The sequence below is a fragment of the Hypanus sabinus genome, chromosome 8, assembly GCF_030144855.1.
Source record: "Hypanus sabinus isolate sHypSab1 chromosome 8, sHypSab1.hap1, whole genome shotgun sequence".
Lineage (NCBI taxonomy): Eukaryota > Metazoa > Chordata > Chondrichthyes > Myliobatiformes > Dasyatidae > Hypanus > Hypanus sabinus.
This window is the reverse complement of record NC_082713.1, coordinates 55,627,697-55,771,875: the sequence shown is the minus strand read 5'-3', so window position 1 is coordinate 55,771,875 and position 144,179 is coordinate 55,627,697. Positions and strand designations below refer to the sequence as shown.

General features: G+C 44.2%; 1 protein-coding gene across 6 annotated transcripts; it reads left to right on the top strand.

The window, feature by feature from the left end:
* Positions 1 to 33,665: 33,665 nt before the first annotated feature.
* Positions 33,666 to 143,423, top strand: LOC132398160 (protein sprouty homolog 2-like). 6 transcript variants are annotated; one of them, XM_059977216.1, is made up of 3 exons: positions 33,666 to 33,861; positions 135,988 to 136,367; positions 138,255 to 143,423. In XM_059977216.1, exon 3 carries the CDS (start codon positions 138,304 to 138,306, stop codon positions 139,204 to 139,206), a length of 903 nt encoding a protein of 300 aa, XP_059833199.1. In that variant the 5' UTR covers positions 33,666 to 33,861; positions 135,988 to 136,367; positions 138,255 to 138,303; the 3' UTR covers positions 139,207 to 143,423. The 6 variants fall into 6 exon arrangements, with proteins under 6 accessions (XP_059833199.1, XP_059833201.1, XP_059833200.1 ...); XM_059977218.1 differs by lacking the exon at positions 33,666 to 33,861 and adding an exon at positions 96,613 to 96,629; XM_059977217.1 differs by lacking the exon at positions 33,666 to 33,861 and having other exon boundaries at positions 134,019 to 136,367.
* Positions 143,424 to 144,179: the final 756 nt, after the last annotated feature.

The window sequence follows — 144,179 nt, the reverse complement described above, 5'->3', positions numbered from 1 at the left end:
AAGTATCTGGGATACAAGCACACAAAATAGATCATAGTGTGATGAAGGAAAAACTTTCTATATAATTTACTTCAAGGTTTAAGAAAATCTGTCAAACAGAGCTTAACAGTAAAAAAATGTACCAAAGACAATAAACACTTTTGCAATACCCAAATAATGTATTCTTTTAGCACAATATCTTGGTTTGAAACTGATCTGAAAAATTGAGAAAGAAAAATAAGAAATGAAATGACAAATTATTGAAAAATTTACGTTCACTCGAATGCACTTTGGCTAGCACTGTCTAGGACAGATGAGGGGAGAAAAAATAACTTAAGAAATTTATTCAACAGTCAGATAAAACTTTGAATAATATATTTTCATCACTGAAATACAGGATTCAGCAATCCACATGAGCATATGCACTTCTGATAAGAAGTACACACCACTAAACTTAGATGAAAACACAACCCAGAAAAATGAAGAAATTATCACTATAGAAGAAAAAGTTAACCAATGGAAGATATCATCAAATGCCTGGCTCAGAGTTGGATTCCCTTTCCCAGAAATGGGTGGGGAGGGGTGTGGTGTTTCTTGTGGCAATACAGGACTAGGTGATTATCACAAAAAATAGCAAAAGTATGCAATAAAATACCAACAAATTCAAGATGATAAATGCAGAAAATGCCAAGAAAAACAAAAACCAATCTAACACTTTACAGGATTCTGCAGCAATTTAACTCAATCTGATTACTTACACAGGCACAATCAGGTGGCAAACATCACTCACCAAAATCTTGCTTTAAAATACAAACTCATAAAATAAACCATACCTTATTACATATACAAACCTGATCTAGTTTCAGAGTCCCACAAATTAAATTATGACTGATCCATTCTTACAGATAGGATAATCCATAATAACAGTCTGTATATAATACTACAGGATAAACAAGCAAGGACAACTTACTTAATAGATATATCCATTCCAAACACCCATATCATACAGACATCAATAGATGAAAAATACCTGAAATATGCTGAATTAAGGAAGGAGATTGAAAGACTTTGGATCATGACCTGGATATACATTGTCTACAACTGATATCATCCCAAAGTCACCACACAATAGCATTAAACAATTACAGCTACACAGCAATATTTATGTAAATCTTCAGAGAGCCACAATACTAAACATCACTAGAATAGTCTGAAAGTTCCTGGTAATTGAGAAATGATTGTGCTTGGCTATGCCCATAGTTCAGGTTTTACCAAAATGAGCTGAGAAAAAATAATAATAATAGTAATAATAGTATAAATAATACTGAGGACGTGAATGGAAGAGTCCCTGAAAGTGAGATCATAGGATCTGGAATCAGTTCAGTGTTGATGTGAGTGAAGTTATCCACGCTGGTTCAGGAGCCTGATGGTTGAAGGGTAATAACTGTTCCTGAACCTAGTGTTACTAGGTTAACCTAAGGCTGTTGTATCTTCTTCCCGATGGCAGCAGCAATAAGCACGGGCTTGATGGTGGGTTGTTGGATCCTGCTTTGTTGGATGTGGCAGTGCTCCTTGTAGATGTGCTGAATGGGGGGGAGGACTATTCCTGTGAAGGACCTGGCTGCATCCAGCACTTTTTGTAGTCTGTTCCATTCTTGGGCATTGGTGTTTCCATACCAGGCCATGATGTAACGAGTCAGGATACTCTCCACTGTGCATCTATAGAAGTTTGTCAAAGGTGTAGATGACATGCTGATCTATACAAATGTCTAAGACGATAGAAATGCTGTTGTGCTTTATTTATGATGATACATATATGCTGATAAAAGAACATATACTCTGATATAACACTAAGGAATTTAAATGTTCCTAACCCTCTCCATCTCTGATCCCTTAACGAAGGTTGGCTCATGGTCCCCCGGTTTCGTCCTCCTGTAGTCAATAACCAGCCCTTTTAGTTTTGCTGACATTAAGTGACAGGTTGTTGTTGTGACACCATTCAACTAGATTTTCAATCTCTCTCCTACAAATCTTTCCCCCAATATGTCAGCAAAGCTTTAAGAAAAAAGAAACATGTACTTATATTGTGCCCTATCCTATCCTAACTACTCCTAAGTTCTATTCAGAAAATAAATTTTCAAGTGCTGTTAGTTTTACACCAATAAAATAAGTGAATTAAAACCCACATTAGATTAGCAGCTGCAAGAATATTACATAGTAGTTCTCAGCATTTGTTTGTTAAGATCACTGGGGAATACGGTTAAAAAATCCTGACCTCAGCAATTTTAAGGTAGGTCTGGAGAATAGACAAAATGCTTGGTGGCTGCTGTGTTCAATAAAATGTATCTTATGAAATATTACTTTCCATTGAACTCTGACTGATGGTTGGAAGTATGACCAGTAGAACATCCTTCTGGAGTAATCAGATGGGCTAAGAGAAGGCATGAGGTTGCCCTGGCAGATAAGGTGAAGGAGAATCTGAAGGGATTTTACAGACATGTTAAGAGCAAAAGAATTGCAAGGGACAAAATTGGTCTTCTGGAAGATCCATGTGTGGAGCCAAAAGAGTTGGGGGAGATCTGAAATAATTTTTTTGTACCTGTATTTACTCAGGAGGTGGACTCACAGTTTAGAGAAGTGAGGCAAAGCCGATACAGAGTACAGAGGAGGAGGAGTTTGCTGTTCTGAGAAAAATTAGGGTGGATAAATCCTCAGGGCCTGACTAGGTGTTCTCTTGGACCTGACAAGAGTAGAAATTGCCGGGGTCCTAGGAGATATATTTATGTTTAGCGACAGTTGAGGTACCAGAGAATTGAAGGATACTGTAGCCAATGTAGTCCCACTGTTCAAGAAAGCATCTAAAAATAAACCAGGAAACTATAGGCAGGTGAGCCTGACATCAGTAGTGGGAAAACTGTTGAGCGACTGGATATATAATCATTTGGATTGGTGTGGACTGATTATGGATAGTCAGCATGGCCTCATGTGTGGTAGGTCATGTCTAACCAATTCTATAGAGCTTTTTGAGGAAGTTACCAGGAAAGTTGATGAAGGCAAAGCAGTGGATGTTGTCTACATGGAGCTTAGCAAGGTATTTGACAAGGTCCCGCTTGGGAGGTTGGTCAAGAAGGTTCAGTTACTCGGTATGATGAGGTAGTAAATTGGATTAGATATTGGATTGGTGGGAGAAGCCAGACAGTGGTAGTAGATGGTTGCCTCTCAGACTAGAGGCCTGTGACTAGTGGAGTACCGCAGGGATCAGTGCTGGGTCCATTGTTGTTTATCATCTATATCAATGATCTTGATGATAATGTGGTTAACTGGATTAGTAAATTTGCGCATGACACCAAGATTGTGGGTGTAGTGTTCTCGCTCGGCATGTAAGATAACGTGTAACTAAACACCGAGATAGACCTTTGTCAATAACGACAGGATCACAGTAAGATTAACCGTTTACTGTTCACTCTTCCACATTGACGTATGGTTTATCTCGGTGTTTAGTTCCGCATTATCTTACACGCCGAGCGAGAACACTACAGTGAAAAAGCGTTGCTTTCACAATGTTCCTGGTGCGTAGAGAGAAAACGTTGCTGCTTGCTGCACTCGCACATGTCTCCACCCCCACCTTCCCCTTTCTCCAAACTGGTATTTTCCCACAGGACGCGGCGAAACCGGATGTGACGTCATCACATGCCGCAATATCTCACAGACAACTTTAAACAATCCTAACTTTAACTAGAATGCTAACAAACGAATTACTGCGAAAATATTATAAACTAAATAACTGCCATTAAGGCAACACACTCCCCACTTGACCTTCGTAAGGTCACAATGAACATAATACAAAACTTTAGTCTCTAATCAGTCTTTAGGTAGAAGTAGAATGACTTCTGTAACAGGCCTTTGGTATATTTTCACATCACCTTGGTCGGTAGTTTTCAACTCAACCTTCCTGACATGTCCGTCCCTGCTAGGGAATGTAGTGAGACCAGAACCAATTTGCCAGAGCCTGGACCTGTCTCCACTGCTTTAAGTACAAATCCTTATCAGAGAAGTCCCCTGGTAGAGGGGGAGCTCCTGCCTTCTGCGTAAGGAGCATTGATGGCGAGAATATGAAGGGGTTTTCCGGGTCAGAAGACACGGGTAGGAATGGTCGTGCATTTATAATGGCTGTGACCTCTGCCATTAGTGTGCACTGTACCTCGTAGGTCAATCGGGTGCGTTGCTGCATCTCAGGTTTCCTTTTCAGGGTTTTTTGCAAAGACATGAACCGCTTGACTGCCTGCTCTTTGTTGTTTGGCAAGCACTGGCGTGGTTCTCTGAAAGGTAGTGGGGCGACCCCATTATTTGCTTCATCTCTGAAGACCTTGGTGTCCTTTGTTTTTAAGAAAATGGCATCTTGAGCTGATTGAGCAAGTTTATTATCATGCTCAGTTTGAACGAAGACTGACTGACCCAGCGTCTTGTCAGTACTTTACATTTGTCGTGCTTCCTTAATACACGTGACACTTGTGTGGGGTTGAAAAATTGAATGGCGGCCACTCTCTAGCACATTGGTCTTGAGTGTGCTAACCGTCGGTTTGTGTACATTGCCAGGGCACACCTCTGTTATCACCACCCAACCTAGATCCAGGCATTGCGCAAAGGGGGTGTCGTGTGGTCCATTGACCTGCTGCCTAACCTTGTGCACCCGGATAGCATCTCTTCCTAATAGCAGGAGTATTTCTGCTTTTGGATCCAGTTCTGGGATGTGTTTGGCGATGTGGTGGAGATGTGACTGGTGTAGCACCGCACTTGGTGTCGGGATCTCAGTGCGGTTATTCAAAATTTCATTGCACTCTAAGAGTGGAGGGAGACAGATTACGACTTTACCATCCAGGGACTCGAGCTGGAAGCCTTCTGCCTTCCTTCCATATGTTTCCACTCTGCCTGAGCAAGTTCTAAGGTAGTATAGGAACTGATTACTCTCTACGTTGAACAAGTCGAGGAACTCTGGACTGACTAGTGAGCGATTGCTCTGATCGTCCAGAATTACATAGGCTTTGATGGCCTTGTCTTTGGCTCCTTTAGGGTACACCTTAGTGAGGCAGATCTTTGAACAAGAACGGCTTGACTGAGCTTGACCGCAAACTCCTGTACAGCTCGAGCTGACAACGGTTGTCCTGGAGTGAGCCTCTCCCTCCCCGCCGTCCTGTTGTGGGGGTGAAGGAGTGTTGTCGGTTTGTGGTAACGGGCTGGGATGCATGGCCCCATCATGATTAGTGCTATCACATTCCGGACACTTCACGGCGATCGTACACTCTCTAGCAAAGTGAGAGGTCAAGAAGCAGATTTGAAAATGGAAAAGGCTGCCAGAGAAGCTGAAAACCAGTTGGAAAGGGCAAGGTTAGCGGCAGAGTTAGAAATGCTGACACTGGAACGAGAAGCAGAAGCTGCCAGGGTGGAAGCAGAGTTCATAGAAGATGCTGAAGAAATGCAAGATCTGGTTGACGTAAAATCTACTTCAGAAAGGACCAGATTGGAATGCACAAGCGACTATGTCCAATCTCAAACAGACTGGAAGATTCGTTCTTCCACTCCATACTTATTTGATAACGCCCCGCGTCATGAGGAGTCTCAGAGAGACCCAATTGCACCACATCCGAGGAAGACAATTTACCCTTGCAACTCCGCGATGAAGTGATGAATGAAAGGGCTAATGACAAATAGTTCTCAACATCAAAATTACAAGATTTGGCGAGAAGAGAGGCAAAGGCTGAATTCAGAACAGCAAAGTCCATAACAGAGGTACGCCCTCAGTCATATACCCACCAACATACTTCCCCAGGCCGTAGGCCACTTGCAATTGAACCCCTGGCACAGTAAATGCCGCGATATCTCACAGACAACTTTAAACAATCCTAACTTTAACTAGAATGCTAACAAACAAATTACTAAGCGAAAATAGTATAAACTAAATAACTGCCATAAAGGCAAAACAGTGGGTGTGGTAGACAGTGAAGAAGGCTATCATGGATTGTAGCGGGATCTGGACATGCTGGAAAAATGGGCTGATAAATGGCAGATGGAATTTAATGCAGACAAATGCACAGCGTTGCACTTCAATAGGACCAACCAGCGTAGGTCTTACACAGTGATTGGTGGGGCACTGAGGAGTGGTGTAGAACCAAGGGATCTGGCAATACAGATCCATAATTCGTTGTTAGTGGGGTTACAGGTAGTTAGGGTCGTATGGAAAGCTTTTGGCACATTGGCCTTCATAAATAGAAGTATGAAGTACAGGAGATGGAATGATATGTTGAAGTTGCATAGGAAATTGGTGAGCCCTAATTTGGAGTATTGGAGGCAGTTTTTGTCACCTACCTACAGGAAAGATGTAAATTAGTCTGATAGGGCCAGTTTAAGTGGTACAGGGAAATTGATTTCAAAGTTTAAGGGAAGCTTGGATAGGTATATGATGGGAGGAGTATGGAGTGCAATACCTCAGTACAGGTTGATGGGAGTAGGCAGTTTAAATGGTTTGTGCAGGAACTAGATGGGCCAAAGGAACTATATCTGTGCTTTACTTTCCTATGAATCTATCTCTCTATAGTGCCCAATTACTAAGTGTATTTATATATTGGTGCCTTATGTATTAAATAGACCTAGATATTAGAGTACTGAATTGAAAAGAATTCAAATGCAGTGGGAGATATGAAAAGGATATGTTGCTGGAGAAATATGGAGTTTTAAATATAATTAATGTCAGTGAACCATTTGTGAACCATTAAATACATACCAGTTGACCTAACTATTTCATTCCTTTTGAGTAATTGTATTTATTTGCAGTGTCTGGGAAAATATAGGTAGCCAGATATTTGAGAGCAGTATCAGAAAAATACATAGGCTTTAACTTTAAATGTTGTATTTTTCATAAACACTTATATCATAATATTTTTTCAACTGTTCAGTATTTTGAAGGTCAAATGTAGTGCGGGTAACTTTAGAAAAATGTTCACCCTACACAGCTTAAGATCCAGTAAAAACTTTGAATATGTTATACTCACTATCATTTAAAATATAAACATAAATCTCTGATTCCCTATGCAGATATTTATGGCCTTTGAGAAAAATTGCCAATTTAATGGTAAATTACAGGAAGCTTAATACTGCAGATTGTACTTAAGCAGCCTACCCAATTCCCACTCCAGTTAAAATTGGGGCTGCGGTTTACATTTAGGATTTGTTGTTTGATAGATGCCTGTGGGTTTCGATGCAATAATGAGAGGAACTGAAGTTTGTCAAGCTTTACCAAGAATAATTTAACACAAGGTCTTTGTTTACCCAAAGCTAAGCTATGTCACAATATCATATGCCAATTCAACACCCGATAGCACTATCAATCTCCTTCAGATGATACACGAGTTTTAGAACTTAAAGTACTAGAGTTCTACCCCATCAGTGAGTTGTTCACTGGCAGAGAAACTGAAGGAGCTGGGCTTGGTGTGAATCATGATACTGTACTGCCTGTGTTAGAAAGGCATCAGAGGAGCCGGTGCACAAAGTCGGTGTGCAGTCTAGCAGTGAGAGATCACAAGACTCTTTTGGACATTGTAAATGTGGAATGCTGCAAGTCTGATTCACTGGTTTACTGGCAGATGAGGCTGCGTGGCCTCAGTTGTAATGAGGTCTAGGCCCAAGCCACGGAGTCGTCTGTTTACAGCCGCTCAGGAGAGGGGCGTTGGAGTTGGTGCTCTCCACCAGAGTGCCAGAGGCTGTGTGGTACAACATCCAAGCTGGAGTCAGTGCTGCCCCAGTGTTCGCTTGGCAGAAGACAAGCCATATTGTGTTTGACTGCAGATTGCTGCAACATTCATGGACACAGGGACTTGGACTATATATTTTTTGTGTGACTGTATTTTACTGCTATTACGTATGTACTTGCTATCTTATATGTGCTTTTTGTGTCTTGTGCTGTGTCTGACTTGGCACTGACTTGTGTATGACACCTGTCTGTGTTGGTACTGTGTTTTGCATCTTGGCCCTGGAGTAATGCTGTTTCATTTGGATGTAATCATGCAAGTTTATGTCTGGTTGAATGACAATTAAACTTCAACTTGAACTTGAACTTGAATTTAAGGTAGTAGTTTTATTCAAGAGGATGGATACTGAACTACTTAATCGCTATTGTAGGGAGAATAACAACTTTGTGTGCTTGACTAAGAATATTCAATCTAAATGCTACGTAAAAACTTCCTTACCACTGGTTTTGATTTAACTCCATCTCTGAAGAGTTCCCCGTTTAATTAAACTAGGTACTGAGTTATTCAGTGAATGTCATTGCTTCTGCAACATAGACCTCAAATGTTATGCTTTGGAAAGTTCTGTAAATTTTATTGGGACATTGTCAGTAGGTAGAAACCTTGATAGACCTGCCCTCTTGTTTGCAGATTTTTTAATAAGGTAAAGGAAAATCAGGCATAATTTATTTCCAGAAAAATAATACTTAAATTTCCATCATTAATAATATTTGATCAGAACATCTTTTAAATATATAAATGTTTGCTACTCCAAGATCAATGTTCAAGGGAACTCAGAAAAGTTAACAAGTGACAGGTTAAACATTACTGTACACCTGTAATTGTATTAGTTACACTTCTGGAATAGTTATAATTACAGTGCTGTGTCTTGCAGATGCTGTTATGGTCCCAGTGAACTCTGCCATTTACAATGTAGTTCCAAAGTACAATCAATGTAACAGTTTCTTCGACAGTAGTTGTTACGGTGAAAGTTTGCAATTGTTATTTGCAGAATAGCAATGCTCAGCCACAGCCCCAGCACTCCAGCCCAGTTCAGCTACTAGTCTTTCAAAGGACTCTTGAATTCTAAGAGGCTTTCTCCTACTGAATATACTTAGATATGAACAGAATTATTTAACTACTGCATTAAAAAACAGCAGCAACTACTCAGACTTGGTCACCACACTGATTTCACTTAAGTTCAAGTTCAAGCTTAGCTGTCATTTAACCATACATGAATAGTCAAATGGAATCGTGTTCCTCCAGGGCCAAGGTGCTGAACATAGAGCACGAGGCACACACAGTGCATACGTGATTTCAAAAAATAAATATATAGCCCAAGTCCCAGAGTGGCATGTCCTGTAAACTGATGACACTAATGGTAAAAAAGATGCCATTTTTGTCAGTCTGCTGATGTACGTTTGCAGGCACGCAATCCAGCACGTCAATACTGTTGAAAATTGAACCAGCTCCGAATAATGAGGCTAGCTCCCAACTGAGTATGGGCACCACGCTACGCTGCCTCTGGCGTCTCCTCTCTCGAACTGCAGTGACAGGCAAGCCCAGGTCGGCCTCAGTATAGCCGGGGTCATGCCGTTTGGCGTGCTAATACACAAGGGAAACAGAATTGCAGCATTTAACATTATCAGTGTGCAACAGGGTCTGGTGATAGCAAGAGAAATGTCCAGGACAATCACATGCTGTTAAACTGCACGTCATCTTTGCACACCAACTCTGATGCCTTAGCTACTTCCTAGAGCATGCAGTAACAGATTCTACACCAAGTCCAGCTCCTTCCACTCTTCAGCCAATGAGCAGCTCACTGATACAGTAAACATGCAGTACTTGAAATTCTTACGCCCAGCATTGTCTTGCGATCGTAAAAAAGACATTTAAATAAGTCAAAAACACCTTTATTTGGACTCTGAGAGGCAACTGCGTCCAAACGCACCACCATCTTACCAGAAGTCGGGTAACTGCCCTGAATTCCCCTTGAAACATTAACACACAGATTTAGATTATATATTCATTAACTAGTTACTTTTAGGTGCAGATCATACCTAAGAGCAAGCTTAGCATGTTAGGTTGTGCGAGAGACCAGCTTCGGATGAAATTGTGCTCATTATAAAATCGTCCTGGAATCATCTGATTTCAATTCACCTTAAACGCTCTGATCTTTCCTATTTTAAGATGCACACCTAATGTTATTATTTGTTATAGAAATCACATTTTCGTTTTTTGCTGGTGTAAATGGAGGTTTTGTTTTGTTTATGTCAAAAGGGATAAAAGACCTGACTAGACAGCCTCAGAACTGATTGCAATTTTCTGAGTATGATTAAACACTAAAGAAAGTTGTCCTTAGCAGTCAGCTGGTGAGAGACTCATTGAAAGGGTATCTCAGTGATAACACTGCTGGCAACGCTCCGTTACTGGAGGCATCCATTTGCCATTGAATGACTTTCCCTACCTTGTGTTGGGGACCTCAAGGTAGGGAAAGTCATTTCCTTCTGTAAAGACATTACTCCCATAGATTCTAACTGGATGTCTCCCAGACCTCAGGTTTGTCAAGGTTGTCATCACAGAGATGGGTGACATTCTGTGAGAGCAGCACTCTCATACCCAACCACTTCTCACCGATGAGGCCAAAGTCAATTTAACTCAGTTTCCTGCCCACTCAGCCATTCCAAGCAGCCACATTGTCGGCATGTTCCTAAATCTGCTGCTGCCTGCTTCATCAGGAACAGTTTACCTGCAGTACTGTCTTCATATAATTTAACTTTAATTGAAAGGCTGAGTGGAGATAGGAGCCTGCTGGAGCCGCCTCTCGCCCAATTGCATTAATATAACCCCCAGCAGATTTCCTCCCCCATCCCACTTGCCTTCACCATCCCCGACACACCCGATATTCTTCCTGGTATTTATCTCCTCATTAAGAATGTATGGATTTCAGAAGATGTGCAAATTTGGGTGAGATCTCACAGGGAATCGCACAAGTTTGAATTTGGTGTGTTTCTGTTCCATTATTGTTTGTGACAAAACCTGTGGGACATTTCTGCGATGTACAGGACCCCAAAACACATAAAAATGAATTCCTAGGCAACAGGGCTTGGTTTTGCTGGTATAAAACAGTTCAGTTGTATAAATACTGGCCAACACTTTGTGCATTATAGGCATCTATTTTGGAGAGAAGAATAGAAGAACAGGTGATTATTTAAAAAGTAAAAGATTGCAGCATGCTGTTGGGCAGAAGGACTTGGGAGTTCTTGTGCATGAATCAGAACTGTTTAGTTTACAGGTGCAACAGGTTTTCAAAGAGGCGAATGGAATGTTGCCCTTCTTTTCTAGGGGAATTGAATTTAAGAGCAGAGAGGTCATGCTCCAACTTTACAGGGTATTTGTGTGGCCACACCTGGAGTGCTGTGTGCAATTCTAGTCTCCTTAATTCAGAAAAGTAGATTGGCTTTAGAGGCGGTGTAAAGGAGGTTCACCAGGTTGATTCCAGAGATGAGGGGGTTAGCCTACGAGGAGAGATTGTTGCTTGAGATTATATGCTCTGGAATTCCGAAGAATAAGAGGGGATCTAATAGAAACACCTACGATTATCCGAGGGTTGCATATGATAAAGCAGGTGAGTGAGACTAAAACTTGGGGACATGCTCTCAAGACTCAGGGGAGCAGGATTAGATTGGACATGAGGAGAAACTGAGGGTAGTGAGCCTGTCCCCTGGGAAGGAATGGAGGCTACCTCATTAAATACATTTAAAACACAGTTAAATAGAATTCTGTATTGCAGAAGAGGGAAGTAAGGGTTATGGAGAAAAGTGAGCTAGGTGAAGCTGAGTTCACAGTCAGCTTAGCCACGATCTTATTGAATGGTGGAGCAGGCTTGATGGGCCAGATGGTCGACTCCTGTTCCAATTTCTTATATTCTTATGTTCTAACATCTAACTCACTGGGAAGCTATATAGAGCCACCCTGCTCTTTTAAAACCCTGGAGCAGCGTTGAAGACAAAGGAAAGTTTATTTTGGTTCTCTTGTTTGTTAAGTTGCTTCCTGAGTTTTAAATAAAGCTTGGTTGTGTAACCCACACCCTTGTGGAATAAAAGCCAGCTGGGGCTGAGTGCTTTCCAGCCGATTGTGTTGCCTTTATTCAGTGGCCTGGAAATGCTGAATTACGTCTGAGTACTTGGGAAGCTGAACAGGATGTGGGAAAGACAGATGAGGATGAACCAGGACAAGCAATTTTGCATTCCAGAGAATCTATGTTGGCTTTTGAGGCAGCTGCATTTGAAAAAAAAATCTGAATGGATTTTTTTAATAAACTACAGCTTTCAGTAGAGAAGAATAACAAATGTCTGTTCTCAATAAGTGTAAATAAAATTTCTTTGCAGAGAAGGTGGTCTGACAGGAAGTATGCAGCATTTACATACAGAAAGTCAAAGGTGATAATATGTTGTACAGAATTGTACCATTCACTGTCATTCTTATACGTTATCTATGATGATTTATGCCTCCTGATTGGGTATCAGTGTCTCAGTGCTAGTTTCTAATTGCAGACAGAGAGATGATCCCAGGACTCACATGTGCAGCTTAAATTTATGTAAGGACTGCAGTTTACAACTTTGGAAGTGGCATATGAAGGGTAGAGGTGGATCTATCCTCAGCTACAACCCCAGAGTGTTTTATTTTCTCTTTATTACAATGTGAACAAATCAGATGAGGCATCAAGAATGTCCAACATACTGCTTCCACTTCACATCGTAGCCAAAGCTGAAAGTTCTTTCCAAAGCTGTAGAGGGGAGTATAAAAGGCAAATGTTCAAATTAGAGGAAAAAAAACGGAAAGCGACAGGCTTTCTTTTTCACTATGCCTTTTGTTTTTAGAAAATATGCAACAGAGATATTTCTGTGCCGTTAACCCTAACGTTTGCAATGTGAAACATGAACATTTGTGATTATAGTCTAAGCAGAAAATTTACAATTAGAGAAGATTTTTTTTGTGAACAAATCCTATCCATTTTAAAGACAGGCATTAAAGCATTTTGCAACTATGATAGCCTTTGACCTAAGAAATGATCAGATGAGTGTTGCTTGTCAATGAATAACAACAGGTTATTAATTGATCTAATTACAGTCAAGTCCCCATGTACAGATTTGATGACAGCACATTATTTTCCAGTCATTATTCGTGGGAATTTCACTTTTCCGTTTTCTTAATTCCCACTGCAGAGCATCACTTAATATTTTCCCATTGCTCTTTCTTCTCACAGTGTTGAGGTCAGATGTCAAATTTCATGTTACTGTGATTTCAGCACTTTATGGTTATATTATTCTCTTTAGTTTCTCAAGGAACCATTAAAATGAACCTGATAATAGATTGTACCTCTTTATACCTGTCAACAATAATCTTTCAATGCACCTAGTTCTCAACAAGCCAATAGGAAATAATATTTAGTATTTTTACTTTAATTTTTCTTCTCTGAACCAAACAGGATAACTTGTCTCTGAACTCTAATGAAGTCAAAGTTATTTATGCATCCTTAAGATAAAGGATATCACTGTGTCTACGCCTGTAGAGCAAGATCAGGTACGTCACAGCCAAGCACAGACACAAGCTCTGTAGCATCTCTGAGTGATCAATGTAAATGTTCAGCTTTTGGGAATTGTGTTGATTTTCATTCAAATTCAAATTTCACAACCTGAAAGTTGATACGAAGCAGAGTCTTATTGATATTTATCTCCTAGCATAAAGATACTCATTGTGATTTTATTTCTGGTAAAACATCTCAGGGTGAATTCACTTTCTACTGGCAAGTGGGGGCTTTTCTTCTGTATGTGCAATAAAGGACTGAATCCAGTGTATAGAACAGGAGTTTGGCTCAACAGGATACATGGCAAAAATTCACCAATTTTAATTTGTGCTCTATCACTCTGTGTGTCAATTACCCTGCTATATTTGTGATTTATTCATCAAGGAATTGAGTTCAAGAGTGTTGCAGACTCTGGTTAGGCTGAACCTGAAGTATACCATTCAAATCTGATCACCCCTTACAGGAAGGATGTGGATGCTTTGCAGAAGAGATTGATGAGGATGCTTTCTGGATTAGAGGGCATATGCTATAAGGAAAGGTTAGACAAACTTGTTAGACAAAACAGGATCTCCCGGTGGACACCCATTTTGATTCCATTTCCCATTCCCATTTCTAGATGTCAGTTCATGGTCTCCTCTATTGTCGTGATGAGGCCACACTCAGATTGGAGGAACAACACCTTATGTGTAGCCTCCAAACTGACGGCATGAACATTGATTTCTTGAACTTCCGTAATGCCTCCCCCACTTCATCATTTTCCATTTCCATTTTCTCTCTCTCACATTATCTCCGTAACTGCCCATCACCTCTCTCTGGTGCTCCTCACCTTTTTCTTTCTTCCAAAGCCTCTCTTATCAGCTTCCCCCTCTCCAGGCCTGTAGCTCTTTCAGCAATCAGCTTCCCAGCTCTTTACTTCAACCCTCCCTGTTTCACCTATCACCTTGTGCTTCTTCCTCCCTTTCCCCAACCATCTTACTCTGACTCCTCATCTTTTTGCCTGCAGTTCTGATGAAGGGTCTCGGTCTGAAACATGAACTGTTTACTCTTTTCCATAGATGCTATCTGACCTGTTGAGTTCCTCCGGTATTTTATATGTGTTGCTAATTTATTTATCTATTTACTTATCTATCTATTTATTTACCAATCATATCTATCTATCTGATAGATTGATTGAGAAACAGCACAGAATTGGCCCTTCTGGCCCTCTCAGTTGCTCTGCCTATCAATATTGCAATTTATTCCTAGCCTAACCACAGGATAATTTACAATGTCCAATTAACCCACCATCCATTATATCTTTGGACTGTGGGAAGAGACCAGCAGGTGGTCACTGGGAGGATGTACAGGCAGCAGGGGAAATTGATCCTGGGTTGCTGGTACTGTAAAGTGTTGTGTTAACCACTTTTCTCTGGAGTGGTACTTTTCTCTGAAGGGAGATCTGATAGAGATTTATAAAATTATGAGGGGTAAGGACAGATGATCTTTTTCCAGTGGTTGAAATGTCTAATGCTAGAGGGGATGCTTTTAAGGTGAGCGAGCAAAAGTTCAGAGCAAATGTGGGGGGAAGAGCTTTTTGCATAGACTGTGGAGAGAGCCAAGAATGCGTTGCCTGGTTTGTGGGGTTGGAGGTAAATACCAGCGAGGCATTCAAGAGGTTCTTAGATAGGAAAATGAACATGCAGGAAATGGAACGATAGACATTGGGTAGACACAAGGGATTAATTTGATTATCTGGCACAACACTGTGGGCTGAAGGATCTGATTTGTGCTGTATTGTTCTAAATTTTATGTTCTAACCCATTCAGGTCCTTGGCTGATCAACCAAGCAGCAGTCTGTGGAATCCGGCTCCTGGAAACTTCACTCATTCATTGATAGGTAAATGGTTAGAAACAGAATTCATGTTTAAGGTTACATATTTACTGTGTTCACAATTAAATGAATTGATTTGTAGATCATAGTCCCACAAGTTACAATAAAACATAAAAATTCATTACAATAAAAATAAAAGTAGGTGTCTTCCATATACGATAACCCATGGATTTAGCCAGTCATCTCTTTATTCAGTGGGGTTGCTGACAAGGCCATTGTTTATTGTCCATTAATATTTTTCCTGGGAAAGTTGGTGTTGAGCTGCCTTTTTGTATTTCTACCGTAGTTCGTCAGACCAGTTTTGAAACTATGGATTTCTTGGCCTTTTCAGAGGTTGCTTAAACGTAAACAACACTCCCTATTCAAAGTAGTCCAAAATGGGGAAAAAGATAATAGCTTACTTTCCATTTTGGACATCAGTGAGCAGATGGGTGATTAACAACAATCTGCTGGCTTCATAGGAACCATTACTAATATTAACTTTATATTCCAAATCTTATTTAATTAACAGAATTTAAATTCCCTAGCTGCTGTGGTGGGATTTGAACTCATAATTCTGGATCACTTGCCCAGGCTTGTATAATCTCAGGTGAAACATTTCCAAAAAATATCAGTTTCGTATTAAATATCAGTGACTAAACCATTAACCCAGTTCTTGATGAAGGACATCTTCTTAGTCAGTCACTTGAGATTGAGGTACGGCAAAGGACTCCATATCCCACGGACTCTTTCCGTTACATTCCTCAAGCTTTGATTACAGAAAGGAGGCCACCTGCGACATTCCCCAAGGCTGCACTTCCCTCCAGCAAATCTGAGTACTGCTCAGCTCCTCTCACTTGCTCAATATATTGCTGCTCTTGCTCACACCAGCTCTTTCCCTCTTTTACTTTTTGTACAAGTGTGTTGTATTAACTAGTTATAAAAGAGTCTGTTTGACACCTGAACCAGTAAATTTCCAGGAACTCCAGAAACAGCTGCTAGATGAATGAATGTCATGAGTAATAATACTTAGATTTGAAATGCCATTAATTGACATGGGAATAAGAACCTCATTCTCGACTCCAAAATTGGCGCTTGCTTTTCAGATCAAAATTTCATTTCACTTCTTCCTTTTCTCACTGATTTTAACAGCTGACATGTGCAGAATTTCCTACTTTACTATTTTTGGTAAAGTATGCTGTAAGTGCACGTTTAACAGAAACACAGTAAATGTACAATTTTTTTCGTCATTAACCTTAAGCATCTTAAGAACAGATGTCAAATGCAGAATGCAATTTTCACAACTGTCTCCCGATAATAAATCTTAATTGCCCCTTCAGGTGAATATCCCTTGTTTCTCAGTCTGGTGTTTTATTTGCAGACCATTGATTTCTCTGACTGAGTTTAACAGTACAGCGCCAGTTACTGCGAACTTACAGGCTAATCCATGTTATGCCTGTTGTCCTTGATGAACTGGCCTGATGCCACCCAGAACTCGTTTTGGTCAGGAACTTTGGAGCCACCTGAAAACAAAAATACCACTTTATCAGATGGCTATTTTGAAGAGGAAGTGTATTTCTGTTCGCCAATTTGCTCTAAGATTCAAACTTGTTCAGGAGGTACTTTAAAATCTTGAGTATAAACGTGATCACAATTCCCGCAAGCATCACTGTATAATTATGGATTCACTCCATCGAGACAGAGCTTCAGCTGGATAACATTTCAGTCTGCTTACCTATCCGTTCCCACTCCTTCCACATTCCTACTTTCTTTATAAGGTCCTGATAGAAAACCATGGTGTCTCTACTGATTAATCTTGATTTGAGTATGCCGCTTGACTTATGGAGGATGCTTCACCTGGGCACGGGCACGTCAATCATTTGGAGTATTCTTTTCACTGGAGGAGCTGAAGGGTTAATTCACTGACAGGAGACATTAAAGTCTGCAAAGATATAAAGCTAAAAAATCCAATCCTTAACATCTCCGTTGTTTGTCTAATAGAAAGAAAATGAATAGCGCAGTCGCAAGGGGCTTGAGGTTACTTTGGGTCCTAATGCATGCCAATATTACTGTGCTGAACTTGCTGTGCCCTGTGTGCTGCAGGCTGCTGCTTTTAGCTGTGTCATAGGCTGCCTATGTGAATAACAATGTGCTGCTCTGAGCTGTCTCCTGACATCAATCACTCTTTAATCTACCCTGTCAGGCTCAAAGAGATGCAGGAAGGAAGTGTTGGGTGAATTAGAACGAAAGCCAAGCTGACTTGCCTTGAACTCTTTAACATTGTCTCACATGCTTCTTCCCGTATGGGCAAAAATCAATACAGAGTTAATTCAATCTCCAGTGATCGGCTGCAGTGGAGAGAGGCTGGTTTGGTTAATTGAGAATATTTCATGCTTATTTCTAGCTTTCTCAATGATGTTCCAATATTGAATTAATCTGTAAGTCAGGTTGTTTGAAACTATAAAACTCTAACCTAAAATCATCCATAAAATAAAATGCCAAATTAATATTATCCATGCCTATACCCTTCAGACTCTATCATGCAAACTAACTAATGTAATATACAAATTGACTGGTTCATTATACAGATTGACCTAAGTATTAAACTGCCTGGTTGATATTTTATACTGATTGATTGGTGTATTATACAGACTAGTGAGTGTTTTATTCAGATCAGCTTATATTTCAGGCTAAGTGACTGGCATTCTATACATTGCCCAGTAAGTCTCATTTTGCTTTTTTCCTATTCTGTATCTATTTTACATTTTCATTATGGTAGTTATTTTCATCTCCAGTAAAAAAACAAAAATTGATATCATATTACAAAACTTCTAATGGCTAATTCCCTACTGCACCAGGTAGGAATGACTGACATATTGGTAGTTGCCAGCAATACCAAATGCTCCAAATTTCTCCACAAACTTCCACAAATTTCTAGTTTACACATTCTGCAGGAAAAAAAATGAAGAGAAAAAGAAAAAATAATTAAAATAAAACAGGTGAGGCTAAACACCTAGTAAGAATCCAAAATTGACTTTTTTCCTCAGTTGAGGGAGTGGGTTGTGTTTTTATTACAAGGCACTGGAGAGCTTCAGTGGGGTGAAGGAATGGCAAGGGTGCGCTGTAGCTTTCTGCACATTTACTGGAGTCAGGAACCTCTTTCATACCCCCCCCCCTTCCCTAAAATCTTAGCAGCAGTAGTTTATGTGAAGCTATGACATAATGTCACTGGAACATGATAAACTGATCTAAGTGTGACTGGTCTCAGAATACCAACCCTTCGATAGATGCACAAAGAATTCATTCATAGCGCCGACGTCTCAGACAAACACTTGCGTACTCAAGTGGCAAAAAGCTGTTAGTTTTTCAGTCAGATCCAAAATGATCCAATGATGATTCAGATTCCATTTGTTATGACTCTGATTAAAATTGAGAACTGGGGGCATTTATTTATAACACATGAAAACGGTGGTGCTATTTCAAAATTCCAATCTGGATTGACCTGGCAGCACTCTGCACCTCAGTCGTTCCTGTTACACCAAAAATTGGCTTGTGATGGTTCCTATCCCTCAAGATGACTTTTGTTTGACAGATTGTGATGGAAAAAAGTACGTCTGCAGTTCATCCACCATTTCGAATGGTACATGATGTATGAAGAAGTCCTAATTTATTTCCACCAGCTTTTATGACAAGGATACCCAATATTCTGAGCAGACCTAGATCACAAGGCACTACATTTGTTCAGTAATTGGGAGATTAAGATGCATATTGCAATAAAAAACCAGGCCTACAAATAAGCAATTAGATCTTGTGATCTAGTTTGATGCCACTGTTGACGGATAGGTACATAGTGATTAGCTTGGCGGTTTACAGAGCAGTTGTTCCGGCGAATGCTTCAATTTGTCATTACTACTGGCTTGCTGGGAGCACTGGGGTTTCTCTGCATTTCCTGGAATGCTGTCAGAGACTACAGAGTTAATCTGTCCACTTCTCTGAGCGAGGCTGTGTCCACATGCTCTCTACCAGCTGTAATCCTAGCTGCCCACCTTTCCTGCCACTGCTGCTGAGTTAGCCAGTGCTAATTGAAGCTGGGTATTCTTTGGATTGGCAGGTGGCGGCAGTCAGTCTGACGTGGGGCAAACAGATCAGGATGATAAGATGTTGAAGTACCTCTCACTCCCTCGTCCCCACTCAGAAATCCAAGTAACATATTAACCTAATGACCTAATTTGAAATCACAGAATAATCATCATTTCTCCGGAGGTGAAGTTCATGTTTTAACTTACACACTATAAATAGAATAGGTGGGGATATTAAGGGGATGGGAAAGAGGTGGCGAAGGATTGAACTATAAACGGCAGGAGAGGCGATGACATAATTTTCCAAAATACATAAACAGTTTCCTGCTTCCAGGGGAACACAAACTGAAGCATCCTTGAACATGCATTAGTCTGACAACACTGACGTACATGCCGTGAGTAAGGTGCCACAGAAATAGGTGCCCACTGACACACGCATGACAAGAATTAAATATAGTTAGACAGGCATTCGGCCAAGAAGAAACACTTTGCTGGGCTGCACGGTGCTGTATCCAGCCCGCGGCCTGTACTCACTCCAGGGCCCCACCTGCCCGTAATTAATCTTTCCAAAAGTGGAGAGCCAAATGAGCTGACCCTCTCTTTCTGAGATCTGTGCCTTGTCCCTGTCAAGGGATTTTGAACAGCTCTGGAAGTCTCTAATAGAGAAACTTAATACTTATTCAAATAGAGAGAACAATTTAAAATTCAGAAGAATAAATTTCATCAAAGCACTGACAAATATACTGACAATTAATAACTCAGACACTTTGCTTCTTGTGCATGATTTGTGACTTCATTTAAATGACTCATGTCAGTAATTATCTGTCAGAGTATATTCTGTCAATCATGTCTGTGCTTATTGAAGCTCGCATCTGTCTCAGTGTGGGTACAATGTCAGTGTGTCTCTGAAGTAATTTGTATTTGTCTCAGTGAGTACTTTGTTCAGTGCCTATTATGTGAGTACTTCATGTCAGTGTATCCTGCCTCATTGTGTATGTGTCTTAATGACTGCGGTCACCATTCGGTAGAAAGCTGAGGGATAGAAGTAAAGTACATGTGGACCCTATCTTCAGCACTTCAGTGTCCTTCCACTAGTCTGAGATAACAGATAACTCTGAGACATCCTGGGCACGGTACCCTTATGGCTGGTGGTTTGCTACTGAACCATTGGCTACCCATAAGTAAAATCTGGCTCACTGTAACATTAACATAGTCATCCAGGAACACACTGATAAAGCTAAATATGAATACAAGCATCTAACGAAACAAGTATACATTGCCACATTTGTACAATCAGAATATACACCATATACACACTGAAGCAGGTAACAAGAACCAAGGCTCAACTAGAACAAGGGGGAACTGAGTACCACATATGAATATGGTGGTTGACAGTGCTGTTAAAAAGGCGTATGGTGCGTTGGCATGCATCAACCATGGGATTGAGTTCAAGAGCTGTGAGGTAATGTAACAGCTATAGGTAGACTCCACTTGGAGTACTGTGTTCAGTACCGGTCACCTCACCACAGGAAGGATGTGGAGTGAGAGTGCAGTGGAAATTTACAAGGATGTTGCCTGGATTGGAGGACGTACCTTATGAGAATTAGTTAATTGAACTTGGCCTTTTCTGCTTGGAGAAATGGAGGACGAGAGGTGACCTGATAGAGGTGTACAAGATGATGAGAGGCATTGGTCGTGTGGATAGCCAGAGGCTTTTTCCCAGGGCTGAAATGGCTGACATGGGAGGGGGGCATAGTTTTAAGGTGCTTGTAAGTAGATACAGAGGGGATATCAAGGGTAAGTTTTTCACACAGAGAGAGGTGGGTGCATGGAATGCACTGCCCGTGATGGTGGTGGAGGCAGATACAATAGGGTCTTTAAAGAGATACATGGAGCTTAGAAAAATAGAGTGCTATGCGCTAGGGGAATTCTAGGTGGGTTCTAGAGTAGGTTACATCGTCAGCACAACATTGTGGGCCGAAGGGCCTGTAATGCGCTATAGATTTCCATGTTCTATGTTTTAATACAGATACAGACTGAAAGTGAAACACATTAATAGCTCACTGATATATACAGTAGTATACAGTAAAACAGGTTCACTTCAGCACATGCTAATACAACTTACTCTGATAGAACAGCGTGTTGATATCATTTGGTACCAATATTAAATAGATAAAGAAAGAAACAAATACAGGCTGTAGAGGCTAGATACATAACGGTTTTGTAATGCAATGAAAGCAAAACAGAGGCACACAAAGGCACATTGAAATTGGTTCACAATGAAACAAATAAGAAGTGGTACAAAGATAAAGGAGAGAGCACACACTGACATATGAATACTGAAATGAGTTCTATTGGTAAAAACACAATATTGAAGTATTATTGAATAAGCAGCCAATTTTCTTTCATCTGGTCTTTTGCCATTGTTGAACATTCAGTCAGTTCTAATGTCTACTGTGATGTCTAACCTGGTCCAGCTTGTCTGGAACTTCTCTTCATCCATCCATAGAGCCTGGGAGGTTGCTGTTGGTAAAGGTGGTGGTACTCTACCCAACTGACAAGAGTTGTTGGGAATTATAAGTATTGCTATTCCCAACTAGCAAGTATACTGATGTACACTTACCTAGATGATTGACAGTTTACTGGTGCATCAGAAGGCAAGAGATTTGTCTAAAACATTACTTACAATAATTTTTCTGAAGCAAATAGTGGTGAACTATCGCCGTAGGCAGGCGGTGGTGAGGCTAATTCAGGGGATGAGCCATGCTGGGGCATTATGAGGTACAGTGTGTTTGAGCTGGGATTGTGGACAGAGGCCGTATCACTGTCGGAGATGGAGTGAGCGATTTGGAGAGGAGTTAATGTGGAAGGGCTTTGATGCCTGTCCACCTAACTTGGGTGTGAGGTTGGATCACTCCAAGTGCCGAGCTGATTTGGTGAGATTGAGAACAGCTTCAGGCTGGGTGACCCGGTGTCTCGCTGCGCCTGGATCCTGGCCCTGGAAAGTGGCCCTACCTGGTGCTTGGACAGTTTAAATGCTGGCCCAAGTAGACTGGAAGCATGCTGTGACTGGAGGTGAGGGCCAGGCTCACTTTGCCCGCTCTCCTAAGAATGTTTATTCCTTTCTCCGTGGGAACGAGGCTGTGAACTGATCCAGCTGCTGTGCACCTCTGCTGAGTTGGTGTGATGATGTTCCGGACACCAAGGCTTGGGCCTACTCCAGCTGTTCCAGGAGCAGGTATGTGACTCACTCTAGTTCGGGATGCTGTTGGCTTGCTCTTGTTGTTTGCGTGATGTGTGCTTTTCTCTCTCTATCTCTCTGCGCAATCGTTTTTGGTATTTTTTTAAAACTGGGTTATTCGGGTTTCTTGCTTTGTAGCTGCCTGTAAGCAGACAAATTTCAAAGTGTTTAATTTATACATTCTTTGATAACAAATGTGCTCTGAATCTTAATAGTAAGTATGATGTAAGTATGTATATGGGTATCAGGTCAGCAATGTTGTTGCTTACACAGGCACAGTCAGCAGTAAATACTTGTTGGGGTCACTCTCCCTTCCTGCAAAGAGTAACAACAGCCTGTAAGTAAAGAATAATGTTGGCCATAGAGTCATACAGGATGGAAAAAGACCAGTCATCCCATCTAGTTCTTGCTGACCATGATTCCTATTGAGGCTAGTCGAGGCTGTACTTAGCTTGAGTGCCTTTTAAATGTTGTTAATATAGTTGCCTCAATCACTTTCTCTGCTAACTCATTGTCTATACTGCTTGTCCCCTTGGCCAAAAAGTTGCCCCTTGGGTTCCTATTAAACCTCTCTCCTCTTACCTTAAACCTATACCTTCTCATTGTTGATTCCGCAATCCCAGGAAAAAGACAGTGCGCATTCACCTTATCTGTCCCCTCATAATTGTATACACCTCTATTAGATCATCCCCTATTCTCCTGTGTTCCAATGAAAAGGTCCCAACTTGCTCAACCTCTCCATAACTCAGTCCCACTAGTCTTGGTAACATACTTGTCTCTTCTGCATTTTTTTTCAGCTCAATTGCTTCTTTCCTGTGGCAGGGTAATTAAATATTTCAAAGCAATATTTCAAATGTAACCTTAAAAACATCTTGTACAACTGCAACATAAGATCCCAGCTTCTATATTCATTGGTCTGAATAATGAAGCCCAGCACACCAAAAGCCTTCTTTACCACTGTGTCTCACATGGAACAAAGTACTTGTACTCCTACATTGCTCTGTCCACAGCACTCCCCAGGGCTGTATCATTTTCTGTGAAACTGCTACTCTCATTTGTCTTCCCAAAATGCAACACCTCTTATTTAACTGACTAAAACTGCACTCGCCACTCCTTGGCCCACTTACCCAGCTGATAAAAATGCTGATAACCAGATTCACTGTCAATGAAACTGCCTATTTCAGTCCCATCTGCAAATGTACTAACCATGCCTTGTATATGTTATCTAAATCATTGATATAGATAATAGATAGCAATGGGCCTGGCACTGACCCAATGGTCAAGTCAAGTCAAGTCAAGTTTATTGTCATTTCGACCATAAACTGCTGGTACAGTCGCCCCCGGCAGATGGCAAGTACGCGGAATTCAAAGCCCTGCTCCTCAGGACTTTCGGACTCTCACGGCGTGAGCTGGCTGCCCGTTTACTGCACCTGGATGGCTTGGGAGACAGACCTCCATCGGCTTTAATGAATGAGATGTTGTCTCTGGCCGACGGACACACACCCTGCCTCATGTTTGAGCAGGCATTCCTGGAGCAGCTGCCCGAGGACTGCCTGCTGCTGTCCAACGCGGATTTCAGTGACCCCCGGAAGGTGGCAGCCCGGGCGGACTTGCTGTGGAACGCCAAAAAGGTGAGTGGGGCGTCCATCGCACAGATCTCCCAGCCATGCTCCCAGCAGCAAACCAGTCCAGGCCCAGCCGCAGAGCCTGCCAACCCCCGGCCCAATGAACACTGGTGCTTCTACCACCAGCGGTGGGGCGCAGAAGCCCGCCGTTGTCACCCGCCCTGCAAGTTCCCGGGAAATGCCAGGGCCAGCCGCCGCTGATGGCTACGGCGGCTGGCCATCTGGATAGCCTCCTGTATGTGTGGGACAGAAGGTCGGGACGTCGGTTTTTGGTCGACACTGGTGCCAAGATCAGCGTTTAACCTCCGATGAGTTACGACACCCGCAGCAGGGCACCGGGGCCCCCCCGAGGACTGTGAACGGCAGCACAGTAAGGACCTATGGCACCCGTCAGGTGCAGCTACAGTTCAGCTCCAGCCAGTTCACGTGGGACTTTACACTGGCCGCCGTAGCCCAACCGCTTCTGGGTGCGGATTTTTTGCGGGCTCACAGCCTACTGGTCGACCTGCCCAGGAAGAGACTGATACACGCCGAGACCTTTCAGACGTTCTCCCTGGGTGCAGCCCAGTTGCCAGCTCCTCACCTCGGCTCCATCACGCTGTCCGACAACGACTTCACCAGGGTCCTGGCGGATTTCCCATCGGTTCTGGCACCGCAGTTCACAGCGGCCATGCCCAGGCACGCCGTACAGCACCACATCCCGACCCAGGGACCACCCCTCCACGCCCGCGCTCGGCGGCTTCCCCCGGACAAGCTCCGACTGGCAAAGGAGGAGTTCCAGAGGATGGAGGAATTGGGGATCATCTTGCGGTCCGACAGCCCATGGGCCTCCCCCCTGCATGTGGTGCCCAAAGCGATGGGAGGCTGGAGACCGTGCGGTGACTACCGCAGGCTGAACGAGGCTACCGCACCGGACCGCTACCCTGTGCCACACATTCAGGACTTTGCAGCAAACCCGCACGGCGCACGGATCTTCTCCAAGGTAGACCTCGTCTGAGGGTACCATCAAATCCCGATGCATCCTGACGACGTCCCCAAAACGGCTCTTTTCGAGTTCCTCCGCATGCCGTTCGGCTTGAAGAATGCCGCACAGACATTCCAGCGGTTAATGGTCGCGGTGGGACGGGACCTGGACTTCGCGTTCATCTATTTGGACGACATCCTCGTAGCCAGCAGCAGTCGTCAGGAGCATCTGTCCCACCTCCGTCAACTCTGGACAATGTCGTGGCGGATGCGCTCTCTCGCCCTACCGTTCATGCCCTTTCCCAAGAGGTAGACTTTGAGGCACTGGCAGAGGTGTAGCAGGCAGTTGAGGAGATTCCGAGTTACAGAACCGCAGTCTCCGGTTTGCAGCTCCAGGACCTCCCCGTAGGCCTGGGTGAGAGGACCCTACTCTGTGATGTCGCCACCGGCCAGCCCCGTCCCGTCGTCCCGACAGCCTGGCGGTGCCGTGTTTTCGACTCCATTCATAACTTGGCGCAGTTGTCCGGATGGTTTCCAGCAGGTTCGTTAGGCACGGACTCCGCAAACAGGTCAGTGAATGGGCCAAAACGTGCATGCACTGCCAGATGGCCAAGGTGCAGCAGCACACCAAAGCCCCACCGCAGCAGTTCCATCCCGCCCACCGGCGTTTCAACCACATTCATGTGGATATTGTGGGCCCCCTGCCAGTGTCACGTGGAGCACGGCACCTCCTGACTATCGTGGACCGGTTCACAAGATGGCCAGAGGCGGTCCCGCTCACTGACACCACCTCCAAAATCTTGCGCCCGAGCCCTGATCACTACCTGGATATCTCGCTTTGGTGTACCGGCCCATATTACCTCCGACAGAGGAGCCCAGTTCACCTCCAGCCTGTGGTCAGCTATGGCCAGCCTTTTGGGGACTCAGCTGCACCACACCACTGCCTACCACCCACAGTCAAACGGGCTAGTGGAGCGTTTCCACCGTCACCTGAAGCCGGCCCTCATGGCCCGCCTGCGAGGAGCCAACTGGGCGGACGAGCTTCCCTGGGTCCTACTCGGCATCCGCACAGCGCCCAAGGACTACCTGCACGCCTCGTCGGCCGAGTTGGTATACGGCGCGCCCCTGGTCATCCCCGGGGAGTTCCTACCAGCCCCACAGGGGCAAGAGGAAGATCCTGCAGCAGTCCTGGGCAGACTATGCGAGAAGCTCGGTAACCTGGCCCCCATACCCACTTCACAGCACGGGCGGAACCCGACCTGCGTACCCAAAGACCTGCAGAACTGTAAGTTTGTGTTTGTACGAAGGGGCGGGCATCGGCCACCGCTACAGCAGCCGTTTATGGTGCTCTGGAACAATGGGTCCACGTTCGTGCTGGACGTTGGGGGGACAGAGGAAGTTTTCACGGTGGACCGACTCAAACCGGCCCATGTGGACCTGGCGCAACCGGCCGAGTTTCCAGCACCTCGGCACAGAGGCCGACCTCCCAAGCAGGTTCCGGCCCAGACTGTGGACATTGGGGGGTGTATTGCCGGTTCTGGGAGGGGGTTATGTGGAGACCCATTTCCTGGCACATCCGAACCGGCTCACAAATAGATAGCCTACGGGGGTTTGCGAGCACAGAGCTTTGGAGCCTCTGCGCCACGGGGGGCAGGTTGAGGGAGGCTTAAAAGTGAGGCTGAGGATTTCGAATAAAGTTTTTTCCTTCGACTGCAGTTACCGACTCCGTGTCGTAATTTTAGCGCTGCATGTAGCACACCGCTACAACACTATAAAAATGAAACAACGTTCCTCCAGGACCCTGGTGCTGCATGAAACAACACAAAACTACACTAGACTATGTGAGACAGCACAAGGCTACACTAGACTACATAAAACAACATAAAAACTGCACTAGATTACACACCTGCACAGAACTACATAAAGTGCACAAAACAGTGCACGGCAGTACAATAATTAACAAACAAGACAATAGGCACAGTAGAGGACAAACTACAATATAATAATAAATGATGTAGATGTCAGTCTCTAGACTCTGGATATTGAGGAGTCTGATGTCTTGGGGGAAGAAACTGTTACATAGTCTGATCGTGAGGGCCCGAATGCTTTGATGCCTTTTCCCAGATGGCAGGAGGGATAAGAGTTTGTGTGAGGGGTGCGTGGGGTCCTTCACAATGCTGTTTGCTTTGTGGGTGCAGTGTGTGGTGTGAATATCTGTAGGAGCAGGAAGAGAGACTCTGATGATCTTCTCAGCTGACCTCTCTATACATTCTGTAAAATAACCATCCACCATCACCTTCTGCTTCCTACTGTTAAGATAAATGTGTATCCAATTAGCTTCCTCTCCCTAGATCTCATAAGATCTATCCTTCCATCACAATGTACCATGTAGAACCTTATCAAAGTCCATATAGATTGTATACTGCCATGTAGTCATCAATCTTCTTAGTTAACTTCAAAAATCTCAAATTTGTGATACATATCTAACCAATGTAATTATACCAGTGTACTTACAAGAGATAACAAAATGAGTAAAAGTGGACATGATGCTTTGTTAAGGTCAATGTGCAGATATTCACGATAAAAATGATATTGCTGTCTCTGTATTTCTCAAGACACACCACAGAATGCTCAACTCAGCCTAAAAGATGTTGGAAACAGAATAACCTCTCTCACATAATTGTACTAAACTGGATGAACAAAATGTTATTATTCATTAGGCTAGTGGGACAGACAGAATTCCATAGGGGTATGGTGAGTTATTCATTACAGATCCAACAGGAATTACTCACTGTGGTTAGACAGCCCAGTATATTCTTTTTCCACATTAATTAAAAAAGTACAAAACAAAACATATTTGGTTATTTTGAGTTCTGTATATTGCACATAAATACTGTACGTAACATTATGCTTATGGTCTTTCAAATGATATAGTCTCTGTCACTGAAGTAAAGCAATAACTTATATTTATGCTCTGACCTTCACATCATTATCACTCAGAAATTTAGTTCAATTTGATTCAAGTTTAATTGTCATTGAACCATACATAAATAGCCATAAATACAGGCAAACTAGATGATGTTTCTCCAGGGCCAAAGTGCAAATCACAGTACCAACAGTCACACACAGCACAAAGCACACATAGCACATACAAGATATCAAACACATGTAAGATTATCAGTAAAGTACAGCCATGCAAGAAAAAAATCATCCAGAGGTCTGCAGTTGATCACAACACAGCTTGTCTTCTGATGAGTGAATACTGGAGTGAGGGGGAGGGGGGAAGCCACACTGACCCCAGCCTGGACACTGTGCCACACAGCCCCGGTGGAGCACACTGGCTTCAATGGCCACTGGCTCTTTCCTGATGGCTGTAAACAGATGACACCAGGGCCTGAAGCTCTGAGTCCATAAATGCTGCAGAAATCTGCAGTTGACCACAGTACAGTTTGTCATCTGCAGAGTGAATATTGGGGCTGCAGCCTGGATGCCGTGCCACACTGCCCCGGTGGAGAGCATTAGCTTCTTGCTCTCGCCTGGTGGCTGCAAACAAATAACACTACAGCTTGGGGCCTAGTCATCGCTACGACCAAGGCCACGAAGCTCCCCCACCGTCAGCCACTAAACCAGTGAACCAGACTTGCGGCATTCCACATTACCAACGTCCAAAAGGGACTTGCAATCTTAAGAAAAATGACTAAGACGGCCCCTCACTATTAGACTACACCGACTCCTCTGAAGTCTCTCTGATGTAGGCAGGAATATGATCAGCTCCAAGCCCAGCTCCTTTGGTTTCTCCACCAATGAGCTACTGTGCTGATGGGGTAGACCTGCAGTACTTTAATTTCTTAAGTTGGCATCCAGATAGTCACAGGTCTGGAAATAAGATAATTTTGGACAGTAAAGCAGCCCCTGGGGGGGGGGGGGGGTGAGATGGCAAAACAAAGTGGCTTAGGGACACAATGCTAAATTCAACAGCTGAGAGACTGGCCACAGGGGGACTAAGCTCTGAGAGTGAGAAGCTACAGAAATCAAAAATCAAATACCATAGGACTGCAAAGGTTTCCTACATAGAGCACAGCAAGATGTTGAAGTCAGTTCTCAGCGACAGAAGTGGCCAGTGAAGTAGTCGGATGTGGTCTGGGGGGGTTGAAATGTAACTGAATGCTTAAGGAAAAATTTGCCTAGTAACGTTCCCACCATCAATACCTCCCAACTGGAACATGATTAATGCAGTATTCAAATCAAGAGAGGCAATGTATGTGTGAGCTGCAACATTGAATGAGATGCCTGTAGCATATTTAATTATTAAGAGGTGGAAAGCAAAATAGTAGAGAAAACAATGTGAAGTAATTGTGGCCACCTCAGCTGAACTCATCAGAGAAAGAGGATTATAAGGAACTGATAAAGGAACACATCAAGCATCTCCTTGACTGTGACTCTGTCCTTGCCTGATGTGAGTCTCTACAATACAGTCATAGCAACCTAGTCAGTCCAGCGTTGCCAATACTTCGGACCAACAAGAAATCTAAAGGCAAATTGATAGGGTGGTGAAGAGGGCAGATGGTGTGTTAGCCTGGATTAGTTGAGGGACTGAGTTCAGGAGTTGCAAGGTAACGTTATCACTCTATAAAACTCTGGTTTTATACAGTATCACGTATACAGTATCCAGTTCTGATCACCTCATTATAGGAAGGATGTGGAAGCTTTATTGAAGGTGCAGAGATTTTCCTTGAACCTGCCTGGGTTAGAGAGCATGTTTTATGTGGAAAAGTTGAGCAAGCTAGGGCTTTTCTTTTTGGAGTGAAGGAAAATGAGAGGCAGCCTGATAGAGGTGTATAAGATGATAATAGCCATAGATATCATGGCTGCAGGTGCCTTTTACCTAGGGTGGCAATGGGTTTTACTATGAGTGGAGGAAATGTCAAAGATAGGTTTTTTACCCAGAGACTGTTATGTTCCTGGAATACTGCCAGCGGTAGTGGTTGAGGTTGATACATTAGGGACATTTAAGAGATTGTTAGATAGGCAAATGACGGAATGGAACATGGAGGGCTATGGGCTATGTAGGAGGGAAAGATCAGATTAATCATGGAGTAGATTTATATATGTAGGTCAGCACAAAGTAGAGTCAGAAAAAATACCACACCAAAGCAGGCCCCTCAGCCCATCAGTTCTGTGCCAAACCACTTAAACTGCCTACTTACATCAGTGCAGCCGGGCCAGAGGCTTCCATACACTTACCATCCATGTAACTATCCAAAATTCTCTTAACCACTGAAATCAAGCTCACATGCACCACTTGCACTGGCAGCTCATTCCACACTCTCAAGACCCTCTGAGTTAAGAAGTTTCCCCTCACGTTCCCTTTAAATTTTTCACTTTTCGCCCTTAACCCTTGACTTCTAGTTGTAGTCCCACCCAACCTCAGTGGTAAAACCCTGCTTGCATTTACCATATACCACTCATAATTTTGTACACCTCTATCAATCTTATGCATTCTAAGGAATAAAGCCCTAACCAATTCAATCATTGTTTTTCAATAACATCTTGGTAAATGTTCTCTGGACTCTTTCAACCCTATTTACATCTTTCCTGCAGGTAGGTGACTGAAACTGTACACAAGACTCCAATTTAAGCCACACCAACTTCAATATAACATCCCATCTCCTGTACTAAATATTTTGATTTATGAGTGTCAATTTAGGACCCTATCTACCTTGTGCCACCATTTTCAACAAATTATGGACCTGTATTCACAGATCCCTTCATTTACTGCACTCCTCGGTTTTCTACCATACTCTCTGTAAGACCAACCCTTGTTGGTCGTAGTGAAGAGCAGCATCTCACATTTACTTGCATTAAGTTCCATTTGTCTTTTTTCCAGATGGTCAAGATCCTGCTGCAAGCTCTGATAGTCCTTCCTCGCTGTTGACTACACTCCCAATCTTGGTGTGATCTGCAAATTTGCGGATCCAGTTAACCACATTATCATCAAGATAATTAATATAGACAACAAACAACAGCAGACCCAGCACTGATCCCTGAGGAACTCCACTTGTCACAGGCCTCCAGTCCAAGAAGCAGCCATCTACTACCACTCTCTGGCTTCTCCCAATGTGTAATCCTATTTACTACCTCATCTTGAATGCCAAGCGACTGAAACTTCTTGACCAACCTCCCATGTGGGACCTTGTCAAATGCCTTGCTAAAATCCATGTAGACAACATCCATTGCCTTGCCTTCATCAACCTTCCTGGTAACTTTCTCAAAAAACTCTGTAAGATTGGTTAGACATGATCTACAAAGCACAAAACCATGCTGACTATCCTTAATCAGCCCTTGTATATCCAAATACTTATGTGTCCGGTCCCTTAGAATACCTTCCAATAACTTTCCCACATCTGATGTCAGGCTCACTGGCCTATAATTTCCTGGTTTAATTTCAGAGCCTTTCTTAAACTGTAGAAAAACATTAGTATCTCACCCGTCACTAAGTATGATTTAAATACCTCTGCTCAGGTTCCTGCAATTTCTGCTCTTGCCTCCCACAGGGTCCGAGGGAACACCTTGTCAGGCCTGGGGAATTATCCACCCTAATTTGCCTCGACATCAAACCCCACCTCCGCTGTAGTCTGTACAGGATCCATAACCTTGCAGCTGTTTTGCCTCACTTCTACAGACCCTGTGTCTATCTCCTGAGTAAATATGGATGGAATAAAGCCATCTAAGATGTCTCTCTTTTGACTCCACCATTCTGATCTTCCAGAGGACCAATTTTGTTCCTTACAATTATTTTGCTCTCAACATGACTGTAGAATTCCTTGGGATTCTCTTTCACCTTGTCTGCTAGGGCAACCTCACGCCTTCGTTTAGCCCTCTTTAAGTGTTCTCTTGTATTTCTTACACTCCATAGCACCTCATTTGTTCCTACCTACCTATACCTGCTATGTACCCCTGTTTTCTCTTAACCAAGACCTCAATATCTCTTGAAAACCAAGGTCCCCTAAACCTGTTAGCCTTGCCTTTTATGCTGAGAAGCACATACAAGCTTTGTACTCTCAAAATTTCACTTTGAAGGCCTCCCACCTACCAAGCACACCTTTGCCAGAAAACACCCTGTCCCAGTCCACACTTGCCAGATCTTCTTATATAATTGAAATTGGTCTTTCTCCAATTTCAATCTGCAGACTGGACCTATCTTTTTCCATATTTACTTTGAAACTAATGGTATTATGATCACTAAAGGCAAAGTGTTCCCTACACAAACCTCTGTCACCTGCACTGTCTCATTCCCTAATAGCACATCCAGCATCATAAACTCTCTCTCATTGGGATTTCTATGTACGGATTAAGGAAACCTCCCTGAACACATTTGACAAACTCTATCTCACCTAGTTTGACTAGTAACGCCACCCCTCCAAACTCACGGTAAGGATAAGTGAACCACCATCAATATCCTCTCCCAGATCAACATCCCGATCACTGAGGCCCACACTATATTCACGGAGGTACATCGGGCAGGCTAAGTAGTTCACATAACTGCCAGCAAGCTCCCGATGTAGACGTTCTGTTCCGAGACAGTCGTGAGAAGAGATTATCAGATAAACAGAAAATAACCCTCTTCAAAGTTGTGTTCAAAGCCTCTTAGAAATAATGGAAATCCCCAATGAATCCAAGAAATTGCCAATGAATTCCGGGAATCCCCCGGCCCATGAATGCTCAAAGTGGAAAAGGAATTTTGTGATTGTATTGAAAACTTCAGGTCTATTATCAGAAGCAAACAGAAACCCTGCAAAACTGTTATCAGGTTCTACATAGGTATCACCCAAATCACGCAGGGTGTTTTCTACTTTATCACATTGGTGAGGTCACCTCAGCGACTTAAAGAAAGAGGAACCAAGATGGTTGGGTAAGACCAATAAAAGATGTATGATCTGTGCAAAACAAGCAACAGTAGTAGAGTTGTTTTCACTATGTTACTAATTAAATTGAGATGCTTTCACTTACAGAGCTGGGGTAAAAGGGAAAGAAAGATCCCAGAAATATTTTCTGACTTCACTCTTCCAGCTGGGAGTAGAACCTATTTTTGAGTGCTTTGGAAAATTGGGCATGTAAAATTGGAAAATCACCATACATGTTAAGGGCAATATAGCATCTGAAAAATGGGTAAATTTGGTTAGATGTATTTATGAGCAGAAACAGTGATGAAAGCGGAAAGATTTTCTTTTCCATTATATTTGGTTAATGGGCCGGGGATGTACACGGAAAGAGAACATTTTTACTCCCTTGTTGATTGGAGTCAGCTTTCACAGCCAGAGATTAATTTCTCTATTGTTCATGTTGCAGCTGAATCCTGAGGAACATCCTGATGGTTCGCCAAGAAACATTTGGATCAAGATTTCTTGAGAACTTCAGTTAAAAATATCCAGTTTGCAATTTTTTGTGCCTCAGGGCACAGTCTCCTTGCTTCGTGATTTAATATAAACACAAACAGGAAAGAATGAGGAGAGACTTTATACAAAAGCTCACAACCCTGAAATTATTCCCATTCCAAGATAAACATTTGAACAGATATTCCCTTTAACCGAGGTACAGGGGAGCTCGTCAGGTTTGCATGGCATCTTAATGTTTTCTCCTGGGAGTGCATGGGCAATTGAATTTGTTTTATTAAGCATGTACTGTATATCCTTTCAGTGAAAGTTTACACCTTTGAATCACTCCCTATTTTGTATCATATTCCATCAAGTGCTCCTGGTAAGTTGCAATTATTGTGGTCTGTGTTCAGTTTACTAGATTGTGCTAGTTTCTTTGTTTAATCTATGCTGTGCAAAGTCCTCTATCTGCATTTGTTCAGGGTTCTCTCGATTCAAAGGCTTTGCTGGATTTCCTATTAGCTGTGCAGTATTTATTTTATTTTGGGTTATGGTATATTTTCTCTTAAGTGGAGTTTCAGTGCTTTTCTGCTGGTGAATGCTGTGTGCTTAAGTTGTGATAATTATCACTTTTATATGATTGCCATTGGATATTTCCATGGATATTTGGCCACTAGTTGCAGAATGTGGGAGAATTTGATAGAAATGGAGAAGATAATAGGTCACAGTAGAAACTTGTGGGGGAAATGACATAGACTCAATGGGCCAAATGGTCTCCATCTATGTTGTAAAGAAATATGGAAATACAGCAATCTCTTTCTTCTTTAGACCAACGACTGAGTGTCTTTAGGTCGTGGATCTTTCATCATATTCCCTAATTCTTTTTTCAATACCCTGAACACAATATTGTAGACATCAGCTATCTTAGTTTCTGGAAATAATGCCACAGATTCCTATTTCTCGACCCTGCTCTGATTAGTGTGAATTGCCCGCAGTATGCAGCTGAGAGTATCTGGAGAGAACCGATTGGAATAGGGCGAAGATAGGTAGTGCTCAAAATTAGCAGAGGAATAGAATTGCGCTGAGAGACAGCATAGGTTCAATGGTTCCAAATGACCTCCTTTTACATCATAAGGAAATATAGCAATATAGCGGTGTACAAAATTAAGGGAGGGAAGTTTAGGGGAGACATCAGGGGTAAGTTTTTTAGACAGAGGGTTGTGAGTGCCTGGAGTGACTTGCCAGGGATGGTGGTGGAGGCTAAAACATTAGGGGTATTTAAGAGCCTTTTCGACAGGCACATGGATGAAAGAAAAATGGAGAGTTATGGGGTAGTGTGGGTTTAGTACTTTTTTTTAGGGATTATATGGGTTAGCACAAAATGGAGGGCTGAAGGGCCTGTACTGTAGTGTTCTATGGTTCAATGGTTCTATGGTTCTAGTCCCATTTTAGATCCATCATAGATCCTCTTGAATAGGATCTTTGATAATCTTTTAAAACTTATTTTTCAGGATCCAGACTTTATTGTGCATCCTTAATTCCTGCTAAGAAAATGGTGGTGAGCAGCTGTTTTGAAGCATTGCTGTACTCCTAGTGGAGTTACTCCCAAGGTGCTGCTGGATAGACAGTTTGAGGGCTTAAACCCAGCAATGATGAAAGATAGTGGTATCTTTCCAAACCAAGGTCAATAGACAATAGACAATAGGTGCAGAAGTAGACCATTCGGCCCCTCGAGTCTGCACCACCATTCTGAGATCATGGCTGTTCATTCACTATCAATACCCAGTCCCTACCTTGTCCCCATATCCCTTGATTCCCCTATCCATCAGATATCTATCTAGCTCCTTCTTGAAAGCATCCAGAGAATTGGCCTCCACCGTCTTCCGAGGCAGTGCATTCCACACCTCCTCAACTCTCTGGGAGAAGAAGTTTTTCCTCAACTCTGTTTTAAATAACTGACCTCTTATTCTCAATCCATGCCCTCTGGTACTGGACTCTCCCAACATCTGGAACATATTTCCTGCCTCAATCCTATCAAATCCTTTAATTATCTTAAACGTTTCAATCAGATCCCCTCTCAATCTCCTCAATTCCAGCGTGTATAAGCCCAATCTCTCCAATCTCTCTGCGTAAGACAGCCCTGCCATCCCAGGAATCAACCTAGTGAATCTACGCTACACTTCCTCAATTGCCAGAATGTCCTTCCTTAAACCTGGTCCTTAGACCAAAACTGTACACAATATTCCAGGTGTGGTCTCACCAGGGCCCTGTACAAATGCAAAAGGACATCCTTGCTCTTGTACTCAATTCCCCTTGTAATAAAGGCCAACATTCCATTTGCCCTCTTCACTGCCTGTTGCACTTGCTCATTCACCTTCATTGACTGATGAACTAGGACTCCTAGGTCTCTTTGCATTTCTCCCTTACCTAACTCTACACCGTTCAGACAATACTCTGCCCTCTTGTTCCTGCTTCCAAAGTGGATAACTTCACATTTATTCACATTGAATGACATCTGCCAAGTATCTGCCCACTCACCCAGCCTATCCAAGTCTCCCTGTATTCTCCTAACGTCCTCTTCGCATGTCACACTGCCACCCAGTTTAGTATCGTCAGCAAACTTGCTGATATAGTTTTCAATGCCTTCATCTAAATCGTTGACATAAATCGTAAAGAGCTGTGGTCCCAATACAGAGCCCTGTGGTACCCCACTAGTCACCTCCAGCCAGTCCGAGAAACACCCATTCACTGCTACCCTTTGCTTTCTATCTGCCAACCAGTTTTCTATCCATGTTGAAACCCTGCCCCCAATGCCACGAGCTCTGATTTTACTCACCAATCTCCTATGTGGCACCTTATCGAATTCCTTCTGAAAATCTAGGTACACTACATCCACTGGCTTACCCTCGTCTAACGTCCTTGTTACACCCTCAAAAAACTCCAACAGATTAGTCAAGCATGATTTGCCCTTGGTAAATCCATGCTGGCTCGGCCTAATCCTATTACTGCCATCAAGATATGCCACTATTTCGTCCTTAATAATGGACTCAAGCATCTTCCCCACAACTGACGTTAGGATAGTTCTCCGTTTTCTCCTTCCCTCCCTTCTTGAAAAGTGGGATAACATTAGCCACTCTCCAATCTTCAGGAACTGATCCTGAATCTAAGGAACATTGGAAAATGATTACCAATTCTTTTAGAACCCTCAGATGCAGACCATCTGGACCTGGGGATTTATTAGCCTTCAGTCCTATCAGTCTACTCATCACAGTTTCTTTCCTAATGTCAATCTGTTGCAATTCCTCTGATATCTTATGACCCTCGCCCATCCATACATCTGGGAGATTGCTTGTGTCCTCCCTGGTGAAGACAGATCTAAAGTAAGCATTAAATTCTGTTGCCATTTCCCTGTTTCCCATAACAATTTCTTCCAATTCATTCTTCAAGGGGCCAACATTGTTCTTAACTATCTTCTTTCTCTTCACATAGCTAAAAAAGCTTTTGCTATCCCGTTTTATATTCCTGGCTAGACTGAGCTCATACCTGATTTTTTCTCTCCGTATTGCTTTTTTAGTTAAGGTCTGCTGTTCCTTAAAACTTTCCCAATCATCTGTATTCCCACTCATCTTAGCCCTGTCATACTTCTTTTTCTTTAATGCTATACAATCTCTGACTTCCTTTGTCAACCACTGTGGCCCCTTCCCCCTCTTTGAATCCTTCCTTCTCATTGGAATGAACTGCTTTTGCATCTTTTGTATTATCCCCAAGAATATCTGCCACTGCTGATCCACTGTCTTTCCCTCCAGGGTATCCGCCCATTTAACTTTGGCCAGCTCTTCCCTCATGGCTCCGTAGTCTCCTGTATTTAATTGCAACACTGACACCTCTGATCTGCCCTTATCCCTCTCAAATTGTAGATAAAAACTTATCATGTTATGATCACTACTTCCTAATGGCTCCTTTCCTTCAAGATCACTTATCAATTCCTGTTCATTACACATCACCAAGTCCAAAATAGCCTCGTTCCTGGTTGGCTCAAGCACAAGCTGTTCCAAAAATACATCCCTTAGACACTCCACAAACTCCCTATCCTGGGATCCAGCACCTACCTGATTCTCCCAGTTCACCTGCATGTTGAAATCTCCCATAACGACTGCATTACCTTTAGCACATGCCAATGTTAACTCCCTAATCAACTTGTACCCAATATCCACGCTACTGTTTGGGGGCCTGTACACAACACCCATTAGGGTCTTTTTACCCTTACTGTTCCTCAGCTCAATCCACACAGACTCTACTTCCCCTGTTCCTAAGTCACCCCTTGCTAAGGACTGAATCTCATTCCTCACCAACAGGGCCACCCCACCCCCTCTTCCCATATTTCAGTCTCTACGATAGCACGTATTCCCAGGCCTGATCCCCTTGCAGCCATGTCTCCATTATCCCAACAATATTGTCGTTCCCCATTTTCATCTGAGCTTCAAGCTCATCTGTCTTATTTCTGACACTACGCGCATTCAAGTATAGAATTCTTAGCCCATTCCTCCTCTCTTTGCTTAAAACACTGCCTATTGTACCTAATCCAGCTCCTTGAACTTCCATTGGGCTAATTGCACCTTGAATTTTGATGACCTTCTCAAGATCACCCAAACCTTCTACACATTTAACCCCATGCTCCTTCTGACCAACCCTCTGTACATGTAACTTTTCCAACACATGTTCTGTCTCACCTTTCTCCTTCACAATTAATATTTGGGAAACGTGTATTCCCCACCTGTCCCTTATCCTTCATCATATCATCTTCTCTCGTATTCTGGATCCCTGCCCCCTGCACATCTAGTTTAAACCCCCCCCGAGCAGCACTGGCAAACACTCCTGCAAGAATGTTAGTACCCCTCCAGTTCAGATGTAGACCGTCCCTTCGAAACAGATCCCAACGTCCCTGGAACAAAGACCAATTATCCAAAAACCTGAACCCTTCCTTCCTGCACCATGCTCTCAGCCTCGTATTAATGTGCATAATCATTCTATTCTTCGCCTCACTCGCACGTGGCACAGGTAGCAATCCCGAGATTGTCACCCTGGAGGTCCTGCCTTTCAGCTTCACTCCTAACTCCCTGAACTCTCTAAGCAGGACCCCCTCACTCACCTTACCTACATCGTTGGTCCCTACATGGACCACTACATCTGGGTTCATGCCCTCGTTCTCAAGAATAGCGTGCACCCGATCTGAGATGTCCCGGACCCTGGCACCAGGGAGGCAACATACCATCCGAGACTCCCGATCTGCCCCACAAAATCTCCTATCTGCCCTCCTGGCTATAGAATCCCCTAAAACTATCGCTCTCTTCTCTTCCCTCCTCCCCTTCCTAGTTGAGGGTTCAACCTCTGTGCCAGAGGCAGGACCACTACAACTCATTCCTGGTAGGTCATCCCCATCAACAATATCCAGTACGGTATACTTATTGTTAATGGGAATGGCCGCAGGGGTGCTCTGCTCTCTCTGCCTGCTCCCACTGCCTCTCTGGACTGTCACCCATCTGGTCGTATGCAGCTTGGGAAGAAACTGACAGGTCTCGGCCCGAAACGTTGACTGCTCGTTTCCACAGATGCTGCCCGACCTGCTGAGTCCCTCCAGCATGTTGTATGTGATGATTTGACCACAGCATCTGCAGTGTACTTTGTGTTTACTTGGGGTTATTCCCACGTTTTTCTCTTTTATCATGTTAGTGCTGCGTGGGGAATTGATGGTTGGGTCAGTGGGTGGGATACTCTTTGTGCTGGATGGCGTTGAGCCACTTGAGGATTGCTGGAGATTCACTCTATGACATGCATTATATATGTGGGCGTTAGGAAGTGAATCATTTGGCACAGTATCTTTGGCCTCTGATTCAATCTAGTAGCTGTGGCATTCTATAGATGGTTCAATTCAGATTCTGGTTAATGGTGACCCTACAGAAGACTGAAGGTGTGTGAACTAGTAACATGCAAATAAATGTCAAGAGTAGGTGGTGAACACTCTCTATTTAGGGGAAGTGGCCCTTTCCAGGAACTTATGTAGAACAAATGTTATACAGTGACTTGTGAGTCAACACAAGAACAATGGCTTGGGCCTATTAAATGCAGACTCTGTGTGCTTTACCTGCTGAAGAGCTGCAAATGCAATTGAATGTTGTGAAATCATCCTCAGCAATGATCTCATGAAGTAAGGAGGATGACTGATGAAGCAGGCTGAATCTACTACATCGCCCTGCAGAACTCCCACAGTGATGTCCTGGGGATTTTGGGGGTACAGCCTCCAGAAACCATGACATTGATTTTTTTCTGTCAGCTATGATCTCAGTCATTGGATTTGTGTCACTCTCAAGCTCATTGTTAACAAGGCTGCCTGATTTCATATCCATTCATATTGATGTCAGGGGCAGCCATTCTCACTTCACCTCTGCAATCCGGCTCCTTGATGCATGTTTGGACCAGAGAAGGGTTCTCTTGGTAAAACCTAAACTGACATCAGCAAACAGGTATTGGTAAGAAATCCCACTTGGTATCTCTGTTGATAACATTTCCTTTCACTTTACTGATGACTCAACAACATCTCAAGTTCCGTCACTCTGGTGCTCAGCACGTTGCAGTTCACGTTGCTGACTCACGACTGCGCTGCCAGATCCAGCCCAAACCGTGCCATCAAGTTTGCTGGTGATACAACAGTGATTGGCCTCATCAACAACAATGAACGGGGGTGGGGGGGCATGTCAAATGGTGTGAGAAGAACAATCTGAGTCTCAGTGTCGGCAAAAAAGATGATTGTGGGCTTCGGAAAGGCGCAGGTTGATCTCTCTCCGTTGCATGGCTTTGCTGTGGAGAGAGTGAAAAGCACCAAGTTCCTTGGTGCGCACGTAATGGATGATCTAACCCGGACCCACCGCACCTCCTCGTCAGACAGGAAGACACAGCAGCCTCTTCGCTTGCTGAGGAGTGCGAGGCTCCCTGCCCCCATTCTAACATTATCGAGAGTGTCCTATCTGGCTGCATCATTGTGTGGTACGGGAGCTGTAAGGCATTGGACCACAAGACCCTACAGAGGACAGTAAATACTGCCGAGAGGATCACTGGGGTCTCTCTCCCCCTTATTTGTGACAAAACCATTAGTGTCGCATACAAAGCGATGAAGCATTGTTGGGGATCCCTAACACCCATCCCACAATCTCTGACTCACTACCATCAGAAGGGTGGTACAGCAACATCAGGGTGGTACTGCCACACTGGGTAACAGCTTCTTCCCTCAAGTCTGTGAGACTAATGAATACCCTGCCACCACAAAGGTCTCTTCACTAGGCCAGTGAGCTATCTACTGTTTACTTGTGCTGTGCACAACATGCACTTTGAATTATATTTTAATAGCTTATTTATGGTAATATTTTTGCTTTACTTGCTGTGTGTGACGGTTGTTTTGTGGGTGCACCATGGTCTGGAGCTACGTTGTTTTCTTTGGTTGTGCAGTCAGTTGACACTAAATTTGAACTTGAACTTAGAGAAGAGTCTTTGGGTGGTAGCTAGCTGGACTGGATTTGTCACACCTGGTTGTAATAGGACATAGCTGTGCAATTTCCCCCACTGTTCGGCAGATGTCTGTCTTCTAACTATACTGGCACTGCTTGGCTAGAGACTCCACAGATGCTGCCTGCCACACTGAGTTCCTCCAGCAGCTTGTTTTCTTGGCTAAAAGCGCATTTGATTCTGAAGAATGGCTTTTGGAATGAAAGCTGGGATTTTGTATGGTCTTTGAAGTATCTTAGCTTTTTTATTGATATTAAATTAGATGGTTAAATAAAGGCTTCTGTGACAGTAGTGCTCTCTGAAGGAAGTTGTGACGGATCAACTATTGGGTGGTCTGGTTGAACATAGCTGTGAAAGCATCATTTTTCTCATTAACACTCATGCGCTTGGTCCCACCACCAACGGGGATGGGAGGTGTATACTTGTCCACCACATTCATATCTAGATGTGCTACCACTGCAGTGCTTCAGTCCAGTTGGGGGGTTGTGAAATCACTTAGGAGTCCATACTTAATACTAATTTTACTGTTTAGCACTAAAATAATCCAATGTTACAGATTCATTAGGCTGCCACCTCATCACTTAACGTATGTTCTGTGCATGCCAATTTGCATGCCTTTTTGAACCAGACTTGGCAGTAGCAGTAGAGTGAGGAATAAGATGTAGTGCCGTGCATTTCTACTGCTGCTGCAAATGGCCCACAACTCTTCAAGGATACCCGTGCCCTGCCGAGCTATTCTGAATCTATCCTACTTAGTGCAGGTGTAGTGTCACATGGTGATGAGTGTCCTTTGAGTGAAGACAAAACATCATCTCCACAAGCAGCAGCTGAGGCCGTTTCGACCAATGTAAACCTGGACGGGTACACTTGCCACAGGTAGATTGATGAGGTCGAGGTCTAATAAGTTATGACCATGCTGTGGTTCACTTACCAAAACTGACAGCAATATCCTGCTGGGCAGGACCAGTTTTGGCAATATATTGAAGTCTCACCATATAAAGTACAGTTTGTGCCGTTCAAACTACAGGGGTGCCTGATTCATTAGCTCACAGGAGGTGATCGTGATAAACAGGAGGAAGTTTCCTTGCCCTTGTTTGATCTGATGCCGTGTGACCTCAAGAGAATTGAATCAGTTTCAATGATGTTGTCCCCCTCCCTCTCCGGACATCAGTGCACAACAATCTCTGATAAGTGTGGCATGTCAAAGGGACAGGACATTCTCAGGGACTGTGATGCACATAGTTTCATTCTGTGCTTACAAATGGTCTCTCATTTCAGACCTTGGTCTATAGATGATTATGAGGATATTGCATGGTCATCAGGGCTGGCAGCAATTTTGTCTGAACTTGGTGCCAGATGGCCGACAGGGTTTTATTCTTTATCTAGATTTCTATGCTGTTTCAGAGGCTATTTAAAAGTCAAACAGAGAGATGGGCCCTGAGACATATATAGGTCATGTACATTAATGAACTAGAAAAGTTCTTAATGACAAATATTTAGTAGCTTTTTGTGTGTTGTTATTACTTGGCTCTGTTGTATTTTTCACTCCCCAAATTTCAGATTAGTAATCAAATTTAAATTTCCCAATACCCATGGTGGTATTTGAACTCGGGTCTCTGGATTATTAGTGTAGGTCTTTGCATCACTACACCGGTAATTTAACAAGACCATAGCACTTTGTCTATTGTGCTGTAATGACTACCACAACTTTTGAATTCTGAAACCTACTTGAGATTAGAATACTATACAAGAGATGCTGAAAAATAGCTTCTCATCTGTATGGGAAGCAGTACAAAAAAAAAGCACATCCCACTTAGGATGTCTGCCAAGTGTACTCTTGTCTGTGTTCCAAAGTGACCATGCTCTCTCTCAACAGGCAGAGCTATTAGTATTCATGTACTCTAGTGTGTGTGAAGACACTGCCTACTATTCTCCAAAGTTTTCATTCAGGCATTACTTTAGTCGCAGCTTTTGTTTCCTTTTCCTGTCCTCAACTGGCATCATAAAAGGCATTACAAAATGAAGAGAGGAAATCTGAGTCCCCCTGCTAATGTTCATGTTGACTGAATTTCAAGATTGCTTCCAGAACTGTGCAGCCTAAACCCACAGGTTGTCTTGAATTGGCAGTTCGTGTTTAATGAATTCTATAGAGAGGCTCAGGATTTCCTGGGGCAACTGTTGTACACTGTCTTGTCCTTTACTAAATCCTGTTTTATACGAAGGACAGCTAAATCCCAGGCTCCCATACAAAAGTGAAACTGGCTCCACTGAGGATTGTAATGGTTGAAGAAATTCTTTTACGCTTTCTCTCAAAGATTGAACCCGCTATGTTCCCGCTGAAGAAAAAAATGGGTAAAGCTTTGGTCAGTTTGCACGTACATCTTCATGATTTGATTGAAATCGCGACCAAATTACAAAGAATGTGAAATGCTTTGTCATCAGAGAACCTTAAGAGACGCCAAGGAGCTCGTGTTATAGAACCATCAAAACTTTAAAAATAATTGAGCAAAGAGTGATACTTCCAGGCAATCAGAATAAAAGAGTTAGAGCAGGAAACCCTTTCACTTACCACTCTATTAGCCTCTGCATCCAGCACATAATTCTCCATAACTTCTGCCATCTCCAACAGGATCCCACCACCAAGCACATCTTCCCCTCCCCCCACTTTCTGCTTTCAGCAGGGATCACTCCCTACATGACTCCCTTGTCCACTTGTTCCCCCCCTCCCCCCATTGATTTCCCTCCTGGTACTTAACCTTGCAAGTGGAACAAGTGCTACACCTGCCCCTACACCTCCTCCCTCACCACCATTCCGGGCCCCAAATAGTTTTTCCAAGTGAGGCGACACTTCACCTGTGAGTCTGTTAGGGTCATCTACTGTATCCGGTGCTCCCAGTGTGTGACCTCCTGTATATCAGCAAGACTTGACCTAGACCGGGAGACCGCTTCACTGAGCACCTATTCTCCATCCACCAGAAAAAGTGGGATCTCATGGTAGCCATCTATTTCAATTGTACTTCCATTTCCCATTCCAACATGTCAGTCCATGGTCTCCTCTACTGCCACAATGAGGCCACACTCAGGTTGGAGGAGCAACACCTTATATTCCGTCTGGGTAGCCTCCAACCTGATGGCATGAACATCGATTTCTCAAACTTACAGTAATTGTCTCCACACTTCACCATTCCCATTTCCCTCTCTCACCTTATCTCCTTACCTGTGCATCACCCCTCTGCTACTCCACCCCTTTCCCTTTCTTCCATGGCCTTCTGCCCTCTTTCCAGTTCTTAATCTCTTTCAACAATCAACTTCCCAGCTGTTCACTTCACCCTCTCCTCTTCTGGTTTCATATATCACGTACCACCTTGTGCTTTTTTCACCCCTCCTCCCATCTGACCGCTCATCTTTTTTTTCCAGTCCTCATGAAAGGTCTCAGCGGAAATATCAACTGCTTATTCCTTTCCATAGATGCTGTCTGGCCTGCTGTGTTCCTCCAGCATTTTGTGTGTGTAACCCTGTCACAGGCTTTGACTTTACCGCAATGAGTCTAACAGGCAGATCTTCTAACAACCAGCGAGCTGCCTGATGTCAGCAGTCATACACCATTTAGAGCAGGGTGTTTATTTCAAATGTCTGAGTTCATTCTTGAGAGGGAATCTGGTTTCTAGTGCATCAGCAAGGCCCTTGCCAGCACAGGGCTTTTAAGACTACAGGTGGCTGCCCCATCTCTTGAAAGGCTTTGACAGGTGGGAAGGCCCTGCCCACAGTCATACTGACTGTTGCCCTGAGATACTTTAATGTCCAGATATCTGCCTGCTCAAGCAAGGCTTTAACTGCTTGGTGATTCTAGTCCAGAACTAGGAATAGATACTTTGGTTATTGTTTCAGAGATAAACATGTTAATATTGAGAAAAAATTATGCATGATTAGCTTGTTGCAAAGATAGAGAACATCCTAGATAGAGAAGAAAAAGATAAAAAATGAATTTCTGTGTCATTGAAGTAATACTGAAATGGGGCAGTTTTATACATCACATGTTAAACGTTCCATGATGGTGGCTGTTATTGTTGAGGCATAAGTCTGTGTGAGTGGGTTTCCAATAGACGCTATGTCTGAGGCTACTGCCTGGTTTCCATCGTATTAGAATGTCCAGGAAAAGGAGGAGGAGATTTTCCATCTCCATTGTAAATTTAATATTTGGATGTATACAGCTCAGATGGTTGTGGGAGTGCCTGGAGTCCATGAGGCCACAGTATGAAGGTCTCATTGACGTATCTGAAGAAGCATTTGGGGTGTAAGTGCAATGAACTCAGAGCCCTCTCCTAGCTGATGTCAAGAGCGATTCCATGGCCATTTTGTCTGTTTGTGCATAATAGTTCCCCTTATAGAGGAAGTACATTGATGTAAGGCTGTGTTCAAAAAGGCCAATGCTGCCCTTATCAAACTTTGACCACAGGAGCCAGGCAGTCCTTAATGAGAACTCTTGTGAACAGGGACCCCATGTTGAAACTGATGATTATGTGTTCCAAGTTCAGCTGGATGTTGGTTATCCTTTTAACAGTCGGTCAAATTTGTGATGTGATGCTCACAGCTCCCAACAAAGGGAGATAATATGGTCATTAAAAGCTTAGTGAGTTTTGCACTGTTTTAATGTTCCTCATTGGGATTTGGGGTTTTTAATTTGTAAAATGTTTTGAAAAACTAATAAAAAATTTTTTTAAAAAAAGCTTAGTGAGGTAGTAAGTTGGAGAATCTATCTTGCCGATGACAGGCCTCAGGGGTGGGGGAGCCGTCCTTACGTATCTTAGGGAGGTCGTAAAGTCGTGGTTGTACTGGTGCTTGAGGCAGAAGTGTCTTGTATATGTCTGTCAGTCCGGATTTCTTCAGTAAAGCGGAGGTCATCCTGACAATCAAATCCATGGGATTGTGCAGTAGAACCCAATAGGTGGGATTGTACAGAATCTGTTGGACTTGCCTGTGGTATTCCTCAGAGGACATCAGGTCGGTTGCATTTCCTTTGTCGGCTGGTAAAATCATGATGGCTGTGTTTCACCATAGTGCCTGGAGGGCCAGTCACTCTCCTTTTGTAATGTTTGGTTTTGGCCAAATGGATCTTTTGAGGGCCATGCAGACTTCTGTCCTTACCTCCTCCGCAGTATCCGGTGGTAGGTTTTGGATTGCTTGCTCTACTCTGCCAATGTAGCCCCGATAAGGTATGGCTCTGGGTACTGGAGTGAGGTTTATCCCCTTGGTGATTACCGATCTAGATGCCTTGTCGATACTTTGCCCAGTTTGATTGATAACAATCCTTTCTGGGACCAATCGTGAGATGGCTGCATTTTGTTTGGATCGCTTGTTGTATTTCCTGACCTGCCTTGCCGTGTTCCTTCATGAAACTAATTCACTTTGGCAATGGTGGACCTGTCAATGTACTCCCAACCACTAGGAGATAAGAGGGCATGTTTCAATGCTGTGCAGTACTTTTCTGTGACCCCCTGACAAGTCGAAGTGAACTGGAGCCCCTCTGTCCATGCTCCCATGATCTCACCATGAATTTGGAGCAGTGTATATCAGCCAGAAGGGACGCACAGTTGAAATGTGCATCAAGGAGCACAGGAGATGTATCCATTTGGGTTACCTGGAGTAATCAGTGGTAGCAGAACATTACATTCGCAATGGCCATAGGATTGACTTCGTCAGCACAAAAACTACTGTGCTGCACCAATTGTTTTTGGGACTGCTTGGTAAAGGAGGCCATTGAAGTAAAACTAGAGGAAAATAATTTTAACAAAGACAAGGTCTCACTCTAATTAAGAACTGGAATTCGATAGTAAACAAGGTGGGAGATTCAAAACGTGATTGGATGAGGACTAACTAATCAGGAGGGACAGAACTAAGGTGTATAAATATTACCAGACTAGACATGCCCAGGCACCATCCCTGAAGAAGATGGCAGAGCTTGTCATTGAAGCATCGATTATAATCAATATCTGCACCTGGCTGGAAGCCCAAGAAGTGTTTAGTTGTCATATATGCTGGGAAAGCACTAGATCATTTTTCAAAGATTGAATAGGTTACAACGTTATTCCTTGGAATGTAGAAAATTGAGGGGAGATTTGATAAATTATGAGCATTATAGATGGAGTAAATACAAGTAGACTTTTTCCACTGAGGTTATGGGTTAAGGTGAAAGGTGAAAAGTGTAAGGGGACCATGAGGAGAAACCATTTCACTCAGAGGGTCATGAGAGTGTGGAATGAGATGCCAGCACAAATGATGCATGTGACCTCAATTTCAAAGTTTAAAAGGAGTTTGGATAGGTCCATGGATGATGGTAGGGGTATGAAGGGCTATGCTCCCAGCGCAGGTCAATGGGAGCAGGCAGTTTAAATGGCTCATCATGGATTAGATGGGCTGAAGGGCCTGTTTCTGTGCTGTACTTTCCTGTGACTCTATGACAAAGTCTAAGGGAAGCGGAGTCCCTGCGTCCATACTCCCATGATCTCACTGACAATAAGGCTGCTGACCTTTCCAAAGGTCATCATGCCCCAACCCAGAATATCACTGCCTGGAAATGGAAACTGTCTGCTGAAGCAAGGACAGAGAGACTCCTCTGAAACATATTGCCCTTCTTTCATCACCTCTGGAGCAACCTACCCAGAGCAACGTGAGAGCACCTTCGCTAGAAGGACGGCAATGGAGCAAGAAGGCACCTCACTGTCGCCTCCAACATTATATGTTCTTGCAGTTTTTTTGTATTATTTAATACTACAGAACAGTTATTTTATCATAAAATTTGTGTATGCATTATGTATAACATATAAATATGTGTGCCAAATGGTTGTTGTGACGCGCCGAGTGTGGTAGTGTAGTGGGTAGTGCTCGTCGATCTCATTTTCAGCTTCACCACTGGCTAGCAGTCTCGTTAAAAGGAGAGCTGAATGTGTAAGTCTCTCCCTACCAGTACATAGTTTCCCCAACAGCAAGCCTCATATAGTGCCTCCTCGCTGGCGACACAGGGAAACTGAACACCTTTCGGACTCAGGCTAAACTATAGAGGATGGAAAGGTGGTCTGGCCCCTGAACACACAGAACAGAGGCCCGCTGGTGTACGGACAAGTCCTGGTGCTCATGGACCAGATTCCCAGCTTTGAGTAACCAGCCCCACTGCCTTGTGGGCAGCCATAGAAAAGATGAAGGCTACGGGAGTAAACCTAGATGGAAAATCCAGAATGGAGCCCCTAAGGTGGCTAGATATCATTGAACATCCTTCCGACAGGTCCTGCAGCCAGACTGGTGGAAAGCGTATTGCAACACTTTCCTTTGGAGGCTGAGAAGGGAGATCTTGACAACTGGGCATTCTAGGATCTCCATATCTTTCACCCAGGCTTGAACTCCATTGTCCTTCAAGACAGGCAGACGCCATCATCATCACAAAAATATAATGTTGTAACACATGGAGGATGACGGGTGACTTTATAGAGATGTAGAAGATGATAAGAGGCATAGACAGACAGAACAGCCTGTGCCCATACCCCAGAGAAGAAATGACTTTTGTAAGAGGGCATAGTTTTAAGGTGATTGCAAGAGAATATAGGGAGGTAGCGAGTAGAGCGCGAGGTAGTTTTTTTTACACATATGCCTGGAATGCATTGCCGGGGTGGTGACAGAGGCAGTTACATTAGGTACATTTAAGAGACTTTTACATAGGCACATGGATGAAAGACAGATGGAGGGATATGTAGGAGGGATATATTCGATTGATCTTGGAGTAGGTCAGCATGACATTGTGGGCTGAAAGGCCTGTACTGTGCTGTACTATCCTACATACTGAACCTTCTCTAATAGCACCATCAACATGCCACAACAGTAAGATTTCATTCTCACCTCCATTAGTGATGATCAATGAAAGCACAATGTTTTAACAGGATTTCCAACATCTATCTGTATCTCTGCTATGATTCTGTTAACACAACCCCTGGAAAGGTCTATTACTCAAATAGGCTTCTTATAACTTCATATTCTCATTATTTTTGACTGCTTCTGTTGCTCTTTTGTTCATTAAAGCTGTTGAAGTGCTAACAGCGGAGTTGAAGATCTGACAACAGAGGAATTCCTCATGGCTGGAGGAAACGGTATTAGGTAAACAGCCACAAACTCAAGCGGCTGCCAGGGAAATTTAAAATTGTCAAATTAACCAGATATATAAATTTAACTCCCATGTGACAGTCAGCTAAGAATTTCTATTAGCACTCACCAACTAAGCAACAGCATTTTTAAAACCTACAGAAACTGACGCAAGTAAAATCATTAAGTGGAGTGGTTTCAGAAACAAAAGATTATTGTGGCCAGGCCCTGGAAGACTTGTTTCATATCCCCACAACATTACAACACATATTAGGTTTAAGAAATAAAACATAATATGCACTCCATGACAAAACAAAAACCTCTTATCTTTGTAAGAGCTCCAACTGTGCATGCATATGTGAGGGCTGATCGTCATAGTTGTTACAACTATGCAGGACTTCTCATGCAGTTGATTGATGGTTTGCAAGCCGTTGGCTGGTGAATAGGGTAAAGAGAGATGAAAAAAATCAGCCATGATGGAATAGCAGAGCAGACACAATGGTTCAAATGCCCTAAGTTTGCTACTAGGACTTATGGTGTCCCCCCCCCAGCACCCTCCCTCCCGTATGTAAGCAGCAGTAAGCAACGATCCCCCCTCCCCCACCAGCAAAAAGAACATCAGCACCCACCACCGAGCACTCAAGCATGAGCAAAGCAATCGCAAAGACAGACTTGCAGTTACTCCCATGACTTCGCGTTTTGCCCGACATTTGACATACTACAGGCGCTCTCTCTCCCTAATAAGGGAGAAGGAGGTGTCTCTGTTTCTCCCAGTGAGCGGGGAGACATAACAAAGAACTTACTGGTTTACGATGTTCAAAGTCCATTATGGTGCTTTTGTCGAGCTCTGTGCCTGAAGATCGCAAAGATCTCGGGTCTTCAGGCCCACAGCAGTAGATTTTCCGACTCCCCTGATGACTCATGGGTTTCCCGTCTTGAGACCGTCCCTCGATCCACCCATCTCCAGAGCCCCAAGATCTTAGGCTTCCAAATCCGAGCCGGACTCTTGGGCCAAATCCTTGATGTGCCGAACAACGGCCAGTCCTGAAAATTCGAGAATGGGTCCCATTCCCACAAAGACCTGTAGTCAGCATGTAGTCTTCAAAAGAACCCTGAAAGGGAAAAATAAAGATAATAAAGATGGAAATAGAACTGTTTCCAAAGATGCAAGCAAAGGAGTCGCCGTTTAGCATCATCATTTTTATTTTTAAAGTAATATTCATAAATATTTTACTAATATATTTAAACCTTAATCATTTTGGATGCTTTTTATGGCTCTGAATGTAATAGCAACTCAAACATTGAAAGCTTTGACCATTGGTTCGTCCTGCAGGTGTAGATTAATTGGATTTCAAATCACTTCGGTGGGATTGGAATTTTGCCCTTCATGCCAGAGCTGACTTTGCTGAAGATGGGTGGGAGACCAGTACAAAGTGATGCAAATTCCAGGCCCCTATTTATTCTGGCAGGCAGTGAATCTTATCTATTTTGGATGAATCTAGTTTGCATTTGACAACCATTTTCTAAATGCTGTATTGCACCTTCATGTATATTTCATAGTTGGGATTCAATAAAACTATCAGTTGAAGAGAGCACCTTCTGGTTTCTCTTATGAATTGCGACAACAAGGCTTCATTCTAAGTCTACAACAGTTTGCCAGTCTCCTGAATTTTATCAAAAACTCTATTCTGACAGGGGATCAATTGGAAATTATATTTTAAAGAGATTGGCCAGTTAAGAATACACACTGGGTATACACTCTGGACCCTTTCAACAGTTCCTTTTAGTTGAAATCCTAACTACTGCCTACTGCTTTGAATCTTCCATAATTATACAATCCTCATTTATTTCAAGATTCATGATTCATAATTGTTCAATGAAATTTCCAGTACAAAAATGTACAGGAGAATGAAAACACACAAAAAACACACTAGGATAAAGAGCACAATAATTTAAAAGAACCACAATAACTATAAATACAGTGGCATGCAAAAGTTTGGGCACCCCTGGTCAAAATTTCTGCTGCTGTGAATAGTTAAGTGAGTAGAAGATGAACTGATCTCCAAAAGTCATAAAGTTAAAGATGAAACATTCTTTTCAACATTTTAAGCAAGATTAGTTTATTATTTTTGTTCTGTACAATTTTAGAGTGGGGGGAAAAAAGGAAAGGAGCACCATGCAAAAGTTTGGGCACCCCAATAGATTGGAGCTCTCAGATAACTTTGACCAAGTTTTCAGACCTTAATTAGCTTGTTTGGGTTTTGGCTTGTTCACAGTCATCATTAGAAAAGGCCAGGTGAAGCAAATTACAAAGCTTTATAAATACCCTGATTCCTTAAACTTTGTCCAAACAATAAGCAGCTGCCTAGCACTCTGAAATTAAAATAAATGCTGCCTACAAAGCTGGAGAAGGCTATAAGAAGATAGTAAAGTGTTTTCAGGTAGCCATTTCCTCAGTTTGTACTGTAATTAAGAAATGGCAGTTACCAGGAATGGGGAGGTGAAATTGAGGTCTGGAAGACCAAGAGAACTTTTGGAGAGAACTGCTTGTAGGATTGCTACAAAGGCAAATCAAAACCCCTGTTTGACTGCAAAAGACCTTCAGGAAGATTCAGCAGATTCAGGAGTGGTGGTGCACTGTTCTACTGTGCAGCAACACCTGCACAAATATGACCTTCATGGAAGAGTCATCAGAAGAAAACCTTTTCTGCATCCTCACCACAAAATTCAGTGTCAGAAGTTTGCAAAGGAACATCTAAACAAGCCTGATGCATTTTGGAAACAAGTCCTGTGGACTGATGAAGTTAAAATATAACTTTTTGGCTGCAATGAGCAAAGGTATGTTTGGTGCAGAATTTCATGAAAAGAACACCTCTCCAACTGTTAAGCACAGGGGTGGATCGATCATGCTTTGGGATTGTGTTGTAGCAAGTGGCATGGGGAACATTTCACTAGTAGAGGGAAGAATTAATTCAATTAAATACCAGCAAATTCTGGAAGCAAACATCACACTGTCTGTTTAAAAATAAATAAATAAATGCTGAAGATAAAAAGAGGATGGCTTCTACAACAGGATAATGATCCTAAACACACCTCAAAATCCACAATGGACTACAAGAGGCACAAGCTGAAGGTTTTCCCATGGCCTTCACAGTCCTCTGACCTGAACATCATTGCAGATCCATGGATAGACCTCAAAAGAACATTGCATGCAAGACGGCCCAATAATCTCACAGAACTAGAAGCCTTTTGCAAGGAAGAATGGGTGAAAATCCCCCAAACAAGAATTGAAAGAATCTTAGCTGGCTACAGAAAATGTTTACAAACTGTGATACTCTCCAAAGGGGGTGTTACTAAGTACTGACCAAGCAGGATGCCCAAATTTTTGCTTTGGGCCCATTTCCTTTTTTGTTTTTTTAAAACTGTAAAAGATGGAAATAAAAATGTAATCTTGCTTAAAATATTTAAGAAACATATCATCTTTAACTTTATGCCTTTTGGAAATCAGGTCATCTTTTTGACCAGGGGTGCCTAAACTTTTGCATGCCACTGTACATAAGATAGCTTACTGTATATACCTAGATTGATGGTATGTCCATAAAACATTGCTAGGCACAGGAGTATCTGTACATAAGGTGACTGCTAAGAAATGATAAAGTTTTGATAGTGCAGGGTGTGGAGGTGTTGGAAAAGTAACTGCTTTTGAGTCTGCTGGTCCTAGTGTAGATACTATGCAGCCTCTTCCCTGGTAGGATTTCAGCAAACAGTTCATGAGCAGGGTGGGTGGGATCATTTTTCCTTTTCTGGCACCTTTCTCTATATCTTGTGTGTCCTTGATGGCAGATAATCTGACAAAGTGCATATGGCATAATGGAGTGTCAATATTGCTTTTAGATAGTTACCAACAGTTGGGAGAATAGGGGTGGGGTAAAATAATTTGCCAATTATTGACGGATGTAATTTTTTTATGAAATAAGGAAGTGATGGTCAATAAACAGCACAAGTCCATTTGAAGCCCACTTTCAAAGCTCTTTATTTTGTCAATTATAAGTGCATTGTAGAAAAGAATTTTAGACAGTTTCAACTTTATGGATTTTTATGGATAATATTACCAGGGACTGATTGTAGATAAAGACTAGATTGGAACCCCTGAATATGGATTAACCATCTTGGGTCTAAATGGATTAGTTTGAAATGTATCTTGTCTATCTGAGGCAGGTGACACTTGAATAATGTTAACAGGCACAACATACAACTTTAATGCATGCCTCACAATGACTGGTTTATATTATAGCACATCTAATGTGATTAGGCGTTAACTTATTTTGGTATTTTTAGTCCCTTTGGTTGTGTTTATCCATTGGTATTGGATCTCCAAAGAGTGTGGTCAAGGACAGAAAGCTCATAGCACTGAATGCAGCATTTTAAAATAGATATTGATGTATTAAGGGAGGGAAACTATTGAACTAGCATCAATCCATTCAATTGGAAGGGTGATATTTTAAGATAGGAATGCTGCAAGTTATTTGAGACTAAACTAAGAAGATGATGATGAAACCAGGCAGATAAATGACTGAATCAAGGGGGATATAAAACCTTAGTAATGAACTGAAATGGTACTGAGCATAGAAGCTTACAAAGTGATAGATGTATAATTTCCTCCCCTCCCCACCTTACTTTGAGTTCTCTTCTTCCCCAGTCCTGCCGAAGGGTTTTGGCCTGAAACGTCGATGATACTCTTTTCCATAGATTCTGCCTGGCCTGCTGAGTTCCTCCAGCATTTTTGTGTGTGTTGCTCGGATTTCTAGCATCTACAGATTTTTTCTTGTTTATAGATATGTAATTGTTGTGTTTGTCTAGTCTTATTGTCAGTAGCACTCCTATCTATCTCTACTACTCTACTCCCACCATAGAGTTCTAAACATTTCTCTACCTCGTATTATTGCATTATTACTTGGCAATGGAAATGTAGAGTCCTGCATCAACCATTACTTATGGTGGCGATAATCCATATTTTAGTACTGATAAAGGAAATGTAACCATATATCAGTGCTTCTGGGGTCTTTTCCTGTTCACCCCAGTGAGAAAATCTAAATATAGTATGAATTGTATATGTATATATTTGAAAATGTCAATTAAATAGCCTCTTCCCCTTTTTGCTCTCATTGCAACTGTTGTTCACCTCTGGTATATTGAATTGAGGTGGTCTGCTGGTGGAGGGGGGGGGGATGGTTTAAGTTGGGTGTTGACAGCAGCATGGGTGAGTATTTCACATTTCTAGTAAGTGAAGACTGAATTGATTCTAGATCCAGTGATATTAGAATAGATAACACTCATGGACATCAATAAAGCTTGTTAAAAAGGAAGCACAGTATTAATATAGTTACATGGAACAAATTGGGCACACCCTAAATCTCCATGGAAATAAATGAAAATGGGATGTCTCTGGTTAATATTTTAGAAGCTCTACAAATAGAAAGGCTGTGGTCAAGGACTCAAATATGGATGATAGAAGCTTAACAATCAAGTAAAAGTTTGAGAGATGACATTAAAGCAGCAAGTTGTGAATCAAATGTTCCAGATATTTTACAGGTTACAGTCAATTCTCTTTTTAAGATGTTAAAGGCTATTAAGGTTTGAGAAGTTATTGGCAATTCCCTCAAAGTACCGGAATTTACTGAAAAGATAAAGGCATATTAGCAAATGAATTCATCTTTTTCTAAAATGTTTTGCCAGTTGAACATCCAGAATAATACAAATAAGACTGTGTCAGGAAGGGGTGGAAATCTTTCGAGGCAGGATCTGAAGGCATTCCTATGACATCTGTACAGGATTCCATTCATTTTTTCACAAATTAGTTGTTCTAGATGAAAGTTAAATTTGGTTATTTTGGTTACCTTAGATGAAGTGAATTAAATTCTGTTTTTTTTTGCATGAAGCACATTAAATGTAAATTAATTGTTTGCTTATTTTTAAAGTTAATTATCATCTAAGCTTTTTGGAAGCTCTGGTGCCTTGCTAAACTTGTACTTACAAATACTTAAAACAAAGTTACAACTATTGAAGTTAACCACACCAGTAGGACTGCTTTTGAACTTACTAATTAAATATTACATCTAGTTCTGGTCTAGTTATGAAATGGGAGAAAAGGCAGAACATGTACATCAGATTAGGTGGATAATGTGACCATGTAGGATCATGTTGTCTGAGATCCAGATGGGTAAGCCACTGATAACCAAAAACGGAAAGCTGAAAGGGAATCCAAAAGAAAACTGGTGGAACAATGAAAATGACTGTGACTAATTAGCAAATGTTAGAAATTAGCTATCTGTTTTTGTAAGCTTTGATTATCAGATGTACTTTCTTTGACAGCTGTGTATATTTACTCACAAATTCTGCTGGAATTGCAGTAGTGGATAAAATCTGACAATTAATAATACACACCAATAATAATAGGATATAACTTCCTGATTAATAAACTGTGTAAACAGATATACATCTTCTAAGTATTCTGTAGCAAATTGTTATACAGACAGATAATTTAAAAATGGAGTTAGTTAGCTCTTCCTGAAATATGTTCAATATGCATGGAGATTTGAGGGGAAAGTTTTTCCACACAAAGGATGCTGAGTATTTGGAGTGAGCTGCCAGAGGAGATGCTAGAGGCAGATCCTATTACAATGTTTATTGAACATCTGGGCAGATATTTGGATAGGAAAAAAAGATGAAGGATACAGTCCTAATGCAGGCAAATAAGATCAGCATTGATGGGCTTCATGTGTTACCAGGTTCGGATATAAGCCCAAGTGCTGAGTGGGAGACACCGAAGCAGGTCGATAGTTCACAAACTTTATTGCAAACAGTGTTAAAAGGAAAATAAACAATAAACGCCAGGCCAAATAGGGCTGTTAGCTACAACTCTCAAATGGGAAATGAAGCCTACACTGCGGTTGAAAAGAAAATCTAAACATTAAATGAATACTCCTAGTCTTCAGAGTCAGTTGACTCAAATGTCCAGTTTCTCAGGGAAGGCCGAATGCAAACAGGCAGCGAAGCATTGCTGTGCTCTGTCCAAGTCTCGACAAACACTACGATGACAAGTATGGAGTTAAATACTATCATGATTAAATAATTAACTGACATATGCAAATCCACAAGCGCAATTGCCGTACCTACTGCTCTGTCGAATCTGTGGTTGTGACATCATGGTCAGAATGGATGAAGTTGATCAAACGAGCCCATTTCTATGCCTTAGGTTTCTGTGCTTCTATGATACTGTCGTTCTTCCAGTGTCAGCTCAGTTGCAAAATAACACAGAGGTAATACAAATGGAAGGAGACAGCAAATCACCGTGCTGAAGAGTAGATTTGGAGAGGAGTGGCCAGGAGATCCAATTATTTGTGTTACATGGACACCATAGAAGTATATTTACTGGATTTGTACAAACATGAATATATGGTTCACTGTTTTAGTATGTATAGATAGCAATTATGGCACTCCTCGGAATGTCCATGCATTCTCTCTTCACCACTGGAAGCATTCCTCCGTGCTGTTTTCCCTTGTCAGAAACATGTCACAATGCGAAGGACTGATGAAGTTCAGCAATAAGGTTTATCACAGAGCTCAAAGCCGCACTAGAGTGATCAGCCTAAAATGTACATCAACGGAATTTGATAACTGATGGGTGAGGAACATTTAGCAACACTTGTGGAGGTTACAGGCTGCTATGTAGTAGAGTACAGTCTTACATTGGACCTTTTGAGTAACATGAGATTACTTCTAAAGAGTGGGTGCTCCATTGACTTGCTTCCTTCTGATTATGCTATTGTTACTCAGTTGGGTAATATAATTTACCAAGGCTTCTTTTTCCAGATTGTTGCTAAACAGGGCTCAACCTGAATGGTGCCTGATAGAGAACACTTAAAAAGGTGAGCATGATCCCAGCATGTTGGTGAAACTGAGGCCTCATGGATCATCAAAGTGATGCTAGAGCATGGTGCTTCATATGCTTGCAACACGCTAGGTCAACACCAGGCAAGGACAGATTTAGCAACCTCGTGTGAATGCAGCAAATATTCATTTTGACATGGTGCTCAGCAGATTATGATGTAGATGCACAGGAACAAGCAAGTGACATTCAGTTGTTACCAGAATAATATTTCTGGCAAGTGCATTGGGACTCTGTCAAGCTTATTGTTTTATTTAAGTGAGGAGGAGATGTCAATGCCAGGCTCTTCACTCTATATGCTTACAACATCAAGAGGCTCTGAATTCCATTTTATCCACTGTCATGAGCAACAATTTTATGTATTACTGAGTTATTATATATATATATATATGTATATTTTATATATTGGTGTGGGGAAAATGTTTTTGGCTGATGGAGAAATGACCTAATTGCGTGTAAGAGGTACTTTCCTCATCCAACAAGAGACCCCCTCAATTTCCTCTTCCTGTCCTCCACTTTCCTTCGTTCTATGGTGGACACTTCTCCTTGGGGAATATGAGTTGGCATCTGGAATTGTGATGGGGTTGGTGGTGTCCTACTTCCTCTAGGCTCTGGAGTTTCTGGTGGCTGTCGGTATTCCCATTCTTGAAATATTGGGAGGAAATAAAGAATGTTCATCAACTAAGTAATTTGTTTTAGGAGATGTTGAAATATTCTGTGGCAATTACTAGGGTTGGAAGACAAGAAAGTTAGAGAAGAAGGAATTTCCAGTAGGTATCATTATGCTTCTTTGCATGCAGCTCCAAGGATTCATTAAACATTCCCATTTAGAATTACTACGGCTGAAGTCTGCAGTCACAGCTATGGCTACCTCAGTAAGCAGCAATGTTTCAAGATGTTTAAAGAAATCTATCGATACTTCAAATTGGCAAACCTCGGATGGTAGCTGGGGTCACGAGCGCAGTTTCCCTTTCAGGAACCAGAAGCGGGGATGCCATACCAGTCTACAGGTATGATTGAAATGAGAGGCCTTACACCTTCACTCCCAACTATCCTGCTGGTGAATGTACAATCCCAGGAAAATAAAGTTGAAGGCCTCAGAGCAGGATTGTTGTACCAGAGAGATATCAGGGGTTGCTGTGTACTCTGCTTGACGGAAACATGGCTCTTGCCCACAATATTGGATACAGAGCTGTAACCCGATCGCTTCACCATTCTCCACAAACACAGGGCAGCTCAGTCATTTAAAAGCGGAGGAGATGGAGTATTCATTATGAGTAACTCATTATGGTGCACAAACATGACGATTCTGTCTCAGTACTGCTCACCCAACCTGAAACACTTAGTGGTCAAATGTCATCCATTTTATCTGCCAAAAGAGATTCCTGACATCATCCTGAATGGTGTGCATTCCACTCAATGTAATGCCAGACAGGCACTGGAAGAGCTGAGCAATGTAATCAGCAGGCATGAAACTGTGCATCCTGATCACTTGGCTAAGCTTCTACTTCCAGCATATAGGCAGAGATGAAAGACCACAGCACCAAGAAGGTATGGCCAAGGGAGGTGGAGAAGTGCTTTCTGGACTGTTCTGATTTGGTAGACTGGACTATATTCAGGGATTCATCTTCAAGTCTGAATAAATATGTTACAGTTGTCACCAACTTCATCAAGACCTGTGTGGATGAGTGTGTACCTTCAAGAACATACTGACATACCCAAACCAAAAGCTGTGGATGAACTAGAAGATTCATAGTCTGCTGAGGGTAGTCCGTGGCATTCAAGACTGGTGATCAAGAACAATACAAGAAATCCAGGTATAATCTATGGAAGGCTATTTTAAGAACAAAAAAAAACTATTCTGATTGAGATTAGAGAGAGAATCAGATGCACATTAGCTCTGGCAGGGTTTGGAAGCCATTACTTCCTACAAGGCAAAACCTAACATCCTGAAAGATTGTGACGTTCCATCCCCAGAGGAATTGAATGCCTTTTCTATACACTTTGAAAGAGGTGACCCTGTAACCTTTGAATCGGAAGCTGATGTCAGAACATCTTTGAAGAGGGTGAACTCTTGAAAGGCATTAGGCTCCGATGGTGTGCTTGGTAGGGCACTGAAAACCCAAGGCAACCAACTGGCAGGACTGTTCAAAGATATCTTCAAGCTTTCATTGCTGCAGTCGGAGATTCACACCTGCTTCAAAGGGACGGCAATCATACCAGGGCGAGCTGATTCAATGACTATCACCCAGTGGCACTCACATCTACTGTGATGAAGTGCTTTGAGAGGTGGGTCATGGCAAGAGTCAACTACTGCCTAAGCAAGGACTTGGACCTGCTGCAATTTGACAGATCTACAGTGGAAGTAATCTCACTGGCTCTCCACTCCATCTTAGATCACCTGGATAAAAGTAATACCTACTGTGGAAGTTGCAGGAAGGCAAAGATAGCCTGGGTCAGTTTTACTCAAATGAGACTGCCAGTGACTCCTCTACTTAGTATAGATGAGATAGGCTGGGTTGAGTGCAGCGGTGTGTATTCAAGCATGAGGTCTCTGGAGATTTCCTCTGCACAATAGGGGTGCTGGAGACAGACAAGACAGGAGAAATGGGTGGATGTGAAACATCACACACAAAATGCTTGAGGAACTCAGCAGGCCAGGCAGCATCAATGGAAAAGAGTACAGTCGATGTTTCAGAAAAGAAAACGTCAACTGTACTCTTTTCCATAGATGCTGCCTGGCCATCTGAGTTTTCTCTTGCTTGTGAATGGATGCGAATCGTATCATATAACTAAGACTTGGTTGACAGAACTAACTTCAAAATATCAACAGCTGTCTGTATGAAGTTTCGATTGACTTCAACACCTCAATTGTGAATGGCGATTAATCTTGTGAGTAAGGAGTTGAAGCATATGCAATTTACAGTGATCAACATCCATAAACTGATAAATCAATTCTGTATAAAAATAGTACTTTTTTATTCAGAACGGTATGGGTGACAGGGGTCCACACTGTTCTCTTCGTGCACAAATAAAATAAAAGGACGGCTTGCGTCATAAGAGTGCGTGTGTTCTGGGTCCAGTGATTTTAGTTATTTAGTAGAGTGGCTAACCCTCAGCTTCATTATACCGGACAAAAGAATCCAGCCCTGGTAGCCAATCAGCCCTAAATCCTAGGCTGCTCACACTTGATCAAGGGACTGGGTCTACTGCTGGAACGCAAATTTCCTCCCATGTGGAGTAGTTGCCGACAAAGAAAAGCTGCAGCATTAAAACAAAATATGAGGTGTTGCCGTGGACCGGGAAGGAGAACTGTATGAGGTGTTGCCATGGGCCGGGTTGGAGACCTGTATGAGGTGTTGCCGTGGGCCGATATGGAGACCTGTATGAGGTGCTGCCGTGGGCCAGGTTGGAGTCCCACATGAAGTGTTACCATGGGCCGTGTTGGAGACCTGTATGAGGTGTTGCCGTGGGCCAGTTTGGAGTTCCACATGAGGTGTTGCCATGGGCCGGGTTGGAATCCTGTATGAGGTGTTGCCGTGGGCCAGGTTGGAGTCCTGTATGAGGCGTTGGCATGGGCTGGGTTGGAGACCTGTATGAGGTATTCCCGTGGGCTGGGTTGGAGTGCTGTATGAGGTGTTGCGGTGGGCCGGGTTGGAGTCCCAAATGAGGTGTTGCCATGGGCTGGGTTGGAGACCTGTATGAGGTGTTGCCGTGGCCGGGTTGGAGACCTGTATGAGGTGTTGCCGTGGGCTGGGTTGGAGTCCCTAATGAGGTGTTGCCGTGGGCCGGGTTGGAGACCTGTGTGAGGTGTTGCCGTGGGCCGGGTTGGAGACCTGTATGAGGTGTTGACGTGGGCCGGGTTGGAATCCTGTATGAGGTGTTGCGATGGGCTGGGTTGGACACCTGTATGAGGTGTTGATGTGGGCCGGGTTGGAGTCCCACATGAGGTGTTGCCGTGGGCCAGGTTGGAGTCCTGTATGAGGTGTTGCCATGGGCTGGGTTGGAGACCTGTATGAGGTGTTGCCGTGGGCTGGGTTGGAGACCTGTATGAGGTGCTGCCGTGGGCCGGGTTGGAGAGCTGTATAAGGTTTTGCCGTGGGGCGGGTTGGAGAACTATATGAGGTGTTGCCGTGGGCCGGGTTGGACACTTGTATGAGGTGATGCCGTGGGCTGGGTTGGAGTACCACATGAGGTGTTGCCGTGGGCCGGGTTGGAGACCTGTATGAGGTATTGCCATGGGCTGGGTTGTAGACCTGTATGAGGTGATGCAGTGGCCCGGGTTGGAATCCTGCATGAGGTGTTGCCATGGGCTGGGTTGGAGACTTGTATGAGGTGTTGTCGTGGGCCGGGTTGGAGACCTGTATGAGGTGTTGACGTGGGCCGGGTTGGAGACCTGAATGAGGGGTTGATGTGGGCCGGGTTGGAGTCCCACATGAGGTGTTGCCATGGGCCTGGTTGGAGTCCTGTCTGAGGTGTTGCCGTGGGCCGGGTTGGAGTCCTGTATGAGGTGTTGTGGTGGGCCATGTTGGAGACCTGTATGAGGTGTTGCCGTGGTCCGGGTTGGAGACCTGTATGAGGTGTTGCCGTGGGCCGTGTTGGAGATCTGTATGAGGTATTGCCGTGGGCCGGGTTGGATTCCTGTATGAGGTGTTACCGTGGGCCGGGTTAGAGACCTGTATGAGGTATTGCCGTGGGCCGGGTTGGAATCCTGTATGAGATGTTACCGTGGGCCGGGTTAGAGACCTGTATGAGGTGTTGCCATGGGCTGGGTTGGAGACTTGTATGAGGTGTTGTGGTGGGCCATGTTGGAGACCGGTATGAGGTGTTGCCGTGGTCCGGGTTGGAGACCTGTATGAGGTGTTGCCGTGGGCCGTGTTGGAGACCTGTATGAGGTATTGCTGTGGGCCGGGTTGGAATCCTGAATGAGGTGTTACCGTGGGCCGGGTTGGAGACCTGTATGAGGTGTTGCCGTGGGCCGGGTTGGAGACCTGTATGAGGTGGTGCCGTGGGCTGTGTTGGAGACCTGTATGAGGTGTTGCCATGGTCCGGGTTGGAGACCTGTATGAGGTGTTGCCGTGGGCCGATATGGAGACCTGTATGAGGTGCTGCCGTGGGCCAGGTTGGAGTCCCACATGAAGTGTTACCATGGGCCGTGTTGGAGACCTGTATGAGGTGTTGCCGTGGGCCAGTTTGGAGTTCCACATGAGGTGTTGCCGTGGGCCGGGTTGGAATCCTGTATGAGGTGTTGCCGTGGGCTGGGTTGGAGACCTGTATGAGGTGTTGCCGTGGGCCAGGTTGGAGTCCTGTATGAGGCGTTGGCATGGGCTGGGTTGGAGACCTGTATGAGGTGTTCCCGTGGGCTGGGTTGGAGTGCTGTATGAGGTGTTGCCATGGGCCGGGTTGGAGACCTGTATGAGGTGTTGCCGTGGCCGGGTTGGAGACCTGTATGAGGTGTTCCCGTGGGCTGGGTTGGAGTCCCTAATGAGGTGTTGCCGTGGGCCGGGTTGGAGTCCCTAATGAGGTGTTGCCGTGGGCCGGGTTGGAGACCTGTGTGAGGTGTTGCCGTGGGCCGGGTTGGAATCCTGTATGAGGTGTTGCGATGGGCTGGGTTGGACACCTGTATGAGGTGTTGATGTGGGCCGGGTTGGAGTCCCACATGAGGTGTTGCCGTGGGCCAGGTTGGAGTCCTGTATGAGGTGTTACCGTGGGCTGGGTTGGAGACCTGTATGAAGTGTTGCCGTGGGCTGGGTTGGAGACCTGTATGAGGTGCTGCCGTGGGCCGGGTTGGAGTACCACATGAGGTGTTGCCGTGCGCCGGGTTGGAGTCCCACTTGAGGTGTGGCCGTGGGCCGGGTTGGAGACCTGTATGAGGTATTGCCATGGGCTGGGTTGGAGACCTGTATGAGGTGATGCAGTGGCCCGGGTTGGAATCCTGCATGAGGTGTTGCCATGGGCTGGGTTGGAGACTTGTATGAGGTGTTGTCGTGGGCCGGGTTGGTGACCTGTATGAGGTGTTGCCGTGGGCTGGGTTGGAGACTTATATGAGGTGTTGTCGTGGGCCGGTTTGGTGACCTGTATGAGGTGTTGACGTGGGCCGGGTTGGAGACCTGAATGAGGGGTTGATGTGGGCCGGGTTGGAGTCCCACATGAGGTGTTGCCATGGGCCTGGTTGGAGTCCTGTCTGAGGTGTTGCCGTGGGCCGGGTTGGAGTCCTGTATGAGGTGTTGTGGTGGGCCATGTTGGAGACCTGTATGAGGTGTTGCCGTGGTCCGGGTTGGAGACCTGTATGAGGTGTTGCCGTGGTCCGGGTTGGAGACCTGTATGAGGTGTTGCCGTGGGCCGTGTTGGAGATCTGTATGAGGTATTGCCGTGGGCCGGGTTGGAATCCTGTATGAGGTGTTACCGTGGGCCGGGTTAGAGACCTGTATGAGGTATTGCCGTGGGCCGGGTTGGATTCCTGTATGAGATGTTACCGTGGGCCGGGTTAGAGACCTGTATGAGGTGTTGCCATGGGCTGGGTTGGAGACTTGTATGAGGTGTTGTGGTGGGCCATGTTGGAGACCGGTATGAGGTGTTGCCGTGGTCCGGGTTGGAGACCTGTATGAGGTGTTGCCGTGGGCCGTGTTGGAGACCTGTATGAGGTATTGCCGTGGGCCGGGTTGGAATCCTGAATGAGGTGTTACCGTGGGCCGGGTTGCAGACCTGTATGAGGTGTTGCCGTGGGCCGGGTTGGAGACCTGTATGAGGTGTTGCAGTGGGCCGGGTTGGAGACCTGTATGAGGTGTTGCCGTGGGCCGGGTTGGAGACCTGTATGAGGTGGTGCCGTGGGCTGTGTTGGAGACCTGTATGAGGTGTTGCCATGGGCTGGGTTGGAGACCTGTATGAGGTGATGCAGTGGCCCGGTTGGAATCCTGCATGAGGTGTTGCCGTGGGCCGGGTTGGAGACCTGTATGAGGTGTTACCGTGGGCCGGGTTGGAGACCTGTATGAGGTGTTGCCGTGGGCCGATTTGGAGAACTGTATGAGTTATTGCCGTGGGCCGGGTTGGAGTCCCACATGAGGTCTTACCGTGGGCCGTGTTGTAGACCTGTATGAGGTGTTACCATGGGCCGGGTTGGAGTCCTGTATGAGGTGTTGCCATAGGCCGGGCTGGAGACCTGTATGAGATGTTGCCATGGGCTGGGTTGGAGACCTGTATGAGGTGTTGCCATGGGCCGGGTTGGATACCTGTATGAGGAGTTGCCATGGGCTGGGTTGGAGACCTGTATGAGGTGTTACCGTGGGGCGTGTTGGAGACCTGTATGAGGTGTTACCATGGGCCCGGTTGGAGACCTGTATGAGGTGTTGCCATGGGCCGGGTTGGATACCTGTATGAGGAGTTGCCATGGGCTGGGTTGGAGTACCACATGAGGTGTTGCTGTGTGCCGTGTTGGAGACCTGTATGAGGGGTTGCTGTGGGCCAGGTTGGAGACCTGTATGAAGTGCTGTCGTGGGCAGGGTTGGACACTTGTATAAGGTGTTGCCGTGGGCTTGGGTGGAATCCTGTATGAGGTGTTGCCGTGGGCTGGGTTGGAGTACCATATGAGGAGTTGCCGTGCGGCGGGTTGGAGTCCCACATGAGGTGTGGCCGTGGGCGGGGTTGGAGACCTGTATGAGGTGTTGCCGTGGGCCGGGTTAGAGACCTGTATGAGGTATTGCCGTGGGCCGGGTTGGATTCCTGTATGAGATGTTACCGTGGGCCGGGTTAGAGACCTGTATGAGGTGTTGCCATGGGCTGGGTTGGAGACTTGTATGAGGTGTTGTGGTGGGCCATGTTGGAGACCGGTATGAGGTGTTGCCGTGGTCCGGGTTGGAGACCTGTATGAGGTGTTGCCGTGGGCCGTGTTGGAGACCTGTATGAGGTATTGCCGTGGGCCGGGTTGGAATCCTGAATGAGGTGTTACCGTGGGCCGGGTTGCAGACCTGTATGAGGTGTTGCCGTGGGCCGGGTTGGAGACCTGTATGAGGTGTTGCAGTGGGCCGGGTTGGAGACCTGTATGAGGTGTTGCCGTGGGCCGGGTTGGAGACCTGTATGAGGTGGTGCCGTGGGCTGTGTTGGAGACCTGTATGAGGTGTTGCCATGGGCTGGGTTGGAGACCTGTATGAGGTGATGCAGTGGCCCGGTTGGAATCCTGCATGAGGTGTTGCCGTGGGCCGGGTTGGAGACCTGTATGAGGTGTTACCGTGGGCCGGGTTGGAGACCTGTATGAGGTGTTGCCGTGGGCCGATTTGGAGAACTGTATGAGTTATTGCCGTGGGCCGGGTTGGAGTCCCACATGAGGTCTTACCGTGGGCCGTGTTGTAGACCTGTATGAGGTGTTACCATGGGCCGGGTTGGAGTCCTGTATGAGGTGTTGCCATAGGCCGGGCTGGAGACCTGTATGAGATGTTGCCATGGGCTGGGTTGGAGACCTGTATGAGGTGTTGCCATGGGCCGGGTTGGATACCTGTATGAGGAGTTGCCATGGGCTGGGTTGGAGACCTGTATGAGGTGTTACCGTGGGGCGTGTTGGAGACCTGTATGAGGTGTTACCATGGGCCCGGTTGGAGACCTGTATGAGGTGTTGCCATGGGCCGGGTTGGATACCTGTATGAGGAGTTGCCATGGGCTGGGTTGGAGTACCACATGAGGTGTTGCTGTGTGCCGTGTTGGAGACCTGTATGAGGTGTTGCTGTGGGCCAGGTTGGAGACCTGTATGAAGTGCTGTCGTGGGCAGGGTTGGACACTTGTATAAGGTGTTGCCGTGGGCTTGGGTGGAATCCTGTATGAGGTGTTGCCGTGGGCTGGGTTGGAGTACCATATGAGGAGTTGCCGTGCGGCGGGTTGGAGTCCCACATGAGGTGTGGCCGTGGGCGGGGTTGGAGACCTGTATGAGGTGTTGCCGTGGGCCGGGTTGGAGACCTGTATGAGGTGTTGCCGTGGGTTGGGTTGGAGACCTGTATGAGGTGTTACCATGGGCCGGGTTGGAGACCTGTATGAGGTGTTGCCATGGGCCGATTTGGAGACCTGTATGAGGTGTTGCCGTGGGCCGGGTTGGAGTCCCACATGAGGTGTTGTCGTGGGCCTGGTTGGAGTCCTGTCTGAGGTGTTGCCGTGGGCCGGGTTGGAGTCCTGTATGAGGTGTTGCGGTGTGCCATGTTGGAGACCTGTATGAGGTGTTGCCGTGGTCCGGGTTGGAGACCTGTATGAGGTGTTGCCGTTGGCCGTGTTGGAGACCTGTATGAGGTATTGCCGTGGGCCGGTTTGGAATCCTGTATGAGGTGTTACCATGGGCCGGGTTGGAGACCTGTATGAGGTGTTGCCATGGGCTGGGTTGGAGACCTGTATGAGGTTTTGCCGTGGTCCAGGTTGGAGACCTGTATGAGGTGTTACCGTGGGCCGTGTTGGAATCCTGTATGAGGTGTTACCGTGGGCCGGGTTGGAGACCTGTATGAGGTGTTACCATGGGCCGGGTTGGAGACCTGTATGAGGTGTTGCCGTGGGCCGGGTTGGAGACCTGTATGAGGTGTTGCTGTTGGCTGGGTTGGAGACCTGTATGAGGTGTTGCCGTGGGCTGGGTTGGAGACCTGTATGAGGTGTTGCTGTTGGCTGTGTTGGAGACCTGTATGAGGTGTTGCCGTGGGCCGGGTTGGAGACCTGTATGAGGTGTTGCTGTTGGCTGGGTTGGAGTCCCAAATGAGGTGTTGCCGTGGGCCGTGTTGGAGACCTGTATGAGGTGTTGCCGTGGGCTGGGTTGGAGACCTGTATGAGGTGTTGCCGTGGGCTTGGGTGGAATCCTGTATGAGGTGTTGCCGTGGGCTGGGTTGGAGTCCCACATGAGGTGTTGTCGTGGGCCGTGTTGGAGACCTGTATGAGGTGTTGCCATGGGCTGGTTTGGAGACCTGTATGAGGTGATGCAGTGGCCCGGGTTGGAATCCTGCATGAGGTGTTGCCATGGGCTGGGTTGGAGACTTATATGAGGTGTTGTCGTGGGCCGGTTTGGTGACCTGTATGAGGTGTTGACGTGGGCCGGGTTGGAGACCTGTATGAGGGGTTGATGTGGGCCGGGTTGGAATCCCACATGAGGTGTTGCCATGGGCCTGGTTGGAGTCCTGTCTGAGGTGTTGCCGTGGTCCGGGTTGGAGACCTGTATGAGGTGTTGCCGTGGGCCGTGTTGGAGATCTGTATGAGGTATTGCCGTGGGCCGGGTTGGAATCCTGTATGAGGTGTTACCGTGGGCCGGGTTAGAGACCTGTATGAGGTATTGCCGTGGGCCGGGTTGGATTCCTGTATGAGATGTTACCGTGGGCCGGGTTAGAGACCTGTATGAGGTGTTGCCATGGGCTGGGTTGGAGACTTGTATGAGGTGTTGTGGTGGGCCATGTTGGAGACCGGTATGAGGTGTTGCCGTGGTCCGGGTTGGAGACCTGTATGAGGTGTTGCCGTGGGCCGTGTTGGAGACCTGTATGAGGTATTGCCGTGGGCCGGGCTGGAATCCTGAATGAGGTGTTACCGTGGGCCGGGTTGGAGACCTGTATGAGGTGTTGCCATGGGCTGGGTTGGAGACTTATATGAGGTATTGCCGTGGGCCGGGTTGGAATCCTGTATGAGGTGTTGCAGTGGCCCGGTTGGAATCCTGCATGAGGTGTTGCCATGGGCTGGGTTGGAGACCTGTATGAGGTGTTACCGTGGGCCGGGTTGGAGACCTGTATGAGGTGTTGCCGTGGGCCGATTTGGAGAACTGTATGAGTTATTGCCGTGGGCCGGGTTGGAGTCCCACATGAGGTCTTACCGTGGGCCGTGTTGTAGACCTGTATGAGGCGTTACCATGGGCCGGGTTGGAGTCCTGTATGAGGTGTTGCCATAGGCCGGGCTGGAGACCTGTATGAGGTGTTGCCGTGGGCCGATTTGGAGAACTGTATGAGTTATTGCCGTGGGCCGGGTTGGAGTCCCACATGAGGTCTTACCGTGGGCCGTGTTGTAGACCTGTATGAGGTGTTACCATGGGCCGGGTTGGAGTCCTGTATGAGGTGTTGCCATAGGCCGGGCTGGAGACCTGTATGAGATGTTGCCGTGGGCCGGTTTGGAGTTCCACATGAGGGGTTGCCATGGGCCCGGTTGGAGACCTGTATGAGGTGTTGCCATGGGCCGGGTTGGATACCTGTATGAGGAGTTGCCATGGGCTGGGTTGGAGTACCACATGAGGTGTTGCTGTGTGCCGTGTTGGAGACCTGTATGAGGTGTTGCAGTGGGCCAGGTTGGAGACCTGTATGAAGTGCTGTCGTGGGCCAGGTTGGAGGCCTGTATGAGATGTTGCCATGTGCCGGGTTGGAGACCTGTATGAGGTGTTGCCGTGGGCAGGGTTGGACAATTGTATAAGGTGTTGCCGTGGGCTTGGGTGGAATCCTGTATGAGGTGTTGCCATGGGCTGGGTTGGAGTACCATATGAGGAGTTGCCGTGCGGCGGGTTGGAGTCCCACATGAGGTGTGGCCGTGGGCGGGGTTGGAGACCTGTATGAGGTGTTGCTGTGGGCCGGGTTGGAGACCTGTATGAGGTGTTGCCGTGGGTTGGGTTGGAGACCTGTATGAGGTGTTACCATGGGCCGGGTTGGAGACCTGTATGAGCTGTTGCCGTGGGCCGGGTTGGAGACTTGTATGAGGTATTGCCGTGGGCCGGGTTGGAATCCTGTATGAGGTGTTACCATGGGCCGGGTTGGAGACCTGTATGAGGTGTTGCCGTGGGCTGGGTTGGAGACCTGTATGAGGTGTTGCCATGGGCCGATTTGGAGACCTGTATGAGGTGTTGCCGTGGGCCGGGTTGGAGTCCCACATGAGGTGTTGTCGTGGGCCTGGTTGGAGTCCTGTCTGAGGTGTTGCCGTGGGCCGGGTTGGAGTCCTGTATGAGGTGTTGCGGTGTGCCATGTTGGAGACCTGTATGAGGTGTTGCCGTGGTCCGGGTTGGAGACCTGTATGAGGTGTTGCCGTTGGCGGTGTTGGAGACCTGTATGAGGTATTGCCGTGGGCCGGGTTGGAATCCTGTATGAGGTGTTACCATGGGCCGGGTTGGAGACCTGTATGAGGTGTTGCCATGGGCTGGGTTGGAGACCTGTATGAGGTTTTGCCGTGGTCCGGGTTGGAGACCTGTATGAGGTGTTACCATGGGCCGTGTTGGAATCCTGTATGAGGTGTTACCGTGGGCCGGGTTGGAGACCTGTATGAGGTGTTACCATGGGCCGGGTTGGAGACCTGTATGAGGTGTTGCCGTGGGCCGGGTTGGAGACCTGTATGAGGTGTTGCTGTTGGCTGGGTTGGAGACCTGTATGAGGTGTTGCCGTGGGCTGGGTTGGAGACCTGTATGAGGTGTTGCTGTTGGCTGTGTTGGAGACCTGTATGAGGTGTTGCTGTGGGCCGGGTTGGAGACCTGTATGAGGTGTTGCTGTTGGCTGGGTTGGAGTCCCAAATGAGGTGTTGCCGTGGGCCGTGTTGGAGACCTGTATGAGGTGTTGCCGTGGGCTGGGTTGGAGACCTGTATGAGGTGTTGCCGTGGGCTTGGGTGGAATCCTGTATGAGGTGTTGCCGTGGGCTGGGTTGGAGACTTATATGAGGTGTTGTCGTGGACCGGTTTGGTGACCTGTATGAGGTGTTGACGTGGGCCGGGTTGGAGACCTGTATGAGGGGTTGATGTGGGCCGGGTTGGAATCCCACATGAGGTGTTGCCATGGGCCTGGTTGGAGTCCTGTCTGAGGTGTTGCCGTGGGCCGGGTTGGAGTCCTGTATGAGGTGTTGTGGTGGGCCATGTTGGAGACCTGTATGAGGTGTTGCCATGGGCTGGGTTGGAGACTTGTATGAGGTGTTGTGGTGGGCCATGTTGGAGACCGGTATGAGGTGTTGCCGTGGTCCGGGTTGGAGTCCCAAATGAGGTGTTGCCGTGGGCCGTGTTGGAGACCTGTATGAGGTGTTGCCGTGGGCTGGGTTGGAGACCTGTATGAGGTGTTGCAGTGGGCCGGGTTGGAGACCTGTCTGAGGTGTTGCCGTGGGTCGGGTTGGAGACCTGTATGAGGTATTGCCGTGGGCCGGGTTGGAATCCTGAATGAGGTGTTACCGTGGGCCGGGTTGGAGACCTGTATGAGGTGTTGCAGTGGGCCGGGTTGGAGACCTGTAAGAGGTGTTGCCGTGGGCCGGGTTGGAGACCTGTATGAGGTGTTGCCGTGGGTTGGGTTGGAGACCTGTATGAGGTGTTACCATGGGCCGGGTTGGAGACCTGTATGAGCTGTTGCCGTGGGCCGGGTTGGAGACTTGTATGAGGTATTGCCGTGGGCCGGGTTGGAATCCTGTATGAGGTGTTACCATGGGCCGGGTTGGAGACCTGTATGAGGTGTTGCCGTGGGCTGGGTTGGAGACCTGTATGAGGTGTTGCCGTGGGCCGGGTTGGAGACCTGTATGAGGTGTTGCCATGGGCCGATTTGGAGAACTGTATGAGGTGTTGCCGTGGGCCGGGTTGGAGTCCCACATGAGGTGTTGTCGTGGGCCTGGTTGGAGTCCTGTCTGAGGTGTTGCCGTGGGCCGGGTTGGAGTCCTGTATGAGGTGTTGCGGTGTGCCATGTTGGAGACCTGTATGAGGTGTTGCCGTGGTCCGGGTTGGAGACCTGTATGAGGTGTTGCCGTTGGCCGTGTTGGAGACCTGTATGAGGTATTGCCGTGGGCCGGGTTGGAATCCTGTATGAGGTGTTACCATGGGCTGGGTTGGAGACCTGTATGAGGTGTTGCCATGGGCTGGGTTGGAGACCTGTATGAGGTTTTGCCGTGGTCCGGGTTGGAGACCTGTATGAGGTGTTACCGTGGGCCGTGTTGGAATCCTGTATGAGGTGTTACCGTGGGCCGGGTTGGAGACCTGTATGAGGTGTTACCATGGGCCGGGATGGAGACCTGTATGAGGTGTTGCCGTGGGCCGGGTTGGAGACCTGTATGAGGTGTTGCCGTGGGCCGGGTTGGAGACCTGTATGAGGTGTTACCATGGGCCGGGTTGGAGACCTGTATGAGGTGTTGCTGTTGGCTGGGTTGGAGACCTGTATGAGGTGTTGCTGTTGGCTGGGTTGGAGTCCCAAATGAGGTGTTGCCGTGGGCCGTGTTGGAGACCTGTATGAGGTGTTGCCGTGGGCTGGGTTGGAGACCTGTATGAGGTGTTGCCGTGGGCTTGGGTGGAATCCTGTATGAGGTGTTGCCGTGGGCTGGGTTGGAGTCCCACATGAGGTGTTGTCGTGGGCCGTGTTGGAGACCTGTATGAGGTGTTGCCATGGGCTGGTTTGGAGACCTGTATGAGGTGATGCAGTGGCCCGGGTTGGAATCCTGCATGAGGTGTTGCCATGGGCTGGGTTGGAGACTTATATGAGGTGTTGTCGTGGGCCGGTTTGGTGACCTGTATGAGGTGTTGACGTGGGCCGGGTTGGAGACCTGTATGAGGGGTTGATGTGGGCCGGGTTGGAATCCCACATGAGGTGTTGCCATGGGCCTGGTTGGAGTCCTGTCTGAGGTGTTGCCGTGGGCCGGGTTGGAGTCCTGTATGAGGTGTTGTGGTGGGCCATGTTGGAGACCTGTATGAGGTGTTGCCGTGGTCCGGGTTGGAGACCTGTATGAGGTGTTGCCGTGGGCCGTGTTGGAGATCTGTATGAGGTATTGCCGTGGGCCGGGTTGGAATCCTGTATGAGGTGTTACCGTGGGCCGGGTTAGAGACCTGTATGAGGTATTGCCGTGGGCCGGGTTGGATTCCTGTATGAGATGTTACCGTGGGCCGGGTTAGAGACCTGTATGAGGTGTTGCCATGGGCTGGGTTGGAGACTTGTATGAGGTGTTGTGGTGGGCCATGTTGGAGACCGGTATGAGGTGTTGCCGTGGTCCGGGTTGGAGACCTGTATGAGGTGTTGCCGTGGGCCGTGTTGGAGACCTGTATGAGGTGTTGCTGTTGGCTGGGTTGGAGTCCCAAATGAGGTGTTGCCGTGGGCCGTGTTGGAGACCTGTATGAGGTGTTGCCGTGGGCTGGGTTGGAGACCTGTATGAGGGGTTGATGTGGGCCGGGTTGGAATCCCACATGAGGTGTTGCCATGGGCCTGGTTGGAGTCCTGTCTGAGGTGTTGCCGTGGGTCGGGTTGGAGTCCTGTATGAGGTGTTGTGGTGGGCCATGTTGGAGACCTGTATGAGGTCTTACCGTGGGCCGTGTTGGAGACCTGTATGAGGTGTTGCCGTGGACTGTGTTGGAATCCTGTATGAGGTGTTACCGTGGGCCGTGTTGGAGACCTGTATGAGGTGTTACCGTGGGCCGTGTTGGAATCCTGTATGAGGTGTTACCGTGGGCCGGTTTGGAGACCTGTATGAGGTGTTACCATGGGCCGGGTTGGAGACCTGTATGAGGTGTTGCCGTGGGCCGGGTTGGAGACCTGTATGAGGTGTTACCATGGGCCGGGTTGGAGACCTGTATGAGGTGTTGCTGTTGGCTGGGTTGGAGACCTGTATGAGGTGTTGCCGTGGGCCGGGTTGGAGACCTGTATGAGGTGTTGCTGTTGGCTGGGTTGGAGTCCCAAATGAGGTGTTGCCGTGGGCCGTGTTGGAGACCTGTATGAGGTGTTGCCGTGGGCTGGGTTGGAGACCTGTATGAGGTGTTGCCGTGGGCTTGGGTGGAATCCTGTATGAGGTGTTGCCGTGGGCTGGGTTGGAGTCCCACATGAGGTGTTGTCGTGGGCCGTGTTGGAGACCTGTATGAGGTGTTGCCATGGGCTGGTTTGGAGACCTGTATGAGGTGATGCAGTGGCCCGGGTTGGAGTCCTGCATGAGGTGTTGCCATGGGCTGGGTTGGAGACTTATATGAGGTGTTGTCGTGGGCCGGTTTGGTGACCTGTATGAGGTGTTGACGTGGGCCGGGTTGGAGACCTGTATGAGGGGTTGATGTGGGCCGGGTTGGAATCCCACATGAGGTGTTGCCATGGGCCTGGTTGGAGTCCTGTCTGAGGTGTTGCCGTGGGCCGGGTTGGAGTCCTGTATGAGGTGTTGTGGTGGGCCATGTTGGAGACCTGTATGAGGTGTTGCCGTGGTCCGGGTTGGAGACCTGTATGAGGTGTTGCCGTGGGCCGTGTTGGAGATCTGTATGAGGTATTGCCGTGGGCCGGGTTGGAATCCTGTATGAGGTGTTACCGTGGGCCGGGTTAGAGACCTGTATGAGGTATTGCCGTGGGCCGGGTTGGATTCCTGTATGAGATGTTACCGTGGGCCGGGTTAGAGACCTGTATGAGGTGTTGCCATGGGCTGGGTTGGAGACTTGTATGAGGTGTTGTGGTGGGCCATTTTGGAGACCGGTATGAGGTGTTGCCGTGGTCCGGGTTGGAGACCTGTATGAGGTGTTGCCGTGGGCCGTGTTGGAGACCTGTATGAGGTGTTGCTGTTGGCTGGGTTGGAGTCCCAAATGAGGTGTTGCCGTGGGCCGTGTTGGAGACCTGTATGAGGTGTTGCCGTGGGCTGGGTTGGAGACCTGTATGAGGGGTTGATGTGGGCCGGGTTGGAATCCCACATGAGGTGTTGCCATGGGCCTGGTTGGAGTCCTGTCTGAGGTGTTGCCGTGGGTCGGGTTGGAGTCCTGTATGAGGTGTTGTGGTGGGCCATGTTGGAGACCTGTATGAGGTCTTACCGTGGGCCGTGTTGGAGACCTGTATGAGGTGTTGCCGTGGGCTGTGTTGGAGACCTGTATGAGGTGTTGTCATGGGCTGGGTTGGAGACCTGTATGAGGTGATGCAGTGGCCCGGGTTGGAATCCTGCATGAGGTGTTGCCATGGGCTGGGTTGGAGACTTGTATGAGGTGTTGTCGTGGGCCGGGTTGGTGACCTGTATGAGGTGTTGACGTGGGCCGGGTTGGAGACCTGTATGAGGGGTTGATGTGGGCCGGGTTGGAGTCCCACATGAGGTGTTGCGGTGGGCCTGGTTGGAGTCCTGTCTGAGGTGTTGTGGTGGGCCATGTTGGAGACCTGTATGAGGTCTTACCGTGGGCCGTGTTGGAGACCTGTATGAGGTGTTGCCGTGAGCTGTGTTGGAGACCTGTATGAGGTGTTGTCATGGGCTGGGTTGGAGACCTGTATGAGGTGATGCAGTGGCCCGGGTTGGAATCCTGCATGAGGTGTTGCCATGGGCTGGGTTGGAGACTTGTATGAGGTGTTGTCGTGGGCCGGGTTGGTGACCTGTATGAGGTGTTGACGTGGGCCGGGTTGGAGACCTGTATGAGGGGTTGATGTGGGCCGGGTTGGAGTCCCACATGAGGTGTTGTGGTGGGCCATGTTGGAGACCTGTATGAGGTGTTGCCGTGGTCCGGGTTGGAGACCAGTATGAGGTGTTGCCATGGGCTGTGTTGGAGACCTGTATGAGGTGTTGCTGTGGGCCGGGTTGGAATCCTGTATGAGGTGTTACCGTGGGCCGGGTTGGAGACCTGTATGAGGCGTTGCCGTGGGCCGGGTTGGAGACCTGTATGAGGCGTTGCCGTGGGCCGGGTTGGAGACCTGTATGAGGTGATGCCGTGGGCCAGGTTGGAGACCTGTATGAGGTGTTGCCGTGGGCCGGTTTGGAGAGATGCATGAGGTGTTGCCGTGGGCCGGTTTGGAGACCTGTATGAGGTGTTGCCATGGGCCGGGCTGGAGACCTGTATGAGTTGTTGCCGTGGGCCGGGTTGGAGTCCTGTATGAGGTGTTGCCATGGGCCGGGCTGGAGACCTGTATGAGGTGTTGCCGTGGGCTGGGTTGGAGACCTGTATGTGGGGTTGATGTGGGCCGGGTTGCAGTGCCACATGAGGTGTTGCCGTGGGCCGTGTTGATGTCCCACATGAGGTGTTGCCGTGGGCCGAATTGGAGGCCTGTATGAGGTGTTCCCATGGGCTGGGTTGGAGTCATGTATAAGGTGTTGCCATGGGCCGGTTTGGAGAGCTGTATGAGGTGTTGCCGTGGGCTGGGTTGGAGTCCCACATGAGGTGTTGTCGTGGGCCTGGTTGGAGTCCTGTCTGAGGTGTTGCCGTGGGCCGGGTTGGAGTCCTGTATGAGGTGTTGCGGTGTGCCATGTTGGAGACCTGTATGAGGTGTTGCCGTGGTCCGGGTTGGAGACCTGTATGAGGTGTTGCCGTTGGCCGTGTTGGAGACCTGTATGAGGTATTGCCGTGGGCCGGGTTGGAATCCTGTATGAGGTGTTACCATGGGCCGGGTTGGAGACCTGTATGAGGTGTTGCCATGGGCTGGGTTGGAGACCTGTATGAGGTTTTGCCGTGGTCCGGGTTGGAGACCTGTATGAGGTGTTACCGTGGGCCGTGTTGGAATCCTGTATGAGGTGTTACCGTGGGCCGGGTTGGAGACCTGTATGAGGTGTTACCATGGGCCGGGTTGGAGACCTGTATGAGGTGTTGCCGTGGGCCGGGTTGGAGACCTGTATGAGGTGTTACCATGGGCCGGGTTGGAGACCTGTATGAGGTGTTGCTGTTGGCTGGGTTGGAGACCTGTATGAGGTGTTGCCGTGGGCCGGGTTGGAGACCTGTATGAGGTGTTGCTGTTGGCTGGGTTGGAGTCCCAAATGAGGTGTTGCCGTGGGCCGTGTTGGAGACCTGTATGAGGTGTTGCCGTGGGCTGGGTTGGAGACCTGTATGAGGTGTTGCCGTGGGCTTGGGTGGAATCCTGTATGAGGTGTTGCCGTGGGCTGGGTTGGAGTCCCACATGAGGTGTTGTCGTGGGCTGTGTTGGAGACCTGTATGAGGTGTTGCCATGGGCTGGTTTGGAGACCTGTATGAGGTGATGCAGTGGCCCGGGTTGGAATCCTGCATGAGGTGTTGCCATGGGCTGGGTTGGAGACTTATATGAGGTGTTGTCGTGGGCCGGTTTGGTGACCTGTATGAGGTGTTGACGTGGGCCGGGTTGGAGACCTGTATGAGGGGTTGATGTGGGCCGGGTTGGAATCCCACATGAGGTGTTGCCATGGGCCTGGTTGGAGTCCTGTCTGAGGTGTTGCCGTGGGCCGGGTTGGAGTCCTGTATGAGGTGTTGTGGTGGGCCATGTTGGAGACCTGTATGAGGTGTTGCCGTGGTCCGGGTTGGAGACCTGTATGAGGTGTTGCCGTGGGCCGTGTTGGAGATCTGTATGAGGTATTGCCGTGGGCCGGGTTGGAATCCTGTATGAGGTGTTACCGTGGGCCGGGTTGGAGACCTGTATGAGGTGTTGCCATGGGCTGGGTTGGAGACCTGTATGAGGTTTTGCCGTGGTCCGGTTTGGAGACCTGTATGAGGTGTTACCGTGGGCCGTGTTGGAATCCTGTATGAGGTGTTACCGTGGGCCGGGTTGGAGACCTGTATGAGGTGTTACCATGGGCCGGGTTGGAGACCTGTATGAGGTGTTGCCGTGGGCCGGGTTGGAGACCTGTATGAGGTGTTACCATGGGCCGGGTTGGAGACCTGTATGAGGTGTTGCCGTGGGCCGGGTTGGAGACCTGTATGAGGTGTTGCTGTTGGCTGGGTTGGAGTCCCAAATGAGGTGTTGCCGTGGGCCGTGTTGGAGACCTGTATGAGGTGTTGCCGTGGGCTGGGTTGGAGACCTGTATGAGGTGTTGCCGTGGGCTTGGGTGGAATCCTGTATGAGGTGTTGCCGTGGGCTGGGTTGGAGTCCCACATGAGGTGTTGTCGTGGGCCGTGTTGGAGACCTGTATGAGGTGTTGCCATGGGCTGGTTTGGAGACCTGTATGAGGTGATGCAGTGGCCCGGGTTGGAATCCTGCATGAGGTGTTGCCATGGGCTGGGTTGGAGACTTATATGAGGTGTTGTCGTGGGCAGGTTTGGTGACCTGTATGAGGTGTTGACGTGGGCCGGGTTGGAGACCTGTATGAGGGGTTGATGTGGGCCGGGTTGGAATCCCACATGAGGTGTTGCCATGGGCCTGGTTGGAGTCCTGTCTGAGGTGTTGCCGTGGGCCGGGTTGGAGTCCTGTATGAGGTGTTGTGGTGGGCCATGTTGGAGACCTGTATGAGGTGTTGCCGTGGTCCGGGTTGGAGACCTGTATGAGGTGTTGCCGTGGGCCGTGTTGGAGATCTGTATGAGGTATTGCCGTGGGCCGGGTTGGAATCCTGTATGAGGTGTTACCGTGGGCCGGGTTAGAGACCTGTATGAGGTATTGCCGTGGGCCGGGTTGGATTCCTGTATGAGATGTTACCGTGGGCCGGGTTAGAGACCTGTATGAGGTGTTGCCATGGGCTGGGTTGGAGACTTGTATGAGGTGTTGTGGTGGGCCATGTTGGAGACCGGTATGAGGTGTTGCCGTGGTCCGGGTTGGAGACCTGTATGAGGTGTTGCCGTGGGCCGTGTTGGAGACCTGTATGAGGTGTTGCTGTTGGCTGGGTTGGAGTCCCAAATGAGGTGTTGCCGTGGGCCGTGTTGGAGACCTGTATGAGGTGTTGCCGTGGGCTGGGTTGGAGACCTGTATGAGGGGTTGATGTGGGCCGGGTTGGAATCCCACATGAGGTGTTGCCATGGGCCTGGTTGGAGTCCTGTCTGAGGTGTTGCCGTGGGTCGGGTTGGAGTCCTGTATGAGGTGTTGTGGTGGGCCATGTTGGAGACCTGTATGAGGTCTTACCGTGGGCCGTGTTGGAGACCTGTATGAGGTGTTGCCGTGGGCTGTGTTGGAGACCTGTATGAGGTGTTGTCATGGGCTGGGTTGGAGACCTGTATGAGGTGATGCAGTGGCCCGGGTTGGAATCCTGCATGAGGTGTTGCCATGGGCTGGGTTGGAGACCTGTATGAGGTGTTGCCGTGGGCCGGGTTGGAGACCTGTATGAGGTGTTGCTGTTGGCTGGGTTGGAGTCCCAAATGAGGTGTTGCCGTGGGCTGGGTTGGAGTCCCACATGAGGTGTTGTCGTGGGCCGTGTTGGAGACCTGTATGAGGTGTTGCCATGGGCTGGTTTGGAGACCTGTATGAGGTGATGCAGTGGCCCGGGTTGGAATCCTGCATGAGGTGTTGCCATGGGCTGGGTTGGAGAGTTATATGAGGTGTTGTCGTGGGCCGGTTTGGTGACCTGTATGAGGTGTTGACGTGGGCCGGGTTGGAGACCTGTATGAGGGGTTGATGTGGGCCGGGTTGGAATCCCACATGAGGTGTTGCCATGGGCCTGGTTGGAGTCCTGTCTGAGGTGTTGCCGTGGGCCGGGTTGGAGTCCTGTATGAGGTGTTGTGGTGGGCCATGTTGGAGACCTGTATGAGGTGTTGCCGTGGTCCGGGTTGGAGACCTGTATGAGGTGTTGCCGTGGGCCGTGTTGGAGATCTGTATGAGGTATTGCCGTGGGCCGGGTTGGAATCCTGTATGAGGTGTTACCGTGGGCCGGGTTAGAGACCTGTATGAGGTATTGCCGTGGGCCGGGTTGGATTCCTGTATGAGATGTTACCGTGGGCCGGGTTAGAGACCTGTATGAGGTGTTGCCATGGGCTGGGTTGGAGACTTGTATGAGGTGTTGTGGTGGGCCATGTTCGAGACCGGTATGAGGTGTTGCCGTGTTCCGGGTTGGAGACCTGTATGAGGTGTTGCCGTGGGCCGTGTTGGAGACCTGTATGAGGTGTTGCTGTTGGCTGGGTTGGAGTCCCAAATGAGGTGTTGCCGTGGGCCGTGTTGGAGACCTGTATGAGGTGTTGCCGTGGGCTGGGTTGGAGACCTGTATGAGGGGTTGATGTGGGCCGGGTTGGAATCCCACATGAGGTGTTGCCATGGGCCTGGTTGGAGTCCTGTCTGAGGTGTTGCCGTGGGTCGGGTTGGAGTCCTGTATGAGGTGTTGTGGTGGGCCATGTTGGAGACCTGTATGAGGTCTTACCGTGGGCCGTGTTGGAGACCTGTATGAGGTGTTGCCGTGGGCTGTGTTGCAGACCTGTATGAGGTGTTGTCATGGGCTGGGTTGGAGACCTGTATGAGGTGATGCAGTGGCCCGGGTTGGAATCCTGCATGAGGTGTTGCCATGGGCCGGTTTGGAGACCTGTATGAGGTGTTGCCATGGGCCGGGCTGGAGACCTGTATGAGTTGTTGCCGTGGGCCGGGTTGGAGTCCTGTATGAGGTGTTGCCATGGGCCGGGCTGGAGACCTGTATGAGGTGTTGCCGTGGGCTGGGTTGGAGACCTGTATGTGGGGTTGATGTGGGCCGGGTTGCAGTGCCACATGAGGTGTTGCCGTGGGCCGTGTTGATGTCCCACATGAGGTGTTGCCGTGGGCCGAATTGGAGGCCTGTATGAGGTGTTCCCATGGGCTGGGTTGGAGTCATGTATAAGGTGTTGCCATGGGCCGGTTTGGAGAGCTGTATGAGGTGTTGCCGTGGGCTGGGTTGGAGTCCCACATGAGGTGTTGTCGTGGGCCTGGTTGGAGTCCTGTCTGAGGTGTTGCCGTGGGCCGGGTTGGAGTCCTGTATGAGGTGTTGCGGTGTGCCATGTTGGAGACCTGTATGAGGTGTTGCCGTGGTCCGGGTTGGAGACCTGTATGAGGTGTTGCCGTTGGCCGTGTTGGAGACCTGTATGAGGTATTGCCGTGGGCCGGGTTGGAATCCTGTATGAGGTGTTACCATGGGCCGGGTTGGAGACCTGTATGAGGTGTTGCCATGGGCTGGGTTGGAGACCTGTATGAGGTTTTGCCGTGGTCCGGGTTGGAGACCTGTATGAGGTGTTACCGTGGGCCGTGTTGGAATCCTGTATGAGGTGTTACCGTGGGCCGGGTTGGAGACCTGTATGAGGTGTTACCATGGGCCGGGTTGGAGACCTGTATGAGGTGTTGCCGTGGGCCGGGTTGGAGACCTGTATGAGGTGTTGCTGTTGGCTGGGTTGGAGTCCCAAATGAGGTGTTGCCGTGGGCTGGGTTGGAGTCCCACATGAGGTGTTGTCGTGGGCCGTGTTGGAGACCTGTATGAGGTGTTGCCATGGGCTGGTTTGGAGACCTGTATGAGGTGATGCAGTGGCCCGGGTTGGAATCCTGCATGAGGTGTTGCCATGGGCTGGGTTGGAGACTTATATGAGGTGTTGTCGTGGGCCGGTTTGGTGACCTGTATGAGGTGTTGACGTGGGCCGGGTTGGAGACCTGTATGAGGGGTTGATGTGGGCCGGGTTGGAATCCCACATGAGGTGTTGCCATGGGCCTGGTTGGAGTCCTGTCTGAGGTGTTGCCGTGGGCCGGGTTGGAGTCCTGTATGAGGTGTTGTGGTGGGCCATGTTGGAGACCCGTATGAGGTGTTGCCGTGTTCCGGGTTGGAGACCTGTATGAGGTGTTGCCGTGGGCCGTGTTGGAGATCTGTATGAGGTATTGCCGTGGGCCGGGTTGGAATCCTGTATGAGGTGTTACCGTGGGCCGGGTTAGAGACCTGTATGAGGTATTGCCGTGGGCTGGGTTGGATTCCTGTATGAGATGTTACCGTGGGCCGGGTTAGAGACCTGTATGAGGTGTTGCCATGGGCTGGGTTGGAGACTTGTATGAGGTGTTGTGGTGGGCCATGTTGGAGACCGGTATGAGGTGTTGCCGTGGTCCGGGTTGGAGACCTGTATGAGGTGTTGCCGTGGGCCGTGTTGGAGACCTGTATGAGGTGTTGCTGTTGGCTGGGTTGGAGTCCCAAATGAGGTGTTGCCGTGGGCCGTGTTGGAGACCTGTATGAGGTGTTGCCGTGGGCTGGGTTGGAGACCTGTATGAGGGGTTGATGTGGGCCGGGTTGGAATCCCACATGAGGTGTTGCCATGGGCCTGGTTGGAGTCCTGTCTGAGGTGTTGCCGTGGGTCGGGTTGGAGTCCTGTATGAGGTGTTGTGGTGGGCCATGTTGGAGACCTGTATGAGGTCTTACCGTGGGCCGTGTTGGAGACCTGTATGAGGTGTTGCCGTGGGCTGTGTTGGAGACCTGTATGAGGTGTTGTCATGGGCTGGGTTGGAGACCTGTATGAGGTGATGCAGTGGCCCGGGTTGGAATCCTGCATGAGGTGTTGCCATGGGCTGGGTTGGAGACTTGTATGAGGTGTTGTCGTGGGCCGGGTTGGTGACCTGTATGAGGTGTTGACGTGGGCCGGGTTGGAGACCTGTATGAGGGGTTGATGTGGGCCGGGTTGGAGTCCCACATGAGGTGTTGCGGTGGGCCTGGTTGGAGTCCTGTCTGAGGTGTTGTGGTGGGCCATGTTGGAGACCTGTATGAGGTCTTACCGTGGGCCGTGTTGGAGACCTGTATGAGGTGTTGCCGTGAGCTGTGTTGGAGACCTGTATGAGGTGTTGTCATGGGCTGGGTTGGAGACCTGTATGAGGTGATGCAGTGGCCCGGGTTGGAATCCTGCATGAGGTGTTGCCATGGGCTGGGTTGGAGACTTGTATGAGGTGTTGTCGTGGGCCGGGTTGGTGACCTGTATGAGGTGTTGACGTGGGCCGGGTTGGAGACCTGTATGAGGGGTTGATGTGGGCCGGGTTGGAGTCCCACATGAGGTGTTGTGGTGGGCCATGTTGGAGACCTGTATGAGGTGTTGCCGTGGTCCGGGTTGGAGACCAGTATGAGGTGTTGCCATGGGCTGTGTTGGAGACCTGTATGAGGTGTTGCTGTGGGCCGGGTTGGAATCCTGTATGAGGTGTTACCGTGGGCCGGGTTGGAGACCTGTATGAGGCGTTGCCGTGGGCCGGGTTGGAGACCTGTATGAGGCGTTGCCGTGGGCCGGGTTGGAGACCTGTATGAGGTGATGCCGTGGGCCAGGTTGGAGACCTGTATGAGGTGTTGCCGTGGGCCGGTTTGGAGAGATGCATGAGGTGTTGCCGTGGGCCGGTTTGGAGACCTGTATGAGGTGTTGCCATGGGCCGGGCTGGAGACCTGTATGAGTTGTTGCCGTGGGCCGGGTTGGAGTCCTGTATGAGGTGTTGCCATGGGCCGGGCTGGAGACCTGTATGAGGTGTTGCCGTGGGCTGGGTTGGAGACCTGTATGTGGGGTTGATGTGGGCCGGGTTGCAGTGCCACATGAGGTGTTGCCGTGGGCCGTGTTGATGTCCCACATGAGGTGTTGCCGTGGGCCGAATTGGAGGCCTGTATGAGGTGTTCCCATGGGCTGGGTTGGAGTCATGTATAAGGTGTTGCCATGGGCCGGTTTGGAGAGCTGTATGAGGTGTTGCCGTGGGCTGGGTTGGAGACCTGTATGAGGTGTTGCCGTGGGCCGGGTTGGAGACCTGTATGAGGTGTTGCCGTGGGCTGGGTTGGAGACCTGTATGAGGGGTTGATGTGGGCCGGGTTGCAGTGCCACATGAGGTGTTGCCGTGGGCCGTGTTGATGTCCCACATGAGGTGTTGCCGTGGGCCGAATTGGAGACCTGTATGAGGTGTTCCCGTGGGCTGGGTTGGAGTCATGTACAAGGTGTTGCCGTGGGCAAATTCATGTGTCTGTGTGCATATAGTAAACAAGCAACAGGTAATAGTCTCTACCTTAGTGTTTGAAAATAAACTATTGACTCCAGAGTCTGAGGATGCCATACCTCTATCTTTCCCAGGTATAGTTTCAACAAAGCCCATAGCAAGTGAAGCTTTTTGAGTACTCGCTGAGGTCGGCGTCAACCAGTGGCCTGCCACAGCTGGCGGCTCCCAATAGCACTACGAGAGTTGGAGGTGTGTAAAGGAGATGTGCAACGTGTTGATTGAAATGTTCCTTGAACTTATCTGGTAGAAGCCTGAAGAAAATATTTGCGTTTGCACTGTAGATTGGCATAAAATACACTGTCGGGCAGGAGACAACAACATTAATGAATATGTAGAATGCATGTGTAAATGTTTTCAAATGTATCCAGATTAATTCACATGGGTATGCCCGTCTTCATAAATATGAGTATAAATAAGTTGAAACCTGGGTTAAAGGAAAAACATATCCTGTTACTCATGTAAAATGAGAGAGTTATGTAAAGTTGTGAGTGTTTTACAATATTGCCAAAATCAATTATAACATTTGAGATTCGAGCTGTTAAGGGGAATGGGGATAATACTTGTGTGAGACTTCACTACAGTCTCTGGGCAATATTGTATGTTGTTTTAAAAGTATTGGTATAGCTGTTCCATACTATTTGGATTTTATTTTAGCTTATAGCTTTATTTTATTTATATCAAAATTGTTGGTGACTAAATTTTAGCTAATCATTACCAGATTAACTTCTGCTTAAAACTTCAGTATAAATCTTGGGTTTTAACATTATCCACATGGCCCATATGACCCACTTGTGAGTGGTAATTTTTGTTTTGAACAGCATAGTTGTTCAGATAATACTTTTCTAAATACAAGGGTTTTACAGTTCTCTGTGGAAATGGGATGGTAGACAGAGTAGGGGGTAAAACACAGGGACGCTGGTGAGGGGTAAGTTTTTGTTTGAGGACAGCCTGGCCACTGGGCTCGAAGATGCCTTTGGGCCAAGACAACTTTGCTAACAGTTTCCGCCTCCATCACTACCAGCACTGTAGACTATGTAGTTTACTTTAAATGCCTCCTTCTTGAACTGTACTTAAGAACTTACATGATTTTAATTCTGCCCATTGTAAAATGCTACCTATGTAAGCCCGCACGTAATTTTTCTTTGACGGCTTTTCCTCACGATCTGATAAAGAGAAAAGATTAGTGAAATATTTTAGTAAAGATGCGATGTGCATGTCAAATGTCAGCTGAGGAGGCAGAGTTACCTTCCCTCTCGTTTTGCTCAAACAGCTGAACCTTCTTGCCTTCACAGTATCTTTGCGGCACATGCAGCTGCAAACATTTACACTGCACGTAACAATGGACAATTATGGAAATAATCTGCTTTCTCACCTCTTTGGAACTCCGATAAAACATGGTGAACTAACTGTGAACTTTTTTTTCTGCTCTTAAATTACTTACTGCAATTGCTGTTATTAACTATGCGGCTCATACTAACGGGAAGGATGAAATAACTAGAGAGAACATTTGAGCTGACCCCTTTGCTGAAGCAGCAATGGCAGACCTTTATGGCCGCATAACACTCCAGTGTAATCATACTTTCCAAATTCATTTGATGAATTAGTACTATTGCTGCCTGATGCACCTGATGTACCATCAATAACTCTCTCTGCGACGTAAAGGCAAGATATAGGCTTTTATTGACTGGAAGAAGGAACCAGCAGTGAGTGACCACCATACTACATCCTGGACTGAGAGGCCGGGCTCAGGCCTCAATCGCCTTTATACCGGGGTCTGTGGGAGGAGCCACAGGAGCAGTCAGCAGGCGGCGTGTCCAGACAGGTACATGTAGTTCACCACAGCACCAGAGGCTGATCAGACTTTATGGACTAAAGCACACTACCTGCAGGACTACAAAGGATGATGGGTATAATCGAAAATGAGAGATTCTCAACCATAGCAAGAGAAGTAGTAGGGAACTGTGGTTTGACAGAAATGTAATCTGAAAAGACTGCTGGTATCTGCTGCTGCTGGACCTTCCCCCAGGAATCTCTAAATGGACTTTATGTAGTTACCTAAATGTATGGGTTGCGATTAAGCACCAATTATTGCTTTGTTATCTCCATGGGTAAAAGCTTATCAAACTCAGAGAAACGATGCTGTAACTGTTGCTAAATTTAAGAATTTATTCCAGAGCTTTCTGAGAAAATTTTTGCGATAACAAGTAAAGTTATATAGAAGCTAACAAAAGCTTTATAGAGTAAGCATCACTTCACCTGCCCTTATCACTGTCAATCTTACAGGCCAGCTGGAAAGCAGATGAGCTAAGTTGCGTGACGAGATCAAGCTAGAGTAGCCAGAGGTACTTCCACTGGTCCTCCGCATGAGATGTCCGGTACGCTTGTCAGTCGTTCATCCCTTTATAATTAAACAGATGGTCATCCAGGTTATGAGTGAAAGCATTTTGCAGTACTGTATCTAACACAAGCTTTTAAAGATTCCCAACAACAAGTAATGATAAGGACTGAACTCTTGCCTTCTTGTGTAACTCATATATATTATACATTTTTGTGTAATTTCCTGCCTAAATGCAGAAGTATCCCACAACACTAATACTCCTAACACTTCTCTTCACTTTATATATCTATTTGCACCGTGTACTAACCCGTCAGACTTGTTGGGTGTGCTCTAGACAGCGTCAATACTTCCAGAAGGCGGATTATACCCCTGGATCATAGTGAGGTTGTTCCGTGTTTTACTTCGATAACAAAATTAGAACTGTAACGGGAGCACATGGGACTGCGCTGCCCATAGACTTTTGCCAATGAAACTGTTCAGTGGGTTGGTATCAACCTAGTTACAATGATTGCATAACCATCACCTCCCCCCCCCACTCTGAAGCTGGAGATGGGGTGAAGTATCATCAAAGGATGGGACTAGACTTAGATAACACTACATGGAATGTCTATATCACTGGTGACCCTCCGAATCCTGTTGATGGTACTTTCTGGGTAGGTAGCTGGCAGGCCTATCATTCACTGCCAGTGCTACATCTCTTAAACTAGGATCTTGTGTTGAACCAAATCCATGGAGGGGTTGTTGTTATCTGCCGTACGTAGTGACATAGATGTACCACATGCCCACTCTTTTCCCATATCCTACTCTGAGGGGCTGCCATCGAAGGACTATAGAGATAAAGTGTTTCTGGACCTTAATGTTCCTGTACTGGGAGCCTGCCAGACAGGCTCATGAAAACCTTAATGTGGCCTCAGCACTGCTGGAGAAACTCAGGCCATCAATGACATTACCGCTGGAATGTTGGCAAACCACACTGTGGATCCTTGACCTCCCCACATGGACACTACAGTGTGTGAAGATTGGAAATAGCATCTCCTTCTCACTGACCACTGATGCAGCTCAGGGATGCATGTTTAGCCCAATGTTCTACTCTCTCTACACCCACGATTCTGTGGCCACCAATGACACAACTATTGCCAAAATTTCTGATGGTGACAAGGAGGCATACAGGATGAGATAAATCAGCTGGTTGAGTGGTGTCACAGCAACAACCTTGTACTCAACATCAGTAAGACCAAGGAATTGATTGTGAACATTAGGAAGGGGAATTGAGGGGACACACACCAGTCCTCATCGAGGGATCAGAAGTGGAAAGGGTGAACAGTTTCAAATTCCTAGGTGTCAACATCTCTGAAAATCTATCCCGGGTCCAACATATTGATACAATTACAAAGAAGGCACATCAGCAGTTATATTTCATTAGAAGCTTGATGAGTATTGGAATGTCACCAAAGACACTCACAAATTTCTACAGATGTAGCATTTTAACTGGTTGTATCACCTTCTGGTATGGAAGGGTCACTGCAGAGGATCACTTCAGAAAGCTGCAAACGCAGTCAGCTCTATCTAGCCTCCCCAGCATTGAGGCACCTTCTAAAGGTATTGTCTAAAATATGCAGCGTCTGTCACCCAGGACATGCCCTCTTCTCATTGCTATCATCAAGGAGGAGGAACGTTTTAGGAACAGCTTCTTCCCCTTGCCATCGCATTTCTGAATGGACAATGAACCCATGAACAATACCTCACTACTTTTTCTCCCTTTTTGCACTACTTATTTAATTTATTTCTTTTAATATATGTACTTATTGTAATTTATAGTTTTTATTGCAATGTACTGCAGCCACAAAACAACGAATTTCATGACATATGCCACTAATATTAAACCTGATTCAGACTGTAGGTAATTTGTCACTTAGTCACAGTCTCCAGCCAACTTCCTTAAGTTCCATCTTTGCTGCTCCATTGCTTTTTTTTTATCCAGCAGAGTTATTTCCTCCATTACGCTAGTTCCTTTTTTGGAAACCTTTCTGATACAGGAAAACAAATGCATCTAAACCTCAGACTGATGAATAATTGGCCTTTAATTATAGCTAAGATGCAAATGTCTGTACCAGTATACTGAATGGTTGTGAAGTAGCAGGTCTGAATGACATGGTCTCAAAATGCTGGTATGTGGGAGTTTTGCTCGGGCCATACTTTCCCCTATTCAGCAGTGTAGGGGTGCTGACTCAGACTGGCACAGTCTGGATTACCAGCAGAGAAAGTAGTCTGCTGACTGAGGGACCACTGGGCTGCGGTGCTGAGTTTGCTAAACTAACAGAAGTTCCTCCGAAATGGAAGTAAGATAATATGCTTAGATTGCAATGGGAATAGCTTGAAAGTGCTGACAATTATGTAGAACATAGACATAGAGGAACAGGCCATTTGGCCCCAGTGTCTATGCCAAACATGATGCTGAACTAAAGTAAATCTCTGCCTTTATATGATCCCTACCCTTGCATTTCCTGTCTATTCATGTGTCATCTTAAACGCCAGATTGTATCTGTGTGGTGAACTATGTGCCTGTCTGGACACGCCCCCTGCTGACTGCTCCTGTGGCTCCTCCCACAGGCCCCTGTATAAAGGCGATCTGAGGCCTGACGCTCGGCCTCAGTCTCCAGGACATAGTATGATAGACACTCACTCCTGGTTCCTTCTTCCAGTCAATAAAAGCCGATATCTCGCCTTACGTCTCAGTGTGAGTTATTGATGGTGCATCAATCTGCTTCGACACTCTCCCTGGCAGCCCGTTCTAGGGACACAGCAAAAGAAAATCTGCCCTCTGCATCTTCTTTATACTTTCCCCCCTCATCTTAAAAACATGCCCTCTAGTACTTGACATTTCTACTCTGGGATAAAGCTACAAGAGTAACTACTGGTGACTGTTCCCATGATATACCCTATGATGCAATCAAATAAGATGGCAGTAAGATGCATTACACTGTTTGCAAGGAGCATGCAAGTGTACATTCATATCTCTTTTTGATTAGACATGGAATTTCTTTAGGTATTTGATGGTGTAAGTGTGCTTGATGATCTCAGCAACTTCTCACCATTCCTGGGCTGGTAAGACCAGCTAGAAAGTTGTGAGCCCTTTATGCTGCTTGAATCATAATCAGTATTTTTCACCTCTTCCTCAGAATCTTCAAATTAAAGCTGATCTATTTGTTGAAGTAACTTGTCAGAAGTATTCAGGGATATTTGGCTCTAAGTTGAAGGCTTTCTAAATGTTTAATTCTTTGGTCATAACAATTATTTCATAAAATATTTTAAATAGTGAAGATGCATTCACTCCTTCAAGCAGACAAAGGCCTTTAAGATCTTCACAGTGCTGCAAATTCCCATGGTCCTCTTTACAAGCACTGAGATGTGATGATAGGTCATGGGCCTGAAATGTTCGTATTTGCCCCTCTAGATAGAGGCTGGCTGGCATGCTGAGTATTTTCAGCTGTTCCTTTTTTTTATTACACAACAACACAAAATGCTGGAGGAACTCAGCAGGCCAGGCAGCATCAATGGAAAAGAGTAAAGCCGACGTTTGGGCCGAGACCCTTCAACAGGAATTATTACTGCTGTTTTCATAGCAGTGACTGTATTCCACAGGACCATAGGATCCTGGAGTGTCATCAACATAAACAGCTTTTAACTTATACTTAGCAAGACTTTGGTGGTTGGCATTATACATTTTTGCGCAGTTTCTTTGCCTCACTCAGAGTTTTGATGAATGGCTGCAAGAATTTCTAATTGTAATATTATCACATACCAAAACATGAAATTCAACTGATTTACGTATAAAAATATAGAAAATGGTAGAGAACACACAGCAGGCCAGACAGTTAATGTTTCAGATCCATCGATGGGCCTTCAATCTTGACTCTGATTGCTGTTTCTCTCTCTATGGATGCTGCCTGACTTTCTGAATGTTTTTATATTTTCTGTTTCTGTTCCAGATTTCCAGTATCTGTATTTCTTTGTTTTTTTTTTAACATTTAGCTTTTACTGCTTGAATTATGCGGCAGTTTTAAAGCAAACACTAGTTCATAGTAGGGAAAAGGAACAGCATCTATAGTAAATATGACATCTTAAACAGTATTCATTATTCCATGGTCACCCACAGTTACTTAAATGGGAAAAGCAGGAGATAATGCTTGACACTTCTGGTACCACGTTTGTTCAGCATTTTACCCCACTAGAAGATGACATTCTGAACTACATAGGGAGCTTTGGGTTCATATTCTGCAACTGTATCATTTTTGCTCCTTTGCTCCGATATATTAAAGCAGCTACTTTCACCCTGTTTATCTGGGAGATGAGCACATTGATCAAAATGCCATTTCCTTTTTGCTCAGGATTGCTTCCTGCCTCAGATTAGAAAAGCAGATTGCTTTTATCTCAAGGCAGGCACTTACCTTCCAAATGGGGCTCTCAGTCACGAAAGACTGAGATGCACTAAGCAGACTATATTAAATTATGCATGGATGGTGGATGTGGCCCAAGCATCACTCTGAGTAATGTCTGTGAATAGAGACGTAATCAAGTTAATAAGATAAATTCAGACTGCTCACTTAGATTGGGATATTAAAGACTACCAATGCAGTTTAACCACTTCAATACTGTCCCTGTGCAACATCTGTTAAATGGTCTTTCCTGCTTTTGAAAATTATTCAGTCTGTTCGTATGTTCACGTTTCGTTTATTTAAGTAAGATTATTGATGTTTGTGCACATGACCATTCTGCTAATTGCTGATTGCTCGTGGCTAATTGCACTATTGTCTCGTAAGTTGTCTGCTATGATATCGTCCTGTGTTTTATGCTTGGCACCAAACCACAATCAATTCTGGTACGTTCAACATACTGGTAATAAAGTGATTCTGATTCTGATACTTCACTGCTTCCTGTTAGTTCAGTATAACGGAACTACAATGAGTAATCTACAAAATGATTATACCTAATATTGCATCCTGTATTTATGCATTTTCAAACATATGGAAATGTAATGCCTAATGTATGAGAGAAAATATTTTACCACATTTTAAAAATTCTGTAGCTATACGATGAAGACATAACAGGTAAAGTCATAAACAGTTTGCATGCAGATGGGACACAAAAGTTCCAGTCAATGATTGTTTTCAAAAGGAGATAATCTAATCAGCTAGTCATTGGTATTTTCCTAGAGGTATCCATTCTCTCTGCTTCCACCACATAAATACTGTGGTTATAAGAACAAGTCGTGTACTCTGTATCCTGCAAGGAATGACTCACCTACTGACATAGAGCTCAAGGGCTTTCAGCCATTTCCCGGCCATAGGTCAGGAACATAATAGAATACCTCAACTTGACTGGATAAGAGCAGCTCCAACACCTCCCAAGAAGCTTAATTTTGTCCAGGTTAAAGCACCTACCTTAATTAGCAGCACAATCATAACCCTAAATATACATTCACTCCACCAGCACTCCAGTGTGCTCCATGTACAAAATGGATCAGGGTTATTTATTCAGATAGCATTAGATTTACTTTGATATCACCTTGCCATACCAAGAAGCTCTACTATCAGCAAAGCCAATATCGCGCATACACAAGATCATCACCACTCAGGTTCTCTGAGTCATAACCCTTACCGACTTGGAAGTTTGTTGTTGATCCTTCATTGTGGCTAGGTCTGAATCCTTGAACTCTTTAGTTAATTACACTGTCTAAGTACCTTCAACAGGGGACTGCTGTGGTTCAAGAACGCAGTTCAACACCATTTTCTCAAGGACAACTTTAAATGAACATTAATTATTAACCCAATCAGTACCAACCAGATTCTGGAAAAAAAAGCACAAAGCCAGTCATTCTGCAGCTGAAGGACTTAAGTGGAATTGGTTGTCCTGCATTATCTGCTTAGATTTAGTGAGCTTGAGATGCCATTCCTATCCCAGGATGTAATGGCTTGATGTGAAGCTTGCTGCCAGCGATTGTACAATGAGCCCATGGTCAGTAGAGACATGTATTGGAAGTAGCGAGAAAATAGGTTTACCACAGCCTTCATCAACCTGTAGTTTCACTATACGATCAGGACGGTCACCCCTGTTTCTTTAAACTCCAAAATGACAGTAGCATTTCTTAGCCTTTTTGTCGCGTTTCTTTAACGACCTCTTGCTGAGCTGTTCTAATGCTAAAAAAGAGATGTAATTAACTGATAATAATATAATATTGATAATAGTTTCTAGAAGTAGGTCTAACACTTATTTCTGAGATATGTGTGGAAATCTAATCAAGTTGCTATACAACCATTCCCCTGTGTAGAATTAGAGTGCACATGTCAAAGGTAATGTTCGGGACATTTGGTAAATTCTTGCCATTGTCAGATACAGCCCCATCTAATTCTGGCAACTTTCAACAATGATCTTAATTTTCCTTTTCCACTTTATTCATTCAGATTTATAATTTTGTGTGAGAAACTAAATATTATATATTTTGGTTCTAAATTTCTCTGCTGGAGAGTTCTTTAATGGTCAGATGAATCTATGCAAATAATTGAGTCCAGAAAATTTAATGGTTCAGTTTATTGAGCAACAAAAATGTCTTGCAGATTGAACCAAGTATTTTGGGGCACTTGTGATTTGAAATGGAATCAGATTTTTATCAAGAAATTAAACAAAATGGTGAAGTTATTGAATTTTATTGCACTGTATAAAGCCATTCAATTTGTTGTGCCTATGAAGGTGAATCATTGGTTTTTCAAACATCTTCATTTTCAAAGAGCTAATTTGGTTTTCAAATTTACTGCTGAATCATTTTCCATCATCTTTTTTAACAGCATGCTACAGATCATTACAAGCTGCTACATAATAAACACTCCTCTCGTTTCCTTACTGCTTCTTTTGCCATTTGGCTTAAACCTGTGTTTCCTGGTCAACCACCATCTGAAACTGTATTAAGTCTCCCCTTGAACTTTCTTCAGTCAAAGGAGTACATCATAGCTTCTCTAGTTCTACCAGCTAAATGAAATATCATCCCTGGTATCATATACTTCCTTATACTTCATTTGAATCTTTTCTGTAGCCTACACATCTTTCCTAAAATGATCCTAATATCAGTCCCTGGAGGATACCACAGTACTCTTCTCTTCAATCTGAATAGTGATTCACTCCTACTGTGTTCTTGGATCCTAAGCCAATTTCATATCCATATTTCCATTACCACTTTAACCTATGCAATTCAGCTTTGTTAAAAACATTAATTAAGTTGTAATTTATCAAATGCCTTTTAAAAGAATCTAATGCTACTTTGAATGTACTATCATCACCAGGCCTCTTTATTCTTGTAATTTCCTTAATCTATCAGGTCTGTCACACAATCTTCTGATGATAACATTTACAACTTTGTCATACTTTGGCACTAATTTCACTTCCAAGGAGAATCAAAGGTTATAACCTGAGTCTTTTAGTTTAAATATGCATCAATCACTTTTGTATATGAATGGGAAAACATCATTAAGTTTTAAAGGATTTAATTTGGGAATCCTAAAATCTGAAAAATGGGCATCAGGTGGAGGACATGATTACTATCTCTATGCCTGTCCATTAAGTATCAAACTTTAGGATATTTCCCACTACCTAGAGTTATGCTACTTGTTCTGCAACTGTTTGCACCAGCTGGCATCCATAAAATGATCCATTATTATTGATAGGTATTGTAGCTTTTTTTCTGCTTATTGTAGAAGATCTTATAGAAGGGCAATGTTATTCAAAGACAAATATTTGCTGAACACAGGGAAATAAGATATCTTTTTAGTTATGTATGTTGCTAAATATTGAAACATTACAGGAAAACCATATTAATAACTTCACCAGTGTCTTCTTTGGCAGCTTTGTACTTTGTGGCAGTTGTGCTTTGATAATTGAGGAAAGACACGAGAGAACTGATGTAACAGTGCTGAATATTATCTCCATTCTTCCTCTAATGCACTTCCATTGAAATGTTTCCTGAAGAGAAAATTGTAAAGCTTTCTGCTATTTACTTCATATTTTTGGATCCATCCCTATCCCTTGAACATTTACCAAACTGCTGATGTTGAATTATTGAGCCACTGTTTAATTTCCAAACTTGCATTCTCACTTTGCCTCACAATAATCTTTTTTTGTTCTAGTTGTGTTCTTTCTTGTAAAACTGTGTATAATTTATGTATGATTTAGATTTTTTTCTTGTGAATGTTGTTTATATGATGCCATGTGACTGTGATGTAGCTGCAATTAAGTCTTTCATATCACTATGCATATAGACAATAAACTCAACTTTGACTTATAAGTTATAAGAATAGTTGATCTTGTATCATGCATCACTGGTTCCATATAAGAGTCTTTCCTACTGCTGGATTCCAAGAATCTTATTAGTTCTTTTTGTTGAGGCTTTTCCTAATGATAAGATTTATATATGTTAAAAGACAGCTTCTGTGATCTTAGGTTTGTCACCAGAGAAAACTTTACAAATGCAGGTATTTTAAAACGTATGAACTCAATGTCTACTCATTAAAAATTTCAGTTAATAACTTCCTTCCATTCATTTATTCTCCTGCTGAAGCTAAAAAAAAATCATTGAAATCACAGATCCATAATGGCAACCGTTGCATTAATATTTCATCAATAATATCTTGTTACCTACTGGGATCTGGTCTTAGCTATGTACATCAAATGCCACAGTTCACTTACTGCAAAAAAAAGGTATTAAGCAAGGATGTTAATTTCACTTTGTTGTTTCATGTGAAAACAGTTTCTGAGCCATGATACTCTGTTTTGCACTTGTATCTGATAAGTCTTTAAAACTCTAGTCTTCAGGATAATAATATCAATCACACACAGTGCTCTTCTAGATCATTAATAATCATAAGCTGCTGCTGTATTATATCCATTCACCTCTCTTCCAGACAGTCTGGAACTTCTTCCATTTAGGTTAAGGATATCAAGAAGATATTAAACATTTCTTTTGATATTTTTTCTACTGAGAAGGACAAATTAAGTACAGATAGTCAGAGTCCAGGGTTAGGATGCTTTGAACTAATTTTTCCATTTAAATTTTCTTTTACACCAGGGATAAAAGTTTCTTTCAATTCCTGAGAATTTAAAAGTTAACGGCACTGCACCTTGGCCCTTGAAGCTCATTTGGTTAGTTCATTTACTGGCGGGATAAGCTCCAGGTTTGTCCTGCTATGGGATATACTGAAACTTTTACATTGTTGTTTAAACAACAATCACAACTTCCATTTAGCACTTTTAACTCAGCGAACTAGCCCAAGAAACTTCACAAATGTGTTTTTTAAGACTGACCCCGAGCACATTAGCAAGGTAGATGTACAAGAATCTGGTCAAAATAACAGATATGAAGCAGAATCTTACAGATAAGGATAAAGTAGAGGAACAAGAATAATATGGGAAGAAATTCCAGAGCTTACAGCTCTGTCAGTTGAAGGCACAGCTGACCATGGAGTTATTAGATTCAATATTGCTCAAGAGGTTACATCTGGGACAGCATAGATATCTCAAAGAGTTATGGGTGAGGATCTGAGATAATGTTTACAAAGGGAATTTTAAAATCAGGAATCATTCTGGGCCAGCAAGCATACAGTTGATGGTTAAATAGTGGGGTTGAAGGCACTAGAGTTTCAGGAGACTGAGATGAAAACAGCATAGAGAAGTTTTAGCTGCATAAGAAATGAAGTGAGGTCAGAGTTGGGTGATGTTACAGAGATCTCAGAGACAATACAGATATGAAGCTGAAATGCAACTTAAAGCGAAAATGCCTCAACAAAACAGTCTGGTCCAAATTAAACAGCTCTCAGGGAGAGAAATGAAGTTGGGGATTAGGATATGGAGTTTGTTACAGGGATTGAAGATGACAGAATGTCATACCACTCCATTGTTTGGAGAAAAATTCTGCTATTCCTGTGGTAGACATTAGACAACAATCCGATAATTTAAAGAAAAGTAGTGAAATCAAGACTAGTAGTGATTAGGTAAAGTGACTTCATTAATACAATAGGGTCTTTTAAAAGCCTCAGAGAGGTCCATGGAGCTTAGCAAAATAGAGGGAAATTCTAGGCAGTCTCTGAAGTAGGTTACATGGTCAGCTCAACGTTGTGGGCCGAAGGGCCTGTAATGTGCTGTAAATTTCTGTGTCCTATGTTCTAATACGTGGATGCAAGATAATGCCTTGTATTTGGATGATACTGCCAAGTGCAACCTGCAAACAAAAATTGAGGGTATGGTAGACAGATCCTCAAAAAGCAACAAAGGTGTGCAGAGAGTTAATTCTCCAAAGAAAAGAACAGACTGAATTTATTTCTACTCAATAGGATGTGGAGGATGGTGTGATCAGCTGTATCAAAGGCTGCAGAAGTATTGGAAGAGAAAATAAGGGGTAGATGATCCTTTTCATGGTCTCATGGGAAGTGATTAGTAAGCTTGATACAAGCAGATCCAGTGCTATGATTGACGTTGTGGGTTTGATTCTGAGGATTCAAAGTGGCTCAGTGAAGGTGGACATGAACTTGGGAGGAAACAGCATATTCAAGGGATTTTGAGAGAAAAAGCAGGTTGCAGATAAACAACACTTTTTGAGGATGTAATAGTCAACACTTGCTTTTGATGGGAAGTAATGACAGTAGACCTGAAGTTGAGATCTGAAGGTTTCTCAGTATTCACAGTAATTTCCACATTAAGTTATCTTGCTTACATATATGCATATTTGACACTAAACCAATTTGAGCAACTTTCTTCCATGATCATTTGTGGTCAAAACATAATCATAGCCCATCTTTGAACTATAATATTTGTAACAGTCACCAAAAGAAAAAATAGCTTGCTGGTAAGTGAATGCTGGGTATTACTTAGCTTAGAATACTTAACTGAAATAACAGAATTGGAAATAGATGGTGAAGTATCATTTTTTCATGTTCACAATTGCTGATTTGCCCAGGGTTGTGACCATGAACAACATTCATACCATGATCATGCACTTCACGCTGCTTAGCAAATTGGCATGCAAGCTGAAAGTAAAGCCTGCTGATGCCATCCACCTCCGTGTGATGTGGACTTGTTGCATAATTACTGAATTGGTCTATTATGACCTAGTTTTTAACCTTGTGTGAAACACAACAAGGAAGACCCAGCAGCATGACTCTCCTTTCCCTATACCATCCCCAGTCTGACCAGATCTACTTCAAGCCCAAACCCTTTACTAATTGGAGCCTGACCATCAACCAAACCCAATCTCCTGCTCAGCCTGTCTGATCCCCAGCTTACCTTACTACATCCACCTTCTAGCATCACTAATCACGATACCAACTCTTTATAGATTTCAGATTAAAAGTGTCTTTGAAACTTGCTTTATCTTCTAGTCTAGATCCAATTTATGGTCCCACAACATCACCCAATCTTTACCCATCCCTTTGCTATCCCCTTCAAGGACTCTCCCCCATGATCATCCTCCACACTATCTAATATACAACAAAATCACAGATAGCCTTATTTACAAATTATCTCTTTGGTCACCCTGTCACCCTATTAGAGATATGTCCCTCCCCCAACTTCCCCAAGAGCTTAACAATCTTCTTTTGTTTCCTTTTCAGTTCTGATAAAGGGTCTCTGGCCCAAAACATGGACTTTATTTCTCTTCCAATGGATATGATCTGAGCCTCCAGGTATTTCCAACATTTCCTGTTTCTTCTTGTTTTTAGATTTCCAGCATCTGCATTTTTTTAATTTTCCCTGACCTGTGTAATTCAGTCCTGAAACTGAGACCACATGAGTTATTGAACTTTCCCACTCTGCACGCTTAGCCTAAGTACTCACTGGCCTACTGTGTCTGTCCAAATTCAATCAATCTCTAGATAAAAATCCATACCAGTCTTGAGTGAATTTCCCTGAAAACAAGGGAAACCTAGCAGACATATCCCTGGCAATAGAGAATGTTCAGCACATCTGCTCCCACTGATTGAACTTCGGACATTATAGGGAATACTAAGTCATGTCTCCATACATAGAAGGAAGCAATTCTGTCCATCACCTATGCCGGTTGTCAGCACCATTCCCTGCACCTATTCTCTCTTACGTGCCCATCATACAGTTGGCCAGACTACTACCACTGATGATGAAATAGATCCAGAGCTGCTCACAGTCATTTTTTCCAGTTACACCATCTGCAAGACCACCACCACAGAAGCCTGGAGACCATCTGCAAGACCATCACCACAGAAGCCTGGAGACCCACTCAACATCAATATAGGTGAAATCACCAAGCAAGAAATTCGAAAAGCCCTGAAAAGCCTGAAGAACGGCAAGGCTGCTGGAGAAGACAACATTCCTGCAGAAGCATAGAAAGTGGGTGGAGAGGTTATGGTGGACCATTTGCATATACTGCTGAATTTGATGTGGAGAACAGGAGAGATCCCATCAGATTGGAAGAAGGGCCTCCTTGTGAAGCTGCCAAAATCTGGAGATCTTTCATTGTGTGGCAAGTGGAGGGGGATCACCTTGTTGTCCATTCCTAGCAAAGTTCTCCCCAGGGTCATCTTGGAGTGGATGAAAGATGCCATTGACCAGAGACTTAGAGATGAGCAGGCAGTGTTCGGGAAAGAGAGATCATGCATTGACCAGATAGCTACATTTAGAGTCATTGTGGAGCAGACAATAGAATGGCAAACTCAACTATATGTGTGTTTTATTGATTTTGAGAAGGCATTTGACAGCCTGGACAGGGAGTCAATGTGGAGCATCTTACGACACTATGGTGTACTGGAAGAGATGGTGAATATCATCAAGCAGCTTTATGATGGCTTCTCATGCAGGGTCATCCACGATGGGAGACTGTCTGAAGAGTTCCTGGTCACTACTGGAGTCAGACAGGGATGCCTGCTGTCGCCTCTACTTTTTCTTGTGGTACTCGACTGGGCTACAAGAACAGCCTATGCTGGCTCAGAGAGAGGCATCCAGTGGTCGTTAATAGGGAAATTGGAAGACCTGGCATTTGCAGATGATCTCACTCTTCTCTCACACCGGCTTCAAGATATGCAGAAGAAAGTAGATTCCTTGGGAGAGACCTCACAGCGAGTAGGCCTTAAGATCAGTCAGGAGAAGATCAAAGTTCTACGCATTAATAACAAACAAGAGGAGCCATTATGGATTGAAGGACAAATAGTTGAAGATGTAGACAAATTCACCTACCTCGGAAGCAAAATCAGTAAATCAGGAGGTACAGATGAGGACATCAGAGCAAGGATCGGAAAAGCCCAACATGCCTTCACAACCCTGCGACCTGTTTGGAGATCTACGGCCATCTCTGTCAAAACTAAGCTCCGTATATTCAGCTCCAATGTGAAAGCCATCCTGCTATATGGATCCAAAACATGGAGAATCACTAACACTAGCTGCAACAAGATCCAGACCTTTCTCAACAAATGCCTCCAGCAGATCGTCCGCCTCAAGTGGTACGACAGAGTGTCAAACCTAGACCTATGGAAGAGAGCAAACCAAGAGCGCATTGTATTCCCCATAAGGAGGAGGAAGTGGAGATGGGTCGGCCACACCTTGAGGAAGAGCCAGTCGAATGTCACTCGACAATCACTCGAATGGAACCCACAAGGGAAGAGAAGAAGAGGACGCCCAAAGCAAACCTGGAGGTGTAGGCTTTTGGATGAACTGAAAGCCGCCGGCCGAACTTGGGAGACTGCAAAAACATCTGCTAGAGATCGCAGGAAGTGGAGGACTTTTGTTGAGGCCCTATGCTCCATAAGGAGTGAAAAGGATTAAAGACACAATCTGCAACCCCGGGCCAGAAGTTGCCTATAATAATAGGGTGAGCCACTCCATGGAAGTAGTCAGAATGTTCACATACAAGGCAGGAACTAAGGGGGTGCATAAGGGTGATTAGTCGATGATGATATGATCTTGGTTATGACTGGATGTCTAAAAATGCTTGCCATGTTTATGTGCTTGGTTCTGATTTTTATAGCTACTGAGATGATCAGTAACAGAAGGAACAGTTACCATGAGGACTCATTCTTCTATTTATTCATGATCACAGGATTGATGCTGAGCAGTTAGTGTTTGTTGTTGCTCAATGTTTACCACTGAGGTTGATGAGGAATCACCCTTCTGACCCACTACAGTTTTTGTGGTGATGGAACTCATGTTACATCTGCAGCATGGCGATGAATAAGCACACAAGAAGGGAGAATGTATTTCCAGTGAGAATAACACATGACTTAGAACTTACCATGCTTGTGATGGAGTATCCAAGTGACAGCTCACACTGCCTTCCGGAGCAGTACTGGTCTATGCTTCTCTGAAAATAGGAACATAAAACCACAGGATTAGGAGTAATTAACTGGCCCCTTGAGCCTCCCCACCATGCAATAAGGTTTGACCTCAGATCCACATTCCTCTCTGTTTCCCATAACCTCCCATTCCACTATTGACCAACATTCTGTCCATCTATAGCTTTGGAAGTATTCAATGACTCAATCTCAAAACTCCCTGGAGAAGAAAATTCCAAAAATTCACAGGGTTCTGGGATAAAAATTCCTTGCTTTCTCTCTCCCTCCTTCTCTCTCTCCCTCTCCCCCCCTCTCTCTCTCTCTCCCCTCTCCCCTTTCTCCATCCCTCTTCTCACTCCCTCTTACCACTTCTCTCCCTCACTCTCTCTTTCCTCCTCTACTCTCATCCTTCCCTCTTCTCTCCCTCTGCCCTTCTCCCAATTTTCTCTCTCTTAATCTGGTTATTCTTTTTCTCTTATGATGACAAGGAAACTTTCACATCAATTTCTTGTCAATGCTCACAAATTTGCACTGGCAAATACTTTTCCTTTGACATGATCTTACTGCCACAATACCTGGCCCAGGTCTCTTCCTGATTAATGATGCTAAAAATGGAGGAATGGACAAAGAATGGTATGTACTGAGGTAATAGTGAGCCTTGCATTTGCTGAATATGGTCACTTTCAGGCACTATTTTGACACTTTGTTACCTTGCACATTGTTTTCTTTTAAAAAACAAAATGGTGGCAAGATCATGGCCTACCTACTTGCACCCTCATCTGGAGAATCAGAGCTCTCCTTGACAGAATGTCCTGGAAGTAACTCTCTAGTTATCATCTGCCACCTTCTGTCTCTTCGGGCTCCTTATTCTTGCCACTACTGTTCAAGGAGCAAGAGTTGTGCTCCCATAATTGCCATAGACAGAGCATCCAGCAATTGATGTCAAAACCTGGCAACCTTTTGAGAAAGTACTGCTTGATACCCCTGAGTGATGTGGGCAGCAGAATTCAATGCTGGCAATCCTCATGGTGGTTTCAAAAAGCTTCCAGTGAACCCTGACTATGGTTGTAACTACAGCACAACTTCAAACCAAGTGGGGAGATAAAACTGCTATAAATGACCTTCATTTATTGAGTGTTAGCCATCAGTTTAGTCAAGTAGATGATGTACAGTGAGTCAAATGAGACAAATAGCAACAGAATCTCCCAGAATAATCCGGTGGCAAAGAGATTTAACAAAATGTTCTTCAACTTTACAGGCTGTTCAGCCAAAGATGCATAACTGGAGATCTATCTGCATAAACTCTTTATCACCAATGCTTAAAAAATCTTAGCTGCTTGACACAATGTTCATTGACAGAATAAATTAAAAGAATGGCTCCAAGGAATCACTGAGGATACTTCTTACTGACCAGAGCCCTTCTCCCTCTCCTCTTTCAGCTTCCTGTGCAATGGAGGCCTTGACTTTAGTCCTTTCTCCCAGCTCCTGGTCATGTTGGAAGCCATGGAGCTGGGGATTACTCTGTTCAATAACAAAAGGCAAACTTCAGCTTCAGTTCGGTGAAAACTGCTCCAAGTCACTTTTCAAGTCAAGGAACTTTGTTCCAGTTGATCCTCCAACAAATACTGCATGTTGTTGCCGATGGCTTTCAATAACATTCCTGTGTGACCATAAGCAGATTTAAAATCTGCAGTACTGTGAAGCGAAGCATTAAATGTACTTGGGGCTTTGGGGGACTGTGATGTGGAGAGAAGCTGAAAATAATAGGAGGGGCATATCACCAAATGGGAAGTGTAAAAATAAGAAGTAAATTTGGTGTAACTAGGAAGGTTTTAGACAAGATAGCAGATCTGGTAAAGTAAAGGAAAATTTGGAAGAAACAAGGGATATGAGATAAAGAGAGATGTTTTTGGACAAAGAGGCAGATGGGGAAGATGAGCGGATCTGAAATATTGAAGGAGGTCCAACACAAAGAGAGAAATCTAGGGTTGAGGGCATACAGGGGCAGTGTAAATCAGATGTAGCAAGCTTTGGGAGGCCTTGGTAATTGGAGTGGAATATGAAGCATTGGAACATATGGATATTTACAACATCGAACACTTCCATGAGGCAGTAAGCACAATGTGGTGGTGTGAGGTAGAGACTGGAGGAAGAACAAATACCATCGTTCTCTCAACAGCAGTGGACTACCACCATTTTTTAAGCCAGTGTCTCTGATTCAGAGGAGGATTCAATATTTGTAATGATTTTGAAATGACGTGTAAAAATACAACTTCATTCATTAAAACTTCTGAATGATTCAAACCCAAAATCTTTCATGACAATAAAAGCTCGACCATTCTATTTTGAGACAATCTATCACTCAATAACTCTGCTGGCCTTTCTTAAACTATATAAATATTGCCACAAGTCACTAATGCACTCTTACATTACATTAATAAAAATTTTACAACAGTCAGGAAATGCATTTTCAGTTTGTCTGGTGCAACAATTAGATTAGCAGGAAATGAGTGTCTGGCAGTGGGCCATGCATGATATTTACAGGCTGCCACAAACAAATGGCACAAACACTGGTCACTTAATGGATATGTTTTTAGGACATGAAGCATCCATTAATAAAAAGAGCTGCTTGAGACTTAACTCTCACATACAGCAAAGGTCAGAAACTTTCAATCAACAAACTAACAGATAAAAGAGAACCCAGACACAATTGAGGAATCACTCTCTATTACAGCATTCACTCAAGGCAGTAATCTGAGAGATCGCTCTACAGAGGGGTCACAGTGGATAGACATCTCACTAATGGGTCACTCCACCACAAGTTTGTTCAGTGAAGAATTCTTGTGATCACTCTCTACATGAGAATCTCAATACACAGTCCTCTGGGAGAACACTGCACAACAATCACTCTATTCAGAAACCTAAAGGATTCCTCTCCATATAGAGCCATTCACAATGCACACAACTCTGAAGGGTTTCTCTCAGTACATGGATTATGCTCACTCAGCATGCAAACTGCTGAAGAATCATTCTTCTTCATAGGGTTCACTCAATACAGAAATCTTTGATTTTACCCTCTCCCTCATTCATTATACAAGCTCAGAGATTACCCTGAGGGTTCGGTTTTGCAACAGGATCTAGATCTCTGAATCTATTGTTTGGCATATTGTGTTCACCCTCTGTGCCCAATATTAACAAAATTAAATATAGGCATGGTGCATGCAAGTGTTTGTGATTAAATTTCTCCCCAGCCTTTTTTCAACATCTGCATTTTCTCTCAATATATTGGTTTACTGCTATTTTATTTCCTGTGGATTACTTAGCAATGTTTCCTTTATGCAGTATTTCAGAAATCAGTATAGGGCTCTTCAAGAACATATCGATACTGGGAAAGAATTGCCAGGAATTATTCTACTTTAGCTGGAGTAGTCCAAATGCAAAGCATTTGGAATTTGCTGCATCAATCAGTTGATCTTCAGAAGTCTAATGTAAAGACTCATCACCAGGAGTCCAATTCAGATTGTGGCAGTAGCTCAAGAAGTGAAGTGAAAGCAAGAAACAAATTACTTTTAAAGACAAGGTAACAATTAAAAGCATTGTAAGTTATAATAGTGAAATGAAATCTTCTGAGTCACTGAAAACATTTGCTCTTATTCATTAGCTGAAAACATACTGTGATTTTTAAGCAACACACACACAAAATGCTGGAGGAACTCAGTAGGCCAGGCAGCATCTGTGGAAAAGAGCACAGTTGATGTTTTGGATCAAGACCCTTCATCCAGACTAGAGAGAAAAAAAAGATGCCATCTGTTACAATCTTTCCAACAGCTGACAAAATCCCTAACAAAGAGCTAAAATATAACACAAATATTTCTGTTAAGAATTTATGATCTTCATCTGGGAAGTGGTAAGTATATTAGAGGATATCAACGACATTTTAATTGTTAAGCAGGAAACAGGCTTGATTGTGGCAAATAGGAAAAGTCTTCCTGCTGTATATCACAAGTTATCACAAGAGTCCTGCTAAAGTGCTTTATCCTTGTGGTTAAAGATGCTGCTTTCAGAATCACAATGCAGATTTCACCTGTCGATAGGTGCAATGGACACATAGTTTTAAATGTAAAATAAGCATAGACCTGCATCAGACACCATACATGGCCTTCTTTACCTCACCAATGCCTCTGATTCATCAACATAGAGGGGTTATCGAAGGTCCTTCCCAAAAATGTTATTCTCAAAAAATTATCTGCATGCTACATTGTTCTATGCTGACAAATAGCTACAGCCCTCAACAAGGGACTAACCGTAGATCCAAACCCACCGTAGACTGCGGTCCAAACGAGACTGAGTCAGCATAAATCACAAACACGGAAAAGTCTGCAGATGCTGGAAATCCAAAGCAACACGTGCAAAATGCTGGAGGAACTCAGCAGGCCAGCAGCATCTGTGGAAAGGAGCAGCACTTTTCCAAGTGATTGAGTGGGAAGAGGCCTGCTTATAGTTTAACCTCTCTCCAACCGGAAGCAAAGTATTTCTAAAAGGAAGACTGATAAAGTGTTGTTAAATTGACACAACTGGTACTTCTCCCGCCTCCCACACCATCTTCTTCTGTTTCTGCTGCCTTCCATTCCAGTCCTGATGAAGGGTCTTGGCCTGAAACATTGACTGCTTAATCCCCTCTATAGATGCTACTTGACACGCTGAGTTCCTTCAGCATTTTGTGTGTATTGAGCAGGAAACTGTTCAGTCGTTGTTGCCCCCTCTCTAGAATCAAGTTCACACCAAATTCAATCATAGTATGCAGGCAATGATTGGAAGATAATAAGGGAAAATCTGCAGATGCTGGAAATCCAAGCAACTCACACAAAATGCTGGAGAAACTCAGCAGGCTAGATAGCATTTATGGGAAAGAGTACAGTCGACATTTCAGACCGAAATGCTTCAGCAGGATTTCAGGTGAAGGATCTCGGTCCAAAATGCCGACTGTACTCTTTCCCATAGATGCTGCCTGGCCCACTGAGTTCCTCCAGCATTTTGGATGATTGGAGGCTGATCTCTAATCCTTATTGTTTCCTTCTCTGAAGTACACTAGAGACTGGGTCTTGCACTCAACATCCAGAAGACACAGGTCTTTTACTAACATGACATTCAAGATCAATGTTAAGGCACTAGTCAGTGGATCATTTCCCTGAGTGAGGTTAGACAGATCCATCACTGTCCCCAGTGCCCATCTTTGTATTTGACAAGTTTAGGTTATAGATCTTTGACAACCAAGACATTGTACCCATTACTAATCTCATGGATAACTGAATAGTCTGATCCCTAGCTTCCCTAACATTGGAGGTGTGCACAACATACAGCATGTATTGTAACGTACTGGTGAAGGTTCACCAATGATGCCTCAGCAAATTCCTCCAAGTGTACTGACAGGCTAAGTGAAACAATTTCCTGCCAGACTGACAAATGATACAACTGTAGTGGGCTACATCTCAGATAACGATCAGTTGGTGTGCAGGAAGGAGATAGAGAGTTTGGTATCATGGCATCATGACAATATACTTTCCCTCGACATCAACAAAACTAAAGAGCTGTTCATTGACTTCAGAAGGGGGCAGGGTGACACTGCACATGCTCCTATCTACATCAACAGCGTTGTGGTTGGGATCTTCAATTTTCTAGGTGTCATTGGCCTGTCCTTGTGCAATCACATTGGTGTCATGGCCATAAAAACTCACAAATGACTCTACCTTCTCAGGAGACTAAAGAAATTCGGCATGTCCTCATCAACTCTTACCAATTTTTATTGATGCACCTAAGGAAGCATTCTGTTTAGATGCACAACAGTTTGTTATGGCAACTTCTCTGCCTGTGTCTGCAAGAAACTGCTGAGAATTGTGAACACAGCTCAATACATCACAGGAGCCAGCCTTCCCTCTATGGACTTTGTCCATATTCCTTGCTATGACAGTAAAGCTGCCAACATAATCAAAGATCCCACCAACCATATGATTGTCTCTGCTTGCCTCTTTGGCAGAAGTCTTCAAATTCTGCCAAAGCACTTACCACCAGGCTCAAGGACAGCTTCTTTCCCACTGTTATCAGACTCTTGAATGGACCTCTTGTATGATAAAATAGATTCTTGACCTTGCAATTTACCTCATTATGACCTTGGACTTTACTGTTTGCCTGCACTGTAGATTTTTGGTGGCTTTTACACTTTATCTGCATTGCTTTTTTAACCTTACTTTAACTCAATGTGCAATGATTTGATTTGTGTAAACAGTATGAAAGGCAAGCTTCACTGTGTCTTGGTATATCTGACAATACTAAACCAATGACCATATACCAAACACACCATTGAGTGTCTGATCTTACCTAACCATCTCTGACAGGAGAGTCACGTTCGCTGCATCACACCTGACTCATCATGCAAACAATCTAATCCAAGATAGGTCTTGGCAAATGATCTCCAGGAGAACTGAGAATAATTTTAAAGGATGTCCTCAAAACCTCTCTGAAGAACTTTCTGACACACAGAAATCTCTGGCCCAAAAATGATTTAAGTGTTTGAGAAAAACCTGATATGGGACTGGGCACTTTCTCTGATTGTGAAGAGTTAGCATAAGTCAGGAAAGTAGCTTGCAAGATCTCAGTTAACCCATGCACCCACTCTATAAAGTTCTACCTAACAAACCTGTGACAGGTTCTGCAGGTCCCACATAGGACTCTTTGCAGAGAAATGGAATAGTAAAAGGTTATTCTTGCCATCAAAGGACTGCCTAAGGAAAGGAAAGAAAACTTATTAATCAACAATTCCAGAGGCTTTTATTTCCCGATGAATAGTTAGTTTCTTCCTAATTAGAAACATTCTAGAACATATAGCATAGAAATCTACAACAGGTTACAGACCCATCTGCCCACAATGTTGTGCTGACCATGTAACCTACTCTTGAAAATGCCTAGAATTTCCCCACCACATAGTTCTCTATTTTTCTAAGCTCCATGTTCCTACCTAAGAGTCTCTTACAAAACCCAGTTGTATCCTAAAAGATCCCATGTTATCCATTTCTACATTCTGAACAATGAGGAGAAGCAGAGGTGAAAATTGTACTAATTTCATCATGCATCTTATTGTTTTTGTCACAGATTTTAAAATGTTGATTCTTGTTTACAACTCCCTTCAGATCCATGCTCCTCCTCCAGTCCTACAATCATTCATGATTTCATGCACCATCTCTTCCTTTGTACTTTGTAAACGTTAATGGTATTTTAGGAGGAGGAACTGTTATATATCATCAACCTTCACTAATTGTAAGTATTGCAGTTCAGATATGTGACATCCAGCGACACAATTTCACCTACATTTGACAGGTTTTCTTCACCGGCAACATATTTTCTATTTGTGCTGCCACCAAATGGCAGAGCTGTAAAGGAAATGAGGCACCAAGTGCCAAATGAAGAGATGGAGACAGACGCCTGTTTGGAGTAAGCAGAAATGAAGGTAGTGGTAATCATTTTCTTGTATGCCATCCATACAAACCAATTGCTTTCTTCCAAATACTGGTCTTCATAGGCTCTCCCCAACAGTTAGAACGTGGTTACTTGCCCAGAATTACACATATCCATTATTTTATTATTCCAGTGTGTGCCTTGGATTAGAATTCATACTATTGTTAGCTCAGGCCACAGGATCCTCTCAAGTGGGCCACAAGCATAAATATTGACGGCATTTGCAGTCAAAGATTTGGCTCCAAAGGTTTGTGTCATTGTGTGGTTGAGCACCATACTTCTACTTGCTGCCATTTCTATGTTTACACCCGAATTGGTAACAGCGATATTGTGGAGGAATGCCGGCGTTCCAGACAACAGTGAGAAGCTGTTCCGAAGGAAGCCCATGACCTTATCCACTAAACAAAGCACAATTCTTTCAAGTTTCAAACATACCTAATGAGTCTGAGCAAACAAATTGAAGTCCTGTTCTCTAGATAAAGAAAGATTTTTTTCATAATTATCCCTTTATCATGGCTGGCCAGTTGGTTCACGGCAGAGAGTTTAACTATGCTGGCCCACCACACCAAGCACAATGGACAAAATGAGATAACAGCTGACTGAGTGTGTTGTGAAAATGAATTAATGCATTTTATCATTAGCTCTCTGGCAAACAAAAGGGGGATTTGCCAAAGCTCTGTGAATGGAATGACGAAGAATGGAATAGGAAACCATTTAAACAGCAGTTATCCCTTGCATTTGAAGGCACCCTCGGCCAATCCAGGAAACAATGACACATTTGTCTTTCAGACTATTAAGAGTGTGGGACAAGTGACCAGGACTGACGTCTCTGGCAGTGAAAACGTGAAGTGGGCAATTTGCTTTCGGCACATGCTGTGGTTTATTTCTGCTGAGCGAGTAAATCATTCCTTAAGTGGTGTTTAATGTGTGGAGGCTTAACTGACTTGGACGTACAGTGACTGTCGTTTGAAATACTAGTGATTGCCGTCAATGCAGAGAGTTATTTGGCAAAGTATTTGCTAAACATTCACAACACATTTATGATGGTGAGGTCATGGTGTAAATGCTTTCTGGTGCAACAGTGACACCCCCACCCCCTAAAAGACTAGAGCAACGATGGAATTTTGAGTTCAAATACTGCTGCAGAACTTGAATGCATAGATGGATTGAAACTGTAAGAGCACTGATTTGTTGGAGATATAGTCCAAGTGATGATGCATGAACTAATTGTCTGTTTGGCTATTCAGATGCATACGAAGAACCCCTCAGCTCTATTTCAATGGTGAAGTGGGAAAGCCCTGAAAAATAATGGAACTAATGGTGGAAAGACAATGGGAGGTTTTTGGATTGATTTGTAAAAGCATATGAGAAGCCATCATTAGCTGTACACATCTTGTCAAGAACACTGCAGGTTATGCTTTGAAGTGCTAGTTGCAGCAGAAATTTTTCCATGTCAGAAGCATTGGTCACTCTGCAAGTTCAGAACGAAGGAAATAAAATTCTACAGTGTTATACTGTATTTCAAGTTTAAGACTCTTTAAATCCTTGCCAATGTTTACCCTTCAATTAACTAAAAATTATTAGTATGGTCATTATTTTATTGTTAATTCTTGGTAATTATTAAGTCAAGTTGTGAACTGCTTTCCAACATTGCAGCAGTTACCAGTTTTTGATGGGCTGAATGGCCTAATTCTGCTCCTATGTCTTATGATCTTTGATTCAGCTCACCCTATGTGGTATTAAGGAACGAATGGGAGCAGTGGAGGCGATGGAAATAACCAACATCCCGATTCTAGTACAGAAAAGATGATGCTCTGTTCATTGCCAAATTTCAAGCAAGCTCTTCCAGAACTGTGGCAACAGTGATATCTATCCAATGACATTGAAAATTGCCCAAGTTTGCCCTTTCCACAGTACACATGGGAGAGAAAACCAATTCTGCTAATCACTGCTCAACTAGTACATTCTTGGTCATTAGCAAGGTAATGGAAAGTGTTGTCAACAGTGCATTCAACTCTATCCACTGTGTCTAATTAGTGAATTTGCATATTCGATAGCATTTCAGTCAATCAGTTTCAATAGGTACATTTAATGTCAGAGAAATGTATACAATATATATCCTGAAATTCTTCTTCTTTGTACAAACATGCACAAAAACAGAGGATTGCCTGAAAGAATGAATGACAGTTAAATGTTAGATTGGCAAATCCCCCTCCCACACACAAGCAGCAGCAAAGCAACGGCACCCCCACCAGCAAAAAAGCATCAGTGCCCTCAATCAATAGAACATTCCTCTAGCTAAATATTGGGAAGATCAAACCCATTAACTTCAGCTACACTAATCAATCCCTACATGACTTACCCATGTCACTCTTGATCACCAACTTTACCTGTCTCCTTGGCACTGCTTGAATCTAAAGTAGTCTCCTTGGATCATTAGTGTCGTATTTATTCAGTGAAGATCTTTCAATCACATTACCAAGCAATTACTAAATGATCATTATTTTCATTACATCACCATAGGCTATTTCTGTGTTTTCTTCTCCCATATCTTCGTTACCACAGATCTGATAATACTCAGACATTCCATCCGCCTCCCATTTTCTACCTGCCATAGACTTGGGGACATCAACAATTGGGTTACCCATATCCTAATTTGCCCCAGGTTGCACTCACTAGATAACTGTATGCATGCTAATGGCATTGAAATCCTGGTTGACCAATGACTCCAAATGACCACTATAGCTTTGTAGTTACTAACTTCTCGATTGCTCACTCACTTCAGCTGTGGTACCCTTTTTTTCCCTTAAGTAAATATTTATGTTTTGGAAGTTCTTATCAAATAGTGAATGCTTTTTCCAAAGAATATTCCATTTCTGCCCTTTGTTAACTTGAGATTGTGGCTCTCTATTTAGTTTGAATCAATTTATTAATTTTAAAATTCTCATTTTTTTTCAAACGTCTTCAAGGTCTCCTCCTTTGCTTATTCAGCAACCCTCTGAAATACATGCTGACATCCATTTGTATCCTCATGATCATCCATGATTTTATTGGCTTCATATCTTTGATTTAAGCTCTGGAAAACAAATGATAAATCTTCCTTTACCTCCAGTCCTTCTTCAAGATGCTCCTTAATACTTTTTTATAGAGCCTTTTTGGACTGATATTCCACAGCATGTGACTGGGAATCTTCCTAATGAACCTACTGTACATCAGATGAATCTTGCTACAGGAACAGTACATCTATTAACTTGAAGGAAACAGAAGACCAAAATAAGTATTAGTTTATTTTGTTATAAGTATTTTCAAGATCTTCCATTATTTAAAATAAACTTTTAAATGTTTTATTTGTTTGATTTTTAATAATTTTGTAATGCTTTGAATGGATAGTCAGAAACATTCAACATTTTTGCCAGATTTGATAATTGGTCAATGATTAGCAGCTTGCATGGTTTTTCCCTGCTGTTTCATGGGTGGGGTTTGTTCTGTATCTCCCCTCATCATCTTCATCCAGGTGACTGCACCAGATAACACAAGGCTTTGGTCCAGTCTGTTGGCAATGGTAGATCCACAGAATTAATGAGTTGCTGGCCAATGACAGTAAGTCTTGTCCCAAAATTTAGTTCTTCCCCAGTCAGGTGTGAAAACTTGACAAGGTAGCAACATGTCTGTGACAAGCTGCTTAGTTCGTCTGTGGATGATGTCACATTGCAGGGCCTTGCTGAGCACAAAATTGGTTTTGCCTTTGCTTTGAAAACAACAGTATCACCATTTCAAAAATAAATTATGTTGCATAAATAAGTTATCTTTAGTGATATCCTAAAGATAAGAAAATTATACTGAAGATGCAAGTTCCTCCTATACATTAAATGTTTGTTGTGTAACATTAATTGGAAGTTATTTGCCTGATAAGTAAATAACAGATGACAGCATATTGGTAAGTCACACAATTTCTCTCATTCCAATAGAAATCTCATGCCAGTGCTGGAAATATTATATAAGAACTTAAAATCTTGCACATGCTGATTTATTTATTCTGAAGGTAATAATGCAGGATATTAATCATGCACAAATTTTATAAATTCAGACAAGGACAGAGGCATGCTTGAAGGCAAAAGTTGTTGTCCGTAAAGTGCCATTCTGCTGTTCACATTTTGAAGAGGGCATTGAGTTACGCTGAAACCGAGTTACCATTGCAAGTTGTTTTGTGTAGACACATAGTAACTCCCGAGGAACATTAATTTGTTTATTTCAGTCTAAGCATTTAAAGTGGAGTGGTAAGTGTTAATTACAGCCAGTCAACTTATCTATCACAGGAAGGTAACAAATACGAGTGTGGAGCCTCTTTGCATTAGGGTTTTATTATCTTTAGATGCTCTAATACTGCAAATTATAGCACACTATAACTACCAGCAGTATAATAAACTAACGAAAGTTGTAGCAATACAAAGTTGTAGCAGAGCCTTTTCTGTATGATTACATAAACCTTTGTAGCCAGCAAACTGTCTTTTAATTTGGATATTTATATGAAGATTGCTAACCTCTCAAGTAATGGCTTCTTAAATGTCTTTGGAGCTGCCCACAGTGACCACAAGAGAAAATAAAATGTCAGTCTGTTTTCTAACCCTCCCCGATCCACATAGGTGCATCTCTAGTCAACATTAGATGTATGATCATTCTGGACATAATTCTCAATTATTTGCTTTATAAAGGAGTTGCAACTGCATATTTCAATATATTATAACCATTAGTAGCAACAAAAATAACACAGCAATATTATGGTAAGAGCAATGTGAGGCTTTAGTAATTGAATGAAAAGTTCTATTGGTCTGGTAAATGCAAAGAAACCCAGTTCTGTTTTTGAAATGGACAAGTTTGCTCTTGTCTTCATCACAAAGTACAGTCTTGGCTTAACTTATATTGCAATAATATAGTACATCCGGTAAGATGGTGGTATGCTTGGTCACAGCGGCCTCGCTGGGTCCAAAAAAAAGTGCAAATTTTAAAAAAAATGTTTTTCTTGTGATCGCAAGACACTGCTCAGCATTCATAACACCAAATGCTACAAATCCGGTTCACTGGCAAGACTGAAGGTGGGGGGCGGGGGGGGGGGCTGCGCGGTCTTGTTTGTCGCGTGGACCAGGCCCTCATGTCATGGCGCCGCCTGTTACACCCACCTAGGTGGGAGAGAACAGAGGTGTTGCAGGCTTGCTGGAATCCGTGCTGGCTTGGGTGCTGCCCCCTATAGGCCAGCTCTCCACTTAGTGCTGCTCTACAGTGTTCACTTCCTGGAAGCCAAGCTGGAATGCCTTTGTTTGTGCAGCACAGAATCAGGAACCGCTGCGTGCTTATACTTGCAGAGACATGGCGGCAGGACAACATCACATGCACTATCAATCTTCAGGCCACGCCACTCGGGGACTTGTGATAATAGTATTTAATGACTGTGTGTAATTGTATGTACTGTGTTTTGCACCTTGACCCTGGAGGAACACTGTTTCATTTAGCTGTATACATGTGTAAGGTTGAGTGACAATTAAACTTGAACTTGAATAGACTGTACATAAAACAATGGCTGCAGGTTGTCAAGATAGACTTAGCCAAGTAGGTCATACAATAAATACCCATTACTCAGTGACAACCTGTAAATCATGTAGCGTAGAGCTGACCTGGTGCCAGTTTGTAATGAGGCATGTATATGCAATAATAGTGAAACCTATAAAGTACCAGTTTGTATGGTAGCCAATATATCCTGTAATACAAAGTGATCTGCGGTCTGTTTTCAATGAGGCCTATTTATAAAGCGATACAGACACAATATGTAGTCATTGCCTTAAAATGTGTGATCAAGGTATGTATTGTATATATGTTACTGATGCAACTTGTTAAACTTTTTTCATGCTGTAACCATGAGAACATGTATCAGTGGCAGAATTAGGTGGGTACCTTTAGAAGAGAGTTTATGTTCGTCTTAATAATGAGGTCTTGTGACATATTGAATGAAATTCCCATTAAGTAAGACTTTATATATTACAAGGACGTAGATCTCCTTAAGGGAGCTTGACACAAAATTTGAGTCATTAATACCTGCTGTTTGAGAGCTATGAGTAACCTTCGACCTGGAAGTGTAATTCACTTGCTGTGCATTTATTGTGGAGAAAATTTCACCCTTGTACACATTAGTGGTGACATTAGTACATGTGCAATAAATGCTTGTAGAAATTAAGTAGTCTGTGTTTATGATAGTACTGATATTGTTGCATGTATTGTTACTGTTGAACTCGGTGCTCTAGTTAAAATCAGCTCTAACGGTAGAAAACATCTAAACAGCAAGAAGAATCACCAAATAACTGTTTCGAAAAGGAATGATCTTTTTAAGAACATTAGTAGAAGCAGGAGTAGGCCATTCAACTTGTTTTGCCTGCTCTGCCATTCAATAAAACCACAAATGATTCTTTATCTGAAAACCAATTTCAAGTGCTTGGTCAACTCCCTTAATATCTTTCTCATATTAAAATCTAACAATCTATGTCTTGACCTATTTTGGGTAGATGGAGCTCGTCAGCCTGGGAAGGAAGTCCATCTAAGAGAGGGAAAACTCTGATTTCAAACCTCCGCTGCCATGCGGCCATACCCACTCATGGGAAAGGCTTCAGGAGTAAACCCTGAGGACAAATCCAGAGCTGGAGTCCCTGAGGCAGTCCGATGTTGCCTTCAACCTCGTTCTGGCAACTCCTGTGACGACACTGGTGCCAAGCCGTAGCGACCTTTGCCCTTCCCATGGACAACATCGGTGGCGTGCAGAGGGGAGACTTGCATCATGGGCAACTACCGGTCTTCCATACAACCTGGCCCAGGCCTACGCCCTGGAGAGGATACTCCAATAGACTTTCCAGGCGCAGATCCATGGTCTCGCGAGACTAACGGATGCCACCAGGTCTTGAATATTCGCAATGACCCTTTACAATCCACTTGGGAAGCAAATTCCAGACTCCACCCTCCGAACATAGTGAATCTGGAATTGAAGAATATAGAAGCATTTCCTCATCTCTGTCCTGAATGGCCAAGCTTCAGTTTGAAACTGTGACCCTCCATTCTAGATATCCCAGCCAATTGAAACACCATCCTTGCATCTAACTTGTCAAACCCCTCAAGGATTTTGTATGTTTCAAAGAAATCTCTCAATAAGATTTCAAAATTTGAGAGTATAGTCTCATTCAGCGTAATCCCTTCTCATCTGACCATCAGAGGAATCAAATTGGTGTTCCTTTGCTGCACTCCTCCCTATGTAGGGAGGCTAGACCAGTACATAATCTTCCAGATGCCAATTCCTCAGGGCTCTGTATGATTGGGACAAGCAATCACTATAGTATTTTCAACCATTTGCAAGTAAAGCTGAATATTACTGGTTAGCTTCTGTTTGTTTTTCTTTCTGTCTTTTGCTATGATTTAGAAAGGTGTTCTATTTTGCAAAAGCTCCTGATGTTGGTGTGAGAGAATGGAGTGCGGGGGTGGGGGTAATGTGTGGCTGATGGACCACATTAGCTTTGTGTGCCGATGGACTTATTGTTCACTTATGGCTTTTAGGCCAGCCAACTGTCCCAGAGTATGATGCGTTTGAAGGTGTTTGTCATAGACTACTGTAATACTTGAACAGAAGACATGGCAAAAAAAAACAAGCTAAGCTGCTGGAGGAAGGGGGAATAGACTGTAGAAAGCATTCAGTAGGAGGCTGTCAGTGCATGGTATTATTAGGAGGCAATTATTATGATTATGGTGCAGGGAGATTATTTAGGAGGTGCATGCTTCCACCAACATCAGCTTCCAAATAGGAAGAAGATGTGGATAAAGAGGGAAACGTGATGCGACCATTAGGGGTGACGATATCAGTATCTAGATCTAGTTCTTATTTCTTTTCAGAATATTATTTAAACAGCCTATTCTTGAAAGGCAACAGGCCTCATTTTCTAATGGTCACAGAGAAGGGTTGGGTAGCTGTAATATGGGCAACAGTACACTCCGAGCTTCTAATTGCTGCACGGAATTACAAAATAACAGAGGTGTGAGAAGGGCACATCTGACCTTATTCTTAGCTTTGGAATCATTATTGGATCTGGGCACTACTATATTGCCCTGAAGGGGGGATCCAGTCATGTCATTTCTGGACCCTCAGAGTGTCATTCATTTGAATAGGATGTCTGATTATAATTTAAAATGTAAGCTTAGGTAAATTAAATGTATTTTCTTTATTTCATGGAGAAAGAAAAAAATCATAATTTACCTAAGCAAATGATGGAATACTTAATCATTTATTTTATCTTTATGATATAGATAAACATATATATTATATATACATACATATACATTTCACTGTTTATTATGGTGGGGCTACTTCACAAGATTGAAAAAAGCTACAGAAAGTTGTAAAATTTGTCGGTTCCATCATGGGTACTAGTCTCCGTAGTATCCAAGACAACTTCAAGCAGCGGTGCCTCAAAAAAGCAGCGTCCATTATTAAGGACTTTCAGCACCCAGAGCATGCCCTTTTCTCACTATTACCATCAGGTTGGAGGTACAGAAGCCTGAAGGCACACATTCAGCGATTCAGTAACAGATACATTCCTAAATGGAATTTAGGAATATCTGATTCCTAAATGGATGTTGAACCCATGAACTCTACCTCACTTTTTTATTATTTCTGTTTTTGCACTATATGTGACTTAATTGTTTAATGTACAGATATATATATACTTACTGTAATTGATTCTTTTTCTATATTTAACATGTATTGCATTGTACTGCTGCCATTATAACAAATTTCATAACATATGCCAGTGATATTAAATCTGATTCTGATATATGTATACAGTGATACAGTATATAACATGTTATTTCTAAACGTTTGAAATTAACAATAGCCTTCACTATTATTAGTTGGTACTTGGGGCAAACATCAAGATGCACAGTGCGGAAGTCTGGTTGTTTTTTGGGTTTAATGGACTCATAGTGTAACTGCAGAACTGAGGCTTCAGATTTATTGGCAGCTGTGGAACCACAAGAGGTTAGTGGGGTTGGGGGGCTAGCGTGGAGAGACAGGCTTCAGTAACAGAATATGATCAGGCCCGACATCGTGCCAGACAATCAAACGTGAACCTTGACCTGTTGACCAAGATGCATTTTTCATTTCATCATCTCATTTGTCAGCACGCTGGAAATGTCCAATCAGCAAGCTAACATCCTTTCAGAATATGATACCTCGCTATTTAAAGGACTTATTAAACATTAATAACGACTCTTTATTTTGTGCGAAGAGCTTTAGATGCAGAGGGAAAATGCGGCCTGGAGTTAAACGCGATGTGGCCCTTCAGTGTTAAAACACAACATGCAGAAGAGGGAACAGATTTGTGGTTCTGTTGGCAAAGGAAAGGAAGCTGCTGATCCAGAGAAGCCTGAGGATGTTGCATGTTTATGATAAGGGAAGACCTTCCAGGAGGAAAGAGGAGGCAAAAGAGATTGTGGAGCAGGGATGTGGATCAACGTAAAAAGTGCTGGAGGAACTCAGTGAGTCAGACTGTCTATTTCCTCCATTGCTGCTACCTGACTGGCTGACTTTCTCCAGCACTTTTGGTGCTGCTTCTAGAAACCAAGCCCTGTTTCAAGTTCACATGGGTTTATCCGATTATTTTATTATTTCATTATTTTAAAATGCAGCGCAGAATAGGCCCCCCCCCCCCCGGCCCAGCAACCCACCTATTTAACACTAGCCTAATCACACTGACCAACTAACCTGCAAACCGGTATGTCTTTGGACTGTAGGACGAAACTGGAACACCCAGATGATATCCTCCGCTCATGGGAAGAACTCCTTATACACAGCACTCCAAACTCTGGAATGCCCTGAGCTGCAATGGTGTCATGCTAATTGCAACACTACTGTGGTGCCAGTAGATAAATGATCAATGTAGTTATGATGTATCATTGTAATTATGGGTTCTTTTGTTCCACATGTGCAACTTTGCCAGGAGTCTGTCAGGATAACTTCACTAAAGTTTAATATTTGGTGATAGAATAGAAGCAACTCTGAGGAAAGTCTGGCCAATATGTTGTTGGTTCTCAAGACCTCCATGAGCCAAGCAATTTTGTATCATAGCCAAAATGACTAGGAGAGTCCCAAGTTCATTGTCAGCCTGTGCTGATTTAACTCTTACAGAGACATAGAGCAGTGCCGCAGAGAAGTAGGCACTTTGGCCCATTTAGTCTGTGCTGACCAGATTTGTCTGTTTCACTTGTGGCAAGGATGTTTTAAATATCTCTACCAGAGCCCTTGCAATTGCTGCACTATCCTCCTGCAAGGGATAAAAGGAACAACTTGCCCGGCCCTGGGGATCTCTCTACCCCAATTTGCCTCAAATCAAGCAAGCACTTCCCTTCACCGATCCGGGTTCAGTCTGTGACCTTATTACACTTTTGCTTCAGTCTATAGATGCTGTGTCTGTCTCCCAAGTAAATGCAGATGTGAAAAATTCATATAAGATCTCGTCCATCTCTGTCAGCTCCATGTGTAGATGACCACGCTGATCAACAGGAAGACCAATTTTGTCTCTTGCTATGCTTTTGCCCCTAAAATATCTATGGAAGCTCTTGTGATTCTCTTGCACCTTGTCTGCCAGAGCAACCACATGTCCTATTTTAGCCATCCTGATTTCTCTTTTAAGAAATTTTATTGCATTTCTTACACACTTCAAAAGCATCATTTGACCATAACTGCATATATCTGAAATGCACCCCTCCTTCTTCTTAACGAGGGCCTCAATATCGCTCAAAAACCAAGGTTCCCTAAACCTGTTCGCCTTGCCTTTTATTCTAAAAGGAACTTACAGATTCTGTACTCTCAATATTTCAGTTTTGAAGGTTTCCCACTTACCAAGTATCCCTCTGCTGGAATACAACCTGTCCCAATCTACACCTGCCAGCTTTCTTCTGATGCCATCAAAATAGAGAATCTCGACCCAAGGACCGGTTCTATCCTTCTCCATAATTACCTTGAAACTCGTGGAATTAAAAAAAAACTGCTTAGATGTATAGTGGAGTGCATTCTGACAGGCAGCATTATTCACTGGTATGGGGGAGGCAGGCTACTTCACAAGACTAGACGAAGCTACAGAAGGTTTCAAAATTAGTTAGCTTCATCTTGAGTACTAGCCTTCGTAGTATCCAAGACATCTTCAATCAGCGGTGCCTCAGAAAGGCAACATCCATTATTAAGGACTCCCAGCGCCCGGGGCATGTTCTTTTCTCACTGTTACTATCAGGAAGGAGGAACAGAAACCTAAAGGCACACACTCAGTGATTTGGGAACAGCTTCTTCCCCTCTGCCATCCGTTTCCTAAATGGACATTGAAATTATGAACACTACTTCTCTTTTTTAATATGTATTATTTCTGTTTTGCACTAATTTTAATCTACTTAATCTACATTTATATACATGTTGTAATTTATTTATTTCTATATTATAATGCATTGCACAGTACTGCTGCTGCTAAGTTAACAAATTTCACGACACATGCCGGTGATAATAAACCTGATTCTGATTCAGATTCTGAACTGGGATCACTCAATCCAAAGTGTTCTCCTATACACACTTCTGTCACTTGCCCTGAATCATTCCTAAGTGGAGATCCAGTATTGTGCATATTGATTAAGGAAGCTTTCCTGAATACTGTGCATTTGACAAACTCTATCCCATCCAGTGTTTTTACAGTGTGTGAGTCCCACCTAAGGTTGAGATTTACTGATGAAAATTGCACTTGTTCCCCCAACTGTTGCATTGACTCCTCCTTTACGTAGGTTTGTGAGAAGATGTTAAATATGAACTCATTAAACCTTATCTATGATGAATTGTGTTGACTATTCTCCCAAAATACGTTGTGAAGCTACACATAAATGACTTTGCAATGAGGTACTGAAATACAACATAAAATCAAATATTTCCAAAAATGGCGGATGAGGAAAAATTTGCATTAACTTGCAGTAAACAGTTATTACGTTGTTCATAATGCTACTGTCCTGTATATTGCAAAATGTGTGGTAAACAAAAGTAAGTAAGAAAGCCAAGATCACACCCACAGTCCTATCTGCAGTTTTGGTCTAGTTTAGTTAGGGAAGGAAAGTCCTAAACTGGAAACACAGCAGCAAAGGTTCATTGGATTGACTCCTGAGATGAAAGGTTCTCCTAAAATTTGTTACATTATTTGGAGATTGAGAGGTGATTTCATTTAAGCATTTGAAATCAGAGAAATAAGTGCTTCTACTTCTTGTCCATCCATAAATCATAGAGTTTTTTTATGGTATCAGTTAAGCTGGTGAATGGTGATAGTGGAAATGGTTGGAATATCCAAATGGTCAGTGTTGTTCTAATACTGCAGGTTTGTCAGTGGTTGTAGCATTGAAAGTGTGAGAATGGCGGCAATGTTGAAGATGTTGAAGGTTGGGGCTGAGAGGAAAGTAGATCAGCCATGAAGAAATGGTGGAGCAGGATCGATGGGTCAAATGGCCTAATTCTGCTCCTGCGTCTGATGGTCTTATGTTAAAGTAATCATACCGTAAAAAGTTCGAGTGTGGTCCAACACTTATTTGTAAATGAAAATCAAAAGCAGGTGCAGATGTTAGAAATCCAAAATGAAAATAGAATGCTTGAAAAACTCAGCAGGTCATGTAGTATCAGCGGGAAGAGAAACAGAGACCCTTTGTAATGCGAAAGCAAATCTATGATTGTAACAGAGGAGCTTAGTGTGCTCAGAACTTATTAATTACACAGCTATGGTGGCTACAAAAAGAGCATGCCAGAGGCTGGGTTTACCACGATGGTGAACTCTCCACACCAAAGGCATTTTCACCACCTGCAACACAAAAACTAGACGTGTGATGAAGTAATGTCAAAATTTGCCTGGATCAGTGCTGCTGCAGCAACTTCCAAGAAGCATAGCAACATATCTGGTATGAAGCAGCTCCCTTGAATGGCGTTCCATCAACTCTAAACATTTAGTCTCTCCATCTCTGGCACACGGTGGCTACAAAATCTACAAAATGCACTCTGGTATTTTTACCCAACCAATCTGACATTTCCTCCCAAGCCTGTGACTTCTAGCACCCAAATAGGACAAGGGCAGCAGGCACATGGAAATAGCACCACCTACAGGTTCCCCTCCAAGTCACTCATCCGATTGACTGGGGAATGTATCATCGTCCTTTTATCAGCACTGAGTATAAATGCTGAACACCCCTCCCTCCAGCACTCTAAGTATGCCTTCATCAGAAGATCTGCAGCAGTTCAAGATGGTGGCCTACCACCATCTTCTCAATGACACAGAGAGGCCTAAATTCTGGCCAGTAAGGCCTGAATCGAGAAAAATGAAGACATGTGAGTAATCCTGAGTCATGGATAAATCCCCTTTGGTCCATCATCAATGACTTGTATTATTTGATCTGTAAATTTATTCCATTTAGCTGCTCTTAAATCCATACCCTTCTATCCTTTTCCCATTCAGGTGCTCATCAAAGTGCTTCTTAACTGTTGTGAGAGTTTCTGTCTCCACTACCTTCTCAGGCAGTTTACTCTGAAGTCTAACAAACCTTCTGTGTAAAAAAAAACTTCCTTCATTTCCTCTGAACCTCTTACTCATTTTAGACCTAAGCCCTTCAGTTATAGATACCTCTGTTAGGTAGATATGCTTACAACAATCAACCCTATCTATGCCCCTAATAATTCTGTACATTGTCAGTTTGACTCCTAAAAAAAGGAACAAATTCACCTTGCTTCATTGAAACATTCTATCCCAGGCAACATCCTGGTAAATCTCATCTGTACTCTCTCCAGAGCAATCAGTTCCTTTCTTTACTAAGTTAGGGAGCTGTAATAGACAAAAAGCTGTTGCAATCAGGCTAAGTTTTGACCAATAAAAGTTGACTTCTGCTTTTTTTTTTAGCACGTATCCCTTTCATTCTGCATGCAGCTGACATATTTTGATAACTGCATCACAGCTGCTGTTCTGGAGAATGTCTTCAGGCCCTGTGAAGATTCTGTTCAGTTGACTCCTCTATAAACTCCCTTATGCAATAAATCCTGTCACTTTCAAAGTTTCCTCAGTTACAACCGGTCACTTAAATTTCCATCATTGGCACTTGGATTCAATAATCACTTAGCACACATGTAACTGATCAAATCTCACAATATGCATTTTTTTTTATCCAAAGACAATTTGTTTCTTCATCTGAACAGAAGAGTTTGGAAAAAAACAAGAGATTCAGTCAATTTTATGACATATAAAATTTCAATGAAAGTTATTTTCTCATTGCAGCTGAATTTAAACCTCTATTATACATTGTGACAGGATTTAAGAGCCAATCATTAAGCCAAATTTAGAAAAATAAAAATAGCACTTTTTTCATAGGGCCAGCTGGCAAACTATACATGTTACTTTTGATGGGATACTCCATGTGGTATTGACATCTGGCAGCCAACGGATACTCTGAGAGAGTAAATGAAGGGTATGCCTGTGGAGCCGCATACCTGGGTCAGTAAAGTACTGGAGGAATTAAAAGCCCCCAGAGTAGATGAAGGAAGTAAACAGATTCATTAATAATCATGAGACCACAAGACTATAAGATTTTGGAGCAGAATTAGACCATTTGGCCCATCAAGTTGACTCCACCACTTGATCATGGCTGATTCATTTCCTTCTCAACCCTGTTTTCCTACCTTCTCCTTGTAACCTCTCACAGCCTGACTTATCAATAATATATCAACCTCTTCCTTTAATACACCCAATGACCTGGCCTCCACAGCTGCCAATTCATCACACTCTGGCTAAAGAAATTTCTCCTCATCTCCATTCTCAATGAACATCCTTCTATCCTGAGATTGTGCTCTTTGGTCCTAGACTCCCCCACTATAGGAAACATCCTGTCCACATCCACTCTATCTGTGTCCTTTGGTCCTAGACTCCCCCACTATAGGAAACATCCTGTCCACATCCACTCTATCTGTGTCCTTTGGTCCTAGACTCCCCCACTATAGGAAACATCCTGTCCACATCCACTCTATCTAGCATTTCAATATGTGACAGGTTTCAAAGAGATCTCCCCTCATTCTTCTAAATTCCAGTCAGTACAGGCCCAAAGCCATCAAATCTCCTCATATAATAAGGCTAACAGAAGTATTCAATGGTAAACAACTGAAGTTAAATACAGCAGATTACTCCAAAGGGATCTGTTAAAAAGTTCACAGGGTGGTTTTAAATTGAAATGGTGGAGTTAAAGAAGACCTCAAAAATTGATATTAACATCTGAAAGAAATAGACAAAAGGATACAGATAGGCTTAAATGTACCTAACAGTCATTAGGTACATTAACATTTAAAGCTAATTAACTATTGCATGCAACAACAGAGTAGTAGCTTATTTTTGGATGTAACAAACTCTCCTAAACTTTATTACGTGTAATCATCCCCTTAATTTACCCCTTGCAATTGAAGATGACTTGATTCTGCTCTGAAGTTCCTGAGGTGACTGGATGAAACATGCAGAGGTGGGATAAGCAGATTTTGCCCCATTTGGGGAGATGGTGATTGGTGAGACAGATACATCACTTGTGAGTTGATATGCTCCACTCACCATTTCTGCTGGACCTCTGCATGTTCTTGAAGCATGGACTTCAGATGTTCAATGAGATCCTGAGGACTCTTCTCCATTGGGCTCCCGCCATGGCTAGCGTGATTCTATTACAGCTCGAGAGGTTCTGTCCCAAGTTCAGAGTTCAATTCCAGCATGTGGAACTTGTGGGTTTTAGCTGTATCCTCTGATTTCCTCCCGTGGTCCAAAGGCATGACGGGTAGGTTAATTAGTCATTGTGAGTTGAACCTGCGTTAGGGTCATTTGGGGTTGTGGGGTTGCTAAGGCAGCGTGGCTCATAGAGGTGGAAGGGCTGACTCCACCTGGTATCAGTAAATAAATAAATTTAGGTTGTAGGCAGCAGTGAAGGATGCTGCAAATTTTCAAGGAAGTTTTGAGAATATTCTCTGATCTTTGCTTCTGCCTGTTTGTTTCAGGATTCTGGTGTCAGGCATGTAGACAATGTGGCTTGGCCAATGAAGCTGACTGAGCTCCTATGATGCATGATGGCTTTACCGCTGTGGACATTTGCACACGTACTATGCCAATGGATTTTGTGGATTTTGAGGAGACAGAATTCGTATTATTGCACCAATGCTTTGAGGTTTCTGCTGTGGAGAAGGTCTCAGAGCCATATGGGGTAGGGGTGGGATGCAGGTGAGTGAGAAACAAGGATTATTACTGCCCAGTGATTTTTGTGCTAGATTTGAGGTATTAATTCTAAAACAGCTTTCTCCTTTGATGACCAAGCTGTGCAAATACAAAAAGAAGAGAAAAAAATAATAATAAAAAATAAATACACAATAAGTATAGAAAACATGAGTCCTTAAAAGTGACTCCAGTTCAGTGGAAACATTTCAATGATGCGGCGAGTGAAGTTAACCTCTCTGCTTCAAGAGTCTGATAGTGGAGGGGTAATAACTGTTCCTGAACCTGGTGGCATGGGTTCTGAGGTACTTGTGCCTTATTCCTGATGGCAGCAGTGAGAAGAGAGCATCGTCTACATGGTGGGCATCAGTGAGGATGGTTGCTGCTTTCTTGCAACAGCGTTCGATGTGGATATTCTCAATGGTGGAGAAGGCTTTAGCAAGATAGACTGGCTGTACCTACTATTTTTGTAGGGTTTTCCCATTCAAGGCTGGTGTTTCCATACCATGCTGTGATATAACCAGTCAATATACATGCTGAATCTTCACTAACTTCTAAGAAAGAAGGGGCACTGCCATGCTTTCTTCGTAATGGCACTTATGTGCTGAACCATGGACAGATCCTCTGAAATTAAAACACTAAGAACTTTTAACTTGCTGATCCGCTCGATTTCTGATCTTTTGATGAGGACTGGCTCATGAACCTCTGGTTTCCTCTTCCTGGTCAATAATCATCTCCTTGGTCTTGCTGATATAGAGTGAGAGGTTGTTGATATGGCCTCACACAGCCAGATTTTCAATTTTCCTCCTATATGCCGATTCATCTCCACCATCAATTTGGACGATGGTATCATCGGCAAACTTAAATATGGCATTGGAGGTGTGATTAGTCTCACAGTCATAAATGTAAAGCAAGTAGAGCAGGGCCCTAAACATGCAGTCTTGTGCTGTGGGACATTGTGGAAGAGATGTTGTTGCCAATATGAACTGACTGAGGTCTGCAAGTGAGGAAATTGAAAATCCATTTGCACAAGGAAGTATTGAGGCCTAGGACTGAAGCTTATTGATTAGTTTAGAGGGGACCATACTATTGAATGCCAAGCTGTAGTCAATGAAGAGCATTCTGATGTATGCATATTCACTTTCCAGATGTTCAAGGACTGAGTGAAGAGCCAGTTGACCTGTTGTAACAGTAGGCAAATTGGACTGGATCCAAGTTGCATCTCAGGGAGGAGTTGATACATTTCATCACCATGTTGATTTGGGTCACGCTTTGCATGCCACCATGAATTAAATATAATAGGGAGACAAATCCCCTGCCAGGGGAATGCTTTTTCATTAGGTGTAGCTTCTTTTTTGGAGTTTGAAGTGCAATGAAGAATTATGTTTGTTATGACTCTGAATGGATAAAATGCACTGTTATTTGAAGATACCCAATTCTTCACTGGGAGCAGGTAGTTGAAGAAGATCCCGTGATGACTTTGCCTTCAGCAGGTAGCAAGGAAGTTCCTTTGTAACTATGTAGCGGCATTGGTCTCTATTCCTGGAAATGGTTATTGGTGGCATTTCTGAAGTCCGCTGGCATGCAATCGTCTTCCAATCATATGCTTTGCACTGTGTAATCAGTTTTCCTTTTGTACCATGCTCTTAATATTTAAATCCATCAGAAATGTTTTAATAAGTATTTTGGTACGTTCTGTTTCTTTACAGATTTGTTCTGCCATGACATCACGCTGCTTACTTTCTTGAAGCAATACCCAAAATGCTGGGGGAACTCCGTGGGTCAGGTAGTATCTACGGAGGAAAATGGACAAGTAATGTTTCACATTGAGGCCTTTCATCTGAGTGAATGTTCTTAATCTTAAATATCGATCATTCATGTTTCATCTGTCGACCGGCGACTTTTGGGTTTGAGGTAATTCAGTCTAGAATCCCCACCGGTAACATTGACTGTCCAATTCCTCCATGGAAGCAACTTGACTCAGCGAGTTCCAGTATCTCGTATGTTGCTCCAGATCCCAGCATCTGGAACCTCTCGTGCCTTACTTTCTGGATGGTACGCTTGTTGATTGTTTTTCTTCAAATGAGTTTTCAAGGGGAAAGGATTTCCCATGATCCAGAAGAACAACGTAATGACAAATCTGCGGAATATTACAAATGAAATGAAGACTTGCTTAACAAAGGATGCCTATGCTTGCTACAGTTATACTGTCAATTTGTGTTAGAGGAAGATCTTCTGAATTGGCTGGGAAAGGATTTATTGTAATTGACATCTTCTAAATGGCTCCTGTTTCATGCACCCCAACTTCAGTGACGCTGTCAGCAGCTTCCTGTCACTGAGCAACCAGAACAACATAATACTACGATCGCTGGTGGGATTTGCCTCATCGATGATTGGAGATGCATTTTTGCTGATGATTGAGGAAGGTCAAAAGCACGAAAGTTACAGATGATTTTAAACAAATGTTTGCTTCCAGGCGATTTGTCTCAAATGGTGAATCGGATGGGTTCCATATCTGGTCAGCGCCATGCATTCCACTGACTTCTGATGGAAGCAGCTTTGGGTAGTATACACTTAGAAGAGGAGTCACTGGTTCTTTTAGGCTAAGGGAATATCATCGCTGCAGTCGGCAGCTCAGCATCTGTTAATTCCATACGCACGCAGTCACTACCTCCGATATAAATAACCACTTCAAAATTGCGCATTAAACTTGCTGTACTCCTGCTCCCATTTGGGCTAATTAATTCTTGCCTTTCCTCTTTGTTTTTTTTTGCGTTAAGAACTCGGTTTACCTGGAATTCTGTGAGGAGCTGACTAAAGTTACATTCCGTTTATTGTCTGGTCCCAAATGATACTCAGTGGAATGTCTGGAAAAAAGTTTCAGTCAGTCAATTGATAACCAAATATTAGGAAAAAAATGCAAAAACAAAACCAATATTCTGATAGTTTGCTAGCTTCATCTTTGATCTAGAAGAGCATACAATATTATGTTCAATCTGCAGACTATTCCTTAAAAAAGGTCCATGGACAGGTGGAGTTATGACATTGTAGCTATTGGTGAAACATGGCTACAGGAGGGGCAGGACTGGCAGCTTAATGTTCCAGGGTTCCAATGTTTCAGACATGACAGAGGCAGAGGGATGAAGGGTAGGGGGGGTGGCATTGCTAGTCAGGAAAGATGTTACAGCTGTGCTCAGGCAGGACAGATTAGAGGGCTTGTCTACCGAGGCCATATGGGTGGAGCTGAGAAACAGGAAAGGTATGACCACTTTAATGGGGTTGTATTATAGACCACCCAATAGTCAGTGAGAATTGGAGGAGCAAATCTGCAGAGAGATAGCAGACAACTGCAGGAAACATAAAGTTGTAATCGTAGGGGATTTTAACTTTCTACGTATTGATTGGGATTCCCATACTGTTAAAGGTATAGATGGGTTAGAGTTTGTAAACTGTGTTCAGGAAAGGTTTCTAAATCAATATGTCGAGGTACCAACTAGAGAGGGTGCAATATTAGATCTCCTATTAGGAAACGAGTTAGGACAGGTGACAGAAATGTGTGTAGGGAAACACTTTGGTTCCAGTGATCATAACACCATTAGTTACAACTTGATCATGGATAAAGATAGATCTGGTCCTCGGGTTGAGGTTATAAACTGGAAAAAAGGCCAAATTTGAAGAAATGAGAAAGGATCTAAAAGGCGTGGATTGGGACAAGTTGTTCTTTGGCAAGGATGTCGTTGGTAAGCGGGAGGCCTTCAAAGGAGAAATTTTGAGAGTGCAGAGTTTGTATGTTCCTGTCAGGATTAAAGACAAAGTGAATAAGAATAAGGAACCTTGGTTATCTAGGGATATTGAAACTCTGATAAAGAAGAAGAGAGAGATATATGACATGTATAGGAAACAGGGAGCAAATAAGGTACTTGAGTATAAAAAGTGCAAAAAACACTGAAGAAAGAAATCAGGAGGGCTAAAAGAAGACATGAAGTAGCTTTGGCAATCAAGGTGAAGGATAATCCAAAGAGCTTCTACAGGTATAGTAAGAACAAAAGGATAGTAAGGGATAAAATTGATCTTCTTGAAGATCAGAGTGGTCAGCTAAGTATGGGACCAAAAGAAATAGGGGAGATCTTAAATGGGTTTTTTGTGTCTGTATTTACTAAGGAAACTGGAATGAAGTCAATGGAAATGAGGCAAACAAGTAGTGAGGTCATGGAACCTATACAGATTGAAGAGGAAGAGGTGCTTGCTATCTTGAAGCAAATCAGAGTAGATAAATCCCCAGGACCTGACACGGTATTCCCTTGGAGTTTGAAGGAGACTAGTGTTGAAATTGCAGGGGTCCTGGCAGATATATTTAAAATGATGGTATCCACGGGTGAGGTGCTGGAGGATTGGAGGATAGCTCATGTTGTTCCGTTGTTTAAAAATGGCTCTAAAAGTAATCCAGGAAATTATAGGCTGGTAAGTTTGATGTCGATAGTATGTAAATTATTGGAAGGAGTACTAAGAGATAGGATCTACAAGTATTTAGATAGATAGGGACTTATTAGGGAGAATCATCTTGGCTTTGTGTGTGGTAGGTCATGTTTAACAAACCTAATAGAGTTTTTCAAGGAGGTTACAAGGAAAGTGGATGAAGGGAAGGCATTGGATGTTGTCTACATGGACTTCAGTAAGGCCTTTGACAAGGTCCCGCATGGGAGGTTAGTTAGGAAGATTCAGTCGCTAGGTATACATGGTGAGGTAGTAAATTGGATTAGACATTGGCTCAATGAGAGAAACCAGAGAGTGGTAGTGGAAGATTGCTCCTTTGAGTGGAGGCCTGTGACTAGTGGTGTGTCGCAGGGATTAGTGCTGGGTCCATTGTTATTTGTCACTTATATCAATGATCTGGATGATAATGTGGTAAATTGGATCAGCAAATTTGCTGATGATACAAAGATTGGAGGTGTAGTGGACAGTGAGAAAGGTTTTCAAAGCTTGCAGAGGGATTTGGACCAGATGGAAAAATGGGCTGAAAAATGGCAGATGGAGTTTAATACAGACAAGTGTGAGGTATTGCACTTTGGAAGGAAAAACCAAGGTAGAACATACAAGGTAAATGGTAGGGCACTGAGGAGTGCAGTAGAACACAGGGATCTGGGAGTACAGATACATAATTCCCTAAAAGTGGCATCACAGGTAGATAGGGTAGTAAAGAGAGCTTTTGGTACATTGGCATTTATAAATCAAAGTATTGAGTATAAGAGTTGGGATGTTCTGGTGAGGTTGTATAAGGCATTGGTGAGGCCGAATTTGGAGTATTGTGTGCAGTTTGGTCATCAAATTGCAGGAAGGATATTAATAAGGTTGAAAGAGTGCAGAGAAGGTTTACAAGGATGTTGCCAGGACTTGAGAAACTGAGTTACAGAGAAAAGTTGAATAGGTTAGGACTTTACCCCTTGGAGCGTAGAAGAATGAGGGGTGATTTGATAGAGGTGTGTAAAATTATGATGGGTATAGGTAGAGTCAATGCAAACAGGCTTTTTCCACTGAGGCTAGGGGAGAAAAAAAACCAGAGGACATGGGTTAAGGGTGAAGGGGGAAAAGCTTAAAGGGAACATTAGGGGAGGCTTCTTCACACAGAGAGTGGTGGGAGTGTGGAATGAGCTGCCAGATGAAGTGGTAAATGCGGGCTCACTTTTAACATTTAAGGAAAACTTGGACAGGTACATGAGAGGTGTATGGAGGGATATGGTCCAGGTACAGGTCAGTGGGACTAGATAGAAAAATGGTTCGGCACAGCCAAGAAGGGCCAAAAGGCCTAGTTCTGTGCTGCTGTGATGTTCTATGGAAATAGATTACATTTCTTCCATAGTGGCTAATGAAACTCAAGTAAATTTGGGATTCTAATCTGGTTCCATTAGTTTGTTTCCTTGTTTCTTTCTTACAATTAAAAATGTTCAGATACACCATGCCCTTCTTAAACCTTGTACCACAATAACACTAAATGTATAAATTGGTGCTAAAGGTGCAACTAAAAATGTTCAGGTACAACCATGCCCTTTGTTAAACTTTGTACCACAATAACACTAAATGTGTAAATTGGTGCTAAAGGTGCAACTAAAGTGAAAGCAAATTGCAATGAGAGTAATTCCTTTAGAAAGCACCTTGAAGCTCATGTTGATAGTTGTGTGTGTGATTTTGTAATATCCTAGAATATTATGACTATTTGCATCTTTAATCTCAATTGGACTGAAGGATTCAGGACTCTCACAGTTCCTGACACTTGTTTTCCAATCAGTTTTTAAATGGAAACAGAGTGCCACATTTTTTCTTGCTTTCATTGAAAAATTTCTTTCCTCCTTCTTACTATATATACTTTCACAAGATGTCATGCGTAATTCCACAGGGATCAGTTACTGTCCAGCATTCTACTGACATGGCAATTTTGATCAATGTACCTTGGCCATGAATGATGGCAGGCTATTCACTGCAGCCAGAGAAAATGGATCAGAGCTGAGTTCAATCCTCATTTCACCTGAGTCCACATTCAAAAACATTCCACTACTGCTTAACTTGCCCCTTCCTACCCTGTTTGGTTGGGAGTAGCAACTAACATGTGGGGATAAAGGGTTGCAGTCGTGCCAATCCTGAAATCCATTACAACACCCAGCTATTGTCAATTAACCTAATAGAAATTGGATTTTCTGCTCTATATGGTACTGTTACGAAATTATAGAGTACATTTATTGGAGAGCATTTATTCAACTCAACTCAGTAGTATTATAAATTTATAATAAAGATGATTTTGATTTTGTTTTTCTTCCCTCTTACAAAAGGGACTGGGACAGTCTGCACTCCTTCCTCGCCAGTAAAAGTAGAGCAGTCTGGAAAACATCCTTTTCGTTGCTGATCAGAAAAGTCAATCTGCCAAGTCTAAAACAATGAGGATTTACTTATGAACAAATACCAAGGCTCAGATGAAATGAACTGAAGGAACATCATAAACACCAGCTATGAGAATAAACTTGAGAAAGTGAAACTTTGCTGCTGTGATATGTTATAATTAAAAATACAGAGTAGGAAATGCAAAGAGACAGACAAATGGGAAGCCACACGTTTCCCATCTTTTGCTCTTAGAGAGTTGAAATGATGTTAAATTCTTTGGTGCAACAATCATTGAATATCATATGAAATAGATGGGAGACTGTAGTTTGATGTGGGTGTACATAAGACCATAAGACATCAGAGCAGAATTAGGCCACTTGGCCCATCGAGTCTGCTCTGCCGTTCAATCATGGCTGATCCTTTTTTTCCTCCTCAGCCCCACTCCCCATAACCTTTGATGCCATGTCTAATTATGAAACTTATCAAGCTCTGCCTTAAATACACCCAATGACCTGTGATATACAGCTGCCTGTGGTAATAAATTCCACTAGTTCACCACCCTCTGGCTAAAGAAATTTCTCCGCATCTCTGTTTTAAATGGATGCCCCTCTATCCTGAGGCTGGGCCCTCTTGTCCTAGACCCTCCCCACCATGGGAAGCATTCTTTCCATACCTACTCAACATTCAAAAAGTTTCAATGAGATCCCCCCCATCCTTCTAAATTCCAGCGAGTACAGATCCAGAACCATTAAACTTGCATTCCTGGATGAAGAGCACAGAACTGCTCACAATGCTCAAGGTGAGGCTTCACCAGTGCCTTATAAAGCCTCAGCATCACATCCCTGCTTTTGCATTCTAGACCTCTTGATATAAATGCTAACATTGCATTTGCCTTCCACACCACTGACTCACCCTGTAAGTTGACCTTTAGGGTGTTCTGCACAAGGACTCCCAAGTGCCTTTGCATCTCAGACTTTTGGATTTTCTCCCCATTTAGAAAGTAGTCTGCATATTTATTTCTACTACCAAATGGCATAGCCCTACATTTTCCAACATTGTATTTCATTTACCACTTTTTTGCCCATTCTCCTAATCTGTGCAAGTCCTTCTGCAGCCTACCTGTTTCCTTACCACTACCTGCCCCTTCACCAATCTTCATATCAAACGCAAACTTGGCAACAAAGCCATCTATTCCGTCAGCTAAATCATTAATATACAGCATAAAAAGAAGCGGTCCCAACACTGACCCCTGCGGAACACCACTGGTCACTGGCGGCCAACCTGAAAAGGATCCTTTTATTCCCACTTGCTGCCCTCTACCAATCAGCCAATGTTCTAACAATGCCAGTAACTTTCCTGTAGTAGAATGGGCTCTTAACCTAGTAAGCAGCCTCATGTGTGGCACTTTATCAAAGGCATTCTGAAAGTTCAAATTTACAATATCCACTGCATTCCTTTTATCTATCATACTTGTAATCTCCTCAAATAGAGATTATGAAAAAGAGTATTGATATGTTTAGTGGTGGTCACAAGATAGAGCATAACTTGAAAATATATGATGTTGTGTTTTTTTTTGTTGGAAGAGTAAAAAACAATCTTTTTGATTATGAGAAATATTAAGTGTTGGGAAACACAGGAAGTAAGAATTCAGTTACAAGAAACAATTCAGAATCAGAATGAAGTTTACTATTCCTGACATACTTCTTGAAATTTGTTGTTTTGCAGCTCGAGTACAAAGGCATAAAAGTACAATAATTTTCAAAATAAGTAATTAGTGCAAAAGACAATAGAATTATGAGATAGTGCTCATGGACCATTCAGAAATCTTCTGGCAGAGGGGAAGTAGCTGTTTCTGAATTGCTGAGAGTGGGTGTTCAGGCTCCTGCACCTCTTTTTTGAAGGTAGTAACAAGAAGTAGGCATGCCGCGGATGATAAGGGTCTTTGGTGGCAGATGCCTCCTTTTTTGAAACACCACCTCTTGAATACGTCCGCAATGGTAGGGCGGGCTGTGCCCATGATGAAACTGGCTGAGTCTACAACTATCTGCCACCCTCTTATATTCTTGCGCATTAGCGCCAACATGCCAGTCTGGATGCTCTCCATCGTACATCTGTAGGTAATTGCAAGAGTCCTTGGGGACATACCAAATCTCCTCAAACTCCTGATAAGGTAGAGCCACAGCATGCCTTCTTCATGATTGCGTAACTAGGAAGGCAAATATACCGGATGTTGGTCATCATTACTATGGCACAAAAATAAAAAAAATTGTTGAGATTGTGAAGGGGGTAAGTGAAATTTAGAGTTTCATTAAACAAGCATATAGCCACCTTGGATTCATTAGACTAATTTTGTGGATGAGGGGTTGTCGTGTAAGGGAAAAGACCGATTTGCCAAAGTCTATTGTTTAGGGTAATACGCGATGGTATCTTGCAGCTTACAAGGTTCTGAGATGGACAGAGGGAATGGATGCTGAGATCATTTCTTCTTGGTAGAAAATCCAGAATTGGATGATGTTAAGTCACAATGAGTTAACCATTTTGAACTGGATTGAGAAAAAAACACTTTCTTCAGAGAACTGGAGAGGAGTAAAATGCTCCATCTCAGAGGACTTTGGATGCTCAATCATTAGAACCAAGGTTGATGGATTTTTCAGCAAAGTGAATCAGAGGATATGGAGATCAGGCAGCAGAGTGGATTCAAACATATCATCCTACTGAAGCATGCAGCAGGCTTGGCGTACCGTATGGCCTTTCCCTGACTTAATTTCCCAGATTTCTGAATTAGGGTACTGTATAAGGATAAAATCACAGACATGTGCAGTTACAGTGAATTTTAATCACTAGTGCCATACTTTTACTTCAAATACATTTTGAATGCATCTGTCAAACAACCTAACACCGAAAAAAATCGGCTACTTTTTACTGCCTTCAAAATTCTCAGGTTTACAAAAGAATCCTTCATCTCCCAGTTAAAGAAATGCTTTGCTACCTCTAGCAAACCACTCCTCCTACTCTCCCCCACCCCCACATGCCACCTTCCATTTACAAAGACATGCTTGATTGCTCATTCACCGAGCAACTCTACCTCTTAAACACCCCCTCCCCCTTTCCCCCTTTGAGAGAAGCACTCTACACCTGGCAAATCTCTGTTTCACAAAAACTGTCTGAGCGCTTTCTAAATCACTCAATTCACAGAAACAACCCTATTCTACAGTCTACCAATTTTGAAAGGCATTCTACTTGCTTCACACATTCCCTCCTTTCTAGGTTATTTCTCGCTCACACTTCCACCTGGTAATGCAACGGTAATCTTTCTTATCTTTTCCTTTTTGCTTGAAACTTCAGCTGTTACCTTTGCTTCATTTCAGGAGAACATCTTGACTGTGAAGATTATAAAACAGTGTTAACAATTTCCCAGCCAAAGTAATTGGACAATAGATTCTACCGATATGACCTGTTAGTTTGCATACTTCTCTCACAAGGAACAATTCAATTTATTTCAAACATCCCAATTTATGACCATCAAATTTGTAAAAGAAACATCATTCTCTGTAATGCAAGCATTCCTGGTAGGGGTATTATTTAGACATTTATTTTCCTCAAAGGTATCTACATGTGATACTACCAAATGATCTGCTAGGTAATTTGCAGTGTTAGGTTGCTTGACAGACACAGTGGGAAGTTAAGAGTTGGTAATAGTTGTACATGTAGACCAGGATAGATATTAGGCCATTAGTAAAGGTGTGCCAGATTTTGAGTCCAGAAGTAATTTATTATTGACACCAAATGTCAAATGTTTATTACCATGATGCAATCGGATCTGGATTTGAAAAGATCATTGTTAGCCATAGGCTGTAAAATAGCACATATTTGCTTTATGAAAGTGTTTCCATGAGCAAGGTACAAGGAGAGGTGATGGCAGTCTAACAGTACATAAGTAATAGCTTCATCCAATTCATCTGGTTTAGATCTGATGGTGATGATGATGTCAAAGGAAACTATCCAATAAGCCCTTCTCATTGAAAATTTCCCTTCCCAAAATGAGACGATTTACCACCTCAGCTCCAAGTCCAAGTTACAAGAATTTAATGGTACATTTAGTAATAGAAAATCATGCATAAACAAAATGTTTGCAAAGAAGTTCAGTTTGAAAGCCCATTGGAATAAAATTCAAGGACCAATGTCAGTACCTGAAACAGAGGTGTAGTTTAATAGGAGCGATTAGACTAGATGGGAACTGTGTAGAAAGGTTCATGGATTTTTGCGGGAAAGGCACCTTTAGGGAAGAGAAATGCTTTAGTCGGCTCTTGGTCTTTAGAGTTGAGAGGCAGAGGGGTGAGGAAAGGGATTAAAAACAAACCGTTTAGGTTTAATTTGACGAGGGAAAACACTGTCAAACAGGTCAGCCCTCTCATTCCTATCCCGACATAAGATAGTGTCCATTTGAGACACACTGGCTGGCAGGCTTGCATTCCTCGGGATAAAGGGTCTGTTCGGAATTTAAGCCTCCCAGCGTTCGTCTGAGTTTCTGGACATTCAGGGATTCTGATAAATAGGATCTGCTTGGTTTGAGAGTGACAGATGCACCTGGGTGAGTCTACCAAGTCTCGGGAATCCATCCTTTGCAGCTACTTTTAAGGAAGGTGACAAACTGCAAAATCTCAATGTGTGTCGTGTGGTCTAAATAAACTTTTCAATGCGAGTAGGTACATTCAGTTAGAAAAATGAATATTTAGTTGGAAAAAATATAAGCTAAACAACGACAGAGAACGGCAATGCGTTTAGCAATATAATTATAGTGCACAGTAATTTAGCTTTAAGTTCCATTTAACATTGCTTATTCTATATTATTAATATTTAGTGATAAAGCATTATTAAAGTTCAGATGTCTTATTATCGTAACAATATTGTTTCGAGCCAAGCAGCACCACTGCCTTTAAATCGGCGGTTTTACTGCTCTTGCTGGCAGTAAGGAATGCATGATCTACATTCAGGAAAATAAATCATACAAACTACTTAACTAAACAATTTATACAAAACGGTGTAAAGGCAAATTGAAGAGATGGTTGTTCAAAGCACGTGACAAGGAGTCTCTTTGGAGGCAAGATTTTGCTCTTTTGTGGTTTTCAGTCACAAGGTCATAGATGAGAGCTTACTGTGCTGTATGAATGCTGAAGGGAATCCAGCTCATGCCAAATCCTGTATGTTTTCGACAAGCGGTTCAAAGGCTTTGTTTACCCCGTGACCTCCCACTAAGTGAGAGACCGAACCGGAGTCCCTCCTCTGTGCCCTGATGTCATATGTTGGGAGATGATTCAGAAGAATGGCCAGGAGAAAACAGGGATTGTGAATGGCTTCTTACGCCATTCAGTCACCTTCCGCGCTAAATCAAACTTTATTGATGTTTCTGGTAGACCCTTCTGCTTATAACCGGGACAAACACCTGTTACAGGTTTGCTGTAATTCATACACCGATTGTTCCTTAGCAGACGCAAGTCTCTCAACAGTACTGCTGTGGAGTTTAATAATCTTAAACCAACAAAATCGGAGAAAATGAACATGCAGAAAAAGCACCAGAGTTTCAGCATAACAGGTGGCCAGGTTAAAATGCCTCTCCAACTGCGCGAACAGGTGGCAATTTGCTGCTCGGTGACAGGGAATCAGACCTGGGGGGAGTCGAGACACTATCTTCAGTCCTGTCATCCCCCCTCTCTCTGAGATTACCCAGGTGGTTTTAAAAGCATCGGTAATGGCTTTCTATGGATCGAAAATATGAATCAATATTTTCAAAAATGCTTGCCTTCTTCCCAAGTATACCGTATAAATAGCATGTCCGCTCTGCCCCTGCCATCGCCTTGTCTTTTTTGCATAAAGATTATATGAATCTCCGCGGGAGAACATGTTAATCTGAGGGTGTTTCCCGTGTGGAGACTCGCAGTGCACGAAACATTTGGGGTGGGTTTAAAAACTTCGACTCGCAATTCAAAGGTTGCGAGCAGCACATTTACTCCGTCAGTGCCGATTATTTAACAAGCTTTTGCTTTAAATAGTTTTTCAGCTTCACCAATGGCCCACGACCGGATGCGGAGAAGCCTTTGGGACGGCAAATGGCCTATTCAGTTTCACGTGGATGACGCCATTTAGCCATTAGCTATAACCGGACAAATCACTGCATATTGAAGAGAGTGTGGAGTCGGGACGGTGCTGTTTGTTTGGGGGAAAAATCATCGTGGTGTGAAGTGCATCTGAGTCACTCGCAGAGCTGCTGCGGCATCGGGAGGGGTATGCTCCGCCGGTAGTCTCCCCAGGACACAGCGCCCTTCACTCTAGGAGCTTGTCATTGATCGGATACTCGCTGCACTTGAAGCACAGCAGACAAGGTTACTGCCACAGTTCACATCGCAAAGGAACAACCGACATCTTTGGCGAGGTGAGGGACCTGCACGCCGGTTTACAATATAACACGGCTTGCCTAAGTGTGTATTATACGTTATATATTCTATTTTGTCGGGTCTGTACGCTTAATGTGCCAGACTTGAGCTGGTTTTCTGCACAGGGTTAACACTAATTTCAAACAAATGCCAAGATCTTTCCGATCATTGATCACTTATCTCTTAACACAGGGGACTGACTGCATTAAACTAGACCCGGCCGCAGCATACTGTTACTGGTGTGAAGGGAGGGGGAGGAGATTATATTTAATATCGATCAAAACCTAAGAGCAGCCTTATTTTACTGTAACTACTTGAGAAACGGATCCAGCCCTATCCATTAAAGAACGAAAGCCAGACTGTAAAGTTCACTGCCTTCTGGCTATTGAACACAGACCGGGCCAGTCTTCACCTGAATTTTATGGTAAATGTGTAATCCCTTAACTGGAGGGGGGGGGGCATTGTTTTTCTTAAACATATTTATTGGACAGCTACTTTTATGCATTTGTTTGTATTTCAGTGTCTGCGATTTCATTTGGATTTTCAGTTCCCACCGACGAATCTCTAACCGGGGAGTGCCCCGAACATTAAGTATGCCCGGAGTTAGGTGGGATGGGGTGGGGCCCCCGAGGGTTGATTTATGTGGAAGGCTGGCGGAGAACTCACTCTCCTACATGTGGTCCCAGTGCCGAAGAGAATGGGTGGTTCTGCATGTGTTTACAGCGGAGCCTGGTCAGTGTGTAGCGCTGTCTAATAGCCCCGACAAGTATTTGACTTTTCCCATGTAGTATCCATTTCATGCCAACTTGCTGTATCGGACTCGACACAACCGGAAATGCAGACACCCTGCCATTCAATAGCAGTTGGAAGAGCATGGCGCTCCGCTGGGGCTCATTCCTCGCTCTTCATCTCCGCTTCAGTATCGTCCTGACTGTCCGTGGAGCCAGCTTCCTCCTGCATCTAGAACAATGAACATGGTTAGACATTTCAGCACTTTTGACTACAGCCGCACCGCAGAGAGTGATGACTATTTCTAGGAAGCGGGTAAACTCAGTTACGCTAGGAAAATAATGTAGAATTGAATCTTGTTTTGCAATCCGGACTGCTAAACAATGTCACGATTTTGAATTTGCAACAGATGGTTTGCATTCAGCTGTGCGTTGTCGGGCTATGGCATGTGTAAAATACCATGAGCTTTTGACGCGTAGTATCTCTAAGTGACCGGGAACGGGTAGGTAGGTCTGAAAGCGGGATATGCGAGGTGTCACTTGGCCGATGAACAGCAATGTTTCCTCGGCAATTACCCCCCCCCCCCCAGCAGTGACTGAAAGGGAAAAGTGGATGGAGCAGGGAAGTCATGATGAATCCGTTCTCGGAGAGTGCGTGTGTGAACTGTGAGCCGGAGTTCAGTGTGTTTCTAATGGTCCTGCTGAATGTGTAAATAAAACTGGTTGCTGCTTTAGGAGGAACGAAGACAGTCTTAGACCTATAAAGAGATGTTTTACCATTCCGACTGCAAATTTCTTTACCGTGTCGCCCAGTCTATGCTAAAAATGATTATGAAATCCGGACACTGTGTATGATACCTGTCATGTCTTGCACGAGGTTGAATCGCCTAATTGTTTTAAATATTTTCTCCCTTCTTCCAAACTTAAGGACTTAAAGGCTGGATGTTGAGCCTCTGCCGGGCGCGATGTTTGGATCAGGTGGGGGAGGCTAGATTGGGAGGGGTAAAGTGGCTTTCCTCTCTTATTTCTGGTTAACTGGATAGGTATGGTAGGAAAGGAGGGCTCCCAAACGCCAAGACATGAAGGCGGAGGGCGGGTCCGCGGCAGTGTGTGAGTGTTCTCTTCCTGACATTTCTCTCCGTTCTGTCTTCGCCACAGGTCTGACCGATGAGCAGCCAGCCCGCAGGCCTGCACCGGTCGCAGTCTGATGGAAGCCCCAACGCACGTGGAGCCACCCCTCCCTCTCCAGCTCGCTCACGACAGGGGACGACTGCGGATTGATCCTGACCCGGGAGAGATGCAGGGTCCGGTGCTCTCCATCGATCAGATCCGGGCCATCCGAGCCAACAACGACTACGTGGAAAGGCCCATGGTCCTCAGTGCGAAGGTCGCGACCAGTAGCCCGTCCAGCGCGGCGCAGAAGTGGGAAAGGACAACGGAGCTGAGCCTGGGCGTGGAACCACGCTCCTCCACGCAGCTCCATCAGCAGGTGCAGCAACACTTGAGCCGATCTACCAGTACTGTCAGTTCCGCGTCCCGCAGCAGCACCACCTCCGACCAGAGACTGCTGGTTAGCCTCAGCTCATCGCCTTCTGCCCAAGGAATTGTCAGGGCACAGCCCAAGGCTGACCTCAAACCCGACTTTAACAAGACTCTGGGTGGCGAGGACTGGAACCAACACTCTCTGCGGTGCGAGGAATGCGGGAAGTGCAAGTGCGGCTCCTGCACAGCCCCGAGGACTCTGCCTTCGTGCTGGCTCTGTGACCAGAGGTGCCTTTGCTCATTCCAGAGCGCCCTAGATTACGGCACTTGTGTATGTTGTGTCAAGGGCCTCTTCTACCACTGTTCCAACGACGACGAGGACAACTGTGCGGACAATCCGTGCTCCTGCAGCCAAGGCCACTGCTGCGCTCGTTGGACCGCCATGGGCCTCATCTCCATCTTCCTGCCCTGCTTATGGTGCTATTTGCCAGCTAAAGGATGCCTCCGGGTCTGCCAGGGATGTTACGACGGCGTCAAGAGGCCGGGCTGCAGGTGCAAGAACTCCAATACCGTGTGCAGGAAGGTTTCGAAGGCACCTTGTCCTAAAACCCTCGACAAACCCTTATGACCAAGACACCCCTTCTACCGTGAACAATATTAACCCTGTGGATGTTCAGAAAGCACACCTCCAAAGCTTTCTTCACTCACTGTAGAGATTTCCAAGAGAGATTGAATTACTTCTGGCGCCCAGACTACCCCAGCACGTGTGTGCGCGCAAGAAGGGAGAAGAGAGTGGAGTGTAGGCTCTCAGCGAGATGTTTGTACAGAGCATCTTCCTGAAAATCTAATGGTTCTATTACTATCTTGGCGTTTGAGCGTTTATAATTTACCCAGGGAATCGGGACCATCTATCCCCTTCCATGTTAAGCACCTTCCTGTGGGTTCTTCCTGTGTTCGTTGCAGGCTCAGACCCTTCCTCTTGTGGCTGAATGGCTGAAAAACCCGGCGTCGAGTTTCAGTACACCAACCGAAAGAATTTAAATGTTCTTTCTCGGTCGCCCACCTCCCCCGTCCCCAGCCCTCGCTCTGAAGGGTGCTCACCGGGACTTGATGGGTGTCCATCTCGGAGGTCCTGAGACTCGGAAGTCAGTTTGTTTCTTCCTTCTCACTTCCAGTTAGAGACCTCGGGACTAAGCCCATTAGCTAGATGGACCTGTCCTTGGTAAACCACTCAGTTTATGGGAAAACCATGCAACTTGTCTTCCGTCAGCGCATTAAATATTTATTGCTTGGCTAGAAATGCGATATAGTCCATTGATAATATATTCTCCCTCTCCTCAATCACTGATACAATTATTTATGTATTTTGCCGTCAGTTACTCACGCAGATCGGTTACGGGAGGGACAAAGTTTGAAACCGTTTTGATTCTTTGTCGGTTCCTATGCATTCGAAGAGTGATTCTTTGTGTTTGCTAACTATAGTGGGCTGCTATTCAGATTCGGTGGATTTGTGCTTTTAAGAGGAAACACATTGTTACACAGCGGCTAAATATGGATTTCAACATGTTGGAAGTTTGACACTGTGTGTGCCGTGGGTGGATTGAGAAGTTGGGCTGGGACACTAATGGCGAAGAAGTAGGATTTCCCAGTTTTACGGCAAACTTTTTTTTACTTTGAAGTATAATGCGCGTAACTCTTCCCTAGCTCCCGAGATAGGGCTTCCTTACTGGGAAGGAACGCGTGCTGAAATGGCCTGGGTCCTGCTAGGATGGTAAAGTGCAGCTTAAACGACATTTGGCACTAAAGTTATTGCGCCACATGTTGACAAGTACGTGTTGGCAAATGTCATTTCCGCTGTATAAAATGACTTCGTTTCGGGGTGGCAGCGTGAGCCCCTGGGGACTTCAGTTCCGCTGTGTTCATCGGCAGACTGATGGGCAACATCCCATCCCAGAATAAGATATCTCGTTAAAACACGCCAGCCTACTGTCTGTAATTCTGCCGACAAGTGTATAAATTATTCCATGTAGATATGAACCTATTATAATCTGGTTGTCTTTTAACGTAATCGCCCTCCCAAGGTTCCGCTCAGACACTACACTTCATCCCATCTTTCACGAAATTTTAGTTACACTAGTTATGTTATTAATTAATTAGTTGTAAGACTATCTGCTTCATCACTCCCCAAGGGGACTAAAATTAATCACTTAAAACAGCCATTGCAGAGTTATAGCATTGGTTTAACATTGTCGTTGAATTCCAGTCAGTGTGACTCTTAAATTGTAACATTGTTATAGGAAACTAGAGATTAAGTGTTTCTTCTGTATTTTTTCCATATCGAGATAAATCGAGTTTGACTCTTGGCCAGTGATTCTGCATTTCAGAAGGGCATCGTCAGCACTTTTAGGCTTGTATTCTTTTTAGTCTATTTGTCTGACCAATAATTTACAATTAGTAAGTTCAGTTCTTCAACGCCCCCTCCCCAAATTGCCAAGTCTGAAATATAAGGAATAGTACGATCACCTCGGTCGCACCGTGGTCTTGCATGGGCCTCTCTATCCAAGTCCAATAAGATTTCATTACATGAAGTAAAACTTGGGGTTTTCTTTGTAATGTAACATTACTATGCCCGAAATACAGCCTGTCTTCTGAAAGGAAGGCGCTAACCCCCATGGACCAGAGTTGCTTGTCAACCGGAATGGTTTTCCTTGGGACTTTAAACGTTCCAGGAGAGTGGAATGGATCGAAAGGTAAGAGAGCCAAGGTTGTTCAACCTTCGCTGACCTTTCTTTCATTAACCCCAGCGGGGCGTGGGTTGGAGGCTGGGGGAATCTCTTGGTTAAAGAGGGCAGCCATGAGAATCCAGGATCCTCCTGGCCAAGACACCGGCAATCGAAAAACAAATGTAGAAAGGGAAGCCTCGTCACAGTAGTTGCGGAGAAGCATTGGGACTTCCAGTGCAACGGAGTCGAGCTCTGTGCAACGAGGATATCGTTTTAAGGGTTATACTTGAATGGCCTGTGACTATTCCCAATTAGTTATTATAGAGCGGCTACTAAATAATTCAAAACACAAATCCTTTCGGCTATCCCAAGGGATGGTCTGCCCTTTTAGAGTGACGTCTGTGGTAAGAACAGTAACAGTATATCTAAGAATTGCAACGCTCTCGCCCTGTAGTATCTCTGATCAAAACGGTTTCTTAAATTATGTATTTGTATTTTAAGCATGTAAGTTCTTGGGTCATCGGCATTTGTGCAAATTGAAACTGTAATGATGGTTGCATTTATAATGCAAACTGACCCATATTGAGCATAGTAGCCAGGGAATGATTTGTTACATTATGGGCGGTAGTTCATGGTTTTCCTAGAAACGACTTTTCTTTTTCCAAAAATACTTCCCCCACCATCCGCACAAACTTTGCAAATTTGCAACACGGGACATTCATTCACTGTAACTAGCATATAATTGAATTTTCTTACAAGATTTGCATTATGTCAACATGGTTTTCCTAGAAGCTGTTTGGCAATCTGAAAAAAAAAATCAGGAGACAAACTGCTGTTTTTGTAAAAGTCGGTGCGTGTTTAACAATTATGCAGCGGAGTGGGCTCAGCCCGCTACCTAACAATCATTACCTGAGAGGACTGTAATCAGTTTGAATAAGCCATACTGAACCTGTTGGGATCCGGAAGAGAACAACTTTATTTTGGACTATGATGCAGTGACACTTTATTGCCTGGATGTCTGGAGCACGTGTCGGATCACAGTTCAGCGTACAATCTGGACCTTGATGAAATCAGAGGCAGAAACACGGGCACGTTTCGAAGAGATCTAACCAGACGTCACGTTCACGAGCATTTTCTTGCTTTCTTTGGGCTGTGAACACGGCAAGAGCCTGCTCTTTGTTATAGTTACTTTCATATATTTTTCTATATACAATATTATTAATACTGTGAATGGTGCCATATGAAGGAAGAACTCCAGTTATTGGTACAATGTACATTCAGGTGAATGTCCGACTCCGTCTCCCGCTAACATCAGGCTCTATTACCCTATATACAAAATTCAGTTATTGCATTGCTTAGGTACAATTGGCTTCCTGTATATCAATCAAAAGTTACGGATTCTTTTATGTTTTACCATTATGTTGATTAGTCTGAATATTTATTTGAAGTTTTATTTTATAAGATATTTATTTAAACACAACACCCTTTAGAAAAAAAAATTACTGTACGGAACTTGCTGCAAAAATGTAAGGGTGGCACTACAGAGCTGAATAAAGGTATAAAATAGAAATATATTAATTTTCAAATGAAAGTGTTTCGTTTGTTTTATTCTGCGGCTGCAGTGGAACTAGCCTCTCTTTGACATTCGTGGTCCAAAGCACCCAGGCCATATCTTCCCATTCTGGGATTTTAAAATTCAGAATCCCAGAGATCTCTCCATGAGGGAAATACAAATGGCTTTTTTTTTCATGCATTTTACATATTTTCTTGTGTGTGGAGAAATTCGCCAAGCAATGGCTTTGGTTGATCAAAATGTTAAGTAGGCCAAGAAGGCTACATAATGAACTGACTAGTAACTTGTGTTATGCATCCTTAATAGTGGAAAGTTGTGATGGCCTTCATTCTTAATCACAACAATGCCAAAACTATTTTTTTAGATGGAGGTTTTTGTCCCAATCATGATAAAGAAGGAACAGGTTCAAAGAATGAATGATTTATGTATACATTGAAAACCTAATGACTTTGCTGATCTTACCCTTCTCAATGGAAGATGCTGGAGGTGGTTTTGAAATAAACATGTTGAGTTATACATTACATCCTGTAAATAATATAACAGCCTCTGGGTACCACTGGTGGAGGTCAATTATGGAGTCTAATATCAAGGTCACTGACCATTGGGAATAGGAACTAACAATATTGGTAATTAAACACCTATTTCAGAAAATGATTTTTGGCCCAGCTCAGGAATGCGTGTGTGTGTACAAGAATGAAACATGTTTGTGTTTTTCATCTATCATATGCTGTAGGCATAAAACCCGTAGCAGTACTTAATAATTTTAGATAGATTCTTAGAAGGTTTTAGCTGCCGAAACAGACATTCTCTTCCTGGTGACAAAATCATATAGACTTTTACATACAGATTTTAGAAGCACTTAATAGTGGATATATGCAGTTGGTTACACGATCAAAATTAAAACCAGACTAATATGAAAACAACACTGACACTTCCTTTCCTTTGCTCTAACATGTGTCCAAACTTATTCACTGAGCAGAAGTCTTTTTATCCTATCACATGATCAATTCTGACAATTCAATTTGTGCCCTGTGGATTTGAGATTTAAAGATGCTCAGAACTCCTCTAGTTTTGTTTTAAAAGTATTATTCCATTTAGGACATTGTCCTTTGTTATGAGGTATGCGTTTAGCATTCTTCCACAATGAACAGACCTTTAATTAGCCAATATTTAATTTAATAAAATGCACACTGTTGTGACTAAAATTTTACTACAGTATATTTTTCTGCTTAACTGAATTATTTGCAACATGAAAAACAGTATACCGATTAGAAAGAAGAAATGTTTCTTTATCCCAGGAAATCT

Bases quoted from the DNA above. Each gene is read 5' to 3' on its own strand.
- LOC132398160 (XM_059977216.1), top strand. From the start codon at position 138,304: ATGGAAGCCCCAACGCACGTGGAGCCACCCCTCCCTCTCCAGCTCGCT.